The following is a 121,791-nucleotide window of genomic DNA, read 5'->3' as shown; positions in this document are numbered from 1 at the left end:
GCTGTCGGATCCCAACTTGTGGCTCAGTGGCTCATCAATAAAAACCATAGATATATGTGTAATAGTAACGTGATAGCATCGTGCAGTAAATTTCCATAACTGTTTCGATAGAGCTTCAAAGGAAACCAATTACATGTGTTTTGTGTGCTTAAAAGTATTGCACTGGTAAAGAGGACCGTGGATTCACGTGATATGTTACGCTTAATTCCGAAATTTTAATAGTCTGTTCGCCCGAAGAAGGTACTCTAAAAGAATGTCATGTAAAATAGGAGAAGCTCATCAACATAAATAAGGGTGCGACTATGCAGACGCGAGCGAGCGAGCGCGAAGAGACCAAACACGATAAATATCAAACCCTGTCAGACATGTGCGAGAACGGAAATTCGCTTTCGCCAGCCATGTTTCTCGCTTGTGCATTTTTCCTTTGTGAGAACTATATCGCTCGCTATTAAATTCGTGTCTGCATAGTCGCACTCTAAGGGTATAAAGTACAAAACAGGGTACAGTCTAATACGTCGTAATTATTTCTTATACTCCCTAAAATAATAGACGAGTCCGTTGACAATGCGATAGAAATTTTATAAAGTGCCTTCCTCGCGCGGGCAACCTTATACCGTGCTCATAATATGATAATTAACAACTGTCGAGATAATTACGGCTTGAATAATAGGAAGTCATAAAACATGGTTCTATTATGATGGAATCCATGTTTTATGACGTAATGACTTGTTCTCATACCGCGTCAGGTCAGCCTTCATTAGGTATATTAAATTAGCAAATTGTATCTTCATACTACTGCAATTATCATCCATTTTTATTCTTCTACATATATATCTTAATTACTTGATAAAAGAACAGTTTAAGTAATGTTCTTTTAACATTGAAAATCTTCCATATTGAATTTGGTATTCCACGACAGCAACGTAGGTGCTTTGCTTTGGGGTGGTGATAAAAGTTGAACTCAATTCCACCGGTAAACATCCCTTTTACGTTATATAGTATAATCTTTGTGATCCAGCCATTCACTAGTTCGACATTACCAGCACCGTTCGTAATCTTAGAACTTTGCACTAGTAACATGTTTCAAACTCGTTTCTACCTTCCCACTAAGCGTGGGATTATATCGATCCTGAGCTTAGGCGCGATATTAAAAAGATCGTTAGACTCGTCATCTTAGTTTTTTTAAGAGTAGACTACCTTATCAGGGCCGGATTTACTAATCCAGGGGCCCTGGGCACAAATTCGGTGGGCGGCCCCCCTTTAAGAGTAGGCAAATTTGATGATTTAGAAAATTTACACAAAATACTAGATTTCAACTAGAAAGTTGTAAATTTTATTTAAAAATAAGGTTATGGTAAACATACATATATTTTATTGTGTAAAACTAATTATTCTAATTTAATTGAAAAATACCTATGTAAAATTTTTTCCCGAAATTTTCCGATGTTCCATAGGTTTTTTTCCGGGTTTGGTTTTCTTTGCCTGTGGCCCTCTGTAGGCCACACTAGGCTATCGCAGTAAAAGGAAAAAAAATTATGTTTAAACAGTTTTGTGGGGGCCCCTATTTTATGGAGGCCCTGGGCACCGGCCCCAAATGTCCTTATGTAAATCCGGCCCTGTACCTTATATAACACAATATTGTATAAATATAAAAGCAACTTGCAAATAAATGTTTCATTTCCTAATGATTAAACCATTCAATTCACCCTACTTCCGACAATCTCCATAATCCAACACTGTTTTGGTCCCATATACTGTATGTTGCATTACCAGGACTAGTGTCTAACCAGTGGAGTGCCTACAGCTTTGGAAGAGGAATAACAAACAGAAATACATAACTAGTTACAGCAGGTATAAGCTAATTCAGTGGTTCCCAAACTTTTTTGATTCTAGGCATCTGTTTGCTAAAAATGCAGATTTTCCCAAGGTGCTCTATGTCAAATTCTAACAAGTACATTATACAATGTACTTGTTGGAATTTATATAAAATTTTTATAATGTTAGAATTTGTAACATTTCATGGTACCGCAGCACACACTTTGTGAACCGCTGGGCTAATTATTTAAGTACTGATTAATATCTTATTCATGAAAATCCACAAATTGCTAAATTCCAATATTACAAAGTATTTCTTACCTTTTCCTTTGCAAATAGTGAAATATATATGTAATACAGAATGTCTTTGAAACAATTTGGGTGGTGTTGGTGGAAAAATGGCATATCACCCATTAGAAAGTTTTTGGAAGGGGAGGATTTGTATTTCAGTACTTCGAAAACTAACACTTCAATATCCAATGCTTTAATGTGGGTGTACAGTACAGTACATGCTGCGGGGCATGCAACTAAATCCCGATCTTAGGCAGATTGATGATGCTCAAATCCAAACTTTTCTTTGTATTTTTGTGGTTCACCACTAAACCCTAAATCCATGTTTAAGATCCTCCTCTAACTCCTTTCTTTCTGTATCTAAGGATGATTTCAAGATTATTTTCAAAAATCCTCTTTTATAAGAGTTTTCTGCTCTCATTTTCCTAATTAACTGCACATATTCTGGTTACTGTAAATTTTACGACTCAAGCGTGCTATGAGAGAGTATGGTACCTTCGATTGTAGCAGAGAAGCCATACTTTAAATTGCAGATGAGAAAAGCAATGTGTTTTGTGTATGTTCTTTTCAAGTATGGGAAGACAGAAGACATTCTATTCTTCTATTCTCACAAAGTATGAACTGGCCTATATACTGTACTGCAATTGGGTCATTTCCCAATCCTCAATTTGCTAGCTTTTGTTTCTAAATTTAGACTAGATTAAAGCAAAAACAAAATGGAATTTTTCCATTTGTTATGAAGAAAATTTTGATATCTCCCAGAACCAATTGTGTTTGATCTTGACAATTGAGGTGAACAACTGGTTTATGCAGTACATCTATAGTTAGTCAAGTTGCAATAGCAACCCATTTTTTGCCAATTTTTCTTGCTCTGTAAATCAAGCAAGAAAAATTTAACTGTAGGGATGGACTACTCAACCTGGTAACTAGTCTTATACTTTGAGAATCTTGCATTAATAGTGAAAGAAAGAGGAAAGCTTAATTCTGATAAGAATTTTAGTAATAGTTATGTTTAGAATACTGTATTATCCTTTACAAGATAGAGACTGACAATAACAATGCAGCAAACTCACAGGACAATAGACCCAAGAAACTTGAGGAAGAGACGCGGTGTTTTCTTTCTGCATTTTAGGTGATGTTACTTGATGGTTTTCAGAGGTTAGAGAGGTTTTCAATTAGATTGTGACAATACAGTAGAGTGTCGTTAATCCAAATCAATTGGGGACTGGGGTTGTTCGGATTAGTGATTTGTTCGGATAACCGATTATGTACGAAAAAATATATTAACCTGTCCGATGTTCAAATTTTTCTCCATTGCGTGTCGTTTCATGTTGAATTTTCATCGATTTTAAGCCTAACGAAAATTTTTATAATAATAATCTAGGCTATTGTATCATTAAAAATTATTTCTTTATTTTGTACAAACAAAATAAATATATTGAAAGAATATAAAACATGAAAATTATACTTTAGAAGTAAATCTAGTATCAAAACGTTCAATTCAGCACGACACAGTCCGACTGAAAATCGTTTGGATAACTGGCGATTCAGATTAACAACCTCTACTGTATATAGCTCCAGTGGCCGGATGGCCAAGCGGTCAAGGTTAGCAGCCTGCCACCCTGGGGACCCAGGATCAAATTCGGATGGGTCAAAAAATCCCCAGGAATTTTTTCGGGGTGGTCTGTCCGGATATGTCAGTCCCCATCCCTCACCACCCGGCCGCCCCATTGTGGGCCTGGCCGAACCCATGAAGGGCTTGCTATAAAAGAGGCCCTCTTAGTGCCCATAGGGCAGAAAGAGTTAAAAAAATATTTTTCACTATATATATATATATATATAGCTCAAAGCTGCACCACAATTTCACAAATTACTGGAAGTATGAAAAATGCAACTAATGATAAAGAAATAAGGATACCACAAGAAGAGAAATTCAGGTTGGGGTATTGTTATTAGAGAAGATTTGAAAAAAACACTCGGCCAAGTAGTCACCTATCAATATCATGAGCTAACATTAGTTATGTGGTAGATAAATAGAATAAAATCTCCATACATATTTCTAATGCACAAAGTTCTTCTAACTCAAGATAGTTCTAGTAAACTGTATGCTTGTTTTTACTCATTTAAAACAAGTCAAATGATGACATGTCAAAAACAATATTGTTATTAAAGTCACCATTACTGCAATAAAAATCAATTTATAAAAATGAATTTTAACTTTATAAATGAAAGAAAAAACATTCATAAGCAATTTAAATTTTAATAAGCATAACTTTATAAAAACAGTTGCCAGATGTTTCCCCATATTTGCATCAGACTGGTTAGCTGGAAAGAATAGCTTTTACTAACAAGTCGTCATATATAGTTGAACGTATCTGTAATTGTCTTTACTTAATTATAGTATTGTACACCATTGTTCGGTTTGCTGAATAGTGTCCACTTCTTCATTTTTGGATGCTTTAATGACGTTATTCACAATCTAAAAAAAATGTGCATAATTACTAAAAGATTATGATCAAAACAAATGAACTTGAGTTTAAAAAACAATGCACACAAACACAAAGCAGTAATTGGCATGTTTCATTTAAAGTGCTTGACATGTCTTTGTTAATATACCAGCACATACATAAGGCAAGCCACACTTCATACAAAACAGGTTCCAAAGAAAAATGTGATGCCCATGTATACTTCAGAGATGTCAACACTTGTCCAACATCAGTGAGAGGAAAGAATTACTATTAAAATGGCTTTCACACACACTAGACTATGTAGTAAATGATTTAGAGCTCGGTCCTTTGAGTTTACCATAAGGAGAGCCCATTACATGATCTAACCATGTGATATCCTTTGCCTTTATATGAAGACTTAGAAAAATTCCCACCCTCTAAATGTTACCAAATTAATTTGCATAGTAAATTTACAGAATAAATTAAATTTCATTAACATACCTCATCCATGTCAGGAAACCGATTTCTCTCTAATTTCGAAAACACCAGTTTTTCATTGATGGTTACTTCATAAGAAGCTAGAAAAATATGTTAATTAGTACAAATTATCTCTCTTTTTTCATATAAAGGTATAGTTTTTAATTTAATTACATCCTCTGCCACACACTCCTTCAACCACTGCTTCGGGAACCGCCACACAGATCCTACGCCGCAACTCATTGAAGCGGCTTTCGTAGCCTCAACTCCCACTGAAATAGGAGAAAAAAATTTTAAAACCAAAATGCTAAAAATAAAACGCAATTTTAATGGTCATTGTTCATACACCAACGTTTTCTCTCTCAATTTTATTTACAATCGAGACATACATGGTAGACATGTCCAAAACACAAAATATTTGAGTAGTCACTCATATAAAAACCGCTATAAACAGAAAAATCATAGGACTACTTACCGACTCTGCACCGTTCCAGCCGCTATTGCTTAAGCTCGTTGTCGTCGTGGAGGTGCACGTTGGACGGCAGATGCATACACAACTGCTCTGATGACGCCGCTAATCACCTAATCAAAGCTGTTTGAAGTCTTTCGCGAGAAAAAACTTCAAGAAATACGTCAGAGAATGCATGCAACACGTTTTGTATGCGTCCGCCGTCCAACGTGCAGCTCCGCGACCACAATGAGGTTACGCAATGGAGTCTCGAACGGGGCACAATCGGTAAATAGTCCTATGATTTGTTTCTTTATAGCTCTTTATATGCGGGTCGCACAAAAAAAAATTTCAAATGTTTAGCAAATATCTATTAAATATTCCTCCTTTTTAAATTGAGAAAAAAAATCGCGTATTTCCTTTTGGAATTGTTTACCTTAATAAAAATAACCTTCACTTTGCCAATTTCACATCACTTATGAACTTAAACGGAGACCGATCATACGTTTAGAAACATTTCTGTTAAAGTTTCAGCACAAAAATAAGGGAATACATACCAATATTCGACTTTAACTTCCACTCGACTCATTGTACACCTAACAAACGACCAAGCCCTTTCGCGATCTTGGTCACTGTCGACTTTATCAAGATGGAACCGAAGTTTAAGTAAACAGTTACTGGAGGGCGCCCTTAGTTTCCTATTTACTCAAATTTTGTTTATATTATGTCGACTAAACTAATATTATTACAAAATATAAATATTAAATAGAGGATATTTTTTCACATTCTGTCTACAAACTAGTAAGAAAAGTTTGCAAAATGTGATTATTTTATACAATACACTTCTTTTCTATAAGTATTAGATATTAATGGTGCGGTTTTTTTATATATTGTTTAAGTATCAATTTCTTTAAAAAATTTTCTTTATTTTAAAAAATTAATTGATTTAACTTCACAGTTAGTTTAACCGTTGTTATTTTGTCTGTACCGCATTTTATCAGAGACAAAGACTATTGGGTTTTATTCTCATCATTCTTTATTCCACTATGCATTTCGGGTGCAATCCTTTTCGTCTATTTTGCGCCCCTCATCAGGTGTTACATTTCTACAAGTGGTAGAGAACACATTTATTACATTGATTATTGTAGTTGGGTTTTTTTTATACAAGTTATATAAGATTATTACAGTTTTTTGTACATGTCATAAGGAATTATTACAATTATTTAGATTAATTTAACATAAATTAGAATTATTACAAGAGATTATTATAAATTGCATTATTGTTAATATTAATGTAATAATCAATCAATAATCAATAATCAATCAATCAAATCAATCAAAAATAATCAATTAATGTAATAATCAATGTAATAAATGTGTTCTCCACCACTTGTAGAAATGTAACACCTGATGAGGGCGCAAAATAGACGAAAAAGATTGCACCCGAAATGCGTAGTGGAATAAAGAATGATGAGAATAAAACCCAATAGTCTTTGTCTCTGATAAAATGCGGTACAGACAAAATAACAACGGGGTTAAACTAACTGTGAAGTTAAATTAATTAATTTTTTAAAAAAAGAAAATTTTTTTAAAGAAATTGATACTTAAACAATACACTTATTATTTGAAAAAATATCCACTATTTAATATTTGTATATTAGTAATATTAGTTTGCATAGTTGCATAGTTGATACACTTCCAGTACACTTGTAAGCTGAACAGCAAGCCATATATAAATAAATAACGCACGACATAACGTTAAACTGAAACACAAACGACATTAATCTTATCGTTTGACAAGAAAATGGCGCCCAGTTATCACGTGACTCTCTCTTGACCAATCGTAGATAGCAATTGTCGGTAAAAGCCACGAGAAAGCGTATAGCTAAGGCTTTAAAATAGCTTCTTCGATCGTTATGTTTCTTAATACTCGTAGGATGACGTAACATCACGACTAGGGTTACTACAATAACATCATTTCTATCGTTCGAAGATCAAAATTTGTGTAATTCGATCTGTTTTTCACTGATTAATCATATCTTGTGGACTTTATATTATTCAAGGTCGCCGTGTTTTCTTCTCAGATGCATTTGTATCAGTTTTTAAGGTCAAAAGTTTTATTTCAAATCTCGTTACCGAAAAAAAATGGATGAGAAAACGAAGGCTATGCTATGAAATTCAGCGAATTTCAAATGAAATGACGTTTCTAGATAACCAAAACCATTGTTATCTTAAATAACATGATATAATATTAAATCACAGAGATGATGCAATGTACAAAGTTTATCGATAAAATATTTTAGTAATGAATGAGGTTCTCGTGATTTTGTTTCAAAATTTTATACAGTTTTGAAACAAATTATGTTCTGAATTTGGTTTTAGATTAAAATTTAGCTCTGAAACTTATGGCAAGATAAAATCAATTGTTTTTGGACTTGCTGCACCAACCAGAATGGCTCTGGTGTATTCGATTAAAGCAAATAATACTACCAATTTATTTATCTACAACTGATAATTTACATAATTATGAACTATTAAATGATAATTTAATTCAATTTATATGAATATATCTTCATTAATAAGAGCTTAGGTGTTCAAGAACTGAACTATACATACTAGAATAGTTCATGTCTAACAGAACATGTTTATTATCCTAGCTGCACATTTATATTTATTTTTAATATTATCAAAAATATTAAGTTAAACGTAGCTTGGAGACATATTAAAAATATTTTATTTCAAAAATTACAAATAAAATTACATGTGACAAAAAGCAACCATATTGAGGTCTGCAAATTAAATGCATTGTTATGAAACTTTACAGTTTCTTTAAAAGCAGTCCCTGGTTTCGCTTCATTTACAGCTGCAAGAACTGCAAGAGCAGCTTCCACCTTCTGAAAACAAGAAAATACAACATTTTGTCATTTTTATAGATAAGTTATTTGCATTTCTTCAGTATAATATACAATAACGCTTACAAGTTAGTACAGTATAGAGATAATTACCTTTACATTTGCAGTGGCACTTGTCGCATTTGCATTCTCCACTGGAACAAGTGCATTTAGTCTGGCAGTTGCATTTAGAATCTAGCAAAATATAATGATACCTCAACAATTTGTGTAGAAAAATGGCACACAAAGGAAGATTGTTACTTACCACCGCACTTGCAAGCTGGATCTGGCATTTTGTATTTTCAAACTTGAAGCGATTGATAACGTTACTTTAAATAAATGTTTTCTCGCTGTAAAGCCAAGAAGCCAATTTATTTAATAACCTTTTAGTGACGTGTGCATAAAATTACGTACCATCTTCAGCACATGACAATATTCGAGCGGCTGATGTAACCAATTACAACGTAGATAACGAGAATCTATTAATGGACTTTTCTTGACGTTTCCTGATTTGATAAAAGATAAACGCTGACGAAAGATTGATCAGTTATCTTCGAGATATCTTTATATTAATTAGTTATAATAATATTATTTTTAAAAATTTATTTAAAATGAAATACAACTTTACAGTTTTGATGATTATCATATAGAACTATATCTCTAGAAGGCCTTTCTAAATCTATCGTATTATAAAGCTAGGGCCAGATTTAGGCTTGTTGCTGTTTTACTGTATAATATACTAAAAGGCCGTTCCCTTCACTAAATAATAAATCTAAAAAGTGAGGACACAAGCTGTAGTATCTTAAACTGACGTCTTAAGGCCTAAACTGCAAGCTCTTGAAGTGAGGCGCTAAGTCTATATCCTCCTGTACAGTACATAAGAGCTTTATACAGGAAGCTCATACAAGAAGCATTCATAAATATATTTAACGAAACAATGTTTAATAGTATACTGTAACACTAAAATATGAAATAAAGAACATGGCAAGTATGTTTATTCAGTACTAATTTTTTAGTTTCATTTTCAAAAATTAAGAACATTTTTATCATTATCAATATCTCCTATGTTTATCTGGTCATTGGCATATTCATCATTCTCTAGAAATTTCAAAAAAATCTATAATTTTTTGATAGCATTCATTAACTAATCATGTTATCATCCGAAGTAGATAAACCATATTAAATTTCAATCAAATGCTCTGACGTAATTACAAATTACGACATACGAAAATTGGCATAGGCCTATTTATGAATTTTTATAGATTTTTCAGTATAGACCAATGTTTCCCAACCTTTTTTGTGCTATGCCCCACCTAAGTCTTTCTAAAATTCTTATGTCCCCCCCCACATATACGTTGAACTCTTTTGGAAGATCTCTTGTCGTGTTCGTTAAAGTTTTTCTTGCACTTAATTGCCACACTGTTTTATGGTAACCACGAGAAAACCCGATCCTTTCATCAAAGTCTCTTGCACTTTCCAGTCGTTGCCAAACGCGATCTGAAACACCACAACTTGTGTCTGTCCACCTCGAGGTCTGGGCAAAGAATGTCCTTTCTCCTCTTTCACCAGCCTAAGGGCCTCGTTCATCTCTTTGTTCTCAGTGGTTCCCAGAATTGTTAATCCTACCCAAGGGAAAAGGGTTATAAAGGAAAGTTCTAGAAGGAATGGGAAACGAAGAACAAAGAAAACTAAAACTAACTAAAATCAATATTTACAATAAATATGGCGTACAGCGGCTATATGGTTAACTTTAACTCTGGACAAGTGCATTTTCGAATTGCCCCCCTTAACAATCGAATTGCCCCTCTGTGGGGCGTGGGCCCCACGTTGGGAAACACTGGTATAGACAGTGGCGTAGCGTGAGTGTCAGCCGCCCGGGGCGGAGGAAAATTTCGCCGCCCCCTTATTTAGGTATTTTTACAAGATATTATTATTTATTGTGAAATTTTGCCGCCCCTATAAGTGCCGCCCGGGGCGGGCCGCCCCTGCCGCCCCCACTACGCTACGCCATTGAGTATAGATACCTTTGATAGTATTTGATTTAAATATTGATATTGTTGTATGCCTACGTTCCTTGCATTTAAGACCATTTTCAAAATGGCTATCCCATCAGCGGCCAAGTAGATAAAACCATTTAACACCACTGGTATTTGGTCACGAGTTCACGTTTCACTAACGGATTGATCACGTGGAGTTTTTTCCACGTGTTTAAAGTATATAATCCATGCTACATTGTATTCTTCCTGTACAATGCCTACAGACAAAATAAGATTTACACTTAAACTACAGCTTGTGTCTTCTCGTTTTTAAATTTATTTTATTTATTTATTGAAAGGGGTGGCTTCTTAATGTTATAGTATTCTTATCTAATTAATTAATCAATTAAGAATACAGGAAATCTTCATTTATCTTATCAAAACTGAAACAATGATTAGGTATTGAATTTGTATTAAAGTAATTGTATTATCTCTTTCTATTCTGTAATCACTGCATGTGTAATTAAGTTCATTGCACACGTTACAAAATATTGGAGGATAAAAGTGAGCCCTTCTCACGTTAATCAAGTAAACGTTCAACACTTATAAACGTCCACCGATAACTCACAGAAAATTAAAGATGCCAGATCCAGCGTGCCAGTGTGGTGGTAAGTCAGTCAGTCAGTCTATTCTTTATAATTTTTGTTTTTCTTTTTTTGTAAAATTTCTTTATAAATTCCATTTTTATACAAGATTCCGAATGCACATGCGAAACTTCCTGCAAATGTTCGAATGGCGAATGCAAGTGTAAGAAATGCCATTGCCAATGTAAAGGTAAATATGGCTTCCAAGCTATTTTGCTTCCTATTTTCTGCAAAAAAATAATAAGAATTTAATTTAAAATATTTTTCATTATTTATTAATTTAAAATAATGATCTTTCAGATTTATTTTGCTATTTTTTTTTACATAAATTAACAACGCATTTTTTTTTTTTCATTTATAGAAGGTCAAAGTTGCTCCTGTGATCCCTGCGATTGCAAATGAATTAAATTTGCAAGAAATTCTGCAACGATTTTAAGAAAAACGCTTGCATGCCATTGCTAAATTAAACCACAAAATTTATGTAAAAAACTATAAATTAATAAAATAATTTAAGATACACTTTCTTTTGTCTCCATTCGATTTATATAATGGGTAATATCTAGAGTGCCATTTATTACTACGGTATAAGTGTCGTTTAAGTGCCTGCAGTTTACATGATCGTAATACCAGGAAATATTGATAAGTGAACCAAAATTTTTCAAAAAATTTTGCAACATTTTTGCTCCATTTCCCGCATAAAGTGCAAATGTGGCAAATGGAGCGATCACGTGGCGTTTATGTGGAAAATTTTCCTGGTTTGCTTCATATTTGATAAATTGATATTTATTTCGCGGTAAATTTACGGGTGAAGTAAGCGTTTAAATAAAAAATTTTTGGGTAAACGTTATAACGGGGTTAAAAACCCGTAACAGTTTCTGCTACTGAAAGGAATTTAATGAAAGTTTAGAATGTTTCAGTTCAACAACAGCAATTTTATGAAATATTTTTTTTTATTATACCTGAATAAATGCATTATATCGAAACAAATTACACATTAATCTATTACTATAAAAAATTAAATAAAGTGTAATGATGATTCAAAATTTATTATTTACCAGAGTTTTTGTTGGCATCTCGATTTAACACTTATCTTTGAATCTTGTCCTACGATTTATATAATTTATGTTTTTAGTTTTTTGTTTGAAAAAACTTTGATTTAACACCAACTTCTGGATTTAAAATAATTTAACTGATCCGTTTTAAGGTATAACTTTGATGTATACAGTAATTACAAAACTGGATGCAAAGTTATAATATACATCTTTATACATAATTCATTATAACGGGGTAAAACTTTATACTGAAACGTTATATGCACAGATTTATGTTTTATCGAGTAAAATCCATTAAAATACATTACTAAAGAGTTACATAAATGCTTTTTAACTAATTTAGATCTGGTCTCAAATGTAGAAATTCTCTATTTAACGTTCTCCTCCATTTGATACGACGTTGGACGTTAAATCGAGATATACTGTATAATACATCTAGTTGGACGTTGGACGTCAGATGATGTGTTGGTCATTAAATCGAAATATACATCTCGATTTAACGTCCAACATGAAAGTCGCTAAAGCAAGGCTTGTTAAAATCGAGGTTCGAATATAAAAACGCAAAGTTTAGCAGCGCCAATTTTTAAATATTTTTTAAAATTAACTACGATACAGTTGTAGAACAATATTCAAAGATAAGCGTTAAATCGAGATGCCAACAAAAACTCTGGTAAATAATAAATTTTGAATCATCATTCTAACTTAGATCCCTCTATTAAATATTTTATAGTAACAGCTTAATGAGTAATTTAATTGTTTCGATATAACGAATTTATTCGCCTACGACGATAAACTTTATAAAATTGCCGTTGTTAAACCGAAACATTTCAATCTTTAATGAAATTCCTTTCGGTAATACAAGCTGCTACAAAGTATCAACCCCTATATAACGTTTTCTTCTAAAATTTCATATTTAAGGTTTAAAAAAAGATAATAATTACCAACCAAATCCGTTTATTACGCATAAAGTGTTATATAATTAAGATCTAATTATAAAAATCGAACGCGACATCGTCACTATGTCGGGGTGCAATTTCAAACCGTCTTTTAATTTAAAAAATCACGTGACATCCGATCTAGACAGGAAGTTCGTGTATCGTGACCTTCTCCCCAAGCTTTCCGCTTCCGGTCTCGATTTTCGTCTAACTCCGTTCTCGAGATTAACGAACGACGGACAGACAGCGTTGCAATCCGAAAATTGCAGCCCAATAAGACTACGGAAGGAAAAAATAAAAAGTAAAACAAACTTTTAAAGCGAAGAACGATTTTATAAAAAACAAAAGAATAATAATAATTAAAAGAAAGAATGTTTAAATAAACCACGCGAAATTCGCTAGAAGCGGGAAAGCGTTAAACCGAGGAGCCAGACGAGGACGGAAGAAAAATGGAGCGACATCGACGTCACGTCCCCACTCCGCCAATGGCGTTCACCAGTTTCTTGCCCGGTCACGTGACTAGTGGAAGCGTCTGACGTGACGTACTAGTTTGGTTAGGGCACAGGGTTAAGGAAGAAGTGAGAAAAGAGGCAGCGGTCGAGGTAATTAATAGGTCAAAGTGGGAATTTAACCAATATAAACATTAACGAAACGTCTAACGTTAAACCGTGCCGTTAACGACAATGAAAAATCAAGCCGTTGCCGTTAAATAAGCTATTTTATTAAGCGTTTTTTTCTCTCTCATCGTCCGAAGGGACGTCGCCATATTGGGTGAGCTTCGGGTTGAATTCCTCTTTTTTTTCTTAATTTCGCGTATATAATCGATATTAACTTATTTTACGCGTTAAAAATCGCTCAGTTAATTCATTTCAATACGTTCAAACTGCGTCGTATATTATAAATACGAGTTTTTACAAATAATAGTGTCTGCTCCACCGTGATTTATGTCTAGCATTTTGTTTTTTTAAATTCTGAACGTCATTGATGTCTCCATTTGAACTTTTCCTTGTTTCTGTAGCCGTGTATGTGATAAGTGATATAATATAAATATATACAATTGTATTATTGATTGAAACATGCTTTCCCTATCCTGAATTCTTACTGATCATCAACATCCAATGATCTTTGGGATTAAATGTAGAGAATTTCGAGTTTGCTGGGTGGCCGTGGGCATGGGAGATGCCATGCGTGCTCTTGTTGCCACGTGGATCCAATTTGATTCCACATTTACCCACTGGCGGGCAAAACTGCCGAATGCTAGCGAGTTTGTTGCCGGCCGTGTGGAGTTTTCTGGCTTTATCTGTCTAACGTGAGGGTCTCAAACTCGAGTGTGGCAAAGTGTCGGTCAAAAGGACGTATGTTAAATGTGGGCCGTATTGGATATTATTCAATAAACCGAAACATACCGAAAACTAAAAGAAAGGTTCTGATGAAGCCCATTATTGCTGGTTCCTTTGACTTGTGTAAACAGACATTTGAATTTTTTCTGTTTTAATCCCCTCAAGATGTTAGAAACATTGATTTTTCTTTTTAGAAAAGATATTGTTGAAGGGCAGGATACGAAAACTTGATAGGCCATGTGAGGGCTGCTTTTTTGAGAACTTCGATCTAACACCCGAATTGGGGCAATTTCTTGTAGGAAGTCGTCCTGGGTGGCACCCTCCCTTGGAAGATTGTCCTTGCATAACTTCTCCGGGTACTTTGGGATAAAAGCTCAGAAGAGTTCTTCCCAAAAGATACTGGGATGCTCCAATTCCAGGATGTGGAATAGTTGTGTATTTTTTATCCTGCCAGTGACAGAAATACACATTCAATTTTTTCATACTGGAGTGACAGTATTAAAAATTTTTCAAAATACCTTCTAAAATAAGACCTCAGTAATCACTTATTCATTTACAGACTAATGTTTTTGATCCTTTTCTATGGATCTTTGTCAGGTCTATGGTTTTTTTAGAGTTGGAATGCTTTTGATTATCATCATAAAAGTTGTGACTGCAAAAAAAGCAACATTGTTCAAAAAGCAATGTTTCCAAAGATCAAAAGCTTTGGGATTTTAATATACCAATAGACCTGATGAAGATCTGGAGGAAAGAATCGAAAATGTTGGTCTGTATGTGAGTAAGAAAGTACTGGAGTTTTATTTTAGAAGGTACTTTGAAGAATTTTTTAAAACAGAAATACACTTAAAATGTAGAAAAAAATACTTTCATTGTAGAACAGTTTTCAGAATAAAATTCTTCTGTCTCTAGGTGGCATTCGGAAAAATCGGAGACGATCCTGGAGAAGAGGGACATTTGTCAACCCTACCCTCGCATTTCATTGCCATTCTCTGTCAGTCCTGTCTTATTAAATTTCATATTATGGTTATTCTAAGTTAAGGATTATTTACTAACATTCTATGCTGGCTGACTCTGCTGTTGTTGAGTAAATAATTTCAATTATTAATATAGAATTAATTTAATCCTTTTAACAAATTACAGAATGAATTACAAGAACTTTCTAGAAAGGAGAGAAATTTGTTAATAAGTAAACAATTTATAAAAGTTCTGTAAACATAAATTGTTAAATTCCCTTTGAATTTCATTTGTCTGCCAGTAAAGGTGAAATTTTGGTAGCCAATATAGCCTTAATATACTGGTGCTTCCTATTGATTGATCTATTAATCAAAAGATAAACTATAGATAACACTTACTACAATACTAAAAATAAATTTACAAAAGAAAGTTTAAAAGTTTGAGTAATTTTGTCTAGATGTGCTACCTTTCGTAAATTTGTTTCATTTTTTTATTTCATAAATTTCTTAGTTTTCAGTGCTGAGAGAGAAAAGTATTAGCAAGTTTTTAAAACTTTCTTCTGCTAATTTAATATATATTTGGTATCAAGAGTGTGATTTACAAAGTATATTGTCAAAGCTGATGAGTCATTATCCATCTTTAAACATTCCCAATCATAAAAAATTTTGGCATTGAACGGTAGAATGAAGTTACAGGACGGAGTGGAAGTTAAAGTACATTTTGCTTACTGTTACTGTTTATAATGGAATAATATAACTAAATATTATATAAAACACAAATTAGGGATTCTTATATTATGTGTATTTTCAGACACAATGGTGAACGGATATTCATACCAAAGAATTTATAGAAAAACTGATGAACAGTACAAAATATTGTAAAGGGTATTTTCTTGCAAGCTGTTTGCATAAACACTGAATATAAAAAGAAACTAAATTAATATAGTATTTTGTGATTTAATTTCTGAATTAAATGGATAATTGTATATAGTTTGTAAGTTATCACTTTCATTATTTTATATATTTAAGTTATATATATATCTTCAAAGAGAAATTGTACAAGTGTATTAAAGAATGTGGGAATATTTATAGAAAATAATTAAAAATAAATTTTAGTTAAATTGATGATTGTATTTTATTAGGCAGTGGCACAATTTTATCTTACAATAAATATTAGATTAATTACTGTATGTATACAGTGTTTAAAATAACCCTCTTATAATGCAGTACTTAGCATAATGCAATTCACAAATTGTAGCAATCCTTGTATAATGCAGTACTCATACAACACAATTTAGATAAGAGTTCGTGTAAAATCATCTGTTTATCTTATCCTAGCAAATGTTCTTTTGGTTACAACAACATACTTTACCAGTGTAGATTGCACAATTTACCACTATACAGTGAAAGCTTTTTATTTTTCATGGCAATCTTGTTAGACAAATGTAAAATACTATTGTGCTAACAAGTATGTAAATTTTGTACACCAGAAATTCCCTTTGGCATTTTGTATGTAAGCTGCTTGCTGCTTATAATTTTCAGTTGCATTCTTGAAAATAGCATTTAATTAGATAGTATGTGCGGACAAGTTAGTTAAAGACGTAGAGTAAGCCCACATCAATTGTGAGTGATCAAAATCCTATTTTATGAATTTTAATAAGTTCATTTTTGTTTGTCATTCATTTTTTGTTAAATAAAGTTTTCTGGATCAAATAAAACTGATTTTTCTACATGGATAGATAAAATATTTTTAAAAATTATTTTTTAATGTAAACCCACTTTTTATATGTAATGATGTTCTTGCATTTTTATAACATGACATTTTTGTTTAACCTCACTACTGCATTATGTACTCTAATTTATATCTAAAAGTGTTTTTTTTCTCCTAACCTGCTTATTTGTTCCCCAAAAAATCTGAATTGTCAAATTTTGAATTAAATTTTTACTATATCAAGTCAAAAATACATAAAAATCATGTTATTGTTTATCCTTTAAAAGTTTAGTTGTCAGTTACTTTTTCTTAATGGGTTTTCATCCATTTAATCTAAAATATTGTCAAAAACCTTTTGTAACAAATTAAGAGTCCTTAAAGTAAATGTTATAATTGATTTTTTCTTCAGTGTAGGTCTGTAATTAATAATAAAATTGGAGGTAAAATTCTGAAAAGTTTCGATAATTTATGTTTATTTATATCTGCATTGTTGTAAACAGTGAGTCATTTAGAGAGTAGTTTGCTGTTAATTACAACTGTTAAATACTCAAATTCAGTTAAGTGTGGACATAAAGTAAATACACTGTAAAATCTGCCCAGATCTGAAGCTGAACAAAGCAAAAACTTGCTCTGCCTAAATGAAAAAAAAACTTTAGTAAGGAGCAATTTTTTCATGTTAGAAAAAAAAAACTATTCAAAACGGAAACTTGCCAAACTGGAAAAAATAATCAGTACCACATGATTCTAGTTTACACAGGTTTTGCAGAATATATAGCAAAGATAATTGTCAAATTCAATATTTAATTTGAAGCTATATTGTTTAGTAAATATTGTGATTGCTAATAACTGCAGCCAACTCTATAAACATTTACAGTGTTTCCCTATGTTGTAACTGGGTAGAGATATTTGCTGCATTGTAGGTGAGGTTTGTCACGGATTACAATAAATTAATAACCTTGTCCTCGATTATGCTACTGCTTTTTTGGATGCCATTTCAATAACGTTTCTTTTAATTTAGGATCATGCAATTAATATAGTTGTCTGAAAATAGCCAAAAAAATATATTGAGTAATACATAATGAAATGAATCTAACCAACATTGATACTTGTGCAAAATCTATTACTGATGATTGTGTTGAGTTATTGGAATTTCCTTGCACAGAGTATATGTTATGTTTTTTGAAATATTTTATTATTGAATAATTTATGTATCGTAAAGGCCATTTTAGATGTTTTGTCGAAATGACCTGTTGTCAGTTTATACATTTAGAATTTAATTAGCATATAATTAGTTAACTAGGATATATATTATTCTAACATTCTAATTATATGTTAATGTTGTTGCTAATAATATGGGTATACACAATGTGACTATTTCTGAATATTGAACCATGTAACTTTATAAATATTCCATAGAAAATATCAATATGATACTTTAAAAAATGAATTCTGTATTAGCAAATAAAAGAAAAGTTGACAGACTGTCTGATTTCTGCTTATGGATAACAAAGTTGCGGTATTGGATTTTTTTTTTCTTCGGGATGTTTGTAACCTAGGCAATCCTTGGCCGACCAGTAGTAATAAACAATAACAGATCTGCATTATTGTGAAAGATATAATTACGTACAGAAAATGCTGGTAAGATTATTTTGGGGGGGAAAAGTGCAGGTGGATGACTAGGAATGTGATTTGAATGTAAATTGTATAAAAATGAAGCAAACAGGATGGATTTTTAAGTGTTTGTTTTTAAATGTAACCATTTGCATAAAGTATAATCAAATAGTAGTAGTATAAATAAAACAATAAATACAGATTTTATTATTTTACTCTGATTTTAGCGAATATTTAATAAATAGTCCTGGATTTTGTATTTTTCTTATTTTAGATTTTTAATGAAATATTCAAACCTTGCTTTTAGACTCATTAAATAATTCTGTTTCATTTTTATTTACTTAGTTTTAAAAAATCAATTCATTGTATTCAGTGACTCAGATAGTCGATGAAGTTAAAACGAGTATTTTTGTTGTAAATTTATTATATTTTTCTATTATGAATTCCAAATTATTTATTCTGTGTGCAATCGGATAATTGTTTGGACAATTGAGCAAATTTTGTTAAATTTGACAGATGCTACTTTCTCTTAGAAAAGTCAAATTCCTTGACCTGCGGTCACTCAACAATGCATTATATAGGGATTTGACGTGACATCACTTTGTGCAGTATCAGATGATGTCATCTGTGAATTATACAAATTAATGACATCATAATTTTGAATGTCATCAAAAACTTCAGATGTTAAATCAATAATTGATAGTTTTGATGTCTTTATATGTGGCTCTGGTTTCTTTTTATGATACTGGAGATGTAAATGATATTAAAAATTTATGCACTTTAGTATATTTGAATAAATGCAAAGATCGATTCTTTTGGTAATACTAAGTAGATCATTTAATATTGTGTAATAAAAATAAAAGGTTCTAAATTTGCATAACATGCACAACAATGTACAATCAACCTGGCTTACGGATAACTTGTTCTTTGCACGTGATACTTTGATACATAAACAAAACTATCAAGCAATTAAAACTTAGGTGGAAGAAACTAAATACGTATTCCTATCTCCATCATGTCCAATCATGGGAATGAAATGGTCTTCTTTTACAGAGAAGAGTTTTTATTAGAGGCTACACCTCTGCAAAAATACACAAAGCAAGAATAAATCAATTGCATGGGGATACTTTGACAGTTTGTTGATGATAAAATTATTTACAAAAGCCAAGTTTTATTGTCTGTATGCCTTCTATTTAATCTATAGTTTTAACATTATATGCATTGGAACATGTTCACCGTAAAAAAGAAAGTTTTATAGTTCAGTGACATTTTATAATTTTTCCTTCTGGTTCTGGGAACAGAACTCTCTCTTTATAACATGCAGTTCTACAGTATTGCTTGAATTATGCACACATTTGTAGAATTGCATTAAGTCAGGTCTGCCTTTAGTAAAAATAATATAAATAAATAACCATTTCCTTATTGATTGAAAACATGTTGCAAGTTTTTTTCTCTCTCTAGCACTTCAATGTTGTTTTTGGAAAGAATATGAATAACAATAATAAGAAATCATGAAGTAATTAAAACAAAAAAATTATTAAAAAATAGTAGTTAATTCAAATGGGAGACAGTGTATGAAACCTGTTTTCAGAATGTAAAAATTTGTCTTTAATTCAATAATAAAATGTCTTTGGGCATTTCTATATTTATTTAAAAGGAAATGGCCATTCAAAAATTTTAAACAGACATATCTGCCTTTGTCAAGTGCTCTTGTTAAATTTTAATCTTAACATCTTTGGGGCAAGAATATTTAACAAAATATTGATTTAAAGATAGAATAGGTTTTTAACTTTGGAATTAGTAATTACAGAATATTGTCTAAATTGCATATTAAATTCTTAAAAATTTAAAAAAATTGATGTTTAATCATTTGATAAGTCATCTGATATATAAACAAATAAATTAATATTAATGGAAACATTAGCAAAGACCAATTTAACTGACAATTATGCCATTAATTTGCAGTGAAAAATTGATTTTTTATAATTGTTTATCAATTAACTCTGACTTGGGGAGTAAGGTTGATTTTTAGAAAAAATTATATGGACTTTTTATGGATTCTGTTTAAAAAATTCTAAGTAGAAAGCTCTAATTTTACTTAAATAATAGTTTTATAGCTATCCAAGAACAGATAGGGTAGATGTACCAGTTTTGGCCAGTGTACCAGTTCTGGCCAGAAAACAAATTTAACTTAAAAATATAATCACCACATATTCAAATCTGTCCAATGAAACAAACTTTTATTGTTAACTGTTCACACAGTTAACAATAAAAGTTTGTTTTATTTGTGATTATATTTTTAAGTTAAATTTGTTTTCTGGCCAGAACTGGTACTACACTGGCCAAAACTGGTACATCTACCCTAACTCTGCTTTAATCCAGAATGTAATTGTGTAATTGCTTTTATTAAATAGTAAGCTCTAATGTAAATACATGGCTAACATGTCATTTGTTTAAAATTCTTGTAATAATTATATTTTTGAAGGAATGTGATAATGGCTGAATGACACTTTGTCATTTATAAAAATAGAATTAATTGTGGTGTACAATCCTAGTTAATAAACTGTGATGTATAATAGTTAATAAAATGGTTAAATGAAAGCAGAGAGCTAATAAATAAATAAAAAAAACTTTATAAATTTTAAAATTTTATTCAAAATATTTACAAAATAAGCTGGGGTAATTATTTGGAAAAATCTTGTCTTCTCTGTACTTTCTTATATGCTAAAATCATTTCCTTTTACATAATAAAATATTTTAATGTAAATTATGTTAAGTCATTGACAATGTATTAGTAAGTGTTGCAAGTTGCTTTATAAATTAGATTTTATGCAGGATGTTTGTGCACGACAAAAACATTGCTAAAAATAAAATTTTTTAATCTGTGATATGTATGAAATTTGTTTTATATTATTAAAAACATTGTTCGTGTTTTTCTCTAGCAATCTTTCATAGTCATGCATCTCAAACAAGTGTTAAATCCGAGAGTATGATGCTTTGTATTGGATTTTATGTATTTGTATGCAGGTTGTCCTTGTTAGAAAAGGGTGATAACTGCTGTGATAGTGCATATTCCTAATTTGCATGAAAAGAAATAGTTACATTGTTTCAATATTTTTTTTTAAATTAATGCTCTAATAATAATAATAATTTTTTTAAGATTAATGAAAATTATTTTATTTCATACAGAAGAAATTTTGAACTTATTAAGTGACTATCTTCTAGTAAAATTAATTTTGATGGATTTGTTACTAGCAATATAAGTTTCATTTTATGAATAAATGCAAAAATAAAAAGAATTAACTAGTTATTGTGATGTTTCCACAATGTTGGGCTGCACTTTTTATTCATATTTTAATTTAATACAGTAGACCCCCTTATAACATGGGTTCATATAACATGGATTCATATAACACAGCTAAAAAATTGCAATCAGGTTTGTATAACACGCTAAAAGAGACTCGTATAACACACTAAAATGTCATTGCAGACTCGTGTCGCGACAGGATTGGTCGAATCTGAACCAATAGCAGATATTGTACAAACCGTTGAGTTTAAACAAGCACTGGACCTACTAAAAAACATTTATTATTCAATGGCCATAAAAATTATATTTTTATTAATGATGTCTCCAAAGTTAAGTTATTTTTCTGCAAAAAATTCGTTGATCAGGAAACATGCATCCGCCGTTCGATGAGTTGCTCCGCAACGAAAATAAGCTTAAGCAATGGCGTCGTTGAACGGTGCACACTCGGTAAGTAATCCTACAATTTTTTGTTTATAGCATAGTTTATATGGATTATTCCCAAAAAATTATACATGGTTTGGAAATGTTGAGTCAAATTAGTCTAGAATCGATTAATTTTATGGAAGAAAACCTTTCAAACAGCCATAACCCCTAAACTGCACACGTGCCGGCCTGTGATTGGCTCATGTATTTAAGTGACTCGTACAACACGGGACGTATCTACCGTGTTATAGGGGAGTCTACTGTAGTTAATTGGCATCTCCATTTTCAGCTAGTTAACTCCGTTCACAATGTGAGATTAAGGAAGGACAGACAAATGTCAGTGGGAATCTATGGGTCTGCAATTTGAAAATTGCCACCTGATAAAAATATTTAGTTATTTGAGGAGTAAAGTTGTGTCGAAGGTACACACATGAATTGAAACTATTAGTCTGTGCCCATAATAGTAAATGCAAGTATAAATATTAATGATGATAAATATCTTTGCTACCTTATATAAAGGTAAGACAAATTATCTTTTTACTTCAGTAATTGAAGAACTGGTTTATAAAAAAAGCTAATATTATTTATTATTAACTTTCTGTTGTTAAAACAAAGAAACTTTCAAATTGGATACACTTGAATGACTTCAGTTGAGTTGATTGGATGTACAGTACAAGTGTTTCTTTTGTAATAGGAATATGTAGGAAGACCTAGACATTTGTTTGTAGTTTTGCTTTCTTTTAATATTCTATTTACTGTTAAATATTGAGGAATTCTTCTTGTTGCATGTGCTAATAATGTTTTGTTTTTTGTAGCGTAATTTTAAAATTTATTTTTACTATTAATGTTTATATAATGTGTGTTTCAACTTTACATGCTGCTTGCATTTTAACAGAAAATAACATTAAGAGGTAGTTACTATTAATACTAATGTATAAAAACACAGTTTATTGTGATAAGAACATCAAAATATCAATCTTTTTCAGAATTTTTCTTCCAGAAGTGTGTTCAATTAATTATGTTGGAACAATGTGTGTCACTTTATCATAACTATTCCATTTTCAACATGTTCTTGTGGAATGTATTATACAATAAATCAGAGATGGGCAACCTTTTTCTATGTAAGGGCCACATTTTAAAACTTTTGAACTGACGCGAGCTGAATACAATAGAAAAGAGGAAAGAAATGCCAGTAAATCACAATTATTTATTCATATATAATTATAAATTAGCATGTGTATACTTAATTTAGCTTCTAGAACTGACGTAAACGTAATATATCGGAAATATTTAGTTAAATATTAGTCTCTGCTAGTTTTGAATTAGTTTCAATGTGTCTGTTAGCCAGTTTCTTGTTTTAATTTTTACTAAATTCATCACGGAAAAACTATTCACATACATACGTTGTAGAAATAACGTTTGAATTTTTCTGCACACTTCCTTGAGCTGGGAAATTGATATATTTATTCATATTTTATGCAATGTGGATTTGCAAAAAATATTAATGTGGGCTGCATGCAGTTTGGGGGCCCATCCCTGCAATAAATGATGATTAGAAACTTGTAATTTACAAAAATAAGAATAATTAATTTACAACAACAAAAGATTTTAACTGAAGTGCTTTTTGGATTAACATCCCATTATTAACAATATAAATGCAACATTGTTAGAAAATTAAAAATAATGATATTCTCTTCAAATTCTGTTAACGTGTTTAGTACAGCTGCTAAGTTTTATGTTTTAACTGTTTGTATTGCAGTGAAACTTATTTTTTAATATATTTTCCTCAGTTTGGAGAAACTAAAGAGCCCATAAAAATGAAAGAATAGAAAATGTATGTTGTTACAATTATTATTTGTTTTTCTCTGCTTTAAAACTCTAAAACATTAGTAATGTCGTTATTAATGTTGTAAATTTACAGAAACAAAGTTTTATTCATGCAATATAGTCACTTAAAATAATAGTTAGCAAATAATCTGGTATCAATTTTTGATTTTTAGATAAGGGTATAACAGAGTAGAAATTCATTAACATGGGAATCTGAAATGTCTAGTAATCTGGTACCCTTTGGCAATGTAATTCAATAAACTATATGTAGCCTACATTGTGTTGTGCCAAATGAACATTGCTCTGTTAGATTTACTTGTACATGCTGTGTTCAGTAAAGTGCATGAGTGGTGTATTTTCTTTCCCACAGGCCAAAGCAAGGACAGCACACCTAAAACACAGATTTCTCATTCTGGGAGCATTCATAATTCTATGAATTGTATGTATATAATACATGTCTGGAAAATAAACAGTATTACATACACATAAATCATTGTAAATGTTGATTTTTCTAAATAACTTGCTACTCACCACACCGGAATTACTTCAAAAAATTACGTACACTGAACCTTTTACGGTGCGATAATGTAAGAATATAAACATGAAGGGGCTCTAATAATACTAATTTTGCATTTTTCAAACCCCTTCTGGGCTCTGCATCAGGTTTCAAACCGTTTCTAGATGGATGTTCGATTGCAGTTAAATATCAGTTTGATTTGCATGTCGTTTAAAAATATCAGTTTGATCGTAGGTTCAAAAGGATTTACAGAAAACCACATTGCGCATGCTTGACAAGTCAGCCCATCCATGTATAACTTTACTGGAAAGGAGTAGAAGGCCCAACCTTACAGAATAGCCTTTGGGAGGAGGAGGAGGAAGAAAAGAAAAGACTAATAGGAAAGTGTGAAACATGAGACCTCAGAGTGCCCAGTCGGTTCCATTAATTGAAATTAACAAATGCACAAAACATGGGGCTGTGTATAACCGGTGACTAGAGTGTGCTGTGAATTAACTCTTGCCAGGTCAATGAAAAAACCATCTCTCTAAAATTTATGCACATGCTGGTGATGGGGGATTTAAAGATGTGCATAGCCTCCAACCATTTGAGGTGTTCAATGGGAGGCACATCGTGGAGGAGATTTGCCTGGGTGGAGTCTGTTACTATGTTTGGATTGGTTACATAAGTAGTGAGGGCCGTGGAGGTTTTCCCATGACGAATATCCGCTTGATATTCTTGTATTCTGCTACACATGGTTCATTTAGTAGAGCCTATATATATCAGGCCCCTATTGCACCTATTATCCCTTAAAGGAGCACTATAGATTCCAGGGCATCTGCTTGGGTTAGGAGGGTCCTTCCCATTACGTAGGATGTTGAAAATAGTAGGGCACCACCTGATAGCGAGATGTAGCTGGCACTTCCTGCCAACCTTTGCATGTAGAGATAGATCTTAAGTATGGGTTGTATGTGATGGGGATTCATTCTATGTCTTCTAGTTGGTATTCAAAAAGTTTGTTTGTCAATATTTATGCATTATCACACTGTAAAAGGTTCTGTGTACATAATTTTTTGTCGATTTTTCTGCAATAATGTGTTTTGAAAGTTTTTATCTTAACACTGTAGTCATGCGCTGTATTGGCTTCATACTGTGATTAAAGAGCATGAGTACACAAATTAGAAGCATGCAGGCAGCATTTACTGGTATAAAATGTATGGAAATGTCTGCACTGTTCAGATTGTATATACCATATTTCCACACAAGACTATGCACTGTATTCTGCAAAGTACCTAAAAAAAACTCATTATTATTATTTAAAAAATCTTAGTTTTGGAAGTGTTTTATTAAATTTTGGCTCTTTATTAGTTTCCTGGGTATTACAACAGAGGGAAAGTATGGCAATCTGGCAAAAAATGACCCTCCTTAGATTTTCACATTTTTGGGTTCAGGACACCTTGAAATGTCAAGAAATTCAAAAAAATTTGGGGGTAATTTCTGTGGGGGGCACAATTTTGTTCACCCTGTTTGAAGCTTAACTTCTGTGCTTTTTGTCAAATTTCTGAAATTTGACAGGGTGGTTTGTTATATTAGGAGATTGATGCTATTAAATTTCGGTAGTTAAAGGTTGAAGGGTTGGGAAGATAACATATGTTGCGTGCCATATCTCCAGTAAGGTTGGAGTTAATGACAATTTTACTGGCTATTTGCATTTATGATTTTTTTTATAAAACTTATTCCTACCCTCAAAATTAACCTTTTTGCTATTTTATAATAGTTAAAAATTACTGTATTTTATTAAAAAACTTTTGAGAGTCGTTAATCCGAATCAATTGTGGACTGGGGTTGTTCGGATAACCGATTATGTACGAAAAAATATATTAACCTGTCCGATGTTCAAATTTTTCTCCATTGCATGTCGCTTCGTATTGAATTTTCGTCGATTTTAAGCCTAACAAAAATTTTCATAATAATAATCGAGGCTATTGTATCATTAAAAATTATTTCTTTATTTTGTACAAACAAAATAAATATATTGAAGAATATAAAAACATGAAAATTATACTTTAGAAGTAAATCTAGTATCAAAAACGTTCGATTCAGCACGACACAGTTCGACTGAAAATCGTTCCAATTACCGGCGATTCCGATTACTGGGTTCAGATTAATGACACTCTACTGTACCTTTATACGTCGACATGGGGCAGTGCTTTTATGAACAAAGCAGGAAGTTTCAAAACTACAAAACATGATGTTTGCATAAGAGCATGCTGCTGTTTGTGCAGAAGTATGTTAACTTATTGCATTTTGTGAAGATACAAAACTGTTCAGTAGTTTGGTACCACAGATGCTGGATCAACAAACTTCTGCTATAGATGTTAGGCTCAAAGACTGAAATTGGTCATTGAGCGAAAAAATGACCACAACACGTGGCTAATTCAAAACAGCCACGAAGCAAAATTCGTGTTGTGGCTTTCATGATATTTGACCACAACACGTTATGGTGATTAAGAAAAGCCATAATACATTCTGAATGTTAGCTGATGCAACCACGATACGAAGGATAGGTTGTAACTTGTCAACAGGTGCATTGCAAACACTTGCGGAAGTTTGTATTGTGTTCATTCTTGATCAGTGCTGCCATTTCTAGGGTAATTACCTTTTTCTAGAGTAATTTTAACTTCTCAGAGTAATGTTTCAGGTAAGGTAAAACTACCCTGTGTTCTGATGCTATTACTCATCATGCCACCATAATAAGTTTTGCTGGAAAAAGTTTTAGCCTAAAACCATTCTGTTTTTCCCTATAACTGGAGTGTTTTAGGATAGGACAACAGAAGCTAAAGAAATAATGCAGATTGATGCTAGGTACTGGTAAAGTACAGTGATACATCAGTTTTAGTTGATAATCTGTTTGAAAACAATCTGTGAAAATAACTCTGCAACATTTTTGACTCTCATAAAAAAGATTAATGTATTAATAAAAGTTGCTGACAAAGTAATTATTTTTAGTAAATTAGTTTGAGAATGTTGAGATCTTGAGCACCGCAATACATTTTCATGAATGATTAAATGTTGAAAAGTAACCAAGTTACATTTCTGTATGTGATGAATAATTTTGTTACCTACTTATATAAGATGATTGAAAGTAAAAAAATCATAATGAAAAAGAAAGTTTTATTTTCTGATCATCACTTCATTAGTTAACAACATCCAGAATGTGTGGTGGCTTTTAACCATAATAAATCTATAGCACAGTGGATTTTTAACTTTAGCAGCTGATTTTTATTTTATCGTGTATAGTATATCAAGCAGCTATAGGTATATGTAGTTAGACCTTTAAGCAAAACAAAAGAAACAAATGTGTATTTTTCTCCATACATTTTATTTCTTTAAATGTTTTTTAAGTATGAAAATTAAAACTTCTAGGAAAAGTTATAGAACTAATGTTGTTCGGCATTAAAAATTGTGAATAAAAATGTTTCAAGGCTAGAATTCATATTTTAAAGTTACAAACTACTGTGCGTCGTATGATCCTCTATTGTGGTTTCATCAGCTAATGTTAAGAACGCGTTATGGCTTTTCTTTATCACCACAGCGCGTCGTGGTCAAATATCGTGAAAGCCATGACACAAATTTCGTGTTGTGGTCTTTATTTTGCTCAATGAGCGATTTTGGTCTTTGAACCTAACATAGATACCAAAATCTTTTTAATAGTTTTTGTTGTAGAACATTACACACATTGTAGTTTTGTAATATAGAAATGTTTTTAAACAATATAATATGTGAAAGTTTTCGGGATTTACAAATTACTGATAGATGCTTTTTACCTGTGATTTAGTTTCCTATTTTTATATATGCACATGTACACACATACAACATGATAATAGTAGTACGTACTATTTTCATATTGTACGTGTAATCCCAGAATTCCAAATCTCCAATAATCTGAATTAGGAGAGAAGTTATGTATTACTTGGATCTGAAAATGAAGCAGTAACATCATGAAATTTTTCTTTGCTTAAGGAGATGGGCTGTAGAAATGTCCTTGTGAAACAACAGCAAATAAGTATACTTCAGTAGTACTACAATATTAACTTTAAATAAAGCTTTACTTTAAATTTTGTTTTTAAGATTGTTTTTTAGTAATTCAAACGTATCTTAGCACTAATTAGTTTGGATTATTGCGATGAATTATCATTGACTTGTTTTAATTTTTAGTTAAATTAAGATTTCTAAAATCTTAAATAATAGTATACGAATAATAATGAGCACAGGAATGTATGCAAGAAATATTTAATAAAATATAGAATTAGGAGAATATTCAGGATAGAAGCAATTATCTAAAATGAATTTTTATATTGCGATATTTTTATAAATGTGCCAGTTCTCTATTCTGGCCGCTACAATGTTTTTGTAATCCACAACAGATGATGATAATTAAGGATGTAAACTAGGTTATTCCAAGCATGCATATTTATTTTTAGTATAATTATCTTCTAGTTTATTTAAGAACGAGATAGAACTGAGAAATTGATTTTGCTATTGCTCGTTCTACTCTAAACCTTTGCAAACTTGAGATAATTTTGTGCATTTAATCTATTGGATCTTGTAAAAAATTTATTGACAACTATATTTACTTAGGGAATTCGATATAAAACTTGAAAGCTTTACTCCTGCATCTTCATTATTTTTTCAAATTGAAGTTCTCTCTAAATATTTTTTTATAACTAGGTTTATTATATTCAAAGTCAAATTACATAATTTATTTATCTTTGCAATGTGTTTTAATCTAAAAAACATTGACAGACAATAATAGAAAAGAATGAATGGTAGTATAACCGAACGGTAATCCTTATTCAAGAATTAAAATGCACGCAACTTTTTATTGGAAAATTAAATTTAAATTTCTGTATTTGTGAGAGTAATTTAATTTGATTTAATAATTATAATACCCAAAACAATAGTATTTTGATATAGTCATGAACAAAGTGAGTATAAGAGATATCTAGTCACATCAAAGGATAATAATGTGAAGTGTACACAGATATTAAAACAATTCTTTTTTTGTTGGTTGAAAGAGCTTTGTAATATGAACAGGTTTGTATCTATTGAGAAGTCCATTATCAGTTGTAAAATATCTTGTACATTTACTTTTAATGTCTTAAATTTCTTTTGTATTTTTTTACAAGTTTTTTGATTTTTTAAAATTCTTAAATTAACAAAGCTAAATTTTTTTAGATAATATTTCATGTTTTTAAAAATGCTTTTGCCAGCCTTAAAATTTTTTCTGAAGTGAAGTGCATTTGGATTTTTTTTCTTATTTTTAACATAAGACAGTTTTATTTTGTCACAGTTATATTTGTTGTTTGGTGTTTCTTCTTCAAATAAAGTCCCATTTGTTACATAATTCAGATATTTAATTGGTTTAAAAATTAATTGCATGAATGAAATTAGGTTTGACAGCTAAGCTTTGTCATGTGTGCCACATAATTATCTACAAATGACAAGAGGATCAATTTTCAGAATTTTTACTTTATCCATTTAACCTTCATAAAGGCCAAATATTTGATCTAAATGTATAAAAGGGAATTGATTTTTAACTAAAGCTAAGAATGAGAATTTTTATTATGGCACTAAAAATTTTTCTTATTCTTGCGAAAAAACAGAATTAGCAATTCTGTTTTTCAACCATGTTACTGTTTTACGCATTACTAATTATAAATCCTATGCAGGGGAACATTAGTGCTTTGAATGCGGCAAGTATAATTACATGAAAGCAGACATACAGCCTTTGTTTTTAAAGGTCGTGGGATCAATTTGATACTACAGTATTTCTTTTATTAATTTATCTGTAACTGTTTTGTTTATAAATAAAATATTACTTCAAATCATAATAATTTAAAAAGTGTATATTAAATAATCTTTTAACAAATCTTTATAAAATTATCATAATATTAATGTTTGATTTGAACAGTCCCTTATTTTGTATTTGAGATGCATTAACTTTATATTTATTTTTAAGAGTTGACTTACTTTGTACAGTTGTAAACAAGTAAAATTTACTTGCTATTGGTGTCAATTGATATAGATACAGTTGCATTTGCAGAAGTATATTTGTTCTAAAGTATATTCTTACAATTACATCTTTGTGATGCATATCTTTCTTAACATTTTGAATATTTCTCATTATTTTATTACTAAATTAGATCAGTTCTTACTACAGTAAAATTCACCCTACTTTGGACAACCGTGAAAGCTACAGACTTCTGAACACTAATATAGTCCAAAGGTAGGATTAGCATGTTACACCTTTAATTAATTATCCTTATAAAACTATTATTATATATTATAATAATAATAGTGTTAAAAAACTGCTTAGTTTTGGCAATAGTCCAAAGTTATGGTGAACAGAACTATAACAACAATCAGATTACCTTTTGGTATTAATCTTTAGTACTTTTAAAATATAATTCCCTTTTATATATAGTAAGAACTTGCTTATAAAATGAATATTTTATAAGCAAGTTCTTATATTTAGAATTAGAGTTCAATACCAAATGCTATCAATATTTTGTTTATACTTTAGTAGAGATTTTTCTTCAGTAGAAGACAGTAGTGTGCAAATTTCTTATTGTTTATTGTAGTCTAATTTGATAGGTAAGTATGATTTCACATTTATTGTAGTTTACTAATTTTACTATATTTAAAATATATAGTAGACACTTTTTGTTTTTGGCAAACAATATTATTAAATCCACCATTTGGGTTCCAGTTGCTTCTGAGTCATTGGTAGGTAGCACTAAATGTAGGTGTGATAAAAATAACTTAGTAATTTCCATCTTAGTAATGATGCAATGCTTTGGATTTAGAAGTGATTATTAAAATAGTTAAAAACTACTGATTTTTGTGTCTGATTTTTTAATCAAATTTTTAAGTTTAAATTTATTCTAAACTTTAACTGTTACCAAATTGATGTTTTTGTTAATTTAACTATAGAAGTTAAAATACGTGACTTTTTTTACTGGAAATATTGTTTTTGGTTAAATGAACAGTATTATAGCTAATTCTCAGATGCATGAAATGATTTCTATTATTAGCTTGCCAGAACTCCTACATAAAGTTGGTAAATATAAAATTTTTGAAAATAAAAACATTTGCATAATTTTGTTTACCTTAATTTTTTGTACCAAATGTAAAAGTTTATATTGTCCTTTGTAAATATTGTCTTAAGACCTTTGACATCAAACCTACACAGCATCAAAAATACTGTTTTATTTTTTAAGACTTTTAAGTCTTGCTTTCTCTGGAGGTATTTTAAAGGTTTCCGAAAGTTTGTATTTATGTATAACGCTAAAAGTGTATGTAATTGTGCTTTGGAGTTTTAATCAACATTATTAATAATACCAATATAACCATTATTGGCATTAAGATACATAGAAAATTCTTATTTTGATCTTTCTTCGAAAATTTGCTATAAAAATAAACTTTAGATATTGTCTCTTACTTCAGATTACTATCATTTATTTCAGGAATTAGTTACTTGGATCTATGTTTGTCTCCCAAAAAATAAAACTATTTCAATGAAACATTCAGAAATGTTCATGTGTGCCAACAATCAATATAAATACTTGATATCTCTTTAATCTTGCTTATAAAACAAAAATTAAAAGAACTAAATGTATAATTATACTCAAATCAATTAGTTGAAAGTTTACAAAAATGTTCAGTATATTTTTAATAAATGCAAATTATATTAATTATATATATATATATATCTGTTATATGTCACTTTCCTGTTCCATAGATAAAGTCAAATCATATGGGTGGTTATTAAATGGACCAATGGACTTCCTACAACCAAAAACTGCAGGAATATATCAGAGACACTGAGTGCCAGCCTGCTCCTGACAAATATTTAGAATCACTACAGCAAAGAGTCGAAAAATTCTCTTCAACCCCTTTAGCTCGTTATTTACGTATGCATAACTCTATCATACAAGCACCAAGAACATCGAGAATTTTCGCCTTTGGCAAAACTCATAAGCCTAACTGCTTATTATGCCCTGTTATAGAGAAATGCGGATCCCCTACTTTTGCACTTGAGAAACAACTTGTTAACTTTATTCGTCCAAAGATTCAAGATTACCCCTATGCTATTAATAACTCTGTTCAGCTGGTGGATAAGCTCAGAAACATTAACCTAGAAGACGATGAATTTATGACTGTAATGGATTTTAAATCCTTATTTCCTTCTATAAAATTACGGCCTTGTTTTTGCGAAATGAGAGACTTCCTCTTTTCCAACATAAATAATGCAACGAGATATCACCAACACATATTAGAGCTTGCACACCTAATATGTTACACTTTGTTTTTTGCTTTTGAAGGGAACACACATTTACAAGAAAGAGGGGTACCAATGGGGAGCCTGATGTCCCCGTTATTATGTGAACTAATATTATGATGTTTGGAAAGTAATGTGCTGCCTTTCTTCAAAAATGACATACTTTTATATGCAAGATACGTTGATGTTTTCATCCTTTGGAGGAATGTTAATAACGCTCAATGTTTCCTTAGCAAAATTAATAACAACTCACATGGTTTGACTGTCTGTTATATTAGGTAATTTAAGTCATTTGTATCATATACAGCTATTTCTTGATTTTAACGTGATTAATTCTACAATATTAATTCAATATTTTACCTTAAATTATGTAAATACCTGGCTATCGTGTGATATATTTTAAGGTAAAATATTGAATAGTCATATTGAGGGCCAAAAGAATCTCCATTTAATATCTGAATAAGGCTTATCAATTGGGCTGAAAATGTTAGTTTTAATTAAAATTAATTGCTGGAAAAGTGTATAAGGTTTATTCGGTGTCTTTATGTACTGTGGAGGTTCCACTTTAACTATTATGGAGGGCCAAAAGTTAATTGTCTCTGTAATTTCACTATATTGCTGCTTTATTCAAAACCATGTTAATTATTATAATCAATGGGGGAAAATATAATCGATCCATGGCCCTACGTTACTGAATCTCAAAATATTTAAGTATATCCTGTAAATAAAGTACTCTCATAAAAGAAAATAATAATTAGAAGTTTAATATTTATTGAATAAGTTTAGCAGTTTATTTTTTGTATCTTAATCTATCAGGTCAGTCCATAAGTCCATGTGCATTTTTATGACCTTGAGAAAAATCTTGTTTTGCTGTTAAACATGTCAGTCTAATGTGATAATTTTTACACTGAAGTGTTAAATTGGATCTCATTCATATAATACTGTTCAGAATTGTGAACATTTCAGTTGTTTATTTTCGTTAAAATGGAAGTAACCAATGAATATAAAAGACATGTTTTATACTTTTTATTTTTAAGTGGTGAGAATGCTACAAATGCAGCCAACAAAATAAATACTGTACATAATCAAATTGTAATTAGTGCAAGGACTGCACAGAAGTGGTTTGAAAGATTTAGAAACAATGATTTTAGTGTGGAGGATAAGGCTCGTACTGGAAGACCCGTTAACTTTGATGATGATGCTCTCTCTGCACTAGTTGAAGCAGAACCATCTTTAACAGTTGATGAAATTGTGGAACGTTTAAATTCATCCCATGGAACTGTTCATAGACACCTACAACAAATCGGAAAAGTTTCAAAGCTAGGAAAATGGATACCACATGAACTGTCAATAGCTAACCGACAACAATATGTAAATATTTGCACGTCTCTTTTATCCCGTATTGCTTTAGAACCTTTTCTTGGTAAGCTGGTTACTGGAGACGAAAAATGGATCACAACAAGCAGCCAAAACCAACTGCAAAAGGTGGGTTGCATCCAAAAAAAATTCTTTTGTCTGTTTGGTGGGATATGTCAGGTGTAATTCACTTTGAGCTGTTAGAACCTAATCAAACAATTACAGCTCAAATGTATTGTGAGCAATTATAGCGTTTAAATGAAAAATTGAAAAAAATCGACCGTCAGTGAACAGAAAGCAAGTTCTCTTGCAGCATAACAATGCCAGACCACACGCTGCAAAAATAACTGTACAGAAACTTGAAAGCTACAACTGGGAAATTTTACCTCATCCACCATATTTGCCAGATATTGCTCCCAGTGATTATCATCTTTTTTGCAGTTTGCAGAATTTTTTAAAAGGGAAAACTTTTGAGGATGAGAACAATGTAAAAAAGGCTATTTCTGAATATTTTGATTCAAAACCGAAATCATTTTATGAAGACGGGATTAAAAAGCTACCATCAAGATGGCAAGAAATTGTACAAAATAATGGTGAATACATTATAGATTGAAATAAAATTTAATTAAAATTTTTTGCTGCTTTTTTGTAGATAAAAATACGCATGAACTTATGGACTGACCTGATGATGATAATCTATTTCTTAGGCATACAATGCAAGATGCAAAAGTTTATATATAAAATACATATTAAACGAAAACAAGTAATTTATTTGTAACATGAGCAACACTTCCATTCTCACTTTCAATATTTGTATATTTAAAATAAAGAATTCTCACTTATTTGTCTGATGGTGGAAAGTATATTTATTGATCTAAGCTGTTACTAGAGGTACAAACATCAGAAAGTTAATACTTTTATATGCGAAACAGCTATCTTATTAAAGCACTTGTGCACTAACATTCTTTGATAAAAGTATTACATTTATTGTTTTTTAAATGAAACAGTAATGTTTAAGCAAATAGAGCTATAAGGCAGAGAAGAGGCATGGTTTCATTAATACAAAGTAGTGTAAAAGTAATCAAAAGTAGTTAGGTGTATAATAAATTTTAATTCCCACTGCGCTGAATTTTGCTAGTAGATGTGAAAAGTAAAGCAAAAATCCATGGTGAAGACAATACATTGGATCTGGTCAAAATAATTGTTTAGTATGTGATATATAAGGCTTGGACAATCTAAGCAGTAAATCATATAAATAGATAGATAAAATAGGCACTTAAAAACTTGAAATAGGTAAATTAGTAGGCACTAATACTGAAAATAGGCTTTTAAGAAGCTTCAATATTAATCAGACGGATTCAAAGAATTGTATGATAGAGATTATATACTGATATTTAGTGTAAACAATAGTATCTGGCACTTTTTGGCCTACCTAGGCCCTTGTACTATAAAATTCCAAAACCAACCAACTGTAAACAATAGTAATTTGTTTTACCTATTCATTCATAGAATTTCTATTATATTACTGAATTTTAAGATTCCTTAACCTTCAGTCTGTAGGAGACACTGTATGCAATGAAAAAAGAAAGTATTTACTACAGATAACAGCCATACTAAAAGCATTTGAAGGGCAAATATACACCAGATTTAACAAAATTTCTATAAGATACAATTAAACTTGTGTAAGGCATTGTTGGAAAGCTCTTGCAATTGTTGAACTGTTAGTTGCTTCAATTTCATTAGAAAGCACCAAAGGTGCAGTAGCAGGAGATTCAAGAACAAGTTTTCTTATTACCTTAACAGTGAATTTCCTGCAACAGTATGTACTTTTGTTTGAAAACAAAATTACCTAAATTTAACCTTATATTCTCTAAAGTCTAGAATGAGTAGTACAACCTTTTAATATTCAGCAGAAACTATTGCCAAACTATTCTTGAGCTAGTTTATAGCTCAATAACACCTTGATCTGTGATCTACCTTATAATTTTATTACTCAAAAACTGGGCATACTTGAATTAAAGCCACTTAAAAACACCTAATATCCAGCAGAGTAAAAGAAATAAGTGCTAATGTTTTTGCCCATGTTGAACGGGCATCATTGGGCAAACAAATACCCCAGCTGCTGCAACAACGGGATACATGTGTGGAAGGGGGAGGTGTATTGGTTTTAATATTTTATGATCTGCTAGATAATCATGACCCATTTAAAAAGCACTGTTCTAATAGTTAATGGTTAAAGACGAAACATGATATCTTTTTAAAATGAAAGTATTCTTGCAACTAGTAGAAATTTTTAGAGAATGGTATATATTTTCGTAGAAGATTAACTTAAAACCAGTTTTTACAGATCTTAACAATTAAATTAGTGGTTCCTCATACGATCTGTCAGTGTAATAAAATTGATAGTGTATGTCATGTTGTATATTTACCCGCTGATTATACTTATAACTTTGTCTGAAAAGTATACAAATTAATAAACACTTTTCTGCTAGTATGAGTATATGCATGTAGCATAGAAAATTTCAGCCTGATATACTTAAGATTGATTAGACAGCACAGATATTCAACAAAATGACAATTGTTCAGAAATTCAGTGAAAAACTAAATAAAACAGCAGTCTTGCATTTAAATCTGTAGAGGGGACAACTATTTCTACAAAATTTAAATACCAGGTGATTTGGAAAATAAACTCTGTGCATTCTCAAGTTTTGTAGGAAATCCACTGAGTGACATGTCTTGATTAGCTAAATCTGTCTCTTATACTACATGAAACCTCATCATATCTTTGGTGTATACAGCTAATAGTTGCTACAGCTAGAAACTACCATATAGTCACTAAGACTAATTTGTAAAGTGTCATCAATTCTTATCATTGCTGCTTTTCTGAATTCTAAATCCACTATCACTTCTCTGATGATCATTTGTATAGGTATCAGTGTAATCTAAAGAAATCCTTTTCTTTATTTAAATTGTTCAAGTCTACAAGCTGTCAAGTAGTAGAAACAGTTGAATGTTGTATTCAAATGTCATGCATATAATAATTTTTTGAAGGTGATTCATTCCAGAAACACTAATGCTAGATGTCATATTAAATATTTGTCAGAGAAAGTTTGGTTTCCTGGTAATCTGACTTGCATTTCTAGATAATTTGATTGTAACAATTGTAATTTGCTGTTGAGTAATCTATCAATGGTGTGAATTAGGCATTTTCTACTGAATTTGAGCATCATAAAAACATTTTAATATTTATTATTAGATATTTTTAGTTTGAATAAAAGTTTTTTTACTAATACAGGGTGTCCCTTATTCATGCATCATAGACACACTAGCTGTTCAGATGTTATGATTACCATTCTGTTGCACAGAGATTCAGATGGAAGGTCATTCCTTGTGCCTTGCGAGATGTCAAATTGTGGTCCGGCTGATACTGACCTTCAAGTGGGACGTGATCATCTGTTGTTTGTAAATGACGGTCTACAAGTTGACCATAAAAGTACAAATCTTGTAATGTAAAATCGGGACTATGTGGGAGTGTTCTACAGATCCACGTTGACCAGTCCATCATGTGGGGAACTGGGCTGAAACAGAAAAACCATGTTATAGTTTGCCTGTAGTAGATGATTTATGGGATACAGTCGTGTGCATAATTTACATAATTTTCTGTTTAACATTGGAAAACACCTACTTCATTTTAAGAATATGAGCAAATTTTTTTTTACCTGGTAACCTTCCTCTTAAGATAGTGTTTTTATCCAAGAATATAATTTGACTCAGATTAATAATTATACATCTAGATAATTTTTAAATTTATCATAATTTATCAAGTTTTGTTCAAAAATTATATATGAATGTTATTGTATTACTTAGTCACTAAAATGAACTGCATGATTAAGTTTATCTTACAGTTATGACCCAGTTTTTGTATCGTTCCTTCAACATATCTTACTTTTTATCTAGATTTTCTTATAAGGAATGACAAATGTAAACATTTTAAAAAAATTATTTAAAGGGAGCTTTATTACCTTGTTCAAGAGATGATTCAAAAAAAAAAAAAAGTCTCCAATCCATAAAAGTATGAATTTTAACTATGTTGCATTCTAGGTTATAACCTTATTTTTTCATAGCCTTGAAAGTGTTACAAGATAGCTTCATAGGTATGAGTTTATCTTAATAAAGCATTGTCAAACTTTTTGATAAATTTCCAGTCATAAATCAAGTTGTATCTGAAGTATAATAGTATAAAATTTTTTGAGTGCTTAATTTAAATCAATAAATGGCCTGGATTTATGGTTATGGATGTATTTTATAACTCATTTGTCTATTAAAGTACATTAATAATTGCACACATTAAAACTTCGGCAGATTTATTGATTCTACAGACTAGTGTTTTCTTGTGTGTTCAACATTCTCTTTTGGGTCTTTATGAATAACCTAACTTTCGATTAAGTTATTCATAATTCACAATTTGAACTATAAAGATCAAAGAAGAGTGTTGACCATGTCCAAAAATGTTAATCGTTTTGAATTAAATTGAATAATTTAAAATGTTCTGAAAATGGAAGAAGAGATTGACTCAGAGTGGAAATCAAAGTTACAACTTCTTTTTATTGTGTGTATACATTACTAGTTATTAATAGAAACATTTTTCTATACGAGAAATTATGAATATATTTATCCTGCTGTTTTTCTCAGTTAATGAATTATTTAGTAAAAATTCTTCAGCACAAATGATTACACTAGATCAGGTAACATACTCCTGTAAATAATATCAGTCATTGTGGAGACGATAAAGTTTGTCAACTGTAGAAGAAATTGCAAGTGATTTGAGAAATACATACAAATATAGATGTAAGTCCAATAGTTATATTAAAGCCAAATGATTGCTGGACTAGATAAGCCTATATAAATAAATGCAGATAGAAGTAAATAGTCCAAGCGTCTTGCTTAGGAACAAATTAATGTTAGACTGCATACAATATAAACAAGAGATTGAGATATTTTCTTGCACAGTTGTAAAGTCTACTTCTTATCAGGTTTAACTGATGTATTGATTTTTATGAAGATTTTTGAAGTGTGTATTTAGTAGTGGGTTGTCATGCATGCACTTATTTTCACTTTAAGAAGTCAAAAACAAGATTTAAATCAGTGAAGTGTCAATGTTTCCAATTTGGTGTGTGTTCTATCTAAATTTAGCATAAATCTTTTAATAATAATAATAATGTCATAAATAGTAAAAACTACAGAAAACACACATTCAAAGATACAACACTCACAAATGACACATGCAGAAAATGTCACATCATGCCAGAAACTATACAACACATCATCTCTGGTTGCAAGCTCTTGGCACAGATAGATTATTTACACAGACATAATCAAGTAGCAAATATAATACACCAAGAGCTTACAAACAAATTATTAGACATCCATGAACCATGCTACGAATTCATTCCACAGACAGTATTGGAAAACAACATGCACAAAATGTACTATGACAGAGCCATAATCACAGATAAAACAATTTACCACAACAGACCAGACATCACACTCATTGACGAACACAATAAAATCACATACATTATAGACATAGCCATTCCAAACACTCACAATGTACAAAACACATGCACTGAAAAAGTCAGCAAGTACACAGAACTTGCCCAGGGAATAATGCATCTGTGGAGGATGAATAGGGTGCTAACAAACTTCACTCGTGACTACCGGTACATATAAAGTCTAATTCAGCAACTTCAACCTTTAAATTTCCGGTACAAACGACGAAAATTAACAGAAAAAACTAACGTTTTCGAATCTCCATCGAGATCTTCTTCAGGTTCGTTAATGGAATGTCATGAGAATAGAACTCTTTTAAAGTTCAAAAATCGAACATTTACAGAATCTAATTGTACCTGTTGTTCTCTCCTCTACAGGTGTGATACCACACACACTACACAAAAGCCTGGGCACATTACAATTGAATAGAAACACATACATCACACTACAGAAGGCCACTACATTGAATACATGCTATATTGTTAGGAAATTCCTGAATATAGATACATATACTGAAACACTAATTTAATTTTAGTTTTGTTTTGGTTGCCATGCCTTGACTCTGGTCTGGCACATAGTACACAGCCACCAGTGTCAACTGAGTGTAACCCACTAAACACAATAATAATAAAATAATGTAAATGAGAGAGAGAGAACTGACAATTGTATTTACTGTTCATTTCTAAAATTAATAAGGAATTTTTAATTATAATATGTTTTTGGCTTTTCATTTTGTTACTTATGTTAAAATTTTAATTTGGCTAAGAAACGAATTGAAAGTAGTTCTATTTTGTAGTCCTTCCACAAGTTCTAGAAAATAAGATAAAGGATACTAACTTTACGAGGAAAGTAGTTACAATGTTTATATTTCATTTATATGAATTAGGAGTTTGGCCTCTTGACGCGATTTACAATTTACTTCTTTATATAAATGTTGTTTGTGACCTTTTGCAAACCTGGAAATAATCATTTTATATCATCTTGTGGAGTTCAAATAAGTGTGGATTTATATATATATATACATACACTTTAAATAAAAAAAAAGTTTAAAAATGTGTGATGAATTTAGCAGTGTATAATTGTGATGAATGTGTGAATGAATGTAAAAATGTGTGATGAATAATTTAGCAGTGTATAATTATCATAACTGCTTTTGTTTTGGCTTGTTTTGTTTGGTTTAGATGTTCTTGTGACACTGCCTGATAATTGAAGATTGATCATTGATGGATTAGACTTTTAAATTGGTGGCATACTGCTGATGCATGATCTGATAAATTAAATCATCAGATTAGTTAGGTAATTTATTACATTACTAGAAATTTAGTAGTAAAATTCTTAGAAATAAATTTTTATGAAAAGTAATTAAATCACAAAAGTTAAGAGCTGCTGAGCAGAATTTTTTTTTTATTAGAATTCATATCAGTGATAGTGTAACTAGATAAATGTCAAGTTCACTTTTTCCAGTTTTCTGGTTTATTTTATGATTTCTATCAGTTACTAGCTTGGCATTTATGTAATTTTGAACAAATATCAGTAGTAATTTATTTCTTCCAATCTATATAATGAATTATATACAAGATCTTTAGAGGCAATCTATATGCTTTTAATTTCACTGCATGAACAGACAATCATTCCTCTTGAGTTATATCAAAGTATAATTTTACAATGTTTAACCTCATGAAAGTACTTGTTTTGGTTGAAATTCATTTGATGCCCACTTGCGTTGTTCTCTGTTCTTGCCATCTAGGATTCTCAATTTTAAAAATTTTGTCATTGTCTTGTAACAGCGTCGTGTTTGTATACATCGAGCTTCAGGCTATATTCGATTCTTTTGACAAAATTCAATAAGTGGAGATAGATTTGTGATGGTACAGTTTAATATAGGAATACAACAAGCGATTATAATTGATCGTGGTAAGAAACTATGACATTAGTCACTTTAAGCATCTATCATTTGGCAGGATGTCATCTCGGTCATCGGAGAGTTATGATCTGTCCATACAGTTAAGGATTTATCATCGCTCGAAGAAATTGGATATCTGTGACAGTTGCTTGTTGTTATAAAGAATAATTTGTGTAATATTTTGTTACAAGCATTTTTGTGACAAAATGGAAAAAATATTAAAAAGTAAGATATAGCTTTTAAATTTTTTATGCATTAAGAACAATAAGAAGTTATTCGATTTTTAGATTTTTTTTGCAATTTATCTTTTGTGCTGTTTGGTTACAGTTTTTTTTTCACTGTTTACAATACAGAGTAAAACAATTAGTATCTAATATTTTGATACTTGATACAATCATCACTATTCTTCAATACGATAAATAAAAGAATTTGTTTTGTCATTGTTTCATAGTATACTTTATATTCTGTAACTATAGGCTATGCTAATCAATATTGTTAATCTTGGCTTTCCTATTAAGTAATTGTATTGAAATCTGCCAGCATTAATTAATTAGCTAATGTATATTGAAATGCAGTGTGATATATCTACAATAAGTTTTGTTTACTAAAAGAATATTCTATCTGTTCTCAACAAATCATTTTAAATGCAAAGAAGTTGAAAGAGTATGTTATTCTATTTCAAATACAGTAGTTAGCTTTTAGCAATTGTGTAAAGTTTGGTTAGGAATTCAATAGTAATTTTTGTTAACAAAATTAAAACAATGTCTGTCCAAAAAGGAACCACCATTTATTTTCCTCCGTTCGTAGACAATACACACATTCTCAGCAACTGACCTTTCTTTTTAGGCTGCTTGTTGCCAGAAGTTAAAAATGTCCTTTTAAAAAACTGGTTCCTTTTTGGACAGACACTGTTTTAATTTTGTTAAAAAATAATTTTCCAATCTGATGAAAAATTTACAGAAGTAATTTTTGTATAATTTTTAAAACAGATTTGTCGTTCCTTCGTTAAAATTCTGTTTTGTAAACGAAAAACAGATCGATTTAAAGCATAATTGTGTGTTTTTAATTTGAAGTTTGTTTGATCAGTTTGCATACATTATTGCTTAAATAAGTTAATAAGGAAATTGATTGTTAAGAAATCCTTTCATTGCATTTCAAGGATCAGTTGTGTACTTGAAAAACGGGACAAGGTAAACTGTTGATCTATATTATCAAGGTGGTTAGGTGTGACATCATTTAGAAGACATTGTACCCAAAAATGTATTCTATAATTTTTTAAAGTTACTATTTCGATTAAAACTTTAATTTTATTATAATGTTACGGTAAATTCATTCTGTACTGCCTGCATTTGTCATTTTGATTCATTGATTTCAAAGTGTGTGTTAAGCTTATTTTTGTAATTTAAATTTGACAGGGTTGAAATAATTGATTAAATTCAGTTTAATTCTTCAACAGAATCTTTCCACAAAGGTTCTTCTATTCAAATATTGGTGTGTCCTTGTCTCTTCTAGCGAACGAAATGCTGGTGTTGGCTGGATATTTAACTCAAATTTTTTTAGAGTTTGTAAGTTTTTAGTCAAGTTTCAACTATTTTATAATTTTTTTTTATTTTAAGGGTTTGTCCCAAAACAATCAAATATTCTTCTGAAGTAAAATTATTTTTGATTCCCAGGTGGGGTCCTTTGTATTTATAAAGGTTTAAATAATAGTTAAGTTTAACTAGAAAAGTTAATTTATTAAAAAAATTTTTGATCTGGAATTAACGAAGAATTATTAATTCAGCATTTATGTCAGTGTTGTTTTTGAAACAACAATATGTACTTATGTAAACACCTGCTTACAATCATGTTAGAACTTTGTGTTGCATGTTTGTTTTGTAGCCTATAGAAGTCTATTACTTGCATGAGATGTGCTTTCAGTTTACAATTGGTGGTGTTGGAGTAATGATGTGTTAATATCTGACTTGCGATAAGCTTGAAAGATTAGTGAATGAAGATTTTGAGATTTTTTTGAGATGAACTATCAGACGACGAAGGTGCATTATTCGAAGGCAGTATAAAATTGAAGATCAGGAATCATCCAACATATTGTTGCATATCGACAGTGAAGTATGCAACAATATGCCATTCATGTAATAAAGTAAAGAAAATAATTAAGTTTATCTATTAGTTGAAAACAATCCTTTTGCATGTGTTTTTATTTTTTAAGTATTTTATTACAATGTGTTTTTTCCTAGTACAAAACATTTTTCTTGCATATCATTAAATGTGCTTAAAGCTAATTATATATTATTGTAAATGCAAACGAGTGCAGTGAAATATAATTTTAAATGTAAATTTTGAAACACGGATGGCCGAACGAGGACAATAGATGACCTTACTTCACCATTCATGTTTCAAAACTTTACCTGTTAGAAGGTTGAGTTCTAGTTGACAATCCACTTAGAGGGCAATATACATACTTTCTCCTGTTAGATGCTGCACCCCTGACCACTTTTTGGTGGTCCCTGACATGTCACTTTGTGATACTCTCATAAGTGTTGCAATTTATAATTGTCTTTTAAGCAATATCAGGAGTTACAGCAGTAACTCTCTGCTGGCATTCAGCAATTGATTTCTTTGCCCCCAAACACCTGAAGTAATTTCAAATATCTTGTTCAGAAGAAAATTGTTTTCTTAGGAAATGTGCAAAATTTCAAGATTTTATATAAAGTGGTTGCTGAAATATAAGCAATTGAAAAGTGCAAAAATTGCCAAAAAAAAGCCATATTTTGTTCTTTTTCTCCATCACCACAGATGCTTGTAGAGAAAAAACTACTGGGTCTAGAAAGCTCAAATTTTAAAGTTAAGTCTTTCTTGTTATCGGCAACATGCTCTCAACTTCTGAGTCAACAGGTGGGTCAAATGGAAAACCCCAGTGAACCAAAGTTTACTGGGGTTTTCCATACAGCTGATTCAGTTTTATGGCTTAATTTTATACTTATAAGGATAAAATTGCATGGAAACAAATGAATTTTATTCAAAATGTTACTCAGAATTACAAAAGCTCAAATATATGTGAATTAAAGCTGTTTATAACAATTTTTCTAAATGGTGTATTGAAAGCATTCAGTTGGCAATGCATTTGGTCAGTGGTGCGTTGGTCGGCTCTAGACAATTTTTGACTGAATGCATCTTTGAAGTTATTAAGCAAAAACAATTGATATCCAAACAAAAACATCTGAGATGTAAAATAAATTTTGCCAAGTAAACATTTACTTTGGTAAAGATAAGTTTGGTGCTTGGAGGCAAAATGTAGAAAACAATAACACATGTAAAAATCTTGTGGGTACTGCTTTCAAGTGCCAAGCTTATCGTTACCAGAGAAAAACTCCTAAGAAAAATTTTGACTGTCATCTAAATTGTCATAAATTTTTGGTAAAAAACTTGTCAAAATTTTGCATCTCAGATGCTTTTGTTTGGATTAATTATATGTATATAAACAAAAAAAAGTATGTAATTTGCCATTAAAGGCAATATTTAATTATTATTAATTAAATATTTATTAATAATAATCATTTTAAAATCTAATAAAGAATAATTGATGAACACCTACTCAAACCTTTTAAACGTGCAGCCAAATTTATTAATTTCAAATGTTTTCTGTCATTTAAGGGATATTGTATTTAGCAAGATCAAGTTCCCAGAAAAGAAAAGAAAACATATCTTAGAGTTAGTGCACCTCACTATTTTTTCATCGATATTTAACTTCAAAGGTGTTATTTACTTACACGCAACAAAAAGGGGTAGCCAAGGGCAGCCCACTTGCCGGTTCGCTATGTGAGATGAGATGCTACTAACAATGCTAGAGAATGCAGTGTTGCCTAAATACAAAAAGAAAATGCTAACGTATGCTCTATACGTGGACGATGTGGTTATATTCTGGAAACTTATACCCAACATACAGCGTTTTATTAAGGACATAAATGATAACGGATTTGGTCTAGAAATAGAACTTGAGCAGGAAAATGATAAGATGATACATTTCTTGGACCTATCCATACAAATTGACAACCAAGGACACTTCCATACTAAGATGTATAGGAAACACACCTACAACCCTATATTTATTCCTTGGATCTCCCACAACCCCCCTGCATATAAACTTGCAGCCTTGCAGTGTGCTCATCAAAAGAGCCTATTCACATTGTAACACCACCAAGGACAGAACAGATGAGCTGAATTATATAAATTAGCCAAGAATTACAGGGTTAACATTAACGCAATTATCCGCCAAAGCAAGACACCCCACATGAAAAGTATTCCACCCATTACCAAGGGGTTTACAGTGATTGAATATAGCCATCACTGTGTAACATCTTTAAACATATTGGAAAAGTCATGAACAAAAGAAGCATATTTAAAAGGAACCCTACCATCTACCAGCTCTTAAGATCCGATAAAGACAAGGCCAATAGAAACACACTTCCTGGGGTCTATTAAATTCCCATTACGGACACATGGCGACAAAATAAATTGGTGTATATTGGAGCCACAGGAAGATCTATCAAGGAGAGGATAGCAGAACACCAAAATGAACAACCATGCACAACACTGGCCACCTATGTGTTGGCCGACCCCCAAAAGCAGAATGGGACCAAGCCACGCTTTTACAAGTAGTTTGGGACATTAAGTACCGCCACTATGCAGAGGCATGGCAGATCTGTAAAGCAAATCATAAAGGTTCTCCATCAACTTCCAGGAGTCCACTAAAGTTTCTGTGGCTTGGCGTTCAAGCTTAATTTAAACCCATGTAAACGGAAGAAACCGAAAGTACGGAATATGATCATCTTTAAAACAGATAGCGCAAAAGCTTTTAACCTTATTACTTTATATAGGCCTTCACTTGGTTATACGTTATATTTCAAGAATCTTTGTTCTATATATTTTTTCACTTCGATCTCGATGTTTACTGTTATATTTATTTTTTATTCTTTTTTTTTTTCCTTTTCTCTATTTTGCGCGCATATTGTAATATTAGTTATTTATTAAGATGATGCAAGTAATTTTGCAAAGGAATATCGTTTAAAAACGTTCTAAAGATTTTTCGTTTTTGTATTCGTACTGTCTTCAAATTTTACAATGTTTTTCTTGATAAAGGTCTTTTAACAAGACCTAAAATGTTTGAAGTTAATAAATTTGGCTGCACGTTTAAAAGGTTTTCGAGTAAGTGTTTATCTATTGAGTAATATGCAGTCTCGGAAGAATATGAATAATTGATGCTAAGATCAAATGAAAATGTTGTTTAAAATAATGCAAAGCAAATTAAAAAAAGAAAAGTTAAAAATAGGCAGCTGCTTAATCATCCAGCAGGTGTAATGCTCTGACACATTGAAGGTTGAATTTGTCTCATAGCATTTCAAATATTTGACCTTTTAGATTTCATATTTATCAGGTAATATACTCAATACCTTTTTGAATGTGTTATTTCATTTTCTGTAAGAGGTCTGCTTTTAATTGAATGTTTTATGTCAATAATTTAAATATTTTTTAATTCTAATATTAGGAGAAAACATTAGACAGTTTCAAGTTTTTTTTATATTGAAAGTCATTTCTATGCCATGAAATATTCTAGTGTTAACAACAACTCTTTTAAACTCTTCATGTATTCAAGTTTCTTTACATATTTTGAGTTTTTGCCTATCGTTTCACCTGCAATCTTAGCTTTATTCCATTCTGTTTTCATGTATTTCATTGCTTTATCCAATTTCTTAACTTTAAATGATCAAACAAGATATACAAGCCATTGTTTTTGAAAGTAGTACAATATATGTCCACTTTTAACATAAAAAATAATAATTAAAATGAGAACATGTAAATAAATGAATAATTGACATTATTAAGAGATATTTTCAGTTTAGTAAGAATTTATAAGTAAACAACTATGAAAAGTAAATTACTTTAAAGTAACTTATAATAAATGTATTCATATTTCAATCTTGTTTCTCCTTTACTCTTAACATAGTGAAGTATTTATGGTGAAATAGGAGGTATGAGAGGCAGTAAACTCATCATATCATTATATTTCTCTCTTGTTATAGATCTTGAAGTTGTGTAGAGTGGTAATTTTGCTAGAATTTTTAGGCCTTCCTCATTTTCCAAATAAATCAAGTACTTTAATTTGTGCATTTTCTTCCATAGGCATTTTGTAGAAAATTATGTAAGGTTTTTCCTTTTTAAACCTCATCCAGCATGTCATCAGCCAATTTACAATTTTCCCTTCTGTATTTTTTCCTGTTTTATATTGCTTCTTCTAGAGATTTACTAGAGACAAAATCTTTTCATTTCATATAAAAAGAAGTAATTTTTCTTCTGGAAATTCTTTATTACATTATAATAGTCTTGAGCAGTATATAAATGGTTATAATGGTCTTAAACTTGCAAAAGAAAACTAAACAGAATGATGAAAAGGACTTCTTGTCACTTCATCTGAGAAGTAACACTTGTTTAGCAGCATCTTGTTTATGACATGTTGTAGAAAAAGTTTGTTTTTAGATAACTTTTTATTTGATAGAATATGTAGAATATACTATTAATTTTATTGATTAATAGATCTTGCTCACGTGTATAGGACGACCTAGGTTTTTGAAGCAGTGAAAAATGAATAAAAACTCATCTTATACATGAGTAAATATGGTATTTGAGTATTTTTTCAGCATGGAACGCATTATCACGTCAATGGATAATAGACATTAGCTATTATCCATTATAAAAACTTTAAGGAAAGTTCTTTCAATTATTGGTGATTATGAATAGACTTATTCCACTTTAAAAAAAAAAACACATTCTTGCGATAACATTTTATGCTTAAACTTCTTTTGATTAATTTATGAGGATATTTTATACTATTGACTTTGTTGTTATATGCCTCACTAAAACTATTAACTCATTTTTTTCCAAAAGTGGACAAACCATTTCCAAAAAAAAAGCTCATATAATTCCTTTTGTAAACAGTACGAGTAAGAGAGAAGTAGAAAAGGTTTGTTTTTAGATGACTTTTTATTTGATAGAATATGTAGAATATACTATTAAATAATTGCAGACTATTGGATAATAGACTGTATTATAACCATAAAATATTTGGATAGAAGGCACCCTACCCCAAAAAGTATTAAACTATTGATTTGCTTGGAATTGGAAAGCATATGAAAATAAATATAATAAACTTCCCAAAGCCCGATGCACCTGATTAATTAGGACGATCATTTAGTTTATTAGCATATTAAAATGTTTTGCTTTTTATAAGTTAAATTTATGTATATTTTTTATTTTTATTTATTGATGGACTTAAAAGGTTTTTAAAATGTTTATAAACGTTTATTTTTTTGATCCAACGAAGCAGGTGTTTTTAAACTTAAGAATGTTGATGAGTATTTCCAAATGAGAATTTAGTTGGTAAATGTTTAATTTTATTAACTTTTTTTTAATGAGATGTACAGGTGGCCTCATTTAAGCATTAATATCTTAGCACTGTAATTTTCTATGTATAATTGCCCTGGCATAAAAATCCCACAGAAAATTGCCTGAACAAAAATAAATTGCACAGCCATATATTTGACACCTTCAAAGTTATTGTTGAAAACACATTATTTAACCCATGTGTAATTTAAAAGATATCATCCAGAACATTGTTTTTCCTGTTAGCAATTCATTATAAATGTAATTATAAAATGTGTAAAACAAAGAACAGAAGCATGTAAACCGCAGTATCAAAAATACAGAATGGTATCAAATGAGAGAACTAATCATTTTGTTCATTTTAATTTTTATTTATCAAGTAATTATTTTAGCAATACAGTGGAACCTCACTTAACGAGTGTTTTGCATAATGAGCAAATCAAATTTTTTTAAAAATGACTTGCTTAACGAGCAAAGTTTTGCATAACGAGTGACAAGGAGAGAGGAAGTCCCGGATTGTGCGCATGCTTCATCATACTAATATCTGTTTTTTTTTTTTTTTTTTTTTACCTGCAAATTGAATTCACATTCCAGGTTGGTTCATTCCATGCTAGAAGAAAAGATGATGATGATTCACACTCCTTAACAATGTATATTGTATAATTTTCTTTGAATAAACATTATACGTAAAATACCGTATTTACTTGCGTAGAAGACAATCTCTCATATAGGGCAAGGTGCGACTTTAAAGATTAAAATAAAGAAAATTAGATTTATTAATACAATTCTAATTTTATTTCGTTTAATCACAAATAATCATCATCAAATGCATGTATTAAGGCAAACAACCATGTTTTCTTGACGCTATCTCCTGATACCCATGTAGCAAAACCAAAAGATTATAATGCATGTGACAGGAAAAAGTTTATTTTTAATGATTCAGAATGTACAAATATTCATTAAAAATACCAATTTAACAAATATGAAATAACTACATTTATAATCATTGCTAAATGACCAGCTATTTTTGGATCATCTCTTTAAAAGTGACATTCACCTTGACCTCAATAGCACTTTGCTATAATGGCAGCATGAACTATACACAGTTCACAAAAATTATTGCAAAAACGCAAAGGATCCTTTGCTCACGTGTATAGGACAACCTAGGTTTTTGAAGCAGTGAAAAATGAATAAAACCTCATCTTATACATAAGTAAATATGGTATTTGAGTATTTTTTCAGCATGGAACGCATTATCACATTTTACATCAATTTCTACGGAAAAAATTGTTTTGCATTATAAGTAAGGTTCTGGAACAAATTATGCTTGTTAAGCAAGGTTCCACTGTATTACTATTATCTCAAATCTCTTTTTAGTTTGTTTTTGTGTTGAGTTCTATAGCAGGTGATAAAACAAATCAGGGATGGCAATGTGGACAGTTTTGCTTTTGGCAGGAACAGATTGCCTTCACAGATATAAAGTGAATAAACAGTAAATAAAATAACTTCTGTTAACATCATTGTTATCGATTTTATGGTATCAAATAGAAATGCTACAGGCTCCAGAGTTGATTACTTAGCATTTATTTGCCATAGGGAACTAAAATGCTAAAATCAACAAGTTCTATTTATATTTTTCTGTGAAAGTTATCAAACATGATAGGAACAGAATTTTTAGTAAATTTTATACATAAGAAAGTCCTATATTTTGTAGTGTTTTGATTATTTAATGTAAGTTGAACAGTTCAAATATTTGAATGGCTTTTGAGTGCCGGTACGTTGCATTGTTCAAAGTTAACTGTTATGTAGGAGCCAGTGTTGAGATGATTAATTCTCTAAAACCCTTTTATCTTGGTGATATAAATAGAACTCCTTTAACTTTCTTAGCATTTTGAATAATTTAACATTGTCTATGGATAGTCTAGCTGTGTAGAGAAGAAGAATGTTTAGTTAAAATTTTAATGAAGATTGTGAATATTTATAGTTTTGTATTTACAAGTTTCTTTACAAAGTTACTTATAGTAAAACAGAATTTCTTGAAGTTTTACTTCAAAAGTGCATTTTAAGATAATTTAAAATGTTTTTACCTCAACTTAAAACAACAAAGTTGTTCATTTTTGTCTTAAGTTACACATTTTATGACCAAGGTAAATGTAAAATTAACAATTTAACAACTTTATCAGCGTTTAATAATTAATATTAAAGTTATTTTTAAAAAAATACTTTGAATTTTTATCTTCTAATATGATTACACATTTAAATTTAGCTCAGATGCCATTTATGCAACCAAATGACTACACTGCTAGAAATGCAATAATTTGTTTCCACATGAGTAAATTACATTATAACAATTGCCTAAAAATTTAGATTATATTTTTTTCTACGCGTAAACTGTTCTTATTGTCAGAATCATTTAAGTTTTACTATTAAAAAAAAAGTTTTAATTAAATGCATAAATCTCTACTGGTTTCCAAAACAATTGTTCTACTAAGTAATTATGTAAGTATTGTATTGAGAAAGTGTTATTGAAAATTCAAAAGTGGTTTTATTAAACATAAATAGAATATAGCAAAATTAGAATATATTACATCTATTTCTAGATGTATAAAATTTTCTGTATGTTAAATTTAAAATTATTGTATTTTTCAGGTCCCACAATTAACAAATTCTCAGAACTTTCAATAATTTTGCATGGAGCGAGACACAAATCAAATGTCCCAAAGTTCTTCACTGTGTCGATCGGGCTGCGGCTTCTATGGTAGTCCGGCTACCGACGGACTGTGTTCGAAATGTTACAAGGATGCTCTGAAAAGAAAACAGTTGACACCTCCTCCAAATGTAACAGGTTGAGAATGTATTTTTCGACTATATTAACTTACTATATTAATATCTGCATTTAAACAGCAGAAAATGTCTAACAGTGTGTAATGTTAATTATTTAACTTATAGCTGGCGAGTCCTTGTTGAGTACAGCCGTACCTACCGTTCTTGCACCTTCCAGTTCGGAACCAACTAAAAATGATGTATGTCAGAAATTTGAAATCCATATCTCTGTAGTTTTTCTACCATGTTAAATCTGTGTTTATTTAAATTAGAATATGCAAGGTGATGATGCAAAGCAGGAAGCATCGACTAGCGGAACAAGTGCGACAGGTGGAACAGAAGAAACAGAAAAGGCCAGTTTGGATCAGGCGGCTAGTCAAGAAGAAACTGCCCAACAGAAAGATTCGAAGAAAACAAAAAATAAATGCTTTGTGTGTCGTAGAAAAGTTGGTTTAACAGGTACAGACTTTTTATAATAATAATTTAAAACTATGAAGTAAATTTGTATAATTTAAAAAAAAAAAAAAAAAAAAAAAATTAGTTTGAGAGATGTCTTTACCTTTAATTTTAAATGAACCATCATTAAACGTGTGATAAGACATTAATAACAGCATTTTTAAAAATAAAACTGCAAAATTTTTTAATGTAAAATTTACCATGCATTCATTACATGTTTGCATTTTTTTTTTTTTTATCATGCATGTAAGATTATTAAACTATTTCATCATTTCACAAGAGATATGAAAAAGAATTTTTGTTATCAAATTAATAAATTATGAAAATATTCAGATACAAAGTTTTAAAGTAACATTATTACATAAGGTTTTGTATGCTGTAAGCGTAACAACCAGAAACTGCAGCGACAGATACTAAAACGCTCAAAAAAACCATTAATTGTAACAAAACCTTAATGTTTTGGCTGTATTTTTAACAATCTTCTTCAGATAAAACATAAAGTCAAATTCAAGTTAAGATAAAACAGTTAACTTTATATAAGTATCTTTTGACTGATTTCATGATCATGAATTTGAGTAATCCTGTGTTTAGGAAAGAATGCATGTGAAAATAATGACAAATATTTTTACACTTGCCACCCTTAATGATAAATTTCAATTTGAATTAGCCTTTTTCAAGTGAAAGTATAAATTGTCTTTTCTAGTTATTTTATTATATTCAGACAGTCAAGAAACCTTTGTAAGCAGCAAAAGCAATTTTTAATTACAAGTGTTTTTGGTCATATTGCATCCTGTCATAGACATGACCGTGACAGGATGCAATAGTTTAATTACATCAGATCATTTGTGCAAAGTTTTGACTTTAAATCTAATCGTTCAGGCCTTTCCTGTTGGAACTAAAGAACAACAAAAATGACTCTTAAATTCAACCAATATATGAGACACCATCACAACATCTACAAGGAAATCAGTAAAACCACTTGCTGAAGGATTCTATACAAAAGGAATCCTACAACCTAAAAGCTTCTCTGTATTGATAAAGATCTCCAACCCCAATCACATTCTATGTATATGCTATTCTTCTCAGGGATGAGATAGTAGCATATGACACAGTATATAGGAGCCACCTTAAGATCTTTGGTTGCAAGACTGAAAAATGTAAGTGTGTATTCAGAAATCTGATCCAATCACAGCCATTGCTGTCTATGTGTGAAAATTATTAATAGTATTAGAAACAGACATCACATGTGTTAAGTGGAGGCTCTATAAAGTTATGAATATAGTCAAACTTCGGATTTCGAGCACATCTGATTATGAACAGTTCAGTTTACAAACAAAATTTGAATGCCATATTTGCCCCAGTTGCCAAATAAGCTACTCGACAAGAGCAGTCCACAGATGATCAGCTCCCTGTACTGCTTGTGTTAAAGTTGACAGCCCGACCAATCAATGATGGGACTACCAATTCAGAAGTTAATGGCACTGAGATTGCCTGGTGTCATTAGACATTATGACATAAACCATCAATGATGTAGTTATTCAAATTACATTTCAATGCATGTGCAAGTAAGACCGTATTTCTGACTTTCTGTACATGTCGTAATTGAATTTAAATCAAATTAATTAATAAAAACTGCATTAATTGATATTTGCATAATATAAATGACATCCATGAATTTGTTTTTAAAGGTGCTTAACTCAAATTAAATAGCAAAATTTTTAATGTAATATCATATATTATAATACTAAATAATTAATATTTATTAATACTAGGTAACCAGTTAATTAAAACTAAAAACAATAAATAAAACTTGGGTCTTTACACTGAAACTGAAATTTAAAAAATAAAATCAAGCTTAATTAATTAAAATTTAAATCAATGCAATTGAAACATAATATTTTGGAAATTGTGACTAAAGTACTTGCTGTCTGTCTTGATTGAGTTGGTTATATTTTGTCCAGGCAGTGTTGAGTTGCCATTGGTTGACAGTGATGGAACATTTTGCTTTTAATATATATATGTTAGTCAAAACCCGTTTTGTCTAGTTAAAACTAGTTTTAACTCAAATTCATTTTTGACTAGCAGTAAATTCTAGTTTTAACTAGACAAAACGGGTTTTAACAAAGACATCCACTATAAACTAGTTAAAACGCATCCTAACTAAAAACTGGTTTTGAGTGCAACATATAGAGTGATTTGGGGTAAGATGATAAGCGGGGGAAGATGCCTACTTTTTGATATTTTCAAACGATGACATCAGATATTGTCATGTGTTTGTATGATGAATCGTTGGGCCAATATTGTGTGCGGAAAGCTGTAGTTTGCTACCATTCTCATTTTCTACATCTGAGAAAAATAAAAGCAAGATAAGAACGAAGTTTTTGTTGTGAAATGTTTCTAGAATCATTTTAAAACTAAAAGTTAAAATAAAATTTATTAAAAAATGCTAAAAACAATTAATGTGTGAGTTAAGGTTCTAAAGTTTCCATTGTGAGCTACCGCCGATATCGATCTGACATGCTAGATACGTGACTCCACTAGGCACCTTACCCTGACAAATGGGAAAGATGCCACATTTCTCTTGGGCTAACATGCCTATTTTTTGTTAATTGAATTCCAATATGCCTATTTTTAACAAATTTTTGTTTTCTCGTTTTATTACTGTAATATGTGTAGAAATTACATAGGAACTTCTCAAAAAGGTTTTTGGACTGAAAAAAGCTTTCAGCTAGCTATAGAGCACATTAGAACGGGTGGAAACTTAAAAATAGTTATACTGTGCTGTTATACTTACTATGAAGTACTTTGTACTACGTATGCAATAAATTAAATTTGGTTAAAATATTCGAAAATTAATTTTATGCAATTATATTTGTTATCTTACCCTAATGGCATTTGGCATCTCACCTGGATACTTGGAGTGAAATGCCTAAAATGCCAGACAGTAAAAAAGTCATCATTGCAAACACAATATACAATTATTTTTCATATACTCCAAAGTTTTATTTGAAAAACATGTTCAAGAATATGATATTTTCGTTAGAGGCCTCCAAATTATCGCTACAATTTCCTTCATGAGCAAAATGTTAGGCATCTTCCCCCGAATCACTATACATAACTATTTATTTCTCCCAAACATATTTATGTAGCTAAAATTAGTTTTAACTAAAATCAAAACATGTACAGCAGTAAATTAACTAGACAAAATGGGTTTTAACAAGGACATCCAGTATAAAGTAGTTAAAACGCGTTCTAACTAAAAACAGGTTTTGACTAACATGTATATATATACAGTATATATATATTTATTTATAATGGATGTAGATATAGATATATTTCATTTATAGGAATTTTTATGCAATTTTGAATGTTTTTGTATTTATTATTTTTTTAATGGTCTTTAAATGACTGAAAACATTCGTAATTAAATTGTTTTTGCTGCTTACAAAGATTTCTTGAGTTTCTGAATATTTGTAGTTGTTTCTATTTCTTATTATATTTGAATACATTCATGTATGAACTTTAAAATGAGCAATTATTTATTATAACCATCACAATGCCAGGTGAAATTTTTAATTAATTTAATTTAAAATATATGCTCTCCACCTCAAATTAGTATTGTAGTGTCTTGCCCCCATACAGAACAGTATATCATACTTTTCCATTAGAAATGGAGTTGTGCCAGTAGCATATCTAATTGCTTTTGGGAAAATTTTGAGTTGAAATAATATGACTTCTGGTTTGCATCAGAAATTTGTATATAGTTAATTGAGGCCTCCTACCTCTAAGCTTTCCATATCTGGTCTTGAATTTCATTTATCTAACACTGTTCTTGAGATTAGGAAAAGACAGACAGCAACAATGGGAATTTGTTTACAATTTTTTCAAATTGCAGTCCAAGGAGACCAACTAGCTATGTATTTGTATGATCTGGAAGTTCTACTACTACAGTTTAAGTCAAGGGATATCTATATTGACAAAATTACAAATTTTTATATGATTAAACTAATAATAATGAAATTATAAGAACATTATAAAATATATAAGACAATACAATGAATTTATTGCTAATACATCATTTAATCTTTAGGATAGATGAAAGAAATCAGATTAAATCAGAAAATTGAAACAAATTTTTATTGTAACTATTGTCCACAAATCACTTAACATCATTTTTGACAAATTTTAATGCAGTTAGATTCAGTTATTTATATCAAAGAATTTATTTCCAACATTCAAATTCTATTCTGTTTTGGATATATTTGATGCCTTTGAAAAATTTGTTACATAAATGTCTGAAAATTAGCTAAATGCTGTTATATTTTGCTGAATCTAATGAGTAAATTTGTTATAAGTTACATTAACTAGTCTTATTTAAAGTTAATTTGATTTACTTTTACAAAGTTTGAATTTTTGTGCAGTGCAAATTAAATATTATATAGAAGTGAGATAATTCAGTACAGTCAAACCTGTTTTTATGCGGTCTTTTTATGTGCGATTTTTTTTATGCGAATTTTTAATTCGTGCGATTTTTTTTTTTATTTGTGCGGTATAGTTGGCGACTAGTCTCGTGCGATTCGTCATGTCTCACGTTGACTTATTATAGCTAAATAAACTTATTATAGCATAAATGCACTTATTATAGTAATATTATTGCATTAATATGCGAAAAATGAAATAATTTACTTTTTAAGTCAACAAAACACCACCTGGACAAAAATATGTAAAACAGACAATAGACCAGACGATGCAGTCAAGTGCTGACATCTGTTGTCAATAAATTCTATTTTGTACGGTTTTGAGTTATTTTCTATGTGAGACTTTTTTTATGCGGTCCCTGTTGACCGCATAAAAAAAATATTTTTTTAATTGTGTTGCGAAAACTATTATTTACAGCCATTCATGAAGTTTCGTGAGATTTTTTTTATGCGGTTCCTTCCACCGCATAAAAACAGGTTTGACTGTATTGTAGAAATTGTATTAATGTAAGTTCATGCTTATGGTTGGTTCCTCTATAACATACACCAAACTGTAAGACAAACAGTACAAATATGACTGTGATCATGATGTAATTTAATTTTCTTCAGAATAATTTTAAAATTTTCAGTATTCAGTAATGTTTTACTACACGGCAACTAATTTGTGTTGTGTGGCATTACAAAGTTCGGCATTCATCTAATTAGGGAAGATCCAAATGAGAACCTGCCTCACTGCATTTATTTTTAAATGTTATAAATAACCTTGATTTGTATCACTATTCTTGGATCATTGCGTAAGAACACAAATTTCAATATAATGTATACAAATAGTATTTATTTAATGTAAAAACTAATGCTAAAATAATTAATTTATATAATGTATGTTAACCTTATAAAATATCTCAAGATAAATACAATACAATCTCAGTAATTCATACATTTGTTAGTTTGATACATTCAGTAATTTGACACTAAATGAAAACAGTTATCTTTAGAAAATATCTGACAGTGGACTAGTTGACTTGTTAACACTCAAGTGTTACCATCACTGTTGCCAATTCCAACTAGCTCAAAATTTAATTCTCACTAAATTTAGTAGAAATCTACCAACTTGGCAATGCAACTTCTGATGATGGCTGTGTGCACAGATGACAAAATGGCAAAAAAAAATTGAAAATTATTTTAAAAGGATTGAGGATTAATTTGAGAACTGTAAAATAAACTAAAACATGATCTGTAAATGTTTTTGATTAATACAGTGTTACAAATGCAAATGAACAAATGTTCTCTTTCCTAATGATTAAACCATTGAATTTACTTTCACTTCCAAGAATCCAACACGCTTCCAGTTTGTATATATCTAATTACCAAAGTTGTACAATAGTAATTCTACCAAGCTTCCTAAAATTTTATACTGAAAACAATTTGTCATATGAAACTGATATTTATATACTGTCAAGTGAAACAATATGAAGGGATCTGTTCATTCAGATTGTAAGTTATTTTTTTCTATCAGTTGTTCTAATTATGTTAAATATATATGAAATGATTAAGAAAAAGTTTGATAAGAATCAAAGTATTTGACATGAATTCAGTTTGTGTAAAGTTTGTTACTATTGATTGTTGAATAGATTAACTTTCTGATGCCTTTATTTATTTGTAATCTTTTGGAATAGATTATTGAAAAATGAGTGATTAATTATATCTTAGAGATTTATTTTTTAAACTCAAAATAAAATTTTCAGTTACTGATGAAAAATTTGAGGTATTTGATTTCATTATTGAAGAAGTCACGTAATTTATTTATTATCTGTACCGATAAGAGTAATTTTATTTGATTTCCAGGTTTCGAGTGTCGTTGTGGCGGCCTCTTCTGTAGTGCTCACAGATATTCTGACGAACATAACTGTACGTTTGATTATAAAGGAATGGGTGCCCAGGAAATTAGGAAAAATAATCCCGTGGTCATTGGGAAAAAGGTTCAGAAGATATGAAGATTTGATTTGTTAGCATAACCATATTTGGATTGTGGAAAACTGCAAAAATTTTCCCTTGGTAAGAATGACTATCATTGTAAAATTGTCATCAGAGATGGAACCAAATAGGAGCAAAATTTAAAGAGAAATAATTTTACAAACGATTATAGTTACAACTCTTAGCCAATAATTAAAATCAGCTTGATTTATAACTTTTGTTAAACTTTGAAAATACATAATAATCATATGCACACTAATCCAGGCAAGGTATATTATTTTTGTCAAAGTTTTAATTGTGATTTTATAGTTTATTTTGGATTGCAGAGTTTCTTGGGAACGAAAGTCAACAACGTGAGTTTTACATTCTCAGCACGCATACCATCCAAATTATTAAATAAATTCTTATAGGATAAGAGTTTCAAGCTTTATAAATTAGTTTGAAAAATAGATTTAAAAAAAAAATATGAAAAAGTAAATGAGAGATGTATTTTTGTCAATTATCTTCTAAATATTTGATATTTAATAGAGAGCACGAAATGCCCAAACGGTCACTACTCCGTAATAAATCTATTCCTTCTATGTCAGTTTGTTTTTTTAGTAATTATTGTTTCTGCTCAACTTCGACCATCTTTGGATGGGAGACGCTTGGCCGAAGCATTTCCGTCTATTTTAAGATTTCGTGTAAAGATTTAGCTTATAGTTTACAAGATGGTAGCTTTAGGAAGACAGCTGTTGCTGCCATTTCTTTACTTCAATTATATTGGGACTCTAAATAAATAATTTTTGATTTTTTTTTTTGTCAATAAATAGAGGCTTGGAATCAAGTAAAGTATTTTGAGAGTATTATGAATACCAAAAGTTAATCAGTGAGTGTAAAATGCTTGACTTTTTTTTGTCTGGTAACAGGAATGTCAGATAGTTGTGCAAGTGTACCATATTTTTTCTTGTAAAAAAAAATAAAATTTCAACCAATAACCTTAGTTTTTGTTTATTTATTCAAACAAACCATTCAATTAAAAATAAATACTTAAACTTTTTTCCTTGTGTACTGTACATGTGCACACAGTGTGTGCATGCAAACTTTTGATATCTGAATGTAGTATGCCTTATTTAACATATGAATCAAAAATTTTAAGACAAAGGAGAGCTGTAAGAATAACATTACATGGTGAAAGAGAACCAAAAGGGGATATAGAATGAGAAAAGTGCATTTAGAGTGATTTTGACACATGAAAGGAATTGATTTGGAAACAATCCCAGAAGACAACAACACAGAAAATAAGTGGACAGTGTACCAGAAGACCCAAGAAGGAATGCAAAGATTAGGTTAAGTGGATAAAATGAGATTTGCAGATAGTCCACAAAGATATTTGGGAAAACAGAAAATGACTGTTGGTCAAATTAATTAAAGCATTCCATTATTCAAGTTCAAAGTATCATTTTACAGCATGCAACATGGTTTTGAATATATATATACAGTGTTTTCCATTTTATTGTGTTTGAACATTGGATAATTATTGAAACAAACTATTGCACAAAACATTTAGAGTTTATCACATTGATCTTCCTTTTCGTATCTCCTAATTGAGTGGAATGTGTAGTACTTGATAAATATGAACATTACTGGAAATTCTGTGATTATAGATTTTGATAGTCACACTTCTTTCTCTAGAATCTTAATACCAAACAAGTCATTTGAACATAGTTATTCACTGGCATCACTTTCTTACAGAAAGTAACACTCTGCTTCATTTGTTGAGGGTGCTCAATGTGTCTCGAGATAATGTCCTGGGCTTTCTGTAGATATTTTCAACATATTAAAACATTATTTAAATATTGAATACTTATCAATTTAATTGTAAATACAATAATCTTTACAGAAGTTTGAAGTAATTATAAATTACAATACTTTATACAGAAAATACTGTATATTTTTAATATGGTGAAAAAAATTATGCTGAGTTGAGTATTAAGGGAACAGTTAAAAAGGACACAAAGGCATAATAATTAGGGATTTTACTTATACTTGATAATGTATTTATAAAAATTCAGTAAATGGTTGATTTGAATCAACAGTTGACTTTGCTTAAAATCTCTTATTATATTAATAAACTATTGAATATATTGTTGTTCAAGTTTACTAAAATATTACCATTTTTATTGAACTTAAGTAGACATTACAAATATAAAATTGTATTGTGGAAAGGATGTAACCACCTCTCGTGGCTACATCTGGCAGTGTTTTTTTACATTAACACACTTCTGGCTCCCATTGTGCTGCTAGGAGTTTAAAAGTAAAGGGCATAAAACAGCCACAAGCAATTGATTGCTGGATGAAACAGAAAACGGACACCTTAAATACTAGGCTATACAAACAGCCACAAGGTGTAAACAACAACAAAATTTGATACTTGCTCTTTGTTCATCCTTTATTTTTTATTTTCAATGAACATTGTGGTGTGTATCACTAGTTTGCATGTGACAAGCAAGGAGCTGTCGTAAGTTATCAATCTGACAGCTTGCATAGTAATGTTGAAACGGGAAGTCCATGTGTACTTTTGAGCCTGCGTAATAACTACTTGAACAATAATTTCAAGTACGTGAAGGATATGTGAAAGCAAATTTAGTTTCTTCAATGTATTTTTAATGTGTTAGTTTAATGGTTCATTACTGGAATGCTGAGAGTGGGGCCACCCACACATTGGAGCACGTGCCCCGTTTATCGTCTGTGTTTCCCTTTTCCTAATTCCCTATCAGTAAACTCGTGCCTATTCTGCCCATGTAAAAGAAACTAATGAACGATATTTGTCTATTGTCTCTTGTAATATATTTTTGTTCGTTGTATATTGACCAAAACCAATGAGGTAGAAAATAATAATAATAATAGAATCTAAAGATAAGAGCTAGAATATACTATATAGGGTGCGTTCTTTAATAGCGGTCGTTCCGCGTCGCCGCTACTACGGGAGTGCGCTGCTGTTTGTAGGCATTTAGGAAAGACTGTGAAAGAAAAATATGGCGGCGCCCGCACTATCGATAGTATGGTGATGGAGGAATCTATAATTCTAAAATATGAGCTTTTAAAGGCAAAAGAAGGGTCCCAATTGTAAAATTTAACTATAAAATGGATTATTTGTTGAAAGGGCATTCAAAATAGCCACGAAAAAAATTAGAATGCCGACTACCATTCGAAAAGACATCACCGCGTGCACTAACTTTCGTTTTCACAACTTCTAAATTTTCATTCATAAAACCACATAATGGACCCCGAAACGAAACTGAGCCATGGAGGACGCCATTTTGCTTTCCACCGTAAACTACTACAAACGGTTGTTTTTGCCGTTCGACGGCGTGCACTCCCACCGGAATTTAGGAACGCGTTCCACAGGAATTTTTAAACGGATGTCGCTCGCGCAGAGTTACGCGGAGGAGTAAAAGAACGCACCCATAGTGGCTGTAGCGACGTCACGCTTAAAGAAAATTGAATATACAACCGCCATTTTCCTTTTAGTCAAGGGGCGTGCCATTTGTGTTGTTTAAAGACAATGAACTAAGAATATTCTAACTCGTGTAAAAGTGTGCAAAGGAAAAGAACAGTTTTAACCCTTAACTGAGATGATGCCAGTCAAAATGACTACTCAGTTTTTTTTTTTTTTTTTTTTCAATTTAGAAATGTCTTATTTACTTTCATTCTTTAACTCTATTTAAACGTTTCTAAACAAGACAAAATATTCTGTAGCGAAAAGTTAAATGTAATTTTAAACATCCTTAATTTTACTTTCCCGGCTGTTATGTATACGTAACAAGGGAAAGCATTGGAATCGTGTCAAATTTGACCCTTCGAGTTTTTTGCGAATCCCCACATTTTGAGACCTGAACCCAGAAAAGTCGGGAAAAAAATTCCGCGTGTGTGTTGGCGTCTATAAGAAACGAAATTTGGTATGGTAGCTGGAGAGATAGAGGGTGTCGTGTCATATCTCTAGACAGATCGGACGTAATGAAAATGATGATCGGTATTTTACATTTTTTTTTTTTTTTTATAAAACTCATCGCTACCCTCAACATTAAGTTTTTGTCATTCGATAACAATTAAAAATATAAAAAGTTATAAGTAAACGTTCCTTCAAAACAAACTCGACTTAGATGAGACAAATTGATTCTAAAATGGCAATCACGGCCAACTCGTGGTACAGACTTCGATATTTTGACTCAAAGTAACATGGCGGTCGATAGTACCTGTCGTTGCGCTGTATCTAAGGTCACATCCACTCTGTAGTACTGTATATTCTAGCTTTTTTTTCTTTTCTTTTTTTTTTTTTTAACTCTTTCCGCCCTGTGGGCACTAAGAGGGCCTCTTTTAGTAGGCCCATTATGGGTTCGGCCAGGCCCACAATGGGGCGACCGGGTGGTGAGGGACGGGGCCCGACATATCCGAACGGACCACCTCCCGAAAAAATCCTGGGGATTGTTCGACCCGTTCGGATTCGATCCCGGGTCCCCCAGAGCGGTTAGGCTGCCACCTTTACCGCTCGGCCATCCGGCCGTCGTATATTCTAGCTTAGCAAAACCAAGTTTCTTGAGTTTTTGAGGCTAAGTTAGCCCCGAGTGCCACATTGTGGGAGTGCTGATCCGACGTTGAATCAAATTTGAAGTGTCTTGCATAATATACGATGCCCTTCTTTCATAGCTTGTGCTCCCTTTTTATATAGACTGCGAGCGTTGCTGGCTTGAGCGTATATCGTTCAGTGACCCCTCTATGTATTACTCTGCAGTTTTCTTCTTGATCATTGATGTGTTCTACTCTTGATAACTAGTGTGATGTTGCCCTTCTGAATTCCCTAAGTTTTTCCCCTTTAACGTATAATTATTTTCTTTTATTTAATGAAACACACAAGTTAATAACGTGACTGAAATTTTTCTCGTGGCTTTAGAACTTTTCCATTTTAGTTCTGTGTGTTCGTTCTCTTTCTGGAGCACTTATGTTGGGAGCTTCATTGTTAGCACTTTTTCCGTCATCCAGATCATTCTAGTCACTGTTCAATGAGACAATACATTTTGATTGTATTTTCTTAATATCTGTTCTGTGTCTGTGAATAATATAAGATATCGGTGTTTACTTTTCAGGTTATTATTGTTGGTTCTCCAGACTTAATTTTTAATCACTACTCGATCTCTAAGTTTGAACTCTTGAGCACTCCCACTGCTAATGTGCCGATCTGGGAAGCCATATTTTATGGCAGTCCATCACTCGAGAGACATTGACGGCAAAGCAGTATGGAGCCATAAAGGCACCACATTCCAAATAATAAATTGGCCTAAATAAATTCGTTTTCAGTCACCAGTTTTGATGATAATGTTTTTAATTCATATACTGTAATTCTAATGTAATAAAATATTTTTTGAAATATTCGGATATACAAAAAGCAATTGTTAATGTACTGTACAGTACAATGTAATGTAAATATTTTAAAAGAAACAATGGAATAAATTCTTTTCCTTCAGATGGCAGCACATACAAAACTACGATTTAAAAAGCGAATTTTATAGTCTTATTTCACACTACTAAAGAAAATAAATTGAAAAGTTAAGTAATAAATACATAATTTAAAAATAGTTTATTATTGTGTTAAATATATTTAACTTTTTAATAAGTTCGTTTTTCTGACTTTTTATATAATTGGCTTATTTAAATTCAAATGAACCAATAATCGAAATGTTTTTTTTTCTAAAAAATTCTTGCATATTTAGGCATCTTTGTTCTTTAATATTTGGCAATCTGGTTTAAAATTATAATTTAAATTTTAAAAATGATGTCATCGTTAATAGATATTTTATAAATAAGAAAAGACTAGTAAAAACTATTTAATTTCACATTCTGGATTAAGTAAAATAGAGGTGATTTTTTTTTCATATTTTCATAATTCAATTTTTTCAGGTGATTATAATTCTATATTAACAGTTTAAAATTTAGAACAGTATTTTGAAGTGGTTATAATATCAATAATTAATTTTTTAAAATTATATTTAATAAAGTAAAATTAACATTTTTAATAAATATATGCGGCGCCATCTATTGCTAGGATTGAAATATCTTAAAATTTAAAAAAATTATGTAAAAAAAATACATTTTAAGATTACTAATATTTATATTTTCTTATTACTAAATCCTTATAGAAAACAATTAAAAATAAATTTCAATGTTAAAAAATTTTAATTAATATAGAAAAAGAAAAAAAAATTTAAAATATAATTTAAAAATTTCTTACTAGATGACACTAAAATCAACTAGTCTTATTCCTAATGGAAATTTATAGACGGTTATCTTACAGTCGTATTATACCCCAACGTTTTTAATTTCTAAAAGTTTAAAATTGCCTGAAAAGCTTTATAAATCTCTCATAAAATTCAATTTTCGTTAATGGGATTTTCTTATATAACATGTTACCATTAAGGCCGATTGCATGGTTTGTTTGTATACGGCATGTGCGATCTGCCGAAGAGGGAATGTCTCCCTGGAGTACCTTCTAAGGACCCTATTTAGGTGTTGCAAAAGTGAAGAAAATCCAGAAGCCCACCAGTGGCCGAGTGGTCTCCGTTGCCGCTCATCGGTGGTGACCAGACCCTTTTTTTTTTTTTTTTTTAACTCTTTCCGCCCTGTGGGCACTAAGAGGGCCTCTTTTAGTAGGCCCATTATGGGTTCGGCCAGGCCCACAATGGGGCGACCGGGTGGTGAGGGACGGGGCCCGACATATCCGAACGGACCACCCCCCGAAAAATTCCTGGGGATTATTCGACCCGTTCTGATTCGATCCCGGGTCCCCCAGAGCGGTAGGCTGCCACCTTGACCGCTCGGCCATCCGGCCGTCGGTGACCAGACCCTAAACCCTAAACACTGGGAAGTTCGGTCGTGGGTTCGCGCCGCGACTCGGACAGGCTGGCTGCTAGGAGTTTTTCAGGTTTTCTCCTAGCCAATAACGACTGAATAGGAGGCCAGTTCCCCATAAAAGTCCTCCCGGAAGGCACGGTTTCCTGCGCGTACGTTTAGACCGTGAAATAAACGGCTGGCTCTTCGGTCGCGAAGCGATCATTACACCACTCTTCGGAGGAAAGGCGAATAAAGGCTACAACCTCCATATGAACCGGAGAGGAAACGAATAGAATAGAAAATTCAGAAAACTCCACAATGGCCAGGCGCAAACCCAGGACCGACTACCACTGGTGGGCTAAGACTGACCGTAATGTCTTTGGTTACGCACGTGATCTGAAGCAGGCGGTGTTAAAAATGTAATGCTTATTTTCTATGGAAAAACTTTCTATAGTTTTAAAAGTTGATAGATTAAATTTCATAATCGATATTCTGAAATAATAATATAAATTTTAACCCAAAAACCTGTTTGGTTCTGTCTGCACCCGCTTTCCAGAATTTTTGGAAAAGTATTTCCCCATAGAAAAAGCATTGAATTATTAAAGCCATCTGCTGGAGACAGCATGCATAACCAAAGAGATTACAATCTGCCTTAAGCACTTACCTGAAGTTTTTAGTTTAGTGAAAGCAAATTGTTCGTTAAATTAATAAAGAAAATATGCAAATACTAATTTTGGATACAAAATGGAGAAAAATGCCGTGTTTGCATGAGCAAACTAAACTTGGATTAAATTGTGAAACTATGCAAGTCCCACGTGTTTTTGTGGTCTTTGTTAAGTTTACACTTACTGTTTTATTTAAATAAAACTTCTTTTTTTCATATAGATGAAAAATCCGATGTAAAAAGTAAGTAATCAGTCTGAATAATACCAAATTTATTCCACCTACGTGGAAAAACAAGAGAAAAACCCGTTGGACCATCTTTGACTTCTATGACGGCTTGTAAACTCTATGGCATCGAATCCATCAGATCGTCCAGTAGACTTGCCGGCTTTTCCTCTTCGATTTTAGGATTTTTTGATCCAGTTCGTCTGAAAGATGTTTGATGGGATTGAAATCCGGGCTATGGGGTGGCCAGTTTGGGCACCTCAAACTCCTGAGAAGCCAAAAAAAATGCTTGGCAAGCGGGTCAGCGGAGGCTTCACGCAGAATGATGCGGAATTCTCATGACGTTGTGCATCGTGGCCAGCCGGAACCATGTAAATTTTGGAAGGTGCAGAATTTCTCCATCTTTATAACCTTACGAACATCTTCGAAGAAAAAATTCCTTTCTCTTGCCATTGCTCTGATGATTTTCCCAGCGCCATGATCACTAACAGGAAGTTCTCCAGATTCCGGCATCTTATGGCTGGATTATTCTTCTCAAACTTGCTCAACAAGGCGTAGCTTGAAACTTTCTGAAATTTCACCTGTGTGCTCTCTAGCAATGCTAGAATGACTGACTGATCAAGTTTATTCTTTCTCGAATTTGTATGGACTTACTTTTCAACACGTCGTTTTGGCTCACTTAGGCATTGTTTACTAAATTTTGAAATTATTATTTGTCAAAAACTAATATAATTGATATTACATGCTACTGTTGGTAAGTTTGCATGGCGAGTAACACACAAACTCGGTATTTAGTGTTATTATTTGGCATTATTTCACCTGACCACTTATTTTTGATTGCCAGTGTATATATGAATAGAAGTATCATATCCGTCGTGTTAGACAGCCGGATGCCCGAGCGGTTACTGCTCTGGAGTATCTGGGATCGAATCTGAACGGGTCAAAAAACCCCAGGAAATTTTCAGGGGATAATCTGTCCAGATGTTGGACCCTGTCCCTCACCATCCGGCTGTCCCATTGTGGGCCTGGCCATTGGGTGTGGTTGAATCAATTTCAAATAATATAGACCCAATTGCGTAGTTCTGTAACTAACCGGTATTTTGGGAGAAAAAATTGAATTTGTCCTTTTTTATATTCGATATGCAGATGATAGCATCCTAAGGATTACTAATTACACAATTGCATATATTTGCTTATTTGCATAAACTGTCGGTTCATAACCAGAAGCCAGTAAGGCTTGAGATTTATAATTACAGTAGCTGCAACAGTTAGCGGAAACATTTTCAGATTTTGCTACAGGCTAGATATTTCACATATTTAATTATTTATGTATAATTTACTAGATATTTCTCGTATGTACTAGATATTTTACATATTCACTAGATATTTCACATATTTATGTATAATTTACAAGCAACCATCACTACAGGCTCAATTACACTAGAACACTAGAAATTACAATTTAGTCGTTTCTATTCTGAAAAAAATACTGGAAAAGAAAGAGGGGAAGAAAAATATGAAAAAGTTAAACTGGCTACCAAATATTCCCTCTTTTTTGATTGCTATAGTTTGGATTAAAATTCGAAATGTATATAAAATAGTTGATTTTGTTAAGAATGTTGTTACTTTTGAATTAATTTTGCACTATCGTCGTTACGCCGATTTAAGGGGATAAAAATCGCTATATGTAGCGGAATTACACTACTACTGGCAACATTGCAGGTCTGAGTACCTTGCTGCTACTCAGACATGCGCTTAGAAGTAGGAATGAATCAAGACGGTAATTGGCTGCAGTTATCACGCGATTTTGACGTCACTGCCTCTCCCACTCCTACAGAAATACAGTCAAACCTGTTTTTATGCGCTCTTTTTATGTGCGATTTTTATTTGTGCGATTTTTTTAATGCGAATTTTTAATTTGTGCGGTATAGTTGGCGACTAGTCTCGTGCGATTCGTCATGTCTCACGTTGACTTATTATAGCTAAATAAACTTATTGTAGCATAAATGCACTTATTATAGTAATATTATTGCATGAATATGCGAAAAATGAAATAATTTACTTTTTAAGTCAACAAAACACCACCTGGACAAAAATATGTAAAACAGACGATAGACCAGACGATGCATTCAAGTGCTGACATCTGTTGTCAATAAATTTTATTTCGTACGGTTTTGAGTTATTTTCTACGTGAGACTTCTTTTATGCGGTCCCTATTGACCGCATAAAAAAATTATTTTTTTAATTGTGTTGCGAAAACTATTATTTACAGCCATTCGTGAAGTTTCGTGAGATTTTTTTTAATGCGTTTTTTTTAATGCGGTCCCTATCCCCCGCATAAAAACAGGTTTGACTGTAGTTAAATGCTTTACTCGTATATACTGTATAGCGAACATAAAAACTGGCTCACGTGTATTTATTGTGATCTTAAAAATACATAATTATGAAATTAGTATATTATAACTATGAGGATCATTATGTACTTAATCATCATATTATAATTTAGTTTCCCCAAAAAAAGATTGTACTACTTCGCCGTCTACTTTTATGTCGACTCTATATAATGCAATAATGTACTGTACTTCTAGAGGGAAGAAGAGAAACAATGACTTAATTCTTTTCTAATTAAATCATTGTTTTTATTGTTTTAACATTTATTTGAATTACAACACTTTAATTACAAGTAACAAGAGTCAGATCTCATCGAAAATCTCGAATACAATGGCTCTGACTTATTGTTTGACAGGACCTATCGACGATGACGTGTTTAAGTAGCAAGCAACCATAATGGATCCATCCGAAAGCTCTTATGAAGATGTCTTCTTGTTCAGTTTTTCGCTTCTTCAACAATTATATCTTAAATCTTGGTAATGAATTTTACTTTTAATCATCCAAATATCAGTAGAGATGGACATATTTGTTTGAATATTTTAAGAAAAACTGGTTGAAAAACTCCATTGCTGACTTAATTACTACTTTCTAACACGTTTCTTTCTGTGTGAGCCAATTACTGAAGAACCGATGTTTACATTGCCGCAATATATGAGAATTGCAGAGACGAAAAAATGGACTGAGAAATTTGTAATGCAACATTTAAAATTACACTACTGGCCATTAAAATTGTTACACCACAAAGGCGGCATGCAACAAACGCGAAATTTGCATGAAAGGTACAACGGTGCTCCGTACCTCAACGAAGAAACCAGACAAAACCTTGACCATTATGAGCCATCTATGAGCGGCTAAGGAAACAGCACATTCCTCTGAGGACCTGGAATCGAATGCAGACGGGTCGAAAAACTTCAGGAATTTTTTGAGAGTTCGTCGTTTTGGACATGTTGGGCCTCGTCTCTCACCTCCCGGCGGCCTCACTGTGGGCTTGGCCGAACCTATAATGATATTGCTAGAAAAAAACAGGGCCTCACAGCTCCCACAGTGAGAAAAGTTAAAAAAATAGTGGAATCATTTTTCATTTTTCTCACATTAATCTAATATTTATTTTGCCTTCTTTATTACTAAGAATTTAATACAAAAAATTAGACATGGCGAAGACACAAAACGCTAGGTTTATTTACCTTTGAAATCCTTTAATATATATATATATATATAAAGCCCGATAACTCGAACCGACCGACACAAAACTTTTTCCCGCGGTGTCTTCCCCAAAACCAACAGATTTTTCTTTTTCTCACTAGGGGCGCTCTGTTCAGTCCTGTAAGGAACCAAGTCCGAGCGTTATTTTTATTTTACTTTTATTTTGCTTATTATTCTATTTTTGTTTGGGGCTTATGTTTTGTTAGGACGAAGGTTTCCTCACCATTCACCTTAAGCATTTAAAAAGAGAAGAAATAAAAACCAACTCACCGACGAAAAAAAAGCGCCATAGGACTCGCGCACATTTGCGCTTCCCGAGCGGCATAGAATAAGTCCGCACCGAGAAAGAGGGGGGAGACCCCACAAGCACGAGATAAACTCGCTAGACCTTAAGTAATAAAAACGTCCCGGAAAAATTGTAAAAACAAATAATGTAAAAGGTTAGTGAGTAATTGTCGGAAAATAGGCTGCCAGACAACGAAAAAAGTTCTTGTTAGCATTAAGTATGTAAATGAGGGGAGTGATCGCATTTAGAATTGTGACGTCACCTCACACTATAAATCCCGAATCTCAAGTGAAGACGGAGAGGTGAATTCCGGATAGCAATGAGCTTGGTGAGCTTCGTAGCAGTAAACGAGAGAGGTGTCCGATAGGATCTCGAATAGTTCCGAAGTGATTCGAATTGTGGATCGACAGTCAGAGAAAGTCTTGAGAGTTTGAGGAAATAGGTTCCGAGTATATTGAGGTGACGATTAGGATCTCTAGTTTATAAGAATTATTGTTATAAGTTAAACTTTTGGTTTTGTCGGATTCCCAAGGGGAATAGAGTTAAGTTAGACATAGAGTTGAATTGAGTATTGTCGGGTTGATTTTGTTGAATTCCATTGAATAAATTGTTTGTTTTATTTTTTACTAAATATTGTATATAGTTATTGCTAAACGACTAATTAAATCTTTGATTTTTTTTCTATTGACAAATCTTGTCATTATTTAATTCGGTGCACGCTTAAAGTCCAGGCCTGGCACGCTAACGCGAATCCGCGTAAAGTACCCAGTAGGTTAACGGTTATTTCCGGCACACGGTAGAGTCGGTAATCGTTGTAAACTAAAATAGTACTTTACAGTCCTAACAGTGATACTTTCTCGGTTGTTCAGTGGCGCGTTATAGCGTCATGGAGCTATAAGGCCGGATGCACACATGCGGCGCGGCAAGGAAAAGCGGTGACGCAAACGCGTCTTTGCCGCGCGGCAGCACGACCACACAAGCGGCAATCCGTTTACATTTCGGCGCATGCGTTCAGTATTCAAGATTGGCGAACGATATCGACACACTGCTATCCACGTGTTTACAAATTTTTTGTTTTGTACGTCTCCGTTTTATTTAGTTAAAAGATTTCGTCGAAGATTCGAATGAATATTTTGGATTAGAGATATCGTATTGGCAAGAATCTTGCCGAGATATTATTTTGGATCGATAAAGAACTGATGTACAAAATAGGCTTATTATTCGATTAAGATCTCTCGATAAAGAATACTATTTCTAGTAAGATTCGGTTGTTTTGTTCTTTGAAGTAAATAATATATGACTACTGTATCTGTGTAGAATTTGTGTTAAATTTATTATTCTTTCCTCTTTATTCTGATGTTAGTTATCTCGGTTAACCACGTCGAACTTTCCGCCATTAAAACACCACGTGATAGTATTTTCTCACGTGACTGCCAGACGAAATGTTATTGGCTGATAGAAACGCGTCTTGGCGGCGGCCGCCGCGAAAGATAGAATTCGACCAACTTTTGCGGCACGAGAAAAGCGGCACGAAATAGACCTCTGCGGCAAGAAAAAGTGACGTCATTCTGCCGCTTTTCCTTGCCGCGCCGCATGTGTGCATCCGGCTTAATACTTGAGCGGTAGCCCCTGAGAATAAGTGAAGCCAGTATATGCGCGCAAAGGCCATCTTGAGCGTGGAAAAAATGTAGTAATCTCGTTTCTTAATTTATCTACATTTACTTTGCTGGCTCTGTTATATATAACAGAGGAAAAGTATAGTAATGGGTCAAAAAATGACCCTTCCAAGATTTTTACATTTGTGGACTCAGGATACTTTGAAACGTCGAAAAATGCAAGCAAATTCGGGTTTTTTGCTGTGTGTGTGGGGGGGGGCACAATTTTGTTACCCTCTTTGAAGCTTAATTACTCCTGTGCTTTTTGTCAGAAATTTTGCAGGGAGGTTTGCATATTAGGAAGATTGGTAACATTAAATTTTGGTGGTTAAAGATCGATGAGGTGGGGGAGATAATGGGGGTCGTGTGTCGTATCTCCGGTAGGGTCGGAGTTAAATTAATGACTGTTCTAATGGCTATTAGCATTTACAATTTTTTGTTATGAAATCCATCCCTACCCCGAAAATTAAGCTTTTTGCCATTTTATAATAATTAAAAATATCAGGATATTTTATTATTAAAAACTTTTAACAGATGGCATGACACACGCAGTTTTAAATGTTGCTGGGAAAGTTAAGCAACTCGTTGCTGGATTTTTATAAAATTAATCATAAAATAATTGATAAATTAAATTACATTTTTCATTTGCTTATTAAATTCAAACATTCCATTCATTGGTTGTGTGAACCCGGACCTGACGAAAAATTTTAGTTCAAAAACTTATCGAGGAAAAAATCATAGACGATATGATTAAAGCTTTTCCCACGGAATTGCTTCCTTTCAGAGGTGACACAGCTTCCTAATGTGTCACCCGGAACCAACGATTGAATTTGACTATTGGCTCCGATGTACTAAACCTCGTAACGAAGTCATGGGAAAAACCCAGGAGGAGTCCCCCTAATAAAAATGAGGGGGTAATGACAATCCTCAGTAGCCTTCTACAACACTTTTTTTTTAAAATGTGTGGATTGAGTTGCCGACTTTTCATCGAATTGCCCATCGATACGTCTAGGACCCACGAGTGTTTAAGGTATTTATCGTCCCGCGAACTTTTGTGAGCTCTCTCAATTAGGGATCGCGATATGCTTATCCCTTTATAACCCTATTAGACTGGGCACTTTTTAGCAATTGTGCTAAGCTTCTGAAATGTTCGTAAAACTTGTAAACAATATCTTATAAATCATCGTAGAACCTTGTAAATAATATCTATTAATAAACGGGTATTTTTGGTAAATGTTAATTTGTGGAGTGTACTTCTTCCGGTCGTTTCCATCCGCCTCCATTCCGGGTCCGGAAGACAGTGGTGTCAGTCCTGACAAAGTGCCAAGGAGGTGCCGACCCGGCGGTCACAGTTGAAACCAATGAAATCGAGCTATTTCCTTACTCATTTGCATAAAATTTGAGATAGAACGCCGCCATTTTATTCAGAAGTCATAGCAGGGAATATTGCGGTCGAAGTTTTCATCTCTAAAACGTGAACGTCGAACGCCATCATCTTGTAAGCCTAGAAATATCACAATGACGTTTGGAACGTCCAGCATGGCGAATGAAGCTCGGCTTAAACGTCTGAATTTTTTCTGTGTTTTGGGTTTAAATTATGACGTATTTTATTAAATAATGATTATTTAAGCATTTATAAATAATAATGTAATGAAACGGACGATTATTAATCCAGAAATTATTTAATTATTCAATTTTTTTGCAAGTGATGTGAAGGGTCTATAGAATTTTTATACATTTGTGTTCATAATAGAACACATATCATAACACTGTATGAAAAAGGTTTGTTCTTTCACGGCATCTTCTACCATCAACAGTATAATTCGTTTGTAAATTTCTACAAATAGTTTAATTTGTTTATTTACCTTCGCTGGTAACCTTTTGTCGCTTTTGAATGTTTCCGCCATTTTTCAATAATATCCCATAAATCAGTGCGAGGCGTGAACGTGTGGCGCAACGTGTTTTGCTTGAAGTTCAAACGTCAAACTTGTACTTTTGCTTGCCGTGCAAGTTTAAAGTTTGAACTTCGGCTGCAATCTCTCTATTGTGAACCGTGTGTTACGCTTGTGAGAAATTTCGCAACAGTTACTGTTAGAGTGCTTCTTATTTCTGTGGTATGTTTTAAAAATGGAATAAATTTATTAATTTTCGGAAACTTGAATGCAACGTACCGGACTAAATATCCGGAATCCGGAATTATCAGAGAACCGGCTATTTTTGAAACTGGCTAGTTTTGAATTTAGTAATATGTGGTACAGTTTTAGTTCGCCACATGGCCACTTTGTTTTGGTTTCTATGGCGTACGCATCGTATGTTGACAGTTTCAGTATGACTGCTTTCACACACTGTGTTTAGAAAGTTAATAACGACACTGTTTTTTTGTTTATTTCATACTTTAAGTGTGTATTTAGCCTGTGTCCAGGTTTCCAGAAATTAGGTCTAACCTCCACGAAAATTATAAGTCAATTTGAACTCTAATCTGTTTAGAAATGGGTTGATGTCTTCACTGACTCAGGTCAACATGCCTATTACCAGTTTGCAGTGCAGAAATAAGTTGTGCAATAAAAGTTGCATTGGTGTTATCAGAAGAATGTACACTGTTACGTCAATTTGACGTCATTTGCACTTTCTCGAAATATAAGAATGACGTAATACATTATTTAATTACATAAGAATATTTTAAAATTAATACAATGAGTTGTTATCACTGTAAGATGCAAGCTTAAAGTCTCCGAAATCATATTATTTCAGTATTTTTTAGATACATTGTATATTTAATTAAGATATAATATTAATTATTAAATATAATTATAACAGCATTAAATATAAATAAAACAATATTCAAATAAATTATTTTTTACTTCAAATGAATAATTACATAAATATAAATTTACTTATTTATTTAAATCACATAGCAACACAATGCAATCGGATTGGGTGGTTAGTACAAGAAAATGCAACTCAAACGTTCTGCCAAGAGCGGTATCTCCCGGGAGGACTTTCTATGAGAAATTGGCCTATGTAGGTGTTAGGCATGTGAAGAAATTTCGGAAAACTCCACGCGGCCAGTCTCTGTATCCGAACAGCAGTACAAAAGGTATGTATCCACGCGTTGCATCAACGTTCGCACACTGGAAACTGGCTCAGTACACACGACATTTTTCAGATGTTTTCCACAAATAAAAATCAAGAGGTTCGGGTCCAACGACTGGACAGGCAACGTGGGGTCTGTCTCGACCAATTTATTTGCGGACGAAGGTGGCGTGAAGAGGTATTTCCGGATATTTGTTAATAGGACCATTTTTGTTCTTTGTCTTGCCACGAATCCTCTCCCGAAATTTGTCCTCACAGTTTCAAACCATTCTGTATAACCTCATATTTTTAATTGCTTGATTGTTAAACTTGCTAAATGATTCTTTCATAAATTTCGCAAATATTTTCGCAAACTCTAATACTATAAGTACATATGTACTGAACTCAAAAGTTCATCCTCCATTCAAGAGAATTCTCTCTATTCTATTATTTACGATATTTAATAGTGATCATAAAATTTATTAAATTTATAATAGCATTTAGTGAAAGTACAGTACATTCAAACCTTCGGGCAACGGACACTGACATAAAAAAACAGCTGCTGTTCGGACGTGGCCGTCGTCGGAGGTGATCTTCATTGGAAGTTCAATCGTATTAGTATATAATCTTGCCGTGAATATGTAAGTATACGACACAATACTTACACATTTTAGTTTCTACTAAACATATTAAGATTGAAGACAATATATTTTATATCTTCTTTGTGTTACGTCACAAAAATCAATTTATGAGAATTGAGTTTATATGAATCTTGAAAAGTTATAAGAATATATTCACTTTGTTGTTAAGGCAACCCATAATGATATAATAGAAAGCAGCACGGAGACGTGCAGTTATTGAATAAGATTTAAAAGAAGAAAGTCATATTGTTTTATCAATTCTAGAATTTTATAAATAAAGTATATTATAGGCGATGCCTACCAAAAATTTCGCAAAAGAAGATTTATATACAACATGGCACGTTTTGACGCCATAGCCGAGTCTGACATCGAATTACATGTATAAATGAAATTAAATTTGACGCCTTCTATTTATAGAAAATCATTTATTAAATATTTATTTACATTTTTAAGCAGTTATTACAGTAATTGTAAAAGGAATTTTTTTCCTCTCTAAAGGAAGAGAGAAAAGGAAAAAATAGACATTAGCGAGGTTGAGGCCGAAGTTTCAAACGCGAAAACATGTACGTCGGACGTTCATCGCCGCTTTCCTGTAAGTCTAGAAGTTTGACAATGGTGTTTAGAAAGTCAGTGGAATTATGCTCGACATTCCGAAGGCCATTGCCAAACTTCAAGGCTTACAGGAAAGCGGCGCCAAACGTCCGACGTACACGTTTTCGCGTTGAAAACTTCGGCCTTAACCTCGCTATTTAATCATCAGTTTGTTCGAATCGGTAACACGTGGCGCCACCAATGACGGTTTTTATAAGTAAAACTGACATCATAAGAAACAGACAACTGTACTGGTGGAAATTAAAAAACGTCATAACGATTAAAGTAATTAATTATTTTTAATTATTTACCAAAGATAATTGTGTCTTAATTATAAATTAAATTTCAATATATTTATAAAACTTAAAGCAAAACTTTAAAACTTATTTAAAATTTCAGATTTTTTTTTAATATAATAGAGTAAATAATAACGTTATTATTATATTCAAGAAAGCTAATTTATAATTAAGTTATATATTAGTTAATATAAGAAGAAAGCGAAGATAAAGAAGGAAGTGTATGAGAAGTTAAAGAATAGGGAAAGTAGGAAGAGGAGGCGATGAAGGAGAAGACGACGAAGGACAAAGAAAAAGAGGAGAAGGAAAAGATAAAGATGAGAAGATAAAGGAGGAAGAAAAGAGAAATATGAGAATATAAAGAGAAAGAAAGATGAAGAAGTAAAGGAGGATGAAAACATAAAGATGAGAAGATGGAGGAAAAATAAAAGAGAAAGATGGGAAGATAAAGGAGGAGGAAAAGAAAAGGGAAGATGAAAAGATGGGAGGAGGAAAAGATGAAGAGGAGAGGAGAAACTTTACATTTTGAATTCACTTGTTTGTTAGTCTTTATATTTATTTTAACATAATTTGTTTATAGATGTAAAATTAAATTAAATTTTAAATTATTATAACGTCATGATTAATATTTAATATTATTTTATTCGGGTTAATTAAATTATTTTAGTTTTTAATTTTTAAAATTTAAATAATAAATTTTAATTCAGGAATATGCCATTTAAGATTTATTTTAGTAGAATAGATTTAATTCTCAGCGATAACCATATTTACTTTTTGTTTAATTTATTATTTTATGTTTTACTGTAGCTTTGTTTATTATTGGGTTGTTCGGAAAGTAATTTCGTTTTTTTTATTACTAGAGGAATTAGATATATTTTTACCAGCCAATTTTATTTTAAACCACATTTTCATTATATACTTCGACAGCTGACATTTTAAGGCTTATTTGTAAAAAATTTTGTTTGATTCTGTACAATTGTTTTTTTTTTTTTTTTTCGGTGACCCACCAAATATGGAAAATCGAAAACATCATTTTCGGCATATTTTGCTTTTTTATAACTAAAAAATCAAAATGCTGTTCAAACAAGAAAAAAATTGTGGTACATGTTTGGAGAAGATGTGTTGAGAGAAAGACAGTGCCAAAACTGGTTTACAAAATTGCGTTCTGGCAATTTTAATATCGAAGATACACCACATTCTGAATGGCCATTTGAAGCCAATGAAAACAAAATAAAGGTACTGATTAAAGCAACCTGCCGTATAACAGCACGTGAAATCACTAAGAGATTAAATCTGTTAAATTGAACCGTTTATTATTACTTAAAACGAATTGGTTTCGTTTCAAAGCTCAATATATGGGTTCCACATGTTATTAAAGGGAGATGCCTTCTATGGTGAAATTTTAAAGAATTTTTTTTTTTTTTTTTTTTTTTTGGAGCTTTTACCAGACAATTTAACAATTGATTCGAAAGTGTACTGCCATCGAGTAAACAAATTGAGTAATATCATCAAACAGAAATGGCCAGAATTGATCAACAAACAAAGTGTAGTGTTTTACTATGATAATGCCAAATTTCACACAAGTTTGGTAACTCGTCAGAAACTGTTATAGCTCAGATGGGATGTGTTATTACACCAACCATATTCGCCAGATAGGGCACACTCAGATTATTACTTGTTCCGGTCTATACGAATTTTTTTTTAACTGTAAAACATTTACTTGAAATGACAATGTCAAAAATTACATGGATCAGTTTTTTTGTAAACAACGATCAAAATTTTTATGAATGTGAAATTATGGTACTACCAGAAACAATGACAACAGGTATTTGATCAAAATGATCAATATATATTTCAATAAAATATTTATTTATTATAAGAATATTGCGTTTATTTTTCTATGGAAAAAACGAAATTACTTTCCGAACAACCCAATATTATTCATTAATTACTTAAATATTAATTTAAATAAATATATAGTCAAATAATAATTACAAAATTAGCTTTATATTATTTATAATTGAAATTTCACTTTTATGCAGCCGATACACATGCTATATTAAAAGTTTGTTTACTTTTTTTTAATTCTAACTTTTATTACATTATTAATCTTCTGTAAATACAGCTTACTTACAAGATAATATACTGTAACTCCGCCAGCCAATAGCAGATCCAGAAATCTTTAGGGGGGATGCAGAAAGGAAACAGTGTGCCATACAAAATTTTCTATTACTTGAGGCACACAGGTTTACTCGAAAAGAATCTCCAGAAGGGGGTGCAATTATACCCTGCCCACCCCGGAAATTCATCGTTGCTGCCAGCGTCCATACCACTTGTCGGAGCAATCGTAGATGCCATTTTTTGTGATGGGATCTTTGTCTTAAAATGATCGTTCCTGGTTAGCGACTATCTGATCAAGAACTGAATAACAATGCTTCATGAATTTCTTCATCTTCTCCCCCAAGACTTTTATTTGTTCCCTATAATAAAGAAGTTGGGTTTGTAGGTTTTAATCAGCAGCAGATGTGAAACATAAGCGACGAGATCTCATAAATTCATCACAGAAAATAACTTTTTGAATCTATGTTTAAGATGCTAAAAATCTTATTTGTTATACAGTAAAAGAAAGCTTATAAAACGTTACATAAATATTTATGTATACAGTCAAACGTCGATGTAACATCGTCCTAAATAGAACACTCTGATAAAGCTCCGGTAAATAGTCGTAAACGAATTATTCCCGTAAATATTAGATATCCCTCCATTATCTGCAAATCTCTAAATATAAGATTTTATATTTTAATCACCAAATCACACTCGTGTGTACGTACACCTTGTTACCACACATCATTCGTGTTGTTTGGGGAACCTCGATTTAGACGACCTTCGTTACTTCGGTTTCGCTACACTCGATTTAACACTAGTTTACTAGGCGAATAAATGGCGGCACTGAGTCAAAGTTTGACTATAATTATGTAGGCTGTACTTGTTAATAAATAAAACAAAAGACGGGACATTTTATTTATAACTTTAACATTAAACCATATAATTTAATTAAATTTAAATTAAATTTTATAATATTTATATTATTTTCATAAATAATTACGAATTATACGTATTAATATACACAGTCAAACTTTGATACAGCGCTTTCCCAATTACCACCACCCTCTTTAAAAGCCAATTAATACTTGTGAATAGATCCCCATGAATACTAGAGAAACCCCGTAAATATGATAATTTTAAAATAAAACATTTAATATAATTTAATATAAAAAATCGATAGATTTTATGGTAAATATATTTAAAAATTAGAATAATGTAAATGTGCTTTCATGCAGGAAAAAAGGAATAATTTATAAATTTCAATATAAAATTTAATTTTTCATTTCAGTAAAGAAAAATGCAAATAAATTCGAGTAATATTGAATTTATACATAAAACACTGGAATAAATTTAGTGTCTTTTTTTCCTGAAAAATAAAATTGTTCTCATGTACCATCCTTTAATGCGTGTAATTTATTCAATTGTTGATTGCTATCTAAGTGCAGTTCTACTCAATACGGCCGAATCATGATGATCAGATTTGACCATTAGCTATAAATTTCAATCATACTGATTCTTGATTGGATTAATATCATATATTAAGTTATGGATGTTATATAAGTTCCGTCTTTTTCTTCATCATCTAGAGATATTCCTAATGCTCAATTCCAGAAATAAATGTACAAGATTTTCTATTTTTATTAGTTTATCCTTCATTTATTTTATATTTTATAGTCTTTTTTATTATCCAATTAGGTTGTAGTATAAGAAATAATTTAACTTGACTCAATTTTTTTCGTGTTTTTACATGGCTTTTGTTATATAATACTTGTTACTTGGCACCTTAATGTTCAAATTTTAGAGCTGTTTACGTGTTAACTATATTTCTTAGATCTTTTTCCCTATATAACTTCGCTAATTTAATGAAAACGTATTAAATATTTATAAACTTTAACATCAAATTGTAATAAGAAAATTTGTATAAGAGAACTAAGTAAAATATATGTATTTTATCAGATTTTAATTTACTTTACAATAAAGTTCTTAAATATAATTTTTAGACTGAATATTGAAATACTTGTAAATTTCAATCATATTTGTTTATTGAAAATTCTGATTATTGGATTTTTATAAAAAGTATATCTAAGAATTTAAACTGAATTTATTTGAATCTCCTTGGAAAAAAAATAATAAATATTCTGATACCATTATAAATATATCAAATTTCTCAATTATTATTCTTTTAGAAATATGTTTATATCAATTTAATTATATGTAATCCTTGTTTTAAAAAAAACTGCCACTCGTGGCGTTAGTAGTCATTTAAAAAAGTACACGACTACCATCGCCACGATCGGCAGTTTAAAGTGTAGCGTAAAAGAATTATTTTTTATTTTTGTGAAATAAAAAATTAAGTAAACATATAAACGCCTAGAAATTATTTTTTAAGTCATTATTTTATATTATTTAGTTTAAATAGTTTTTTTTTTTAATTTTTGGGGAATTACTTAGAAAATGGCGACAGTTTGTTAACATTATTGTGCTGCCATCTGTTATTAAAAATCTTTAATATAATTATACAATATAGTTAAAAGTATGAAAAATTGTATTATTTATTAATATAAAAAAACGAAAATAATATTACTTAATCTTGTTATTATTGATTTAAGTTGGAAATTGAAATTTATTCTGATCGAAGCAATGTTATTAAGGTTTTGTTAGTTTATTACTCACTGTCAATATTTGTTCATTGATGGAACGTTTTAACGACAAATTTACTTCAACTTAATCAGAATATTGAGGTAAGGAGTAAATAGCCTTGCAGATAATATTGCCATTTCACTGCTAATAAATTTTATAAATTTCAAAAAATAATTATAAATCTGATTTAAAATTTAATAATTCGAATTTCATTTCCGCAGATTAATTATTGTTAGACTGAAAATAAAATACGAAAATTATAAAAATATAAATTAGCGAAAGACGTCAAGCGGAAAAAAGATAAATAACCAATCAGAGGCGAATTTTTAAATTTTTGAATTTTAAATTTATTTGACGCAACCAATTAGAGTTATAAAATTGATGTTTAAGTGTCACGTGTTTATATACTGTATTTAATTTTTTTTTTTGAAATTCTTATTTATATGTTAATTAATTATTTTATATATATTTATAATTTATAATCATAGAAATTTATTTATTTTTACTTTAAAAGTATCATAAATAAATAAATAAATAAATAAATATTTTAAATTTTTATTAAATTATAATTTTTAACGTCCTCATCATCCTAAACCCCCATCGTGGGCCTGGCCAAACCCACGACGGGCCTTTTCTCTTAATGCCTACAGGCATTAAGAGAAAAGGCCCTTTTAATGCCTACAGGGTGGAGTTCAATTACTATTTATAAGTACTTTTTAAGCATATAAATAGGGATATTTTTATATTTTGTAAGGAAATTTATTTTGAAAAAAAAATAATTTAAAACTTTAAAAAAATATTTCTGGTTTTATATTTTTATGGCATAGAAATAGAATTGTTTCGCAAAAGCCAAACACAGTTATATAAATAAATTCCTATTATTTTATCTAATAATTTTTCCGGTTATCAGAAGGGGGAACGAGTTCATATCGGATGTTATTTATTTTGCTGTATTTAAAAAAAAAATAGCAGAAATTATATTCATTTATATACGATCAAAGTACATGTATTTCTATTGTACTGTGGAGTTAGCCAGCCATCTTTGTATATGAGAACCGACCACCTGTAGTGACAACACGTGACCTTCATCTGTTTAGTTTGATGCCATAAGCTGCTGACTCACAAAATGGACTTATTCTGGTGAGTAAACGTGACTTTTTAATGTATATCTACTACAAAATCTTTTTTAAAAACTCTTCGAAATAAATTTTATTATTAACTACAACGTTGTATACCAGTATACTTTATCGAAATTCATAATAACTATCTATGGAACTTTTTAAACTTTATATGAAACGTTATAATTCTAATTTTTAACGTTAAAATGAGTACAAAATTCTTGAATTTGTGCTCATTTAATTTACTTGTTCCACGCATAAAGTGAAAAAAATAAAGATTTATCGAACGTGGAGTGATAAGTTGTGCGTACAAGTGCATTTTTAGGGTTTTTCCGGGCTTTTCGTGTAGTAATTTTGTATGGCATATTGTTTCCTTTTTGAATCATCTAGTGTCTAATTATAATTATTTTAACATAATATATCAATTATTCTTTAGTATAAAGTTATGCAATGCTGTTGAACGTGTGCCTCATGGTTACGAATTCATGTACTGTACGTGCATAAACACGTGGAGCATATACCTTGTTTACGTGGATGAGAATCCGTGAATAGAAATTATCTCCATATTGTGCAGTTATATTTTATCATGCCATTCACTGTAAACTAAATAATAATAATGATATATTCCAACGTGAGAATTTATTTCTTGACGTGACTTTGTAAGTTAAAAATTCATTTTTTATTGTTTATTTAAAAAAATAAAATAAAATTTTGTATTTTCTATTCTTCTACATTTTTTTATAATGGTATTTTTACAATAATCATTTGTTTTATTGTTCCAAAGTAATATAAATTACAATCAACAACTGGACGAAATACCACGAATAAATATAAAACGCCATCGTTTATAATACACGAGGTTATAAATAGAAACGTGTGCATATTTTTGTATTTTTATATAATTTTATTGTATAATTATATTAAAAATTTATTAATTATAATTGCCGTTTTGCTGGAACAGGCGCTGATGAGATGGGTCCAGCTGCAGCTGTTTGGGGGAAGGGACGGTGGGATTCCCAAAATTTAATTTTTATAAATGTGAATATACGACATACAGCGGCGCGTTTATAGCTTCGTGGGGTCCAGGAAAATTTGAATTAGGGACGTCTAGTCTTCAGTTTTGCTTCTGTGTAAGAAAAATATTAACCAAAAACTTCCAAACGATTGATTTGGGGCCACTGTTGTTGGGGCCTCAGGCAATTGCCCATTTTGCCCATAGGATAACGCTGCCACTGACGACATAAACGTGATATAAAGAGGGATGGAGCCATTCCCAGAGTTGAAAGAGGTGGGGAGTGACATATAACGGAACTTCAATATAGCGTCCTCTTAAATAGTGCCGCCATCATGAAGTCCCGGTGACGCGTTATAGCATCGTTATGCCCAGGAGAATTTGAATTAGGATGCCTCGCATTTGACTATAGACATTTTTCTTCGGGAATTGTTTGGGGTAAATTTTTTCTTATGGGAGATTGGTTTGGGGCCTACCGTTAGTGGGGGGGTCTCAGGTAATTGGTCTTTTTGCCCGTAAGATAATACGCCATTGTAAAGTCCGATGAACGTATCTTTCCTCAGTAGAGAACTCCCAACTTTAACTCTCAACTCACGTGATTTTAACTCAAACTTGTGCGTGGACCTCGTTACTACGTTTAACTCTTATTTTACATTCTTCTATTTAGCGTCAATTTCAAAGGCAAACAAATAGTGGCGCTAAATCGAAGATTTCACTGTAATTAACACGAAAGTAACTTATGCTAAAAGTAATTAATTCTTGCAACCAAGCTAATTATTATGACTATATACTAACTTAAATTAACAATTATCCACTTTATATAATTTAATTTCGCATTGCATCTAACTCATAAGTTAATAACTAACTTAACTTCTTACAGGTTATTTAATACATAATTTAACAGTTTACTAAATTTTTAAAAATTAAATTACCAAATTAACAATAATCACTGTTAAAGCTGGATTAACTCAATTCTTAAATTAGTGAAAAAGTTAATTGTAATTACTGTAAACTATGTTAAAAATTAAATTAACTTATAACTATTAAACTTATAATAATAATTTAACTTTAATTGCAAGAATATGAAGTTGTAAAATCAATATAATTTTATTTATTTTTAATAAATTATTCCCCATATGCAGTTTGTTAGAGCTGTTTACACGAAAAAATTATTAAATGTTCGCTTTTCTTATAATATATAACCCACTTTTGTAACGTTTAAAATGAAGATTTCAGTAAGAATTTTTACGAATCGTCGCTTAACGAATTAGAAATGATTTTACAAATTAAATTTATTTAATTAGAATAACAAATATCGGCGATTCGTTAAACGGAATTTCAAATTTTCAAACTGACCAATCAAGTAATTAACATCGTTTTCCGTTTTAAAAAATAAACCAATTGGTACCTGACACGTCACAAAATTAATCGACCAATTAAATGAAAGTAAAAATGATTTTTAAATATTTGAATTTGTGTATGCAATAAATAATAAATTAATTAAATATTTCGAGATATTTTTTTTTTAGTTTTGTTTGAATTTTTTAAAGTATGAGATTTGTAAGGTTTTAAATATTGGATGATTTTTCTTTGCGAAATATGGATGTTATATAAAGAAATTTGATGAAAGTTCTTAGAAAGCACTAATTTACCATTTATGCTTATCTCATTAATATATTCCAATTTTAATTAATTGCCGAAATGTTTCGCGATAACATGTGATATTTATGAAATCTCTAAAATCCATTTATCCTCATTAAGATAATCTTTAAGATCCTTAAAGAGCACGAAGATTAAAGATCATTCACAGCCTACGAGAATTTCTAAAAATTCTATTATACCCAAGACTTTTGGAATTTTCAAAATCGGATTTTTAAAATAGAATTTCTCAAGTTCGATTTTCAAAAAATAATTAATACAATCGCCAAAGTCCAATGTTATAAGCAGTATGTGATTTAAGTCTATATCTAGATGAATACCAGGAAAAAGTCACTATAATGGAAAAATACTGTTTATATTTACAAACTACAAATAATTCCAGAATCAGTCTATATATATATATATGCGTTTTTTTTTATTTTTTTTAAAGTCGACCTTGAGGAATTGCTGCTATTTTTTAATCAATCAATCTTGAAAAATGTGAATTTCTCAACATCGACTTTTCAGAAAAAAGGGCTTTTTTTAATAGTCGTTGAAAAAACCTTTTTTCTGAAAAGTCGATGTTGAGAAACTGTATTTAAAAATTCGAGCTTGAAAAATTGCATTTTTATACAGATTTGCATTACAGTAGAACGTCGATAAGTGGAACCAATTGGGACTGGGGTTCTTCCAGTTAATGATTTGTTCCAGTTTCCGACTTTGTACGAAAAAATTCATTAACCTGTCCGATGTTCAAATTTTTCTCCGTTGCGTATCGCTTCCTGTTGAATTTTTCTCCGTTGCGTGTCGCTTTGTGTTGAATTTTCGTCGATTTTAAGCCTAACGAAAATTTTTATAATAATCATCGAGGCTATCGTATCGTTAAAAATTTATTTCTGCATTTTGTACAAACAAAATAAATATATTGAAGAATATAAAAACATGAAAATTATACTTTAGAAGTAAATTTAGTAGCAAAAACATTCGATTCAGCACGACACAGTCCGACTGAAAATCGTTCCTCTTTCCGGCCATTCCACTTACCGACGTTCCACTTATCGACGCTCTACTGTATTATTATTTTTTTTTTTTTTTTACGAAATAGAAATTAAGCAACTGTAGTTTTATAAAACACAGATGAAATGACTATATTTGAAAAAATATAGGATCTGTAATTGCATTTTTCACAAAAATAATCTATATTTTTCTGAAAACAGATAGTTACAGCATTTTTTTTAGTAAATTAAATTTATTTTTCAATATAAAATATAAATTTACTGAATTTATATTTTATAAAAAAGTACAGATCAGGCTTTTTACTAATTAATTATTACTGATGCTTTCAGGGTAAAGACCACAGAATATTGTCTGGCCGTATTGCTTACAGTCGCATTGATTGTCGTGTTTATCATATTGATTTGGAAAATTGCTTGGTGTTGCCGAAAATATCAGATGAGGAGGAAGATCGAAATGAAGTATTTAGTTCTAGAAGATCATAATCCAAACGTCAGCATTGAATTTCCTTCTCAAAACTCTTATTATCGTATACTTGCCGAATGCCAAAGCAGTGATTACGACTACCCCGAATCGTCCAAAAATATCGTCAAAGGGCAGCAGAAAAAGGGAGATATCCCTGAACTTTCACCAAATTTCCAGACGACTCCCTTTGTTATGAATAAATGAACTTGATACGAATTTTCGTGTCTGTTTTATAAATGGGGAGACACGAAAATTAAGGAGGATATTTTAATCTTACGAAGTTTCAACTATTTTTTAAAATATAGTTTCTGATTATATGGATTAAAAATAGTTGTTAAATTACTTATTTTACTAATAAATTATACAGTCAAACTTCAGTACGACGACCACTGACTGTAACATAAAGAAAAAAATGGCGGACGTGGCCGTGATTGGCGGTTCGACTGTATTTATAAAGGGAGTTGTGTTTTATTTTTTGAATTTTAAATATTTGTAATTAATTTTAATACTAAAAACATAAATAATTCGAAATTTAAAAAAGTGACATTCACATTAGTGTAATTGATTAAATCTTTCAGTAACGTCGCAGCAATTTCTAACCAATCACACAAGTGTAAAGATAAATTTTGAATTTGAATGTGACGTCATAAAGCTGTAACCAATTACATAGCTTCAATAGGAAATTTTGATCATTTTGAAAAATATGAAGTCACTAAAATTTCATCAATTTCACAGCATTAAGAATTTTTTTTTTTTTTTCGAATACAGTATTGGAGACGTTCACGACGTCACTGAAGATTCAACCAATTGTACGCGTTTACAATAAATTTTGAATATTTGAATTTTAAAACGAAAATTAAAAAAGAAAAAATACAACAAATTTTTATATTTTTTTTAATAACTTTTTTTATATCGACACCGGAGACAAATTGTAGGGAAAATATGTAACATTTTGTTTAAGAAAATAGGTAGATAAATAAATAAACTTTGTTTAAATAAAAATGAATAATAATCATTTGTATAGAGAAATAAATTAAGTAGAAAGGTATGCAAGAAAATAATTCTTGTAATTCTCATTATTATTATATTATTATTATTTCAGCCTTAATTATTTTTGGAAATCAAAAATAAATCAAGAAAATCATTTAAACAACAGTTTATAGGATCCAAAAACCAACTTGACTAAACACTATAATATTGTCCAAATGATATGTAGGGTTTTACTCCGAACAAATGGCCTGATAACAATCTGAAAATATAGAAAAAAAATTAGAAAATAATTAATTTATGAGTAAATAACCAAGAGAAAACTGTATAAAACGGAATTAAAATTGTCAATTTGGCATTTTATATTATTTTTTAATAAGAATGGAGCGGGTGTACTGCGTCTTGAATGTATCACTCCGCCGCTGTAGCTAAACGATTGGAAAATTCAAAACTTTACGTCATATGTGTGACGTTTTCCGTGTTTTATGTAATTTCAAATTTTTTGTATAAATTTCGGAAATTTTAAATAAATTATAACGGTTTAAACGTGTAATTTCCTAATATGTCAGAACTATTGTCTTTCGTGTATTTAGACTATAAACAAGGAAAACTATTATTCTGGGAAAACTATAGAATGCAATTGTTAATATATAATACAGTATTTGTTGACTTCAGAGGTTAGAAACAATGAATGTATCAACTGTGTCAACTATAACAGCAACACCAGAAGAGGACCAGAACTCAGAAGGACAACCAACCTAAGGAAGGACAACCAAGAAAACTACAGTAGTAACGAGGAACACTTTTAGTGTCTCAAAATCCTCTACCAAGTTTAATAATTAGTATGTTTGTTCATAACAATTGTTTATAAGGCTTCCATTGTAAGGCAAAACCAACCATTCACACTCAATGTTAATTTTTTTTTAATTTTGTTTCTTTGTACTTGCAATTGTTGTTTTTAAAATTAATGCGGGCGCTCATGGGCCCCCTTCCTTCCTTTCATCCTTACTTCCCTAATCTCTTTTCTTCACCACTTAATTCTACACTCTATCTCTTCTTCCTCTTTTCCGTTTCCTTAGTTAGGGCTAAGCCAGCCCTTAAACGAAAGACAGCCCTCTAATTCCTTTATTTGTTGGCTATTTTTATACTTCGCTTTTAATTTAATTTTTTTAAAATAAATTTTAGATTTAATATTCAATTTGGCATGTTTATAAATCACTTTTTACAGTATATATGTACAGTACGTCCCTGCTAGATGGCTGAGGTGATAAAGGCGTCAATCATTAATCATCAATGAAGCGTCTATGGAGGATAAGGATGGGGGTTCGAGTCTGGTCAGAAGTTCAAAAATTTGACCAGATATTTCGGGAACTGTTTACAATAAGTGCATTTATTGTGAGCCTTCCTGAATTTGTGATGAGTTCACCCAGGCTCACAATGGGCGAAAAAGACTTGTATTGGTCATAAGATAAAAATATATACTGTATATAACACGATATTTTATTTGAAAATAAGGATACTGAAACTATCATATGCATCTTAATTATGACAACGATACATTCTGAATCTCGTTTCTTCTCGTAATTTCTCTTTTGATCACTTTTAGTGGATTGAATTGGTAGAATAAGGCAACGCAACACGTGGGGGATCTGCCCAGGGGGTGGTGTGCCTCTCGGAAGTACATTCTATGGGAAACTAGTCTCAATTTAAGTGTTAGTATGGGCGATCTGCCAGGGTATACCTCCCAGGAGGATATTCTATGGGGAAACTAATCTTAGGTGTTAGACATGTTGAAGAAAACTCGGAAACTCCACATGGTCAGCCCATTGATGAGGTGTGAACCCACGACTAATTTCAATAGTCGTATATTACAATCGCGGTGGGCCATTTTTAGCGACTTCTTCACTTCCTACAATAAGACTATAAACGTAAATTTTTTGTAACTAATGCCGTGTAGTTATCGAAATATTAATACTTCATAAAGGCTAAATCAATTTATAATTAGTTTTTAAAATATGCCAGGATAAACTAGACATTTTTTTTTTTTTATAGAATTCCTTCGACTTCTGTAGATTTTATTTATGATCTTAAGTAATAATTTTGATTTATAAATTATTGATGACTCAACTTATGCATAAGTTATTATATTTTTAATGCAATTTTTACAGTTGAAACTGTCAAAATTTTCAGCTCGATTAAAACTTTGTGATAAATTAATCGTTCAAATGAATAGGTTCGATTCTGTGTAGTGTTTTTTAGTGTTTACGGCCATTAATGGACATTAAAAAGCACAAAAAGCATTAGAAAATATTTGACTGATAAGCACGATTGAAGAAGAAAGATCTAACTTTAAATCTATTTATTTATAGGACATACAGAATTTATTTCTTCTGTTTATTGTTAAATGTTTACGATCAGTAACCAGTAAAACACAAGCGACTGTGTCTATCGTGCGATTGTTCCTGATAAAAGATCCTTGAAACTGGGATTTAAGAGGCAATGATAAGAAGTCGACTACCAAGTAATTTTATTCACTAATTAATTGTTTCTTAAGATGCTGTTCTAAAAGATTAAAATTAAAAAATCGCCGTCATTATAAATAAATTTTCTTAAGGAGAAACCTTTCGTAGAAGCGAATTCCGTTTTATACAAGTTTTCTTCATATTAATTTTTATATTTTAATTTTTATTAAGCCCTTTTTAAATAATTCCAACAGTAAGAATAGTTTTTTTTTTTTTTTTTAATGCTAAGATATGTTAAGGTGATATACAGTGAAACCTGTGTAAGCCGGATACCGATTATTTTTCCGTTTTGGACAGGTTTTACTGTATTGTAACTTTTAGGATGGCCATTTTGCTTTAAATTGAACCTATAGCCTATATTTACATAAATCTCAAAATTAAGAAAATATGCAACGCAGTTTATACAGAGACAAAATGGCGACTTTTCGTTAAAAATTTTAACAAATTCTGAATATTTTTAATGATAATTTTAAAATTTATTCACTGGGATTTTAAATGAATTGCTTCTCGTTGGAAGGATTACCTATTTTATTTTATTTTTTTAAGCAGTTTCTACGACTGTTGTAGAAAATGTCGTAGAATCTACGACAGTTTCTACAATTGTATTATTTTTTTAAAACAGTTTTTACGATACTTTCTACGACAATTATTTTAGTTTCTTAAAAGTTTCTACGACAGTTTCCACGACAGTTTCCACGACAGTTATTTTATGTTTTAAGACAGTTTCTACGAGACAAAAATAACCTTTATGCTTGTTCTTTACTCGCTTCTAGGCTACACAATATAAAATTCTATTGGAAATACTCAAGTAAACCTAGAGAAAACTTACCTTTCTGACTTGGGTGAACACCTGCCAATGTCTAGGATTTAACATAAAGAGTGGCATTGTACAGGATGAAGCACACCCTGCTCTATGCATTTCCTCATACAGTCTGGTCCACGTTTTTTTTGTTGTTCCATGGCATTATACATCCGATCATCTTTATCCCGTCTCCTGATAATGTAAGGTTGTCTATTTATCCAAATTGTTATCCCTGAAGGTGGCACGAAGGGAAAAAGATGTTGGAATAACAAATCCAACTCCTTCACTGCTACTTCTGTGTCGTCGTCATATTTTGTTGCTGGAAATATTTACAAAATTCCATATATATATTTCCTGTTAAGTTTCGCTGAGAACTTTGTTGATCTGTTTATTTTTAAAGTTGTATAATTAAATATATATTTCTTATTATAAACTTAAAATTCGAGAAAATTATCATTATATATTAAGTATTTAAAAAAAATAACAATTTAATTTTACTTTCCCGGCTGTTACATACAACAGAGGGTGTTGTATGTAACAACAAAGCTCAAAAGTATAAAAATATTGGGGGCCAAAAAATTACCTCCCAAGATTTTTATACTTTTGAGCTCTGGATCCTTGAAACGTTCAGAAATTCCAAAAAATTCGGGTTTTTTCTGTATGTATGGATGTTAGAGTGGTGGGCCACAATTTTGTTCACCCACTTTGAAGCTTAATAACTCCTGTGCCTTTCGTCGAAAATTTTTGACGTTTTGCAAGGAGGTTTATCTGTTAGGGGGATCGATGTCATTAAATTTTGGCGGTTAAAGGTAGAGGAGTTGGGGAGATAAAGGGGATCAAGTGTCACATCTCGAGTGGTCTGACTTAACAAAGATTTTACTCATTAGCATTTACGATTCTTTTTAAATATATAAAGCTCATCTCTACCCTCAAAATGAAGCTTTTTGCTATTTTATAATAATTAATAAGAGATTTTATTTAAAAATTTTTTTATAACAGATGGTGCAACACAAAAATATTAACTTTTTTTGCCGGAAAAGTTAGGCAACTCGTTACTGGAGTTTTTTAAATTGATAATATCAAGTTTAAAATGACAATTAAAATTTAGAATTGATTAAAGTTTAATTTTAAAAAAAACACAAGAAACTGAAAATATAACTTTTTATTTTTAATATTTTTTTGATATTTTTAAAAATTACAATTAAAATTGTCAGTTTCGAAAATTAAAAATAAAACGCAAAAAATATTGAAATTAATTATTTTATTTTACTTCTCTTTTCTGAAACTGATTAATATCGACAAATATGTCGAGTGTTGTCAATAATAGTCAATTTCAATAAAATACAAAATCGAAAACGACATTGAATTTTCTTGAAATTGACACAAACGTCAATTTGAATTTTCTAAAACAAAATTGCACGTGATGAAACTGATAATAATCAATTACAAAACGTTATTTACAATTTTAAATGATACAAATTCATTTTTTAATTAAGTCTTATAATTTAATTAAATAATAAAATAATATCTTAACATTGCTGAAAATTATTCATTTTAATTTAATTTAACTAAAATAATATTTACCAATATAATTTTAATCGAATAAAAGTTTAATTTCGATTTATTCTTTGCCAGAAAGCGGGGGGTGGCTCACCAGAAGAATTTAAATACATAAATTTATTTATAAAACTATTCATAATAAATTAAATATGATTGAATTAAATTTTAATAAATTATTAATCTGTAAATAGCAATTAAATAAAATGAAAGGGAAGTAAAATATGGGTTAAAAATGCCGATTTTTTGTACTGTTATATTTTTATATACTTTTTTTTATTATGAAAAATATATTGCATAGCAAAAAGTATTACAAAATTCACTCGAAATATTCTGAATTGATGTTATCCATAGAAAGATCGTTCAACAGACGTCCATTAAGTTGTTTTGTAGAGGAGAGATGTTAGGCATATCCAATGATGGATGCTCTGTTTCTGACAGTTTGAGGACATATTGAAACACAAATGTCAAGGTGCCTTCATGATAAAAAAAATAATAGAAATAAAGTATATGATGTGACAAACAAGACTACATCTGAAGCATTTCCCTCTTTTTTTGTATTTGTTATAAATTTATCATCAACCACACCTTATAATATTCAACGTATTTTAACAGATGCTACTTTTATTATGAAGGATGAGATCTTTGTTTATTTAAATTCTGTTTCATATTTATTATTAGTTTTTACTTTCACGGCTGTTATATAGGCCTACATAACAGAAGGAAAGCATGGGCGATTGGTTAAATAATGACCTCTCCATTTTTACATTTTTGAATGCAGGGGGTCCTTCAAACGTCGAGAAATGCAAAAAAAATTTGGGAGGATTTTCTGTGTGTATAGATGTTTCTTTTATGTGCGTGTGGGGGGCAAGATTTTTGTTTAAAGCAGTGTTTCTCAACCTCTAACGAATCGTCGCCCCCTTCAATAAAACCGTTACGTAGTATCGCCCCCTTCATTTCGAAAAAAATTTTGTTGGGAGTTGGCCTCGGCCCTCGAATTCGTATTGCATTGAATAGAGTACTGACTAGTATAATGTTATTAGTTTAATTATTGTACGATATAACAAATAAAATATCTAATTGTTCTTCATATAATGTTTTACTATATTGCCCAAAAAATTTTTGCCCCCCAGAAAATGTAAATTGTTACTAATCGCCCCCCCAACATGGAAAATCGCCCGCATGGGGGCGATATCGCCCCCGTTGAGAGACACTGGTTTAAAGCTTAATAACTCCTTTGCTTTTTATGAGGTTCTTGAATTAGGGGCATTGTTGCTGTTAAAATTTTGGTGGTTAAAGGTCAATGGGGTGGGGAGATAGAACGGATTATGTGTCACATCTCGAGTGGAGTCGGACGTAATGAACTCGTTATTAGCATTTACATTTTTTAAAATAAAAAACTCTTCTCTCCCCTCAGAATTAAGCTATTTGCCACTTTATAATAATTAATAATATGAAGTTTTTAAAATAAAATCTCGTAACAGATGGCGCAACACGCAATTTTAACTTTTTTTTTTTTTTGCGGGGAAGTTACTCGAATCGTTGCTGGAATTTTTATAATTTAGAATGATTTAAAATCATAATTTATAATTTTAATAATGCAAATTTGCATTTAAACTCATTAAAAATTTATATAATTATTATTAATAACGTAAACAAACATCACAAAATTTCTCTAGATTAATTAGTAGATAATAATAAAGTTAATTTTAATGAGAGACAATCCCAATATATGACTAATTATTTTTAAAATTATATTAAAATTATTAAATTATGAAAACATTATTTAAAATATACTATTTAATAAACCAAAAATAATTATTGGATACTGTAATATTAAGATGTAAACGTGAATTTTTTTATATACCTTAACATGACGCCACATTTTAATAAAATATTATAATAAACTGTTATATTAATGACAATAGACTAATCTGCACATTTCGTACAAGTGAAATTCTTAGTAATTTTTAAATGAATTAATAAAATCGCATTTAAACACGAGAAAATTAATTACTTTAATATTTCTAATATAATTTTAAATATATTCATAAAAATTTATATATATATAAAGAATTCTCAGAGCAAAATTTATAAAAGAACTTATCTGGTAAATTTCCCTAAAATTAGTAGGGAATATAATTCTTATTTGATTTGTTATATGATTACTTGTATTAAAGTTCAGCAATTACACAGCTAATTGGACAAATTACAATTATCCATTAGTGATATTTTGCCCAATCAGAATTCGAATAAATTAGTTAACAAAGTTTAAATTAAGATAGAAACTATTTTAAGATATAAATTTATTAATTTCTCCAACAAAATAGTAATTTCCTTCTGTGCTTCACTGCAAAGCAGCTACTGACGCGAATGCTTCGCTACAAAGCATCGTGTTTTAATTTTTATTAATAAATTTGATTTAAAAATTAATTTTACTTATATATTTTAAGACTTTTTTAAAAATTTAAGTTGGTGATTTTGTTATTTTTAAAGAAAAACAATTAACTTTGGGACGATCCAATACCGAATTTCCGAATTAAATCCAATTGTAAGTAATAAAAAATCCACTTTAAAACAGATAGAAAATTCAATTTTCACTTAAACTCCACTACAAAATTGTAAGAGATTTACAATTTAACTTTACGAGAAAATTTAAAACAGAGAAGAAGAGAAAAAAGTAGAAAGTTTTCAGAAAAAAATACAGAAAATACAAAGAATCCAGAAAAAATCCGGAAAAGAATCAAAGGATATAGAAAAATCACCAGAAGAGATACAGAGAATCCAGAAAAATACAGTTTCAAGAAAAAAAAAAATCCGGAAAAGATAAGAATCCAGAAAATTAACCGCAGAAAAGGTACAATGATACATAAAAACCCCCAGAAAAGTTACAAAGATACAGATAAACCTCCTGAAAAATACAAAGATACAGATAAACCTCCTGAAAAATACAAAGAATACAGAAAAACTGTGAGAAGATAAAAAGACAGAAAAAATACAAACTTTCAAGAAAAAACAAGCATTTACTGAACAAAAATTAAAATTTTGCACTTACATTTTATTTTTAAATTAACTTTTAATTAAATTAATATAGTAGTTTTAAAACGATCGACTGAAATTGCAAATTTTAATGCACGAAATTGCTTTCATTTCAATATAAATTTCTTATTAACAGTTCTAAAATAAGTAAAATTTATTCGCTGTTTTTATCTTAAATTTTATTAATTCTATTACAAAAATATAAAAAATTGAGTGAAAACAATTTATTTATAGAATATTAATGGAGATACTTATAAGCCTATACATATACAGAAGAAGTGAGAGTTAAATCGAATTATGTGAATCGATAATGTTATCTTTCAGGAGTTTTAACTGATTTATATACGACCCTATTGATTTAGAAAGGAAAACTTTTAGATTATTTTTACTATTTTCACTTCTTATAAATTGATTTTTATCAGTTTTTTACGGATATATTTATTTTACACGAGTTTAAAGGCCAAAGTTCTACTTGCCAAAGTTGTAAAAATTTTGAAGTTAGTTAAAGTAAGTTTCTGATCTCTCTTTAAGCGAGTTAAATTTAATTAATAAGTGAACAACTGGTTGCAGAAAAACCTCAATGTAGCGCCCTACCGAATAGCACTACCTCGGTAAAGCGAAAGTGAAGACTCGTAAGCGGATCGTCTTCATAAATTACTAAACAGAAAATCCAACAATGAGTTGAGTAACTTTCCGGCAAAAATGTTAAAATTGCGCGTGCGCCAAAACATTTTTATGTCCAACCCTCTCGAGATGTGACACGTGACCACCTCTAGCTCCCCATCCCTTTGACCTTTAACCACCAAAATTTAATAGCATCGATGACCCTAATACACAAAGCTCTTTGACAAAGTGTCAATTTTTCGAGGTGTTAAAATTTAACTGTATTTTAAACATTTAAAAATATTAAGGACCAGTGGCGAGTTACTGAACACGGGTCAGAAGTGTCATTTAACAGTTAGGTGATGTGTATACGAGTATTTTGTGAGGAGATTGTTACTTATTTTGATATTTTTTAAATATAAATTTACTAATTTACCCATTTAATCTGTTGGTTTTGTATAATAAACACGTCGTTACACCGAAATGCACCCATTTAACAGACAGATAACGTTTACAATGCGTGGTTACGCTGCTGTTACGCTTAATTTAATAATTGTGACGTAGTTTACAGGTAAATTTGTTGCACGTAATTTAATACAGTATTTCGTTACATCGTGTATCAGTTAATAATCCCTTTAAACTGTGATGTTTAATACTAGTTTGGAGCTAGCGTGTGCTGTTTAAGTGTTTAGTATTGTCTCATAAATGTCGACGTTATTCACAAATTATGCGGCTTATGTAGTTGAAACTAACCAAATTTGTAAAATTTATCTTCTCTTAAAACTAAAATTTCAATGTCAGAACGTAAAAAAAAAAAAAACAATTACTGTCGTCTCTTACATTTCTTTAAATGTGATAATAAAAATCGGCATCATAATACAGTTGACTCTCGCTAATCTGGCGTTCCTTGCACGGAGGGGCTGCAAGGAACAGCGCAGATTAGCGAGAGAACCGGATTGATCATGTATATGGAGCCTAAATGGCGCGACCTGTCACCTTTGGTACTGATTGCTTATAAATGAAACAAGCATAAAGGCGAGAACAGGATGTGTGACATGACTAGTATTATGGAAACAATTACACTGGATGGTATGCCGGATTAACAAGAGTACGTGTACTGAAGTATAGACTAGTTAGTATGTATTTTAGTACAGTAGACTCTCGCTAGTCCGGATGAGAGAATCTACTACATTTGGATCAGCAGGAGTTAGTTCGTGCCGTTGTGTTCAAAGAAAATTTTCAAGACAAAGTTAATTAACAACAACATTGTCTTTAAAATTCTGTAATATTTCTGTAATCAAAGTAAACAAGCGAAAATGATCAAACGGGATTTTTTATTGATGCCACAGATTCAACCTACATCATCACTAAATCCTGTGTATTGTTCTGTATAAAGTTCTGTTATACTGTCTATAGACTGAACGTATAGAATTATTAAAAAATTCTATATAGGAGTGTAGATTATAGCCTATATATAAAGGTTTGACTGTATTATGATATACAGCCGTATACACTTGATATTATACAGTATGTAGGGCGGTGTATATCATAATACAGTCATACAATGGGCACCAACGTAAACATAAAAAAATAACCATAGTTTGAAGATTATTCTGTGTGCATTTTTGATCAAATAAGTTCTCAAAAAACATAGTCGCTGCTTAGAGGTGGCCGTTTAACGGAGATTCGACTCTAATGGTCTATGTCAATTCGAGAGCGTTTATATGAAAATTGTATTATTGGTCTGTATTTGTTTATAATACAAAGCTAATATTTCTGGCAATTTTCAGCTAAATAAACAATTATAGAATAATTAATACATAATGAAAGTAATTAAGGGTATTAATTAGATATCCAGTTACAATAAATTTCAGTTAAGTAGATAGTTACTAAAATAGAAATTTGTAGTGATGTAAAATTATACGAAGAATTTAATAATGACGAAGTTTAAAAAAATAATAATTAATTTCAAATACAAAGAAAATACTAAATTAATTATAAATAGTACATTATTTTTAGTATAAAGTTTCCCTATCTTCCCTCAAATTTTCCCTATTCTCCTTCGATTTTCTCTATCCTACCTCGAATTTCTTTAATTCTTCCTGGAATTTTTTCCTTATTCTACCCTGAATTTTCCCTTTTCTCCCTCGAATGTTCCGGATCCTCCCTCAAAATTAATAAATTAATAGTATATACACGGGGAAAAAATGCTTTTTAACGAGAAAATCTTATTAAATCTCGATAAAATTACACTTTTTGAACAGTTATGAATACACTGACTAATTTTTAGTTTTGTCTGTTTGTCCGTATGTACTGTACAATACATGTAGGCTATGATCTAGCAGCTGTAAATTTCGATTTTAATGTTCTTCGAAAAGAAATTCATTTATCTGACTACCGATATCCAACTATATTTAAAGTGATTGAGAAAAGGAAACGGAAGTTACTGGCGTTTTCCATTGTTTCTCTTCGCGCCGCACACTACACGTCACATCGCGTCAAACTTATTATGAAAGAAAATGACGATGCGGACAGGTCAGTTAATTTTTTACTGTTAATAAATTTTTGCGTTTAAAACACAATTTTACTTCCTAAGCGTGTAATGATTTCAATAAATAATTATACACACCTCAAGAATTAATTAAGAGCAAAATCTTAATTAAAATCCTCAACAATTTCAGAAAATAATGATTTTTAATGGGGGCTAGAAAGGAAAAAAGAAGTCCTATAAGGAAATTCAAGCGAAAATTATTGCTTATCGATTATAAAATCGAGGAGATAGAAGGAAATCCAATGGATTTGGGGTTAAGATGGTAGAAAGATTTTTTCCTTTGATAACATTGATTTACCTTCAAGGCTTCCTTCACTTACTTTATCTGTAATAATGCGGTTAATTAATTGAATATTCAAATATTAGCTTGGTTATGTTAGTAAATAGAGAGACAGTAGCGCTATTTCGGGAGCAGAGATATGGTGAAAGTGAAACATAACGATCAATTAAATTAATAACGTCTAACAAAGTTAACAAAATTCGATTTAGTGTATGCTTATTGCATAAGTCCATTTAGAATATTCGTATTAAAATTTTAAATATAATTTTTACTAATGGATTAATTCTAACACATTAGACTTTCGACCATATGCATCTATAGACGCACTGTACAGTACCTAGGTCCATAGATCAACAGATCTGTAGATCGATATGTATATTATACCTCGATATATCCACATATATATTGCAGGTATATACATTAACATGGTGCTTAATATTAAGTACCATAATACTTAAAAATTAAGCTATTAAGCCATTTAAATCATTAATTTCTGAATTTTATCATTTAAAATATAAAAAAAAAATATATGATTTTTATGTTTTTAAATTCGAAATTAAATTTATAAAATACCTCTGAACAACGGTTTCTAATGAAAACATAAAAGATGGCTGTTGTATGAAGGTTCCTGTCTATAATTAGATTAATTATTTAATTAGAAATATTTGGATATACCGTTTTAAATAACATTAGGCTTTTTATGAATTAAATTAATTACAATAAAAACGTTATACAATTAACTTTAATTTAAATCCAAATAGAGTTAAAATATAATATTTGTTACTCTAAAAAATAATTATAATTAATATACGAATTAACGAAATAATTTAATATAATTTCAATTATATAAAATTTTTTTCGTTTTAATTAATTATTTATTTATTTTTAAAGAACATTTTAATATATTTAAATCTAAGATTAAATTAAAATTTTATGTAGTCGAGGCCCTATCACAAGGGGCCAACAGGGTCTTTTAAGCATATTTCAGACTTTATAGGGCCTCAAAAGTATTTTTTACGAATTATTCACTTCATTGTATTTATTATGCATTAAAAGATCCTTTTTTAATAATAAAATATAACAAAATAAATTAAATATATAATAAATTTTTTAATAAAGTTCTGTTTTTAAATGTATTGAGAACTGAACACCGGTTATAGACTTATTACGGCTCTAAACTATGACGTAAGAGGTTTTTCCCATCTATCAAATGATTATAAATTTAAAAACCCAAGGCTTTGAGTTGTACCTTAAATTGTGCTACTAACGTAGTCCTAAACTTACATATAAGAGGCCCTGCCCCTCCACCAAGTAATAGGTTTAAAAACACGAGGCCCCATACTTAAGTATATATAATTAAATACAAATCCGACCCCTAAGGCCCTAAAAAAGAGGGAGTTAAGCAAGCACAGGCCATTCTCGATCTCTATAAAGCTTATTTTTTAAAATCAAATCTATTTTTTTGGCAATGCATGATCCTTAATATCAAAAGTTACGCAACATTGAAAAGAATACCCATTCAATCCTCCAATTTGATTTCTAAGTAGAATTGATCCACGAACAGAAGTTAGGATATTTGTGTTTGTTGATCTGGAACACCTGGATCCATTCAGAAATGGAATACTTTATTGTAACTTGGCTTAATGGTATTTGGCAAAGACAATCAAAAGACTTGTTATTGATTGAAAAGACAATTTATATATTACTAATTAAAATTAAACACTATTCTTTGTAGGAAAACAAGATTAAAAAAAGAAAAAAAAAATATATATATATAGAAAAAAATTCTTTTATTTATACAATTCTAAAAAAAAATTAAAATTTAATTTTTGCAACTGAATTCCAGAATTGATTTTAAAATGTATCTTATTGGGCTGCAATTTTCAAAAATTGTACACCTATAAATAACCATTGTCGTCCGTTCGTTTATCTGTCTGTCCTTCCTTAATCTCGAGAACCTAAAAATAGTAGTAAGTATCTTTCTCATCCATCAAATAATCATAAATTTAAAAACGTGAGGACCTGAGTTGTATCTTAAATTGTGCTACTAACGTAGTCCTAATAATATAGAAGTTCAGACCAGATATGGAAAGCTTAGGGATAGGAGGCTCCAATATACAAACTTCCTGTCTAAACAGGAAGTTACGTCATTTCAATTCAAAATTATCTCCCGAACCGATGATCTGTATGAATTCTTTGTTAAAAGGAAAAGTGTGATTTACAGGGGCAAGACACTACTAAAATTGAGAGCATTGTGACGAAAAATTGCAGCTTGGCATTGTGACGGTGTCACAATAAATAATTGCTCGTTCAATACGTATAAAACCTCTGAACAACGGCCACTCGCGTGAATGTAGGAAATGGCCGCTGTTCAAAGGTGGCCGTTGTTGGGAGGTTCAACTGTTTATTTGAGTATATATTTTGCTGGTATTATAATTATTAAGCAAATTATAATTAGAATTATTCATAATATTCGAGTTTGATATATTTTTAGAATAAAATTAAAATTTATTTACATTTAAGGAGCAATTTATTCATTTATCATTGAATAAAAATTATTATAAAAAGATAAAAATTTATACCAATTTTCATAAAATAATAAATTTGTTTACCATTTTATTTAATTTTTAAATTGAAAAATCATGTTTATCCTTTAAAGTTTTTATTATATTTAATTTTTTATTTTTTTAAAGAAAAAAATTCAATTTGAAACTAAAAATTCGTGAATAATATTAAAATGTAATTATATAATAAAAATTATTTGTTTATAATTAAAAATTTATTTATTATTTTTATAAATTTATAAAAAATTAATTTTTATAAGTTTTTATTCCTAATTATATTTTAAAAATTCAGTTAAAACGTTAATTATAATTAAAGAATAATTAAAATGTGATCAGTTACTTATTTAATGAAATAGATTGTTATTAATTTTGAAATTGATCATCGTTAAGTCTCTTAAATTTATAATTAAATGAAATAGATTATAATTAAAACTAATGATAATTGATTATTTTAACCGATATAATTAAAGTCTAAAGATACTTTTATAACAAAATTTAAAATAATAAAAAAAAAAAATTTTAAATTTTCCAGAAAATATGATTAATTAATTAATTAATATAAAATTTTAAAATATTCTTTTATTAATTTTATATTAACGAAGGAGGTGAATGAAATATGAAATTTTTATAGGTAAAATTCGCAATAGTTTATTAATTCTAGTAGAAAAAAATCTTATTAAGTCGTTGAATAATAGATTTAATAATATAAAAAATTATTTTTATTGTTATATAACTATAAATTCCCAAATTATGGGGTAAATCATGGAGGTTAGTTATGAAATTTGGTACGTGAAATATGTGTTATGTCATTATTTGTTGGAATAGTTCAAGATGGTATATTGATAAGTTATAAAATACAACACTACTAGCTTTATATATAGTAAGATGTATAAAATATATATATATATATATATAAAGTTGTTCGTATAGAAGTACAGTAGGCTACACACTACAACTCCCAATACACTCAAAGAGAATGTAAGTGGGTGGTATGAGTTCTAATTTCTTATTTCTTCCCTTACAAAAGATAAAGTTATTGATAAAAGACGAGTATCATAAAAAATTTCAAGTATTTTCTTGAAACAAAGACTTGTTTTTTTCATTATTATTTTCCCTGTTATTATATATAACAGAAGAAAAGTGTGGTAATGAATCAAAAGTAACCCCCAGATTATTAAATTTTTGGAGTCGGTGGGGGTCCATGAAACTGTAGAAAAGTGCAAAAAAATATTGGGGGTTTTTTTCTGTATGTATGATTTGGGAATTAGGGCCATCAATGACATTAAATTTTGGCAGTTAAAAGTCAAAGGGGTGGGGAGATAGAGGTGGTCGCGTGTCACATCCCTAGCGGGGTCGGACTTAACGAAGCTTTTACTGGTTATTAGCATTTATAACGTTTTATAAAACTCATCTTCACCCTCAAAATTAAGCTTTTTGTCACTTTATATTAATTAATAATATAAAACGTTTTTAAAATAAAATCTCCCAACAGATGGGCCACACGCAATTTTAACTTTTTGGCCGGGAAAGTTACGCAACTCGTTGCCGGAATTTCTTTTGTTTTTTTTTTTTTTCCTTTACCTTTGCAGCTTGGTAACTAAAATGAAAGCAACAAATCTAGTTTTATTCTATTCTTGTCCTACGTGAAACAAATAAATTGACTTTCAGTTCGAACAATTTAAATATAATTTTAAAGTAGCAAAATAAAGCAATTTGTTGGAATCGGCAGTTAAAATTGTTTTTATAATCATCAGTAAGCAATTGTAGGATCCCACTTAATTATGCTCGAAGCTATTTAAATTTCTGATGGGTAAAAGTGGAGAAAAACAAAAATTTTAATTAGGAATTGATAGTTTGAATTTAATTTCCTTTAAAAAAATCTTAATTTTTATACTTTAATTAAATTTAATTTAATTTTCTTGTGTTAATAGGTAGTGAGAGGGGAGAGGTTGAAGCGCGCTAGTCAATGAGGCTTGATTTATAGTTGTAGCCTTATATGAGGCTCTCCTCTTCACCAAATAATAATGAATTTAAGAGTGTGGAGCCTTAAACGGTATTCTTATAAGGTGAGGCCCTAAACTATAGCGTGTTTCGCTTATCTGTAAATCCATCCTAATCGCAAATGTAGGGCTTATAAACCTACATTGGTCACTAATATAGGCCCTGTAAAACCATCCTAGTCGCTAACGTAGAGCCTGTAAATCCACCTGTGGGCTTCGTCATCCTCGTAAGCCATAAAAATCAATAAAAATGGATTTATAGACAAAGGACAGTTTAATTTACATCAATTTTAAATCGTATTTTTTAATTTAATACATTAAAATTTATGGCTCTTCTATGTTCTCGGGCCTAGATAAAAGAGCCCAAAAGTAAATATAAGGCAGCTATTTATATACAGGTCGGAATAAGAATTCCTTCTAAGGAAGACAAAGTGGTAAATATTGAAATATAGGTCTATATGAAGGGGGATGGTAATAGAACCGAATAAGCCTAGTGACTCCCCCTCTATCAATATCTATTGCATGATTTTTTATCTATAAGATGTACATTTATCTGTAGAAAATAAAGATAAATATATTCTAAAATATTGGATTTTCGAGGTACACACATTTCTTTTCTACAGAACCATTTGTATGGAAGAAGATATCTTAGATACACTTAACAATATTACAGTATTTATTACTTTTGTTTCATGCTCCTGAAGAGTGAACAGTAGAAGATTTTAACCGGTTTAAAGTCTTTAAAATAGTTATTCACTTAAATATCTCGAAATATCTTAAAGATGACAAGATATATGGTCAGTAAATACATTAAGAAAGCTTAGATTTATGGTAAAAATGATAATTTTTATAGATTTACGGAAAAATATTTATTTAAAGAGTATTATTTTAAATAGAATTTAAGTCAATCATTATTAAGAATTAAATTCTTCATGGATAATTGGAGAGAAATGTAATAAATTGGGTTAAGATGTAAAAGAATTTATTAGTATTATTACTGAATTTTTGCGTAAAATTAAGTGATTTAAGATGTAATTACATACAATTTAATTGGCTACAATAATTTTAAAATTTATAATAAAACAGAGGTATTCTTCCATTTCGCATACTAGGACAAGCGTGGCTCTCTGGGTACACACATAAAGTGAGGTTGATACTTTTCTGAGGATCCCCCTTGTAAAAGCTGCAACTTTACCTTACTCCCACAATCAAAGAGATATACTCCCACTATCATAATAATTGTTTAAAATTATACTACTCTTGGGCCATTGTGTGACGTAGTGGTGGTAGAATTAGTCGAGTGCAGCGAACCTCTACAGCCAGAATGGTTTCTTTGGTAAGCACAACTATAAAGACTATCAGAACTGAATTAAAATAAATAAGGCTGCAAGAAGGCTTAAGGCTTGATCCAGTGGGGACCTACTTGTCTTCTCAGCGTATGCATATGCTTCCAAGCATTATATTTTGCATATAATCTTATCTATGTAAGTCACAATACCAGTCTCAGATCGGTTGATCTACCTTGAGTTTCGCACACTTCTAGTAATGTCCCTGGTCTTAAATCTACTAACGGGTATATCTTAACATTACCTGTATAAATTACAGTTTTGCTTACAGAATTAAACATTAATTAAAGAAGTATGTTAATGTTAATGAGCCCAGAAGGTATACTTTAAATGAATTTTGAGTAAGCAAATTTTCCATGAATCCCTTTAAACAACTTTTCATCTGTGTTTAATCCATAGTTTTTGCAATAAATTCTTTAAATAAAGTAATTATTTGCATGAACAAACATGTACGCAGCGTTATTATATGAAATTTTGTACTCTTAAGTGTAGGATTAAGGCAACGCAACAAGTGTACGATCTGCTAAGAGTGGAGTGTCTACTTTCTATGGGAACCGGCTCCTGTCTGGCATTCTCACTGCTGGGAACTGGCTCGTATCTGGCATTCTTTCTGTGGGGAACTGGCTTCTATTCGGCATTAGACACGACAAAAAAACCTGGAAAACTCCGTTTGGCCGTTAGTGAGGCTCGAACCCCGGACCAACTACCAGTTTTCAATGGTATTATCCAATCTGCTACTGGCAGGCTGTCTTAGTCATACACACGTTATCACGCTTAAATTAAAGCATTAACCATATTTAAAATAAAAAAGGAAAGCAAAATAAATACTCACCAGCAATAATCAACAGAACACTCGTTTAAACTTTAAGAAGAATAAAATCGAATTTAAATATATTGAATTGCAAAACAAAGATCGAAAATTTTAAATTGTGTAAGAGATGAAGAAGAATCGCGGTTACTGAACCAGAAATTTAGGAAAATTAAAAGAAATTCTTAGAATAAAAATAGGCATATATTTACTTTACAGCATTAAACTCAATGGCCTCCAGTCACTTATAGATTACACGAGTATGATTGAACTTTTTCTCTCATACAATAGCTTATAGATAAAAGAAGGAAAAGAGAATGAAAAAAAAAGGAAGGATGAATTCCATTAAGAATTCCATCTTTCAAAATGGTAATTGTTGAAATTGACTGAAAAAGTTCGCGGTAAATTCAATTTTAAAAAATCAGTGATATAGCACAAAGAATCCCCCTACGTATAGTACCTGTACTTGCATAAACAAGAATAAAAATGTATAACATAAAAAGAAATTTTATGATTTTTAGAAGTATATATATAAATTACGTTAAACATTTCACTGTATAAAAAATATATTAAGAAAAACGGAGAAAGAAAATTAAATTTAGTGAAAAAAATCGTACAGAACTCGAAGAAAAAGGTTTTAAGATAGTTAAAAACATTCCTTTTTTCCTATTAAGAAACGGTTTTAAATGTAATTAACTAGAATTTAATTCGGCAATTTGGTAATTTTAAGCATTCTATAAAAGGGGGATCGCGAGTCCAACTCGCCGCCCCCCGTTTTATAGAATGCCCATCAATGGCAGACTGGATAAAACACATGATAGTTGGTCGCGGGTTCTCACTTCAGTAACTGTGCAGTTCCGATTTTCTTCAGGTGTATAACACCTAAACAGGGCCAGTTTCCCATAAAAATTCCTTCCTAGAGGCACTCCATTGGTAGTCACCATTGGATGCCTCAGGGGGGCGACCTGCAAGAGGGTGTCTGAAGAGCGTTGCCATATCCCGTCAAACACAACCATGCCTTTTATATAAATATATACAATGTAAATCCCTTAGGATGCTTGAATCCTAGTTAATAATAAACCAGGAGTATGGACAAGTGTGCTTATAAGTGTGTGAGACCCCTGAAAAATTTAGGCAATTTTGAAATTAGGTACAGGCTCTAAATTAAGCGGGTCATTAGAATATTTAAATTTGAAATAATCGTTAGATGACCGTTTATTGTTGCGTGACTATTATTTTTAGTTCTTTATTATTGTTACGTAACAGTGTATTTAAATAAATGCGCATACTTTATTACGCTATATTAATATTGTAACAATTAATTACGGTTTAATGTAACAGTTATTATAGCAATTGAAGATATCAATTTAAATAACAATTACGTCAAACCTTTACCTCCTCATTTTATATTTACAAGTAAATAAGCAATTTCGTAACAATTATCCATTTCGTTTACCATTATTACGTAACAATTTAAAAGAAATGTACATATTTTAGTGAAAAAGGGCAAAGTAAAACCGAAAAAAAACTTTTAAAATGCAATAACAATTGTCTTTGTAATAAAAATAAAATTTTAACTGATTAAAAAATCCACACGTGAATTATTTTTCGTTAAAAAACAAAAATAATAAATATTTAACGATGACAACAATAAGAAAATAATGGAAGATAACACGTTCTAACGTGTCAATAAATTTTATATATGAAATAACATATTATAAATGAATATTTAATAATAATAATAATAAATACAAAATACTTTATTCCATAAATATATTTATATGAAATTTTCTTGTGAATTATTTAAACAACGTTCACCACACCTAGTGTATGTACTGTACAGTACAGGAGTCAAATATGAATTCCTTGTAACAAATATGTGCCAACAATTATTTTATTTGTTGAAAAATAATCGTAAAATATGTAATTATTATTAATATTATTATTTTTCCTTCTAAATCCAAGTTATTTTTTAAAAAATTAATATTTTAAATGTATTAAAATGACAATTGATCTTAAGTCATCACTATAAAGTACAGTACATATTTTATCGTGACAATACATGAGGAGGACGCGTCCTCTTTTTCGGAGAACACGTTTCGGACAAATCGCACTTCATTTAGAAGACTTTACAGGTCTTTACATAAACTTTACATAAACTGTAAAGTATTAGTCTTTTGAACGAAGTGCGAATGGTAAAGTATCAATAATTCCTCAATGAAGTATGACTTGACTAGGTACCTTTCTGAGCCTTTCTCAACAAGATATGAACTATAGGATATGAAACCTTTGTGAACGAGGCATAAACTGTAAGGTATGACACTTTTTCGAACAAGGTACGAACTGTAAGGAATGACAATTCACTGACAAGAAGATATGACACTTTTTCGAACAAGGTACGAACTGTAAGGTATGACAATTCACTGACAAGAAGATATGAAACCTTTCTGAATGACGTACGAACCACAAAATAATAATACTTATTTTACTAAAACTTATTAATCTTTTCTGAAGCAACTATAAGTCTCAAAATGTTAAAATTAAAATTATACTCCATATATTAAATTATTTATAATAAATCTGAACTTCAATCTTCATATTAATAAAGCTAAAAGTTAATTTCGATTTGTGATAAAAAGTATTATTATTTCTAAACTTCATACTGATTTCATTTAAGGAATATTATTGTTATTATGGGATTTACTTATAGTGGAGTGGCAAGATAAGTAGAAGCGCATGTACCTCCCCAGCAATCTCTTTATTGCTTCTTTCTTAGTTATGACTCGTTCACCTGAACTCATATTACTTATTGTCTCTGTAGATATTTCTAACACTATAGTTTATTATCTATCGTGGTTACTTGTACAAGACGTTACTCTCTGCGAATTAAAAGTAAAGATAATGTCATTTTAGTTAGTATTAAGTCGAGGAAGACTTTCAAAAAGTTCGGGTAGAGGGGGAAAACATGAAATTCTAAAGGAATATTTAGTTAAGTATGAGTAAATTTAATTCTAATTATAATTAAAGTATGCTTACTACCTCATACTTGGGTATAATTTGAATTTAATTCATAATTTTCGTAATTTATCCACAAATGTTTTTAATTATGTTGCATAAGGTTGTAATTTATCGTTATTATTATAATTTATATAACGCTTTTTATTGTAAATTTTCTTCAATTATTTGAGAGAATCACTTCTAATTTTTCATGCCTGATGAATTTTCTTTACAATGTTTAATATAACAATACCCTTTTAATTAACATAATTTATACAATATTTTAATGAAATTGTAACAAGATGAATTTGTAAAATCTTAATGTGACGTCTCAGTCCAAGCTGCAGTTTTTAATCGTATTTTAATTTAAACATTAATCGGGGCTTCTAAATTTTCATCTATCTAAGCTCGATATTAACGAAACACAGACGGACAGACCGACGTCAGTGGAAATCTTTAGGTCTGCAATTTGAAAATTGTAGTCCAATAACTTATGTTGAGAGCAAAATCATCTTAATTAAGTCACACGTAATTATTAAACACAATTAACTGCTACTTATAATGATTATGATTAACTTTAATTAAAATTATTAAGCTTTAAGGTCAGAAAAGGAAATTTAGAAGTGATTTTTAATGTGTTCAAGCTTAATTAATGTGCACATTATCATTTTAATGATAATCTTGAACATATTTCTTACAGATTTATCGGGATTACAACTGAATTAACTTACTTTAAATGCAATTATCTTTATGTATGCGAGTATAAGTGTTATCTTCGTTATTCAATCCTTGTATACTCTCGCCCCTTTCCGTCATCGAAAATTAAAACCTTCACCACTTTAGAAAATTAAAATATGTTGAAAACATCGAAAATTCTGTACATAAATCAATTAAGTGTAGTAAAATATTAAAGGTTAATTGTAACGTTGACTCAAGTGTTAGACAAGATATTAATGGGGTAGAATAATTAAAACCCACCCTACGGTATATCGATTAATAAACGGTTAATAAGTAAAATTATTTACGTTTCTAATTTTAAAAAATATGTTTTTTTTTTCATGTATATTTTAAAGGTTAACAGGTGTGAACACGGTGGAAGCGTAAAGGGGTGACGACGCTAAAGTGAACTTTTAACTCCGAATTTGATGGTTTGTAGTTGTTCCTGTAGAATATTTTTGATGCAGAAGGGTGACGAATTATCTGAAATGTAATATATGCACATATTTATGTAAATACGTATGAAAAAATTATTACAAATTACAATTATTGCCTTAGGTATGTTGTGAATATTTACTCATTGAATTGCTTGTGGGTGTACAGTTATTGGATGTACTATAAATATCTTAGTGTAGTTTGTGCTTCTAAGTTAATATATCAATAATTTTCAATTATGAGGTTTCGTAATAGTACATATTAACGACATTTTCATGAGCTTCCTGTTAAAACACTTGTATAATGACGTTATCCCTGTTATGATTTTAGGAAAATATAAGCCTATATTCGCCTATAAACCAATACATTTTTTTAAAATAATTGAGCCTTATAATTAAATAAATTAAGTGACTGAGCGCGAGAATCGCTCGGAAACGAAGCGACGCGATTTTGAGATAATTTTAATTGCCGTTTCTAAAGTGAAACTTTAAGGAAGTTTAGTAAATTTTGTGGGTTATGTAATAGGGACATTGCCAAATTTTTTAGCAATTTGAAATTTGGGGTTATTTAAGATTTATGGGATTGATAAAAGGAGAGTAAGACGAAGCGACGCGATTTTGAGAGAATTTTAATTGCCGTTTCTAAAGTGAAACTTTAAGGAAGTTTAGTAAATTTTGTGGGTTATGTAATAGGGACATTGCCAAATTTTTTAGCAATTTGAAATTTGGGGTTATTTAAGATTTATGGGATTGATAAAAGGAGAGTAAGCAACACATAGGCGATCTGTCAACGTGGGTGCCTCAGAGAGGACTTTCTATGAAAAACTGGCCCCCATTTAAGTGTTAGACACGTGAAGATGTTCAGAAAACTCCACATGGCCAGCCCATTGATCAGGCGTGAACCCCACGACTATTAGTTTAGTGGTTGTATGAACTATTCCACTGGTGGGCAAGATTTATAAATTATAGTAATTTCTGGCTAAGAACAATAAAATTAAGTAAAACTTTAGAAATTTTGTCGCCTTGAATTTGAGAAGAAACGCAAATTTCTTCATGTACCAAAAAACTAACCATTATTATAATTAATTTAATCACCTACACACAATTCACAGAAAACTAACTTAATGCGTTTATGCCAGAAGCGCAATAAGCTTAATTGATATATCGCGCGCGAGAATCGCTAGCGACAAAGCGACGCGACATTGAGATAATTGTGATAGTCGTTTCCGCGCGGCATTTTGAGAAAATTTACGCTAATATTTATTAAATTTAATGGTTTAAACGTTAAAAACATGAATATTGTTATATATATTCGAATTTAGAGCAATTATAACATCTTAATACCGTTAAATTTTAAGGTATACAGCATTTATCCACATTTCTCTGTATAAAACGATAAAATGGAGTAAAATGTTAAGAAATTTAATTACTTTTTAGCATTTTATATATAATTTTTTTTACACATTTAAGCAATGGAAAACGAAGAGAAGACAGTTGAAGTGTCGCAAACTCTCCATCTCCCATCATAAAATTAACCAACGTTTCATCTAATTTTCCATCTTCAGCTTATAGAAATTAACTTAAATTTAAGTGTATCTTAATATATTTATGCTGGAAGCGATTATTATTATCGTAAATTCGATAATAAATTGAAAATTATATGATTTTGATACAGTTAAGTTGTTTATTGCGAAAGGTTTCATTAATATTAACCTATTGGCACTTCGTCAAGGAGACCAAAAAAATGGGCTAAAATATAACTTACAAGAGTTGAAAAATCGACTGGGAGATAGTTAATTACATGAAATTCTCGTTTACTGAACAATAATCAATGTATTTACATTATGTAAGCGTTAAAAATTCAATTTTCTTTAAGGTACATTCATAAGTTATTCAAGGATTCCACCCCTTTGGTATTGACAATATTCATAAATATTGGATGACATGTCGTGCTAGAGATTAAACTGTCGTATATATATATATATATATTATTCAGGTAAATAAAATAATTAATTAATTATTTATAACATAAATTTTCAAAAAAATTTACTACTTTTGCTACATTTTACTGCATTTTGGGGGGAATTTAAAGTGGGAAATTCACGTAGGAAGTGGGCATTACTTAACTTTAAGTAGATTATCATACAGATTGAGTACATACATCTGTTGAAACACAGCAAGGAGTAAGAACTTTCACTAGTCTAACGTACAGTTCAGAGAATTAACTAGTCAAAATTATAATTAATTAACATAATTATGGAAAAAGTAGACTCGAAAATTCATTCTTAAACTCCATTTAATTAAATTTTATTACTGATTTTCAAGTTAACTCAATCACACATCACTCTCTACCGAAACATCCCACCTTTATACTTAAAAAAATGCGATTACAACCATTAAAAATCATTAAAGAAGAATAATATTATTAATTTTAAACCTTAAAAATACAGGGAAAAAAATATAAATTTAATACGTCGCGAGGATCTTAGATGCTGTCAATTGATATAAATATGAGGAATATTGCTTGAGGATAAGCTTAACCTTTGCTTACTCCAGCTTAAAGATCCACACTTACACTTAAAAAATGCTTAAATTTAACTTAAAATGGCTCAAATATGCTCTTAATTTAAATGTAATTAATTAAATGACAGTTAAGAAATGTGTAAATTAATCTATGGGTGAGAGATTTCATAAATTTAATTTACAATTTCGTTACGTAATTTATACGAGAATTTGTATAGAAGTTGCAAGACTTCGCGTAACAACGAGACTACTGAAAGGGCTTTAAATGTGTTCAGGAAGCTTCATTGTCCATTTAGAATTTCTATAATAAAATATTTATGGATAATTAAACTTAATTTATGTAAAATTTATACTGTTTAAACTAATATTAAACATCATTATACGCTTCCTCCAAGTAAAAATATGGGTAGAAGATCGTACAAAAATTAAGATTTCTTCGTTATTTAACGTACGAAAACTAAACATACGATTTCCGTATGATTCGAGTTCGAATTCCACGTGAAACAAGCATTATACTAGTTATAACGGAGCGTCTCTTAAAGAGGACTCGGAAAATTACATCGGAAGAGGGTAGTTCGAACTTAAATCGTAAATAAAACTCTTTATAGTATTAAACCCACCTGCAACACCAAATACCGTTGCTATGGCAACTATCCAAATTGCTTGAGAGAGCGCTGTACATGTCGCCATAGTTGAAACCATGTGACAAGTAAAGCACCAACACAGGTCAATGGATGTAGCCCGCTGCAAACTCTGACGTTTAATATATAGAAGGCATCATCCATCGGACTCTATTGGATGATAGCATGTGACGTCACGCTCCAGCTACCATTGGGCAGTGAATATTGTTTACGTGGGTGTGCGTGCGTGTGTGTGTGTGTGTAGTGTGCTGCAAAGTTTTGTTTTGAGAAGAATTCCTCTATTTTTTCACACTTTTGGCCCCTCCTCTTAAATTAGCACATAATTAATGATAATTAAATCTCAAAAAACGCCTTAAAAATCGATTCTGTAGTTAAAATAATGCGCTTTGACCCCTCGAAACGTCACTTTTAATTGAGTTACGAGGCGCTTAATTACGTTAAAAAATATTAAAATTTTAATGAGATTTATGCTAAATTTATGTGTTTTTTTGATTGTTTTTATACCGTTTTATTTGCATACAAATAGCTATTAATAAATAAACTAAAATTTAATTTTTTATAACGTGGTCTATTTACTTTTAGGCAGGTTGCACTGAACTTAAATCATGTATTAACATCTTCATGCTAGACAAATATAAATAAAACAGAAATTAATATCTAATTTTAGAATAATTTTATGAATAATTTTAAAGGTTTTCTGACTTTATTATGATTAAAATTTTAAAAAGTATTTACTTATAAAAATACGTAATTTATTTAACAGCGAAGTATTTCGATTTAAACAAGTAAAACGGTGAATTTATCGTCGAAACACAATTATATCCATTTTTTCATTAAATAATAAGAAGTTTTGAATCTCTTTAAGTAAATCACACGAATTTACATGCTTCTTCTAAACCTTATAATAATTTATGAGTTAAATTCGATAGAAATTTCAAAACGGATCCAACAACATTACATACTCTCTACGAAATTCGTTATTAAATATTGAAAACTGGCTTAAAAACTTACGTAAAGTTAATTTATGGTGTAGGAAGTTTGTTAGAAAATAAACTTATAAAAATATACTATTTTGGGGGGATGAAACGATATGATAGTTTTCTTTCATAAAATGGAACAACTTTCGAAGACTTTGTGTTATATTTACTTTATAAAATTTTATTTGATATTTTTCAATATAAAAGAAAGAATTTTCAACTATGCCTGTCAACTATTGTTAACGAAAAATTGGACACAAATTCTTCAATGACAGAAATATTTTATAGTGTTTTTTTTTTTCCTCTGTCGAATTATACAAAATATTCTAGAACTGCCATACATCATTCTCATCAATGTTTTTTGGACGTTAAATTTTATAATTTTTTAAAATAAATTATCTGTATATACATACATATAGAAGAAGCATCGATATTGTATAGAACTATAACCTTTCTGTGATTTAAATAAAGAAAAAAGAATACAAAGTTTCAATTGAAACAGAATCCTGACATTCAATCTAGCATTCACTATAAATTGTTACAGTCTGAAACATTTGATTACAACATGATCTTAGGTAGTAATATATGCAACTATTTTGAACTTCCTAACCATTTTTTACAAACAAAAACCCCTAAAATTACTTCTAAGCCTTAAAATTCAATTCTATGAAGAAATATTCATCAAATAAAACAGAAACTTGATTTTTTAATGTTTCGTTTTATGAATAAAAGCTTATACCTTATAAACGGAAGAAAATAAAAGTATAAAAGTGAATTAAGAAGAAAATATATAATTTTTCTTTTACAGAAATAAAAATAATAAAAAATTTATAATAAAATATTTCGATTGTGAAATAAATGAATAAATAAAAACACTTGGGAGAATGTATTCAATTTCACTCATTGTTAAATAGATTAATTTTTTTAAACACGTGGAAAAATTTAGCAGAAACACGTGGAAAAATATGTTAATTTCTCTTGTTAAACAGATTAATATAGGAGAACACGTGGAAAAATATGTTAATTTCTCTTGTTAAACAGATTAATATAGGAGAACACGTGGAAAAATATGTTAATTTCTCTTGTTAAACAGATTAATATAGGAGAACACGTGGAAAAATATGTTAATTTCTCTTGTTAAACAGATTAATATAGGAGAACACGTGGAAAAATATGTTAATTTCTCTTGTTATTAAACAGATTACTTTTTATGCTTATGAAACAGATTAATAAAGAAAAAAACAAGAGGAAAATGGCGTTGTTTTTACTGGTTGTTAAGTAGATGAATTTTTATGCTTCTGAAGCTGGTTAACATATCAGAAACGGGTGAGAAAATATTAATTTAAGTAATTGCTAGATAAATAAAAAAATTAAATATGCTTACGTATCTAAAGAAAAGACTTAAAGATAGAAACTAAGAAATTTATTAATTTATTTTTAGCAAAATTATTGTAAAATAAAAAGGAAAATATAATTTATAATTTAATAGGCTCTTATTTTTAGTTTTAATTTTTTTACAATTTTCTCGATTGTATAAGGATTTATTATAATTTCTTAATGCTTTACCTCACGAACTTGTAACCTACTCTAACTACCTATTCGTGATAAATATTCATTCTTTACTTAAACATAACTACTAATACCCATCTATAAATAAAAAAAGCAAGCTCTGATAGGTTTTCGTATGTAACAAGATCCATCATGTGTACATAATAATGACTTAGATAGTTATTTATCTTTTCTTCACCTACCCTTTATCGAATTATTAATAGAAAGCTTCGTTTTGCCTTTTGGGACACAGATAATTAGGATACTTGGAGGATTTAGGATGCATATACAGACTTTATTTATAGTTTGAATGAATATTTATACATTTATTCACACCCCTAGCTCTTGACATAACAATAGATACGAATAATTGATTAGATAATTTTAAATTCAATTCTCTTTACAGTGATGCCCATGGACAGTATCTGTTGAAAAATCTTAATTTTCTGAATAATTTTGTTGAATTAAACAAAATTTCTGTTGATTGAACAAAATAATTTTAATGATTTCGTACGCAAAATAAGCGAGGAAATTTGTGGAATTGTTTAAAAAATTTGTTTTTTAGAGGAAGATTATAGGGTGCTTCAGGATTTTCCCTTCTAAAATATTAATTTTTCCTGTTTCTAATGTGAAATTTTGACAGGAATTCTGTGTAAATTGATGGTGCAGGAAGATTTTTTGCCAATTTCTTCCAACTTATGTATGGAAAAAAATTGCTAGACTTCTACAAATATTTGAAGGGTTTCCTATTTCATCCATCTACTTTTCCTACTGATTTTTATGGATCTAGAATATGTTTGGAATATTCTATCAAGTTTTATTTAAGATTTGGGAATAAATCTGTTAAACAGGCGAGCATTATCGTGTTTCAAAACATTATTAATGGTGCGCTCACTTAAATATCATGTACTGAGATACTGTTTATCTGAGATAGGTATGTCTGAAAGCGATACTTTGATACTGAATTTAACACGTTATTGCTGCTTATGTTCAGATACATATTATCACGAGATGTTCCTTTATGTATATTAAATGTAGATATATATTTTGTTCAAAAGTATAAGCTAAATTGGTGGTAATATGAAAGAAAAATTGAAACATAATCAGTCATAAATGCGTTATTTAATGTTTATATAAGATCAGAATATCATAGTTCTGTGGGTTTATAAGCATACTTTAGTGCATGAGATTAGAGTATGATCAAAGTTTGATGGGTTAAGAGCAGCTTATAAGCATACTTTAACGTATAAAATCATAGTTTGGTGTTTGAAGCATTATGTACAAACTTATAAAATTAACAAGATTAATGTACACAGATTAACAAGAATTGCTTACAGGTCTTACAAGAACAGGAATTTGCAATAGTTAATAGATTATGAAGAGTTAATACAGTCTAACAATAATGATATACAAAGATAAACAGCGCATCATATAGTTAAGGATTAACAAGAATTACATATAAGGATTTGCAAGAATATTCTATAGCGACATTGAATGAACAATATAGAAAACAATTTACAAATTTTATAGAAATTAATCAGGATTTTTATAAAATTTACAGGGATAGTGTACAAATTTTATAGGATAAACTTCCAGGTTTACGTGTAAACTATATAGGAGTGATATACAGTACAATGATTAACAAAGATTTTATACAAACTTTATACAGATAACGTACAATACTTAAGTGTTTTCATTTATTTCTTTTTATTTACTGACAAAGTCTCGGAGACTTTAAATGCCACTCCACCAAAGAAAACAGAAAACCCACCAAAACTTATTAAAATAGTGTACAAACTTTATAGGAATGATATGTAAGGATTGGTAAGGATAAAAATAAAAGATTTAATACAAGAGAATTAACAAAGATAATTTACATTGATGGTATTACGAAAAAGGTAATGAAATTAATCTGTGTAATGAGAAAACCTCCATAAAAAGTAGAATTAAGAAATGAAAATGAAAATTTCTTATATAAAAATTAGTAATTTTATAGTAATTTTTTCTTTCAACCGCTTTATAACGTTCCAAGTCCCGTTATCACATCAAAATAAAAAGAGGCAACTGGAAATTTTCCAATTAATTAATCAAAATTGATAGAATTTACCTGAATAATTCATTATCTGTAACGAGAAACACTTGAAAAACGTATTAAGAAAATTGAAAATATTTATAAAAAAATTAAGAAAAATTAATTTAGTTTTGAAAATTTAAAAAGATAATCAAATTGAATCACCTAAACACCTTTAAAAATTGTAAATTACCAATAAAAAAGGAATAGAAAAAAAAATTCGAATTGTAATAAAATTTAAGTATGCAATTCTTTAGAAGAATTTTGATTAGTTTAGTTTTATTTTTTTTTCTTCTGTTTTCTACAAATAAAACATTATCATTCAAACCTTAGTTGATATCGAAATTTGATTAAGTATCCTTTTCGAATGTTAAACAAGCCATTACTTACCATGCAACCACTCGAGTAAATGCTATTTTTATCCAGGAAAAAAGTCATTTAAACACTTCTTTTTTTAACTATCGTCAAATGGGGGAGAGGAGGAACGTTATTCCCGGAATTTAAGTATTGTTATTACGTTTTCTTGACGTCATTTTTCATTCAGGAAACTCATCATTGCATTGAAGTTCGACTGTTGTAGATCTGTTTTTGATTTTTTTTTTTCTGGCCTTAAATTATATATATAAATGTTATTATTAAAGAATTCAGTTTTTCTGAAAGGTTTAAATTCGAATTTAAATAAAATTATTTTTAGTGCTTTTCTAACGTGTTTTATTGCGTGTATGTATCCTTGTTTGAAGTGTGTTATGGCTTTAAGATCGAGCAGAATTGATTGAATTTTTTTAAAAACTTGCGGAGTTAAATTGATTTTTGCTATTTTTTAAGTTTAATTTTCGGATAGGAGCATCAAAAATCAACTTTATATAACGCCAGTGATAGTGTTTGGTAATTATCTGTACTTTATGTAACATAAAAGAAAATAACACGGTGACCACGTGTCTTGCTCATATTTAACATAAGAACCACGTGTAATTCAAGTATAAGGTATTAACTAATCACGTGTAAACTGTACGTCACAAATCGATTCACGTGTCACTTGTTCGTCACAGGTTTATTCACGTGTCATTTTCAAGTCAAGTGTAATGCATGTAACATGTTACATATGACGTGAACGAATCACTCACGTTTAATTTGTGATTTATCGTAAGCATATAAATGAGTTATGCTCTATGTGATTTATGTGTTACACGTGCTGTGATGTACTGTACTTCGTAAATAGCATATATTTTCAAGCCAAGTATTACTAATATAATGCGTAATTTGTGATATATTATTACATGTACAATGCTCTCGCATGTAATTCATGATTTACGTGGAGCACATACGTTACACCTGTTGATTTACGTGTTACATGTACGTGTGTAATACACATTTTCACGCTATATAGGTAACACGTGTATAAAAATCAAGTGGACGACTCAAGCAACACGGTCGCGCATACCTCTAGCATTATTTTCATATATTTTACCATAAAAATCTATTTATAACAAATTATTTATGGATTAATTCAAGCATTTGACGATCAATTACCATAATTACCATAAAAATGAATGTAATAGAATGTCTTAAGAGGATCCTGACTTAGTGGATCTCCGTAAGGATCGATTGTCTTAAGAAGATAACTAAAATAATGACACGTAAGAATTTATCTAATTGGTTTATCGTGTAAAAATGTTCACACCCCTTAGTGTAGAGTGCAAATAGAAAATCAGCAAGATTATTTTTTTCCTATTCTTCTTATTGTGACGTACTTCCGACGAACGATTCGCATCAATCGATAAGTGGAGCGCATTGTCCCAACATCCCTGATGTCATTTACTAGTTCTATAGCGTTGAAGAACGATCAGGAAACAATCTTAAAACGATAAACATGGTAAAATCTTAAACATAAATAGAATTTTAAGTAGTAGTTTTAAACAAACGAATTTTTCTAAATTCCTCATCATCCGGCATCCAAGATGAACAATTGAGATTAATGTTGAATTTTAAAGAAGAAATAATAATAAGAAAATTCGTTTAAGCGATATTTTCTGGCTTCTTTATCGATAAAAAACATCACAGTTTATTGTTTAGAAAGCCATTTTCCTTATTATTTAAGAAGGGATTCCTTTTCAATACTCGTATATAATAATTGAAGTGAAATGGAATATGTTCTTTTTCTACTGAAAGGTTTATTTTTATACATTATATATCAGATATTAAATAATATTTTCCAATATAGCGATTCTCTTATTTGTTCTATATATATAACATTTCATATCGTTCACTTAAACGCAATTCTTTAATGACTGTAGATTGTTTATAGCTCTTTTCTTAATCAAATACTTTATAAAAGTTGGGTGTACATGCTTTAATATAAAAACTGATATTCTCTTTATTTAGAAATGCTTTAAATTTAACAGAAATAGTTAAAAAAATATCTGGAAGGCTATACTTTTCCAATGTTCCCTCCTATATACCTCTAGTGGAAGAGTGCAGTTTACAGAAATATATTCTAAGTTTTTATATATTATGATGCATAAAGCTGTGAAAGAGAAAGGTTTTATTAAAATTCAACAATTATTTATTATTTTTTAGCATATTCTAATCACTAATCATTACATTTTCTTCGTTTGAAGAAGACGTTAATGTAAGATAACTTAACTGGAAGAGAGCACTTTACAGAAATATTTGTTAAGTTTTTGTATAGTAAGGTTTTATACACCTTACTATAGAAGAACGGCTTCAAAAGAACGGGATTTTATTAAAATTTTCTAATTATTTATCATTTTAATCATTAGAATCTAGTGTCTGTAGAATTTGTATACAGCAAAGTAAAAGTTGAGTTAAAGATGCCTGAGGCATACACCAGAAAAAGGAAACTAGTGTGTTTCCTTTCTGGCATGTGTACCTCGAGCAAATACTACAAATATTTTTAGTAGTACCTATTTATAAATACGAAAAATTCTCAAAAATTACTGTAAATGAACAGAAATGCATTAATATAAGCAGCAAGAGAAGAAGCGATCATTTATTTCTAAACAGTTCCTTTCTGAGGAAAATACGGTGTTTACACAATAAAAAATTAAAAGAATTTGAAATAATATAAATATTTTCAATTATAGCAATTGTTTAGCAACTAAACAATTTTATTTTTCTTCGCAAAATACTAATAAAATTTAAGATTTAATAGAAGGAAACACAAATATACCTAAAAGTAAAGTTATATTTTAGAAGAGAATTTAATATAGAAGAATTAAGAAAATTGTTTAGTTCCATTTTTTTCTTCTTGCACTCTGTTCTTAAGTGGTAAGATAACTTAAAGAAATCTTTACTTTCAAGGGATTTCAAATGGTAAAGGAAGATATAGAAGATGTATAGAAAATTAATAATAATGAAATCGCATGAAGGAATAGAGAAAACAATAAAAATATATAAACAAAGAAATTATTTTCAAGAAAACATATTAAATTTAATGAATAAATGTCGTGTTGTGAGATAAATTCTATTGTAAGTTGGCTATTTTTGCATTAAAGTACGTCGAAGAATGGCGTGAAAAATTACTCCTTCTGTTGAAAAATATCATAAAATACAGTAAAATATATAATGTAAAATATTATTTTAAAGAAAATATATTAAATTTAATAAATTAGTGTGCTGACCCATGAGAAATTCTAGTGATCAGAACGTTGTTTAATGCAGAAATCCAAACCAGTGTTGAAGAATGGAGTGAAGAATTACTACTTCTGTTGAAAAAAATCATAGAAAACAGCCAAATATATAATTAAAAAGATTATTATTAAGAAAATAAATTAAATTTAATAAATAAATGTCATTCTGTGGGATAAATTCTAGTGGTTAGCACCTTGTAAGTTGGATATTCTTGCATTAAACGATTGTCTGAAGAGATTATTACAGAAATCATGTGGAAAAAATCATTATAAAATGAAATCATTCCGACAGAAAAATATAAAAATAAAACGTAAAAATTGATAAG

At 30.4% G+C, this 121,791-nt stretch overlaps 1 protein-coding gene and 5 long non-coding RNA genes across 8 annotated transcripts; 3 read left to right on the top strand and 3 right to left on the bottom strand.

Moving 5' to 3' along the window:
• Positions 1–5,054: 5,054 nt before the first annotated feature.
• Positions 5,055–6,137, bottom strand: LOC136983870 (uncharacterized). Its single transcript, XR_010882117.1, has 3 exons — positions 6,036–6,137; positions 5,205–5,302; positions 5,055–5,131 (listed from the first exon to the last, which is right to left on the bottom strand). It is a non-coding gene; the product is annotated as an uncharacterized lncRNA (long non-coding RNA).
• A 2,052-nt stretch (positions 6,138–8,189) lies between these two features.
• On the bottom strand, positions 8,190–8,824 carry LOC136983865 (uncharacterized). Its single transcript, XR_010882116.1, has 3 exons — positions 8,635–8,824; positions 8,484–8,564; positions 8,190–8,372 (listed from the first exon to the last, which is right to left on the bottom strand). It is a non-coding gene; the product is annotated as an uncharacterized lncRNA (long non-coding RNA).
• Positions 8,825–10,850: 2,026 nt separating this feature from the next.
• LOC136983858 (uncharacterized) lies at positions 10,851–11,508 on the top strand. Its single transcript, XR_010882115.1, has 3 exons — positions 10,851–11,013; positions 11,099–11,179; positions 11,351–11,508. It is a non-coding gene; the product is annotated as an uncharacterized lncRNA (long non-coding RNA).
• A 1,984-nt stretch (positions 11,509–13,492) lies between these two features.
• Positions 13,493–59,942, top strand: drn (doctor no). 3 transcript variants are annotated; one of them, XM_067282195.1, is made up of 5 exons: positions 13,493–13,578; positions 51,884–52,079; positions 52,184–52,257; positions 52,330–52,516; positions 58,837–59,942. In XM_067282195.1, the coding sequence occupies exons 2-5, from the start codon at positions 51,926–51,928 to the stop codon at positions 58,983–58,985; spliced, it is 564 nt and encodes a 187-aa protein (XP_067138296.1). In that variant the 5' UTR covers positions 13,493–13,578; positions 51,884–51,925; the 3' UTR covers positions 58,986–59,942. The 3 variants fall into 3 exon arrangements, with proteins under 3 accessions (XP_067138296.1, XP_067138285.1, XP_067138305.1); XM_067282184.1 differs by having other exon boundaries at positions 13,504–13,747; XM_067282204.1 differs by lacking the exon at positions 13,493–13,578 and adding an exon at positions 51,701–51,733.
• Positions 59,943–82,271: 22,329 nt separating this feature from the next.
• On the top strand, positions 82,272–91,323 carry LOC136985073 (uncharacterized). Its single transcript, XR_010882275.1, has 4 exons — positions 82,272–82,286; positions 82,571–82,741; positions 86,716–87,816; positions 91,131–91,323. It is a non-coding gene; the product is annotated as an uncharacterized lncRNA (long non-coding RNA).
• LOC136985084 (uncharacterized) lies at positions 87,989–113,320 on the bottom strand. The gene is made up of 3 exons (XR_010882279.1): positions 113,199–113,320; positions 91,187–91,478; positions 87,989–88,097 (listed from the first exon to the last, which is right to left on the bottom strand). It is a non-coding gene; the product is annotated as an uncharacterized lncRNA (long non-coding RNA).
• Between the last annotated feature and the right edge of the window lie 8,471 nt (positions 113,321–121,791).

The sequence above is a fragment of the Centruroides vittatus genome, unplaced genomic scaffold (genome assembly GCF_030686945.1).
Source record: "Centruroides vittatus isolate TY-2023 unplaced genomic scaffold, ASM3068694v2 contig_120, whole genome shotgun sequence".
Classification (NCBI taxonomy): domain Eukaryota; kingdom Metazoa; phylum Arthropoda; class Arachnida; order Scorpiones; family Buthidae; genus Centruroides; species Centruroides vittatus.
This window is presented reverse-complemented; position numbering and strand designations above follow the sequence as displayed.

Excerpts from the sequence above, each read along its gene's own strand:
- drn (XM_067282195.1), top strand. The coding sequence starts at position 51,926 with ATGGAGCGAGACACAAATCAAATGTCCCAAAGTTCTTCACTGTGTCGA. Across the intron at positions 52,258-52,329 it reads CGGAACCAACTAAAAATGAT|AATATGCAAGGTGATGATGC; the intron begins GTATGTCAGAAA and ends TATTTAAATTAG. Across the intron at positions 52,517-58,836 it reads TAGAAAAGTTGGTTTAACAG|GTTTCGAGTGTCGTTGTGGC; the intron begins GTACAGACTTTT and ends TTTGATTTCCAG.